The 144,179-nt window shown below is 41.5% G+C and overlaps 2 protein-coding genes, 1 long non-coding RNA gene and 1 pseudogene across 4 annotated transcripts; all 4 read left to right on the plus strand.

Annotated features, from left to right (window-relative positions):
- The first annotated feature begins 214 nt into the window (after positions 1-214).
- On the plus strand, positions 215-1,565 carry LOC115840053 (leucine--tRNA ligase, cytoplasmic-like; annotated as a pseudogene).
- An 8,922-nt stretch (positions 1,566-10,487) lies between these two features.
- SPIN1 (spindlin 1) lies at positions 10,488-76,145 on the plus strand. 2 transcript variants are annotated; one of them, XM_030832487.2, is made up of 6 exons: positions 10,488-10,599; positions 33,134-33,348; positions 49,423-49,471; positions 62,844-63,097; positions 68,009-68,242; positions 72,209-76,145. In XM_030832487.2, the coding sequence occupies exons 2-6, from the start codon at positions 33,297-33,299 to the stop codon at positions 72,406-72,408; spliced, it is 789 nt and encodes a 262-aa protein (XP_030688347.1). In that variant the 5' UTR covers positions 10,488-10,599; positions 33,134-33,296; the 3' UTR covers positions 72,409-76,145. The 2 variants fall into 2 exon arrangements, with proteins under 2 accessions (XP_030688347.1, XP_030688349.1); XM_030832489.2 differs by lacking the exon at positions 33,134-33,348 and having other exon boundaries at positions 10,502-10,599.
- A 15,357-nt stretch (positions 76,146-91,502) lies between these two features.
- Positions 91,503-119,915, plus strand: LOC132597507 (uncharacterized). Its single transcript, XR_009564390.1, has 3 exons — positions 91,503-91,637; positions 92,200-92,246; positions 119,572-119,915. It is a non-coding gene; the product is annotated as an uncharacterized lncRNA (long non-coding RNA).
- An 11,957-nt stretch (positions 119,916-131,872) lies between these two features.
- On the plus strand, positions 131,873-138,307 carry NXNL2 (nucleoredoxin like 2). Its single transcript, XM_030832491.2, is given in 3 exon segments — positions 131,873-132,174; positions 138,141-138,197; positions 138,199-138,307. Coding segments are annotated over 3 exon segments (468 nt in total).
- Positions 138,308-144,179: the final 5,872 nt, after the last annotated feature.

The raw sequence follows: 144,179 nt of genomic DNA on the forward strand, positions 1-144,179 counted from the left end.
TGAATGGCTCACTCACCCGCCGCTCACCTCCTGCTGTGAGGCCTTGTTCCTAACAGGACACAGACCGGTACCAGTCTGTGGCCCGGGTTGGGGACCCCTGCTCTAGTGGGCTTTTTGTTTATAATAGCCCCTCCCAACTTTCCCTTCTCCTCAACAAAAAGTTTCCTCTCCTTACTTTGCTGCACTTCTTTGCTGGATTTTGATGTCAAAACTCCACAGGCAACTTCCTCACTTTGACCCAAGCTCTTGATAAATATTCAGCCGATGGAATGTGCTTGGCTCTAGCTGATGCTGGTGACACTGTTGAAGATGCTAACTTTTTGGAAACCATGGCAGATGCAGGTATTCTCCATCTGTACACCTGGGTGGAATGGGTGAAAGAAATGGTTGCCAACTGGGATAGCCTAAGAAGTGGTCCTGCCAACACCTTCAATGATAGAGTTTTTGCCAGTGAAATTATAAAAACAGATCAAAACCATGAAAAGATGATGCTTAAACAAGCTTTGAAAACAGGGTTTTTGAGTTTCAGGCTGCGAAAGATAAGTACCATGAATTGGCCATAGAAGGGATGCACCAAGACCTTGTGTTCCGGTTTATTGAAGTTCAGACACTTCTCTTGGCTCCATTCTGTCCTCATTTGTGTGAGCACATCTGGACACTCCTGGGAAAGCTCAACTTAGTTATGAATGCTTCATGGCCTCTGGCAGGTCCTGTGGATGAAAGCTTGATACATTCCTCACAGTATCTCATAGAAATAGCACATGACCTTAGACTGCGACTCAAGAACTATATGATACTAGCTAAAGGAAGACTGACAAGCAGCCCCCTCGGTAGCCTTCACATTACACCATCTATGTGGTGAAGAGCTATCCATCTTGGCAACACATCACCCTGTCAGTTCTACGTAATCACTTTGAGACCAACAGTGGAAAATTGCCTGATAACAAAGTCATGCTAATGAACTAGGCAATTTGCCAGAATTGAAGAAATACATGAAGAAAGTGATGCCATTTGTCACAATGATTAAGGAAAATCTGGAGAAGATGGGACCTCATGTTCTGGATTTGCAATTAGAATTTGAAGAACAGGCAGTGCTCATGGAGAGTAGAGTCTATCTGACCAACTCCCTTGAGCTGGAACACACAGAAGTCAAGTGTGCCTCTGAAGCAGATAAAGTCAGGGAAGATTGCTGTTCTGGGAAACCACTTAACGTTTTTAGAACAGAACCTGGTGTATCAGCTTCCGTAGTGAATTCTCAGCCATTCAATGGCCACTTCTCAACCAAAATTGAAATCAGGCAAGGAGATAACCGTGATTCTATAATCTGGCGTTTAATGAAAGTGGACTGAGGAATCAAAGACCTTTCCAAAGTGAAACTGATGAGATTTGACGATCCACTGTTGGGGCCTTGGCAAGTTCCTGTCCTGGGAAAAGAGCATGCTGAGGAGACGCCCATTTCTGAGCATGCTGTTTTCCACATGGACCCCACGAGCAAGAAAATTCATCTTACTGAAAATGGGCTACGGGCAGATATTGGTGATACAGTGATATATCTTGTTCATTAAATTCAGGCACATTGGAGATTTATCCTGATTTCTGGGGATATTACTACTATGACCGTGCCTACAGATGGGCTATGAGAACCTTAGGCTGGACCTAAATGTGGTTTGCTATAGTTGCGTGTCTCGAATTGCAGTTGTTTTCTGCTCCCAGATAAACTTGCTTTGCTGGTATAATAACTGGCTGTTTTATTGTCTGGTGTTAACAAAATCTTTGCAGGAAAAAAATACTACAAACAAAAGAAAAACCCAAATAAAAAATCTGGTAAATTTTTTGCTACACATATGACAGAAAACTAGTATTCTTCAAGGTGCAAAGAGTTCCTACAAATTAAGGAGAAAAATAAAACAAAAATCCAAATAGAAGAATTGACCATGGACATAGACAATTCACAAGAAATAAATATCAAATGACTGTTTTATGTTTCATTTTTGAACAGCTTCTTTTGAGATTTAATTCATTTACGGGTAATTCACACCTTTAAAGTGTCAAATTCAATGGTGTTTAGTACATTCCCATAGTTATGGATCCATCATCATAATCAATTTTAGAACATTTTCATTACGCCCAGAAGAAAGTCTGCACACCTTAGTCATCACTCTTCCGTCTTCCTAACCCCTCATCCCAGGCAACAACTAATCTAATTTCTGTCTCTACAGATTTGCCTATTTCGGACATTTCAGATATATGCAATCATACAATATGTGGTCCTTCATTGGTTGATGATACTGAACACTTTTCCTATGCTTATTGGCCATTTGCTTATCTTATTGGGAGAACTATTCAGATCCTTGGTCCATTTTTAATTGGGCTATTTGTTGTTTTATTATTGTGTTACTAAGTTCTTTGTATGTTTTTATACAAGTGCCTTTTCAGATATGTGATTTGCAGATATTTTCTCCCATTCTATGAGTTGTCTTTTCACTTTCTTGATGGTGTTCTTTGAAGCTCAAAAGATTTAATTTTGGGGATCACTAGTTTACCTATTTTGTTGTTGTTGTTGCTTGTGCTTTTGGTGTTAGAATTAGAAACCATTGCCTAATTTAAGGTCACAAAGACTTATACCTATGTTTTCTTCTAAGCATTTTATAATTTTTACATCTAGGTCTTTGGTACTTCTGAGTTAATATTTACATGTAGTGTGAGATGGAAGTCCAACTTCTTTTTCTAAAATGTGGATATACATTTATTTGTCTGAGCACCATTTGTTGAAAATACTGGCACCCCTTTGAATTGTCTTGGTACCCTGTTGAAAATCAATTGATTGTAAATGTGATGGCTTATTTCTGGACTCTAAATTCTACTCCATCTACCTATATATCTATTCTTTTTTTTTTTTTTTTTTTTGCCACACAGTGGCCTGTGGGATCTTAGTTCCCCAGCCAGGGATTGAACCCAGGCCCTTAGCAGTGAAAGCTTGGAGTCCCAACCACTCAACCACCAGGGAATTCCCTATATATCTATGCTTATGTAAATACCATATTGTCTTAATTACTGTAGCTTTGTAGTAAGTTTTAAAATTGAGAAGTGTGATTCCTCAAACTTTATTCTTCTTTTTCAATATTGTTTTGGCCATTCTGTATTCCTTAAATTTGTACACAAATTTTAGGATCAGCTTATCAAATTCTGCAAAAATGTCGAGATTTTGATAAGGATTGTACTGAATCTGTAGATCAATTTGGAGGGTATTACCATCTATAAATATTGTTTTCCAGTTTGTGAACATGAGATACTTTCAAACTTATCTAGTTCTTTAATTTCTTTCAACACTGGTAATTTTCAGAGTATAATTTTTGCATTTCTTTTGTTAAAATTATTCCTATTTTATTCTTTTGAAATCTATTATAAAAGGAATTGTTTTCTTAATTTCACTTTTGGTTTACCCATTGCTACTGTATAAGAAAAAATTGACTTTTGTATATTGATTTTATATCCTACAACCTTGCTGAATTTGTTTATCACTTCTAATAGTTTTTAGTGGGTTTCTGAGGCTCAAATGACTTTTAAATATATGAAAAGAGACCAACCTGTCATAAAATGAGACAAATGTAAATAAAAACTATCATGGGATATGGTTTTGTTCACCTACTGAACTTGCAAAGATCTAAAATGACATTCATATCATTGTATGGGTGTGGTATGTATTAATATTTCTATTAATATTCATACTCTTTATTCAGCAATCCCACTTCTAGGAATATATCCAAGAGCAGCTATCTTCCAGTTCACATACAGTATCCCTAGGGATGCATAAACAGTATTGAAGTGTTACGTTGTATGTAGGCAGGTCACTGTTTGATTCCATTTACATAACCAGGCAAAACCACTCTGTTGAGAGAACTCAGCATAACAGTATCATCATATCATTTAATCAAAATTTTTCAGGAGACTTCCCTGGTGGTCCAGTGGCTAAGACTCAGCGGTCCTACTGTAGGAGGCCTGGGTTCGATCCCTGATCAGGGAACTAGATCCCACATGTCACAACTAAAAGTTCACATGCCACAGCTAAAGATTCTGCATGCCACAACTAAGACCTGGCACAGCCAAATAAATAAATAAATACTCAAAAAAATTTTTTTTCAGGATGTTTCTTTAAATCATGAGGACTTCCTCCATCTCAACCTAACCATAATCCTCCTCCTCAATAAAATAATAACTCTCCTCTATCATCGAGTAGTTTGCTTGCTGTTTGTTTTATTTTTTTAATATATATTTTTTAATTGGGTTCCTTTTAATTTTTTTTTAAATTTAGAGTTGCTTTACAATGTTGTGCTCGCTCCTGCTGCACAGCAAAGTGAACCAGTCATATGTATTGCTTGCTGTTTAAAAGTTATTGTTATATTACCCTTTTCATAAGCATTGTATCCAGTTCAAATCCAGCCCCCCCAAGTTATTTCAGTAGCCTTCTACATGGTCGCCTATATTTCATAATTCCTACTCTAAATTTTCTTCTAGATAGCAACAGATTGATTTAAAAAAGTCACCCCACGAACCTGACTGAACATCTTCAATTGTCTCCCACTGGATGGTGAAACTCCCTTACATGTGCATAGAATTTAAATTCCCCAATATCCTGGCACTTGAGGCCCTTCACAAACCCTATGTTCTAACAAATGCGCATGATACAGTATTCAGACAAGTCATGTATTCATTTATAATAAATAGTTGTTGAACCCTTACTGTCCTCTAGGAGGTATATTGATAAGGAAAACAGATCTTGCCTCTGGCCTCTGGACTTTATAATGGGGTGGGTGGTGACTAAACAAGTCAGTGCTGGATGTAATTACAAAAGAGAATCAGTACTACAAAGAAAAATAAACAAGGATGTCAGTAAAAGAGAATAGAGGGCAATCTACTTGTGCAGGTGGTCAGAAAAGGCTTCTCTGAGGAGGTGACATTTAAAAGCATATATTTGCCTGCTGGGTAGAGAATGACCTGGAGAAAGGTGGGAGTGAGCCAGGGGAGGAAGCTTTTTAGTTGACCACATGGCTGAACTCTGCTCCTGCTGTTTCTTTCTTGGAGTCATTCATTCAGTAAATATTTCCTTAGCACCATGTGATGTTCCCTTCATGAAGTGTAAACATTCTTGTGCATGTAGACATAGTGTCCCCTCCAGAGGCTAATGCAGTACCTTGTGCTCAGTAGGGTCCATTTGATATCTGTTGAGCCAAGGAGTGGAATGGCTCTTCTGGCTCTCTTTTTCATTCAGCAGTGCTGTGACAGTGATAGTTTCAATTATTTGAGAGAAGCCTGGAAGAGGAATGGTGCTCTAATTTATGATTTTCCTGAGGTTCCAAGGTAAGCCAAAAATGAGTGTGGAGAAAGAGTACTTTCTGAGAGAATTCCTGAGAGGAAAGTGGTCCTCTTTGGTTCTTCTGGTCCCACTGCTGCCAGACTTCCAAGGAAAGAGGCTTGCAAAATCTGGCTTCTTCCCCCTCTAATAGGAAGCTGCTGGGGTCTACCTGGTCTGAGGCTTCCTGGGAAGCAAGGTGGCCAGACCTCTCCATTCAGAATGGGAAAGGAAGGGACTCATACCCTCCTGGTTGAGGTTTTTGGAGCCAGGGCGGACTGCCTCCAAATATGCCACAATGGCACATTGATTATTTTGAATTAAAGTTACTTAAGAAATGGCCAATGCAAGAGGGACACTCTGACCTTCCCCTCTGTCTCCCTGAAAACAGGAAATAAATCTCCCATGTGAAAGGTACCCTTTTTGTACCAGGAGGCAAAGAGAGATCCTTATCACCAGAGATAAGGAAATCAGGCTGAGAAGCCTGTATAAACAAACGCTGTTACTTTTTAAATTTACTACTCCAAGCCCAAATTCTGTTTAGATTTTTCACTAATTGAGCACCCAAAACCTAAGTTTGTATTGTCAATTCCTCACAAATTTATTTTTTCTTTGTCTAAAAAGTATAAAATCTGCCTGCTTTGGTCACCTCGTAGATCCCATTTCTATGAGGCCTACATGTGCATGAATTAAAATTTGTTTCTTTCTCTCCTGTTCTTCTGTCTTGTGTTAATTTTGTTATTAGTCCACCCACAGGAACTCAAGAGGAGTAAAGGGGGAAATTTTCCCCTCTCCAACAAGGTGAGGACACTAGAGAGGGCACGGGGGTGGGGGTGGGGGTGGGGGGTGGGGAGGGTGGGGAGGCGGAGGGGGAGGGGGAAGGGGTCAGAAGCCAGGGTGTTGGATCTAGGTCTGTGTGTGGCTCCTGCAGAGCCAGCAGTAGCACCTCTGGCAAACCTGTTTTTTTCCCCTAACTGGTTACTTCCCCTCGAAGAAAAACTTCTGCATTGAGGCCGTGAAACAAACTTGGGGAAGCTGGCTACAAACCACAACTGGTCTTCTGTAGTCTTTAATGAACCACATCTCTCCCCAGGCTCTAGTCCAGGCAGTACAGATACCGCAGAAAATAGAAACAAAGGTGTGTCCTCTGGAAGTTCAGAAGACACGATGTGACAGAGGGTGCTAAGAGGCTTGGAGAAACCATCCTCACTCATTCCAGCCTCCTGTAGCCCCGAGTGGGGTAAATACCTGGAGAGGTGCCAGGCAGAGCTGACCCTGCCTTTTCCTGAGCATTCCTTACCTCTTCCTTCTTTTTTGGCCCCACTGCTGGCCATCCAGGTAGGTTGTGGTCACCTCTGCCCTGGATGACAGCCCTAGACCTCATGCTTCTCCCTGTAGAATATGTGCATCAATGTGGCTCTAGTCAGAGATCTGACCCCAGAGCCAGCGGAGAGGAGTGGCTTCTGTCCTAGTGAGGCCACCATCTTCTCAGGATTCACATAGGGCTGCCTAACCAGCATAGCCATAACCTATAGCCACAAGTGCGAGTAGGAGAACCAGCATAAGTCACAATCATAATGAGGGTCATCATGTTAAACTTGTAAGCCCTGAGTGCTCCCAGTTCAATGACCTTTGTCTCCACTTCCCCGGGGACAGCAGGCTATAGCATCCAATTGGAGTTGACCCAGGCAAACACTGGGGAGAGATCATCCTTACTTACAAGGTGACTGGTGGCCTATAAGGCTCACTCACCTAGAGGTTAAGTTAATACAAAGAATCATCCCTATTGCGTGGGGTACATACTGAAGACTGAATACTTTTTGCTGTGTTGAATAACTGAATAATCCTGTAATAAATATAACTAATTTAAAAAGGCTCCTGAGGATCAGTTTCCTATGATCCATCAATGTCAGTGGGGTGAATATACCAAGGTTCACTGTGGGTTCATCTCTGGGGCAGAAATTCCCTTCTCCCCAAGTAGAATCCCTGGGATCCAGCATTAAAATAGACATAGGCCTTGTATAAGTTGAAACTTTTAACACGCCTGTTTATATTTGTTTATATTTGCCAGCAATATAGTTCCTGCAGGATGAAAAATACATGCAGGCCCTTCTGACGTAATCTCCAGAAGTACAGTGTGGTTGAAAAACTGTAAAGAAATTAAGTTTCTGGAAATGCTTAGTTAGCAAGTTGGAAGAGAACAGAGGCTGCCTGGGAAGTTGAAGCAATTTGGCTTATTTAGCATTCCAGAAATTCACAAAATACTTCGTATTCCACTTTTCTAACTTGTTATTTTGAAAAATTTCAGTTTTCCAGAAAAGTTGAAAAAATTGCAGAATTAAAACATATATACCCATCACTTAGATTTACCAATTGTTAACCTTCTGCTACGTTTGCTTTATCTGTATATAAAATACATGTGTTTCTGAGCTATTTGAAAGAACATTGTAGCCACCACAACTTTTAAAATAATTCATCACACAACTCCGAAGAACAAAGACGTTCTCAAACATAGCCATTATCACAGTGAAACATTTAACAGACTAAATAATACTCTCTTTAATATATTTTCCATCAAGTTCTCCAATTATCTCCCAAATCTCTTTCATAGCTTCTTTCCTTCAACTTGGTGTAGGATCAATGGTCATGCAATGGATTTGGTTGTGGTCTCTTATGTTTGAACTTATTCCTAGCTGTTCTGTGTTTTTCTTGATGTTGATTTTTTGAAGAGTCTGGTGGAGCTGTTTTGCAAAATGTCTCTCACACTGGATTTGTCTGATTTCTTCCCCTGTGACTAGCTTCATTTTAAACCTTTTTGGCAGATATACATGGGTGACGTAAAACCTCATTTTTGACATTCAGCACGCTAGCAAGTAAGGCTTCTGAGGGCCATGGAGATATTTTTAGCAGAAAGACTAGTAGTTGCCTTCTCTGGAGTGTGGCCCTTCCTGACATAGGGCTGGCTGACATCCCTGGCCTGTGCACTCTTTTTTGTTTTAGAAAATATCTTTTTTTTAATTAAAAACAATTTTATTTTTATTTTTGGCTGCATTGGGTCTTCGTTGCTGCGCAGCTTTCTCTAGTTGCAGTGAGCATGGTCTGCTCTTCGTTGTGGTGCATGGGCTTCCCATTACGGTGACTTCTCTTGTTGTGGAGCACCAGCTCTAGGTGCGTGGGCTTCAGTAGTTGTGGCTCGCGGGCTCTAGAGCGCAGGCTCATTCGTTGTGGCGCACGGGCTTTGTTGTTCCGCAGCATGTGGGATCCTCCCAGACCAGGGCTCGAACCCATGTCCCCTGCATTGACAGGCGGATTCTTAACCACTGCACCACCAGGGAAGCCCTGGCCTGTGCATTCTTGATAGCTCCCAGTGATCATCACTAGAGGCCAACTTTAAAACAGGGGTTCTCCGGTGTTGGAGGGGGTAGGACAACATATTTGGCTTTGTTTGGAGACATTTTTGGTTTTCATGTTGGAGGAGGGAGTGTGCTACTGGCACCTAGAGGGTAAAGGCCAGGTATGCTGCCAAACATCTCCCTTAAAAACGAGTTATCTGACCCCAAATGTCAACAGTAGCGAGGTGGAGAAATCCAGGGGATGCCACTGAAATATTCCAACTAGCTGACTCCTTGTTTCTGAAATGCTCCACTACTGTCTGCATCATAAACATTAAACAGAAAGGAAAGTAACAATTTCTCAACACTTCCTAACTGGTAAGTACGGCGACACACTTTTGTATATCTGTAACTAAATTGGCCCTCTACTTGGCCTGTGAACTTGTAGCTCTTGCCAAGTGTGTCATCTGAGATGAGCACTTTAATTGTTCCGACAGGCACGTATCAATCTTACTTGGAAGAAAAAGGTGCCAGTAAAATCCCAAAGAGCATTGCTAACTGACAATTGTCCTGCAGGTTAGAGTATACACAGTGCTTTCCAATAATACATCTGTCATTTGACCTGACAACATTCGGGGAGGCGGTTTATTACGAAGTGACTGCGCTTTTGCACTCGAGGAACCACGTCCGCCCAGCGACTCGCTGGAGGACACCGGGCTGGTGGGCGGAGAGGGCTGGGCGGGAGTCGGGAGATGAGGATGTGGGGAGAGGCGAGACCCAGGCCAGGGCTTGGGGGCAGAACTCCAGGCTGGGGTAGGGGTTCAGACCCGGGGTTCAGCCTCCAGGTACGGCACTCCGCAGGAGTCAAAACTGTTCTGGACGCTTCCTTCCTCTCCCCGTCCTCCTGCAAACAATTAACCTGACACTCAAAGGGCATCTTGGCTTAAACATAACTCAAACAAGTTCACAAGTAACCGTGGGAATGCCTGGCTCCTGACTTCCGCGGAGAGCCGAGCGAGTTCTCCAGTTTGTGGTGGGGGCGGCGCACGGGGAGGGAGTGCAGGGTCAAGAGCTGCAGAGCTCACCCTCCCCTGCCAGGTAGGGCAGGTGAGTGGGCGAGGCCCGGGTCCGTGCCGCGGTGGCGCAGTGCGGCGGAGGGGTCCGCGCGGGAAGCCAGATGGCACTGGACGCTGTCTCTGCGGCCACGGCTCAGCCAGTGGAGGGCCTTGTCACTGTATCCGGTTTTATCCAAAGGGGCGGCGTGCGCGACGCAGGTCGACTTGCTGCTTAAATTCAAGGACAAGGAGGGACAGTCATTCGGTGAAAGCCCTCCCACCGCGCGAAAACGAAACTTCCAAGGATGCCAGACTTCCGTTGCGACCGCGCCGCCCCTCTCCCGGGCCTCCGGGCCCTGAACGCCGCCTCTTCCAGCGCGCAGCTGGGGCGCAGCCAAGCCCCGCCCCCAGGTGAGAGCCGCGCCCGGCTCCTCCCCGCCGCCAGGCCCCACCCGGCGCCAGGCCCCGCTCCGCTCTGTTCGGCGGCCAGGTGAGTTGTGCCAGACCAAGGCCTGCTCTGCCACCAGGCCCCGCCCCACCTCCAGGCCCTCCCCCACTCAGTCCCGCCCCACCACCAGGTGAGCAGTCTCAAGCCAAGTCCGCCGGGCCCCGCCCTCCGCCCTCTAGGCCCCGCCCACCGACTGCAGCGCCTGCGTAGTACGGCCCGTCGGGCCGGGGCCGGGCCGCTCGGCCGGTGCAGTCGGCGGGCGCAGTGCGCGTGCGCCGTGCGGCCGGGGGCGGGCGGCGGCGGCCGCGGAGCGGGGGCGGGGCGGCGCCGTCTGGCTCGGTTGGGCCGGGGCGGGAGCGCGGCGCGGGACGGCAGGGCCCGCGGGCTGCCGACGGCGGCCTAGGTGGCCGGCAGGTGAGGTCCGTGCGCCGTGGGGAAGCGGGCGCCGCAACGGGGTCGCGGGCGGGGCGCGCTGAGGGACGGTGGCGCCCGGGGAGCAGTGGGCCGAGGCGCATTGTCCGGGCGGCGGGTGGCGCCTGCACAGCGCCCCCTGCCGGCCGGGCCGCGGGCGGGGGCCTCGGGCTCTGACCGCGCGCCTTTGTTCGCCGCCCCCGCCAACATGGCCGCCGCCCCCGGCCAGGCCGGTCGGCCCGCGCGCTTTGTTCCGGAGGCCTCGGCACACAGTGGGCGGGGGGCGCGGGGCGGCGGGGGCGCTGCGGCGGGCCCTGGCGGGGGGCGGGGCGGGGTGAGTGTTGCATAACCCGGGCTGGGCGGGGAGGAAGGAATGGGACCCTCGGGTCTTGAGGGGGAGGGGTTCGAGTCCCCTGGGGCGGGGGTGGGGACTGTATCCCTGGTTGGGTGGGAGGGGATGTAAAGGGGGGAGGGGAACGGGCCCTCGGGGCGTGGGGAGGGGCTGGGGTGGAGGGTGGGAAGGCGGTGGGGGAGGGAATGGCGACTGCCCCCCGGAGCGTGAGAGAGAGAGGGGCTCTGCACCGAGACCTCAGAAAGGGGAGGGGGTTCTCCGGGTTCTGGACCCCCCTGAGGCCTGGCGCTGGTCTCCCACCCAGGGCTGTGTACCTACGACGGCGTAGCCTCCCCGGCGGCTGCCCTGGGTCCTGCAGCAGTAGGCTTCGTGGAGAAGGTGGTTTTTCGGGGCTCCCCGTAACACCCCCCTCCTAATTTCCACCGCCCCCTTGGCTGCCTGTCCGCGCGCCCTGGTCAGCTCTGCGCGGGACTGGCGGACGGCGGGGTTTCTGCACACCCACACTCACACAGTTTTCTTTTTCATCACGAGTGACCTTGAACGCATTCCGCAAGCATTTGCTCAGATTAATTGCACGGCTCGGAAACTGCGCAGTGCCTTCGGTTTGGCTCTGTTCATCTTTCCAACTGCGGATGCGTCCTCGACTCTACCGGGTTAGATTTTAGTGATGGCTTCAGCAATAAATGCCACGAAATAGGCACCCCAAATCTGTTTACGCATTTGCTTTACGGTTATTTGCTATTTATGATTTGTGGATTGAGATTCCTGGTTTTGGAGTGGGTTTTCCATGCATGTTGAAGTAGCAAATGTGGATTTTGCTGTACGTTAAAAAGCAACACCAAATACATTTAAGTGTTAACGGATTACACTGTATAACGTGACTTGTGCCAGAGACGACATACCTACCAAAATGCGAATTCCTATATAACTTCTGTTGGAATTTTCTGGAAGGAGCTCCGCGGTCTGAAAGCATTGATGGAGAGTACAGTAATTGCTTTCTACACAGCTTTTGTTAGGAAGTGAAAACTAAACCTACACTTGAGGATGTATACCAGGACAGATTGAGTTTGTGAACATTCTTAAAGGTTGTGAACTTTCAGAGGCTGTGAAATTTCGGATGGGGGTAGAGTGAGTGAAATGAGGAGGCTTCTCCCCCATCCCCCCAACCTTGGTTAATGGGCAAATACCAAAAAGTTGTAGTAGCTACTGGATTACAGAACCTTTATTATCAGACTTGATAATTAAATGTAAGAGTTGCTAAATATGTTTGTCAAAATTATGGGTAGTAGATGTGTGTTTCTTGTGAGAAATAAAATAGAATTTCTTTATTTTGACTCTTGAGTAGCAAAATGGTTACTTTATTTTTTTTAGTATTTATTTATTTGTTTATTTTGACTGTGCCGGGTCTTAGTTGCCACACACAGGATCTTTACTTGTGGCATGCGAACTCTTAGTTGCGGCATGCGTGTAGGATCTAGTTCCCCACCCAGGGATCGAACCCGAGCCCCCTGCATTGGGAATGCAGAGTCTTACCCACTGGACCACCAGAAGTCCCACAAAATGCAAAATGGTTATTTTCAAATGCCGTGAAATGGGTAAGGAAAAGAGGCCCTCAGTCATCTCTATGATTAACTTAGCATTCTTTTTGTTTTTTGTGATACGCGGGCCTCTCACTGCTGTGGCCTCTCTCGTTGTGGAGCACAGGCTCCAGCTGCGCAGGCTCAGCGGCCATGGCTCATGGGACCAGCCGCTCCGTGGCACGTGGGATCCTTCTGGCCCGGGACACGAACCCGTGTCCCCTGCATCGGCAGGCGGACTCTCAACCACTGTGCCACCAGGGAAACCCCTAGCATTCTTTTTTTTAAGGTTTTCTGTTGGCCCCAGAATTTTGATAGTACTGTTTCTGACAGTACCTTTATTTACCAATTCAGACCACAGTAACAGTATTTACTTAGTTTTGGAATATATATCTGAAGCAGTGTTTAAGGTGGTATTCTTGGTAATACTAGTGCTAAGAAATGCTACAGGAAAAACAAAACGGTTCTTAGTTACCTTAGTTTGGGAAACGTTGCTTTGTCCTTTTCCTTCTCCCCAAGGGTCACAATTCACATTATCAGGTTAAGGGCTCTGAGAAATAGTACCAGCACTGTTTTCCGTATTTGGCCCCAGATCCCTTCTTGTTTTGTTTTTCGTGTAATATCTAGTAACACTCTTGAAATCCAGGTAATGGTGAAACGTTGGTCATTGGTGTCCTTACCGGTAATGGTACCACTCCTGTAAATTGTGGACCGGGAGGTTGATGTGATTTGTGTGTGCCTGTGCATTCTATGGGAAAGAGTACCTCAGATTTGGCTCTTATCACACTGATAGTGTATAATTATGAGTTATTAATTTGAGGTCTTAACTAGAAGAAATTTAATTATGTAGTGTTCTCACTTCCCAATGACTTACCTGATTGCATACAGTTAAACTCCACTGGCTGCACTCCTTAATTGTTAGCATTTTTTCTGCCGGTATGTTGGAAACACATAAAAAGGGTACTGTTGTTCCTGAAGAATTATTGTGGATTATTTTAGAGATTAAAAATAATGCTGTTGGGTATTTCTTTTGAATTAGCTATTAGCAGGATTCTAATTTGCTGAGAAAGAACAGTTAACATATATCATGTAAATACTTTCTTATATTTATTAGATGCTTAATTGTGTTTTCTTTCTCTTTTCCTTGAATGAAAAGAAATTGGAAGCAGGGAATCAATTGTGCAAAGGATAAGAGCTCTGGAGTTGGACATGGAGATGGCCTTCAGCTCAGAAGAGTCTGGGTTGAAATCCAGCCACACTCCTTACTGGTTCAAAGCTACATACATGATTCATCACATAGCCTTTTTAAGCTTTCTTAAAAAGCTTAAACCTGTGATGAAAGCTAGATTTCATCCTATAGGATGAAACCTATCATATAAAGCTATTATGAGAATTAAATGCAATGGATTTGTAGAGTTCCCAATACAGTTCCTGAAGTTCAGCAGCTGGTGCCAGTCATTGTTGATTTCCTTCTCCATCCTGCTTTTGAACTTTGCTATAGTTATTAGCATTTTTTTTCAGCATCAGGTTGCTTAGTTGTGCTTGTCTTCAATTAAATTTTTTTATACATTTATTTATTTATTGGCTGCGTTGGGTCTTCGTTGCTGCACGCGGGCTTTCTCTGGTTGCGGCGAGGAGGGGCTACTCTTCGTTGCGGTGCACGGGCTTCTCATTGCAGTGGCTTCTTTTGTTGCAGAGCACGGGCTCTAGGTGCGCAGGCTTCAGTAGTTGTGGCTCACAGGCTCTAGAGCGCAGGTTCAGTAGATGTGGCACATGGGCGTACTTGCTCCGCGGCACATGGGATCTTCCCAGACCAGGGCTCAAACCCGTGTCCCCTGCATTGGCAGGCGGATTCTTAACCAGTGCGCCACCAGGGAAGTCCCAATTAAATTTTTAATTAAATCTCTACTGGGTGCTTATTATATGGCCTTAAAATTGCCATAAGTCGTGTATGGACATAATACATAAAGATGTGCCCTCAGAGACCTTACGGCTTGGTAGGGAAGATACCCATACATAAGATGAGGAAATTCTATGCTTTTGATATCTGGGAAGAGAAGGTGATGTTCCAGCAGGATTAAGAATATAGATTAGGAGAGGAAAAAAGTCTAGATGAAGGGACAGCAGGAGCAGAGTCCTGAAGAGAGTGTTCGAGACCATTCTGGATTTGAATTACAACCAAAAGTTTGCCCTGTATTATCGGTTACTCCTGTGTGACTGATTCCTAGGGTCCCTGGACATCATAAGTTCTCTGTGGGTATTGATCATACCACTGCTGACACCACTTATAATTTGGCATGGCCAGTCTGTCTAGGGATGAATTTGGGGCCAGATTTTAAATAATTGTACATATCTCATCAAGGTGGTTGGTGTTTATCCTAAAGGTGAGGGGAGCCATTGAAAGGCATTAAACCGTATGAAAGGAGCATTGGAGGAAATCTGCCAGTGTAGGAGCTCTAGTTTAAAGAGTGTAGCCTGTTCAAGAAGGCAGATGAAGTCATTTGAAGCAGGGGCAATTTGTCTGGAGTCCCTAGAATGTTAAGTGTGTTGACTTTTTGGGGGGTGGGTAGAGGGAGGAAGGATCCATTCATCATGGATATTGTTTTATCCAAATGTTGAGAGAGTAAATGAAGAGGTTAATAAAGCATTTTCATACCATTTTAGATGTTTCTAGATTGTAGTAATAAAGCATGACAACTTTTTAAACTTAGATTATATTTGTTTGTTTATATTTGTTGTTCAGCTTGCTTATAGTTATATCCTTATAACCTAGGTTTAATTTTTGGACCTGTCTGCAAATGATCCACGTATTTATCTATAGATGATCTATATACTTACACGTATGTATGACCTGTATATCTACCTGTATATTAACTAATCATATATCTAAGTTAATATTCCTAGTGTGAGTTTTAGGTCCTGACACAGGATAAGAATGTTCTTTTTCCTATGTACAGGGTTGATTTGTTGTTGTTTCTTTTTGCTTTCTCTCTTTCAGGATCACTGTGGACCCAAGGAATTTTATGTATTTGATGTGTTTTAAACAAGTAGTCATCATTCTTTTCCCTCAGCTTGTTCTAATTTGGGCATGGCTTGGTCCTTTCAAACTAGTTCTCTTCCCTTGGATGCGACCCCATTAATCTTTGAACTGTTTCTTGCTCATGTTACAAGATGTCTTAGATTCACTTTGTGCTTTTCCTGCCCAATATCTATCAGCCAGTTGTTTTAGCTCTTTTTATCAGGCAGTGGAATTTAGATAACAAAATCTGGTGCTGTGTGTCCTTACTGCTACTGAGATGCCCTTGCTTTCATTGGATAGGCTTGGGAAATAATAAATTTTAATTTTGTGTTGATATTTCCAATTCACATTTAACTTTATAGGGTTTTTACTTTGACTTTATCCTTTCTTCTCTAATGTTAAAAATTTGCATTCTTAGCACCAGTAGTTACTTTCCTTTATCCTACAGTATAAATATAGTAGTTTGAAAACGTTAATAACAGTAGAGTGATTGTAGGTTTGTATTTTATTCTCCTTGTTTTAAGAATGTATCCATGCAAGGATGTACAGTTGACAATCTGAATTATAAAATCATTTGAAAACATTTTCCCTCTGATTTTGTAACCAATTTGATCATTAGTTTGGTTTATTTGAATGAAATCTTTAACTTTTAAGGATTTCTTTAATGTTTTAATGTATTTTTTCAGTGTGTAAAACATTTATATAGTTCCAGAATCAAAGCTGCATTACTAAGGTATGTTCACATTCTCCCTTTTCTTCCTATCCCTGCACTGTACCCCTCCTGCCCCACTTTTATTAGTTTCTGGTTTATTTTTCCACTGTTTTTGCAAATTTAATCACAAGTATGTTTTTTACCTGCCTTTCTTAAAAAGAAGTTTGTGTACACTTTTGTTTCTTCCTTTTTACTTAATACATTCTAGAGATCACTTCGTATACACTCTTTTTTATTCTTTTGTGCTTGTAGTTCATTTCCTAATTATAAACACTTGGGTTGTTTATATTCCATTGCTGTGAATAACCTTGTGGATGTATTGTTTTGTATTTGTGCAGGTATAGTTTCAAGATAGTGAGATTGTTGGGTAAAAGGTAAATGTGTTTGTAATTTGTTAGTGTCAGAAATCACCTTTTAAAAAGGCAGATCTGATTATGTCACCTTTTACGTAAAACCCTCAGTGGCTTCCCATTGCTTTAAGGACAGAACTTCAAAACGTGGCCTTAAGGGTGTGCATATTTCTTAAACTTTGGGGCCTTGACCTCACCAGTACCACATCTCCCTTTGCTTTCCTTGCTCCAGCCATGCAGGTCCTTCTCACATCTCCCGTGCCCATCATCATCTCCGCCACCAGGGAGTGTGGCATTTGTTCTTTCCCTCTTCCTGGAATGCTTTTCCGTCTGGGTTTCAGTTATTCCTAGTTTCATTTAGAGCTTGTCTCAGGCATCACTTTTTTATGAAATTCGTTTTGTGTGAGTTTGCACATTTTATAATAAAGGTAGAATAGGGAACTTCGATATATCCACCACTTGCTACAGTAACTAGCAGTTTTCTTGACTTTACTGAAGTCAAGTTCTTCTATTAGGGACATTGTTGTCCTTCCTGGTGCTTATCAAAATTACAGGGTTACATTTGTTCACATGATTTAATGGATTTTTGTTTTCTCAAAAAGGCTGAGCTTCATTAAAGTAGAGATTCTTCTTGTTTTGTCCGTAATTACTTTTCTAGTCCTTAGTTCAGTACTTGGGTTGTGAGTGCTCAAATTCCCTGGGCAGTAACTAGAATTGTCCAAGGGCAGGTTGAGGCTGTGTGGTTAAATGTGTGGTCTGTTGCACAGGGGTCTGTCAGACAGTCTTATTCAGGGATCTCAGTTAACACAGTGTAGGAGCTGATGATGCAACTCGTTGATAAGACTGTTGTCTGTGTGCCTGATGCTGGAGTTTGCAGTCCATAGGACAGGCATTTGAGAAGGGAAGGTGGATGTAATGTGGGGGAGAACCCAGACTGGAAGCCACAGCAAGACAGATGGAAAGCTGTGTCAGTTCTGTTGCCTCTGACCTTGGTTGTGTGGATATCCTGAAAGAACTGGCCCTTTGTCATGGAGGTAACCACACACACTTGGCCCAGGAGGCAGAGACTCTCAGGGAGCCTGGGGGAAGGTAGAGTAGTTGTTGCAGCCTCGCATCATTGAAGCAAATGGGGAGTTCAGTGGGTGCAGACTGCAGATGTCCTACCAGATGTTTGCCCCTTCACTTGCTTCCTCCGAGTGCTGCACAGTAGTCTCTCTTCTGGCCCGCCCAATCTGGAAACAAATGGGAGTGGAAATCTTGGGGAATGCGATTTAGCCTAGCCAAGTGAAAACGTTGCAAAGCAAAACGATGAGTTCAGGGTTTTAAATTACCAGGTCAGGTTCCACATAAGGGACCTGAAAGTTTCTACAACTGCCCTAAAACTGCAAATTGAATTCCCCGTTAGTAAGTGAAAACATTGGTTGGTAAGGAATGGGATCCTGAAAATTGGATTAGCGGCATATGGTCAGATTCTGATTTAACTGGAGACCTTGAACACCTAAATTCTGCTGGGCTACCTTTCCCAGTAGAAGCAACCTTTCCATCCCTTCCCTTAACTTAATCTCCCTTTGCCTGAAAAACCTGCATTTGGCTTCCCCTAGGATCATCCCAGGAGGTCCCAAAGGGTGAGGTGCAAATTGTGACCCATGAAGAGGTAGGCCTACCCAAAAGATTGTCTAGTTTGCCATGAGCGAAATAGGAACCTGGGGAATATTTATGGGAATGGATGTTAAGGGTGTGAGTTGAAGGTGAAGGGAATGTAAAGTTGGGTTAGGCCAAATTTATTGATGTGGACCCATAAGGAGAGATTCTGGATTCAGTGTTACAGCTTGAGGGCTTAGAAAGGGCTCTGCTTGGTTGATTGCCTGAAACAAACCGAAGGGTGACCTGTACTAAGTGGAGTTGAGATGCCAGAACTACCTTGGTATACTGTAGAGGAAGGTATCCAAAGGCTTAGGGAGATTGGAGTATTGGAGTGGATTTGTCATGAAAGACTTACCCTTCCTGGGAAGGTTCACAACTCAGGCCTTATCCCACAGCCATAAGACACCTGCAAGACATCTGAACATTTGGTACGATAAGCCCCAGTATCCTTGAGAACTCTGGTCACTCTTCTCTGTAGATCAGAAATCACAGTGGGATCTGCTGGCACTGAACTGGGATCTGTAAATGCTGTGGTGACAGTTGGATCCTGGGTTGTCAGGTCTATTAAATGGTCTTTTTTATTTAGAATCAATCTCTGGGTTGTAACTACTGGTAATTTTTTGGTTACTCTGGTATTTTTGTGTAACCCTCTGAAATTTTTCCTTAAATTGACTCAGTGAAAGATAAAAGCAATTTTATGTACTTTCCGTTCATAATTACTCTTCACCACAAGCTTTAGTCCATAAAGTAGGGTTCATCTAAAATACATTAGCCTTTAAATATATAGTTTATATGACTTGTGGGACTATAATTTGGTGGACTCTTTTTGGAAGGTGGCGTCATTGAAACAATATAAAATGCCTGTACTCTGTTCGGCCTAGCAATTCCACTGCTAGGAATTTATGGTATAGATGTATTTGCACAAAGGTACAAACCTGTATGTGTAAGATTTTTCATTATAGTGGTGTTTGTGGTAGTGAAAAATGAGAAACATCTGTCTAATATTGAAGTTAACAGTAAAGTAAGTGATCTTTATGTCCATACTCTGGAATGTTCTGTCACTATTAAAAATAAGAGGGAAATAAAAATAAGAGGAAAAAATTTCCTATACTGCATGGAAAATGTAATGTTTAGTAAGAGAAGCAAGTTGTAGAACTTTGTGTGTGCATGTATGTGTTTTAAGATGTTTGTATATCTATACTTACTATGCTTTAAGAATTTGCATATGTCATTAGATTCACAGCAGTCTTTTAACAGTGGTTGCCTCTGAGGGATGTGAGAATGATGAAGGAAGGGGGAGGAGGGCTCCATGTAAACAGTCTGGCTGCATACAGCTTCTTTTTTTTTTTTAGTTTATTTTTTTTGAATTTTATTTTTATATAGCAGGTTCTTATTAGTTATCTATTTTATACATATTAGTGCATATGGGTCGCTTCTTAATCTGAGTTAATAGTAAGTAGCAAATTCCCCTTTGGTTTAAGGATAGTTGACTTTTCAGAGTCTTGCCTTTTTGATTTTTCTTTTTCTCTTTTTTTTTTTTGGTGAAATGTACTGAAAGTACAGAAGTAGTTACAGATCCATGGTTTGTGACATACCAACCGTGGAACTCTACACATTTTGTCATTAATTTCATTCACTCGGTCATGTATAGTTGTAGTTTGTTTATTAATGTAATGATTTATTCATGTATTATCCATGGTAGTAGTTCATTCTTCTGTTGATAAATATTGGGTTGTTCCCAATTTGAGCCTGTTAAGGTCCCCCAAGGACAAGAAGACAACAAGTTGGGGTTAGATTTTGCTGTAGGAGAAATACTTGTGACAAAGCCAACAGCCCCTTGCAGGACTGATGTATGTAGAGGAGGAAGAGGTTGGAGGGAACGTTTGGTACGATAAGTCTTCGGACTTCAGTGCAGTTCTAAGAAAGTTTAAGTAAGGCCAGTGACATGTCCTCCAGCCAAAGTTGGGGTCAGAGGAGTTCCTTCTCCTGCAGGAATGGACCTGCTTTAGCATCCTGCCTATGGCCAGTCATTGGCTAGAACAGCCTGTGGGAAGTTGGGCTGGGGGAATGGTGATGATGGATTCAGAACAGAGCAGCTCCCCATGTTAGGTGATCCAGCAGTCTCATTTCCATGACTGTCACGGGGCTCATGTGAGCAGATGTGCTGTGAACATTCAGGTGCATGTTTCTTGTATGCTTTTTTGTTGGGTAGACTTAGGAGTAGAATTGTTGGGTCGTATATTATGCCTATGTCTGGTATTAGTAGATAATGCCAAACTTCCAGTGTGGATATACCTATCAGTTTCTATTCCAGCTACAGCAGGGGTCCCCAACCCCCAGGCTGCGGACAGGTACCTGTCTGCGGCCTGTTAGGAACTTGGCTGCACAGCAGGAGGTGAGTGAGCGAAGCTTCATCTGCTGCTCCCCATCACTTGCATTACCGCCCGAGCCATCCCCCCGCCCCCCCGCCCTGTCCATGGAAAAATTGTCTTCCACGAAACTGGTCCCTGGTGCCAAAAAGGTTGGGGACCGCTGGTGTAGAGCAAACAGAGAGCAGAGGGTGGGGGAGAGGGCAAGGGTGGAGAAAAGAGGGGGAGGGAATGGGTGGGAGTGGGAATTTTCTTCATCTTAAGCAGCTAAGATTTCTAGGGTGGTTTGTAACCATAGCATACTCATTAACCTATCTTGTCAGATAAACTTTTTTTTTTGTTTTAAATACACTTTATTTTTAAGAGCAGCTTTAGGTTCACAGCAAAACAGTAGAAAGTACAGAGTTCCCCTGTACCCCCTGATCTCACACAAGCACAGCCTCCCCCATTAGCAGCATCCTGCACCAGATTGTACATTTGTTAGAATGGGTGAACCTACATTGACAAATCATTATCATCCAAAGTCCATAGTTCACATAGGGTTCACTCTTGGTGTTCTATATTCTGTGGGTTTTGACATTTATAATATGTATCTGACATTATAGTGTCATACAGAATAGTTTCACTGCTCTAAGAATCTTCTGTGCTGTATTTGTTTTTTTCTGATTTCTGTCTTCATTCCATTGTGGTCATAATACTATGTAATTAAAAGCTTATGAAATTTTTTGAAGCTTGGTTTATGGTCCAACATATGATCACTTTTTGTAAATGTCCTGTGTGTGCTTGGAAAGAATGTGCTTCTGTCTTTGTTAGATGCAGTGTTCTATGTTTGTTAGTTTAACTTGGTTAATTGTGTTAAATTCTTCTACATCCTTTTTTCCTTTTCGTTTGCTGGTTGTATTGGTTACCAAGAGAAATGTATTAATACTCATATTTTGCATTTGTCTGTTTCTCCTTGCGATAATTTTTGCTTTATCTATTTTGTGGCTATGTTACTAGGTGCGTACAATGTTTAGCATTGTGTATTTTCTTTACCGGTTGAGTCTTTTAAAATAATTGTCTTTCCTTAAGGCAAAAGTGTTATTAGAGGTAAAGGTTGATTAGCTTAATATTAATGTAGTTGCATTATCTTTTCTCTGATTAGCAGGTGCAGTGTATATCTTTTTTTTTAACCTTGTACTTTCATTCTTTGTACTATGTTTTGGACGTTTCTGTTGTCAGCAGTATATAGGTGGGATTTTAAAAATCTAGTCAGACAATACTTCTCATAATTGGAGTGTTTAGTCTATTGATATTTAAATTTAACCCAACTGTTGACATAGTTGGGTTTGAGTATGTTGTCTTAATAAGTGCTTTCTGTTTATTGTACCTGTTTTATGTGTCTTTTACTCCTTTCTTGGCTTTCTTTGAATGCCTTTTTTTTTTTTCCTCTGCTAACCTCAAGGTTACTTAAAACATGCATCTTTGACTTGTCAAAATCTAATATTTGGTTGTTTCCCCCTCTTCCTGGACACTTAAACTCCATTTATATTAGTTTCACTTACGTAGCACAGTTTGTGCTATTCTAATTCTGTGTATATTTTGTCTTAGGACACTATTAATTTGTACAGTAGTAGCCATTTAGATTTACCCTTTTCATTGCTCTTCGTTCCTTGTTATAATTCCAGTCCAATCCAATTCCAATTCCATTTTCCTTCTGCCTGAAGAACATTCTTTATTTCTCCCCTGTTGTGTGACTCCTAATAGTGAATTCTTTGAGTATGTGTTAGTCTAAAAATATCTCAAATTGATTTTCCCTTTTGAGGGATATTTTTGATTTGTATAGAGTTCTAACTTGTCAGTTTTCTTCTAAGGTGTTGAAAGAAGTTATTAGATTTTCAGCTTTCATTTTTTTTCTTAAGTAAACTGTCAGTTTAATATTTGCTGTCATGGATGGGATCTTTTTTACTTCAGGCTTTTATGGGTTTTTTTTTTTTTTTTTGGTCTTTGGTTTTCAACAGTTTTTATGATGTGTCTAGGTATATATTTCTTTTTATTTATATTTTGTGTTTATAGGTCTTACTGAATCTGTGGTAATGTTTTCTATTCTTTTGAGAAGTTTGCAGCCATTATCTTTTAAAGTATTTCTTCTGCCCTGTCCCCCCTACCCTCTACTCCATTTAAATGCATGTGAGGCGTTCCCAGTCTCTTACCCTTTGCATGCTTCGTCCTTGGTATTTCTTCTGATCTATCTTTGTTCACTAATTTTTTTTTTTTTTTTTTTTTTGCGGTACACGGGCCTCTCACCGCTGTGGCCTCTCCCGCCGCGGAGCACAGGCTCCGGACGCGCAGGCTCAGCTGCCATGGCTCACGGGCCCAGCCGCCCAGCGACACGCGGGATCCTCCGGGACCGGGGCACAAACCCGCGTCCCCTGCACCGGCAGGCGGACCCCCAACCACTGCGCCACCAGGGAAGCCCTTGTTCACTAATTTTTAACGAGGCCAGCCTATTGATAATCTATTCATTGAGTTTATTGTATTTTTTCACTTTTGGAAAATCTGGTTCTGTGATAGTTTTCTACCAAAGTTTTATATCTTATTTTTCTGTCTCTGAACATAATAGTCACAGCTATTTTATTTTTCATTTAATAATTTTATTTATTCCTGTAACCTTCCTGTAGCTTACTATAAAGTATGATTTTGTAACTGCAACACCTGGTAGCCCAGTGGGTCTGCTTTTTTTTGTTGTTTATCTGTCGTTTCTGCTAGTTTTTATTTTGTCTCTTTCTGGGCTAACTTGCATGGTTGCACATGTAGTAGATTACATTTTTTAAAGTGTTTGAGATAATTTGGGGTCAGGATGATATTCCTAGAGAGGATTTATGCTTGCTCTGCCAGACGTCTGAGGGAGCTGGCAGCTTGGGATCACCTCCGCTAAGTTTTAGGGTAAAGAGGAGTTGCGGCTGGACTTCTTACCATCCCCCCAGCTCCCAAGAGCAATTCAGGATTCCATGTCATAGAGACGTGGGTTCACCAGCCCCCTCCTTCCTTTGGTAGTCCCTGGGTTCTGGTCTTTGGCCCCTCACCTTGCAAAGTTATTAGCCTCTAGCTGCCCCTTAACACTTGGCAGTTACTCTCAGGGAGAAAAGTGGTTGCATATGTGGGGTTTACCTACCACTCTAGGTCCTGCCTCTGGAAGCACTGCTATCTTCAAGTTCTTTGATGCCTTCAAGCATATGGTTAGTGTATGTGTCACTGTGTGTGTTCATGTTTTTGTCACAGAAGTTTTCAGTCATATACAATCGTTCCTCGATATCTGCTGGCGATTGGTTCTAGTATCCCCAGAGGATACCAAAATCCATGGATACCAAAATCAAGTTCCTTACATAGAACGACGTAGTTTCTTGCATATAACCTGTGCACATCTTCCCATATACTTTGTCATTTCTAAATTATTTATAATATCTAATACAACATAAATATTGCATAAATGGTTGTAAATGCAATGTAAAAGCTGTGTAAATAGTTGCCAGTGCTTTCAGGAACTTTCTGGAATTTTTTTTCCCCTGAATATTTTTGATCTGAGGTAGGTTGAATCTGTTGACGTGGAACCCACAGATGTGGAGGGTGAACTGTACAATAGTCAAGAAAATAGTGTAAAAGATCCCCCTTTGTCTCTGTGACACCATTCCAGTGATCTTCCTGACCTTGATAGCTTCCTGGCTTCTGGTATGGCAAGATGTTCCAGGCTCTTCATATATTTCCTCCCGCTCACCTGGAATTAACCTTTTCTATAAGAAACCCTGCTTCCCAATAGTTTTTGTTAAGGGTGTTCTTTTAGATTTTATTTTGATATTCTAGCTTTCAGGAGAGTGGTCTAAATTACCAGTCCATCACTACCAGGATTGTCCATTCTTTACATTGATTCCTGCAGGTGGCCTTTAAAGACACATCAAAGATTCAGGGTTGCTTTTTGCCAGTGGTTTTAGGCAGGGGTTGTTGTGCCACGGACATTTTCTCAGTCTGGTGAAACCTGTGGATACCTTCTCAGAATGTTTCTGAATACAGTGAATAAAATACAAGGGAGCAAAGAAGAAATGTTATATTTAAATAGTTACTAAATATGAAAACAATGTTAATTTAGTAATATGCCTTTTTTGTTAGTATGTTAAGTGACAGATAAGACATACAGAAACAATTTCATATTTTAAGGTACTAAAGTGACAGCTCTTGATGTTTATCAAAAAGTAAATTGAGGTGGTCTTTTCTCTCCTTTCACATATTGATCAACAAATAATTGATGGTAGGGAATACAAGAGAGCATAGTAGATCTGTGTGTCACAGCACTGTAATCCTGACACACTAGCTACCCAGAGTGAGGTCAGACTTTATAGGCCGAACCACTGTCCTCCATAAAACTGCCCTCACTACAGACACCAACAATAAACTTGGTGGTCCACAGGCCACCCACGTTTCTGACCACCTGGCTACGAATTCGGGGGTCCTCGTGACCTCATGTTTGATAATTTACTAGAACAACTCACAGAACTCAGGAAAATGCTATACTTATGATACAGTTTCATTATAGCAGAAAAGGATCCAAATCCATGACCATCCAAAAGAAGCACACAGGACAAGGTCTGGAAGGGTTTGAATGGGAATCTTCTAGTTTTCTTCTGTGGAGTCAGGAGTATCACTGACCTGCACATGGATATGTAATGGTGCATGGAGTTAGAGTATTATTGACCAGGGAAGCTCTCTCCGGCTTCTATGTCCAGAGTGTTTATTGGGGTTTTGTTATGTGAGCATGGCTGATTGAATCATTGGCCATGAGGTTGAGCTCGGTCTTTAGCTTCCCTCCCTGAAAGTTGGGCTATCAGGGGATTCAAAGCTCCAATCCTCTAATCCCGTGGTTGGTCTTTTTGGTGTGGCCAGCCCCATCCTGAGTCATCTTGTTAGCACAAACTATCTAGGGACCCACCATAAATCACAAACACTCCTGTCATTTAGGACATTCCAACGATTTAGAAGGTACTTCCCAGGAACGGGGGGTGGGGAGGGGGCAAGTTCTAGGCAAACTCTTTGTTTTACAACAGTCACCAATTCTGTTGTCACAGTTTGATGACTAATGCCCTGATGGCTGACCTACTCCGGTCATGTCTTGTTCTGTGGCAGGCCTCATAACTTAATTTAGAAGTAGTTGATGAGAGCTTCCCTGGTGGCGCAGTGGTTAAGAATCCACCTCAGGGGACACGGGTTCAATCCCTGGTCTGGGAAGATCCCAAATACCGTGGAGCAGCTAAGCCTGTGCGCCATAACTACTGAGCCTGCGCTCTAGAGCCCACGAGCCACAACTACTGAAGCCCCCGCGCCTAGAGCCCGTGCTCCACGATAAGAGAAGCCACCGCAATGAGAAACCTGCGCACCTCAAGGAAGAGTAGCCCTTGCTTGCCGCAACCAGAGAAAAGCCCGCACGCAGCCACAAAGACCCAATGCAGCCAAAAAAACAAAAAAAACCCCGAAGTAATTGATGAGCTTAAAAGCTGTTTTGAGATCTGTAATAAATGCAGTGGGGTGGAAAGATCTGTGATTTCTGTTGTTGAGAAAGTCAGGGATACTGGTAAAATAATGTGGTTTCATACGCTCATGATGGAAGGAAGTGCTTGCTGTATAATTCAGGTGAAAGTTAGGAAAATGAAGATAGAATTTTTCCCTCATCCAAATTCATGATACTTGTGAATTTTGTCCATCCTTAAGAGCTCCTTTGTTAGAACTTGGTGGTTGGATGTCTCGTGATTTAGGCTGTTTAATAATTTTGTTTATATTGATATGAGAATTTGTGGCCCTGAAGGCCTTCAGATATACACTTGGTATGTACTATAGCCAAACACTGGGTAATTAACAATGCTGTGTTCAAACAGCCCTTCATTTTAATCTTGAGGTTTTAGCCAAAGGGACAGCCCATGCTGGAGACCTCTAGAGCACTGTTTTTACATGCCATCCATTGAAACGTTTGTGACTGGGCTTTCTGGTAAATTCTTTTGGGTACTTAGGAAGGTTCTGAGTTGTAATACAATGTTTTTTCTTTCCAGATTTATAGAATCTAAAACTATTGACCCTTTTTCTCTCTTAACATTTTATTGTGAACATTTTCAAGCATACAGAAAAGTTGAAATGCAGTCGAACACCTGTATACTCACCATCCAGATTCAGGAATTGCAAATACTTTGCCACCTTTTTTTTATATATAATTTTTTTTTAAATTATTTTATTTATTTATTTTTGGTTGCATTAGGTCTTCGTTGCTGCGTGCGGGCTTTCTCTAGTTGTGGCGAGTGGGGGCTACTGTTGGTTGCGGTACGGGGGCTTCTCGTTGCACTGACTTCTCTTGTTGTGGAGCACAGGGTCTAGGTGTGCAGGCTTCAGTAGTTGTGGCACGTGGGCTCAGTAGTTGTGGCTCACGGGTTCCAGAGCACAGGCTCAGTAGTTGTGGCACATGGGCTTAGTTGCTCCGCAGCATGTGGGATCTTCCCAGACGAGGGCTTGACCCGTGTCCCCTGCATTGGCAGGCAGATTCTTAACCATTGCACCACCAGGGAAGCCCTACCACCTTTTCTTAATCTATTTTTAAAAATCACACCTTAGGAAATAAGCTACAGACTTTGGAGTACCTACAGTAAATCTGTGTTGTTGCCACCAATTCCAGATTTTGCTGTTCTTCTCTCTCTGCTGTTGTTTTCCCCAAACTTTTTATTTTATTTATTTATTTTTTTTGCGGTACACGGGCCTCTCACTGTTGTGGCCTCTCCCGTTGCAGAGCACAGGCTCCGGACGTGCAGGCTCAGCGGCCATGGCTCACGGGCCCAGCCGCTCCGCGGCATGTGGGATCTTCCCGGACCGGGGCACGAACCCGTGTCCCCTGCATCGGCAGGTGGACTCTCAACCACTGCGCCACCAGGGAAGCCCTCCCCAAACTTTTTTAATGAAACTTCCTATACACTGAAAAGTTAAACCTATAGCTGAGTTATACCTGTATGTTTTCCATTGAGATTCATTTGCTGACATTTTGTTATACTCAACATTTTTTGTTGTTAAGCCATTTGAAAGTTGCAGTAAATTGCAGACATCATGATACTTTTAAAAATAAGGATTTTTTTTTGTAACTACAATATCATAATTAAGAAATTAAGAAAATTATTTCTTGTTTAATATTCAGGTCCTATTCAGATTTTAGCCATATGTCATTTTTCACATAAATATTTGTGATAGCATACATTCCTCCCCACACTTTGAACCCTTTGTGACGACAACTGTAAGACACTTGTTGGCAGCCCAGACTTCAGCTTAACACTTGGTGTGTTTAGTGGTTTGTACTTTTCCACTAGTGTTGAGATTTCTTTGGAACATGGCACTTTTGCTTAAGCAGTTTTAGAAATTTATTTTCTTTTTATAAATAGCACTGTTTGGTGATAGCAGCTGGCAGCAAATATTTTGATATGTAACTTTTTTTAAAAAAAATATTTATTTATTTATTTATTTTGGCTGCTCCAGGTCTTAGTTGCAGCATGCATGTGGGATCTTAGTTCCCCTACCAGGGATCGAACCTGTGCCCCCTGCAGTGGAAGCACAGAGTTTTAACCACTGGACCACCAGGGAAGTCCCTGTGTTTATTTTTAAAATAAGAAATTTATCTCAGCTATGCTACTTGTAGTCTGTATGCCCACGTGCATTTTAATTTCGGTGCCGTAGGTTTTTATTATTTATTTTTTTAACATCTTTATTGGAATATAATTGCGTCACAATGTTGTGTTAGTTTCTGCTGTATAACAAAGGTGCTGTAGGGGTTTTTTTATATATGAATTTATTTATATTTGGCTGCGTTGGGTCTTCATTGCTGCACATGGGCTTTCTCTAGTTGCAGTGAGCCGGGGCTACTGTTCATTGAGGTGCACGGGCTTCTTGTGGTAGCTTCTCTTGTTATGGAGCACGGGCTCTAGGTGCGCAGGCTTCAGAAGTTGTGGTGTGCGGGCTCAGTAGTTGTGGCTCGCGGGCTCTAGAGTGCAGGCTCATTAGTTGTGGCTCACGGGCTTAGTTGCTCCACGGCATGTGGGATCTTCCCGGACCAGGGTTCAAACCCGTGTCCCCTTCATTGGCAGGCGGATTCTTAACCACTGCCCCACCAGGGAAGTCCCGGTGCCGTAGGGTTTTAATTTCCAAAATGGAACAAGTATAATGTGTGCCTTATGGTGGTTGTGTAGAGTCTGAGTTGATGCATATATAGCAGTGTGTGAGACACAGCATGTGCTTGGGGACACTTGTTTGTGAAATTGTGAGAATCTTGTGTTCCCCTTTCAGCTGGTTACAGAAATATTTTGAGTTTCGAAACTAAATTCATGACATGTTTCAAAGATTGTTTAGCAAAATTGCATGCTTGGATAGTTAATTATATTTAATACAGATGGACTTATAGCAAAGGGAAATAAATCCAGGATCTTCTTTTCTCCAGCTTTCTTTACGAAAAATTTTAAATTGAAATAAAAGTTCAGAGAATAACATTAGTATGTTCTTTGTATAGATTCAAAAATTAATATTTTGTCATTTTCACTTTATTGTTTGTGTATGTATCACTTTCTTTCCATGAACTATTTGAAATTCACTTGCAGACATTAATTCAGCCTACCTGTAGAAATTTCAGCATGTATTTCCTAAGAATAAATATATTCTCATGTATAACTACAGTGTCATTATTGTGCTTTTAAAGGTTAATGATATTTCCATAATGTGTCATCTACTATATAGACCCTATTTAAATTTCCCCAGACTTCAATACTTCAATGTCTGCTATAGCTTTTTCCCCTCCAAACCATTCATTCAGGGTTTGCTTGCTGTCTGCTTTTAGTCTCTTTTAATCTAGAGCAGTATGTCTACCTTTTTTTCTTATGACATTGACCTTTTAAGGAGTGTATTCCATTTGTCTTGTAGAAACTTCTCACATTCTCTTGTATCACCTGTATTTCTTAAAAACTGGGAATTAGGTCTAGAGTCTCAAGTAGATTTAGATAAAGCATTTTTGTCAAGAATGTTTTATAATGATGTGATGTACCTTGCATCACATCACATCTGGAAGCCTCTAAAGTGTGGTTGGCTCACAATTAGTGGTGTTGAATTGTTTGATCCCTCCATTGTCAAGAAGCATTTATAATCAACAGGTAATTTGGGGTGATTCTTTGGTACTGTGCAACATTATTTTTTAACAGCCTTTCACTGAATGGTGTTAGCAGTCTGTTGGGTTTAGTCCTGAATACAGAGCTATCTTTTTTATTGGCTTCAATTTAAGCTCCATTTGACAACATTTTGTGTAATATTTGAAAAAAATTATGACTCCTGCTATCTTAGAAATGAGACTGTGCTGTCTCAGGATTTAAGATAAGATCAAGCAGTTGGAATAGAATTGCAACTCAAAAATGGGGAAGAACTTTTATCTGGAATTTTGTTTTCTTATATTATTCAAAAAGCTCCTATATCATTCCCTTCTGCAACTCTTTTTTTCAATCTGTGTCTTATACTTTTTAAAAAGTATTATAACAATTTCAACCTGAAAATTTTAATGAAGTGGTAAGCAGTAGAAAAATCATACCAAGATAAGCTTAAATCTGCTAGTGAGAAGGGTACATACTCTTTAGACCATCAGTAAGCTAAAATTTTCATGTTATAGAACCAAGTTGATTTATTAAGTTAAGAAACATTGATACTTGTGTAGATTAAAATATTCTTCAGTCTTTGAAGCAGCTTTGTAAAGAGTGTCAGAGAAAAGGAGCAGAGTCATGGGATGTTTTTAAAATTGGGAAATACTGCATTATTTATTATATACCGATGAGAACAGAAATTGATAGAGGAGATAGAGATGGGATTGTTAAAACATATGAAAGGGTTGAATTTAAACACAGTTTATCTGTTATTATAGTAGCAGAGGCTACCAACCAGCTGGCGAATTTGTGGTGGGAAGATGAGTAGTTCTCTTCTGTTTGCTTCTGTCTAACTAGCAGATAGGAGGATGGGCTTGGTATTGTCAAATGCCCACTTGAGATAATGAGATTATAAATTGGGAAGTTTTTCAGCCCCATTTAATGGCTGAAATTGTGGGTGCAGTAGGAAAGGAGTTGGGTTAGGGTTTTGCCAGAAAGTGACAGGAAGAGAAAAGCAAGGGAGTCACTCTAGTGGTTGACCATCTGTGGAATCTAAGCTGAGTAATGAGGGAAGTTAGTCCCCAAGGAAGAAAAAGGTCAGGCTGTAGTTTGGAGGTAGTGGTTGCATCAAAGAATTGTTGGAGTGGAACTTCTGGTGTAGGAAAAGTGGAATGATCAGAGGTGGTTTTGAGTGTGAGATGCTTGAAACAAAGATTCCAGAGGTATTGTAGTCATTGGTGATGAGAAGGTTGAGGTTGTGGCTGTGGAGATAGTTGGTTGGAGTTGGGTAGGTAGTTTGAAATGAGGATGTCAGAGAACCAAGGGAGCACGTTGTTTAAGGATCATATTTTGCCAAGAATGTGATGGAAAACAAGTAAGATCTTCAAGAGTGTGTGCAGATGACTAGAGGATTAATAGGTGGATGACTGCAACGAAAAGGGGGGCCTGTTATTACTAGTGCTATGGCACGTGCCTCCACGTTGGGGTGTTGGGGTAGGAGAGATTGTGTAAGTAAGGTTGTTTGGGGAACACAACCAGTTTGGAGAGAGCTGCTGGATGGAGGGGACCCTAGATAGACTTTTGCTACAGACAGACTGCCTTTCAGAAGGCAGCAGAAAGGTTTGGGCAGATGGGGGAAGAGGGCTGTAGGGTTCCAGTAGGGAAAGATACATCAGAGTGGGAAGAATTGAATGGGGAAGTGAGATTTCTGGTGCTGAAAGAGGTAGATTGATGCGAGGCTTACATGTCTGTTGGGTGGCCTTGGGAAAGACAAGTGTATGTCTTTGTTGTCATGACAGCCTAGACTTTGTTGTCATGACAGCCTAGACTTCATTCCCTTACCTCAGTGCGTGGGGAGGCAGGCTGGTTGTAGCTCCTAGGAAGAGCACATGAACCTTGCATGGGAAAAGTCACCTTCAGAAAAGCTGCTGCTTCCATGTTTTTTCTATACAGGCATACCTTGTTTTATTGAAGGTTTGTGGCAACCTGGCATTCATTGGCAGATGATGGTTAGCATCTTTAGCAATAAAGTATTTCTAAATCAAGGTATGTACATAGTTTTCTTCAGGTATAATGCTACTGCAAACTTAATAGAGTACAGTATAATATGAACATAACTTTTATATGCATTGGAAACCAAAAAATTAGTGTGACTCACTTTATTGCAATATTTGCTTTATTGTGGTGGTCTGGAACTGAACCCTCAATATCTCTGAGGGATGCCTGTATAACTTATTGCCACTTGAAATACTGTCTCTTTTTCTTACTTATTTGTGTACTGTCTCTCCCCTTCTACCTAAGCTTCAAACAGTAGGCATTCTGAATATTCATTAAATGAATTATAAAAGCCATTTGTTTTTAAATTTCCCTTGAAGTTCTATATAGTTAAGCATTTTTACCAGTTGAAATGATTCCTCTCTCCCTTGTTATTTAGGCTTTTTAATTATTTTAACTATTTTGTTGAATTTTAGTCTCTAGAAAATTCATTCCCTTCAATTCTTAAACCTGTGAATGCATGGCTGTATGATGTAGACATGATGACTAACAACGAGAACTGAACGTAGTAATGTGGTTCAGTGAAATTTGTGGTGGATATTTTTGTGTTTTATGAGAATACATTTCCATATATGTTTTACTACGTGGACTGTAAACTGGACCCAAATTTCAATTAAATGATAAACTGACTTTTTTGCATGGGTATGGAAATTTCTTTGAGGCTCCTCCAGAGTTATTGGATCTTCCGCTCTGGTTTCCTGAAGCTTGGGAGCAGAAAGGGAACTGCGAAGTCTTATTGGCTGTAATCCCTTCTTTTGCCCAAGGCTGCTGGTTTACTGACCATACCTCTAGCTGTGGCTCAGACTTGAAGTAGCTTCCAGTGCTGCCTCACCCTCCAGCTGTTGTTCCACCATGCACGTGCCACACCTCTGTTGCCCACTCCAGTGCCTTGCTGGGTCTTTTTGTGTCCCATCAAGAATATGGGACCTGCCAGTCTAAATCTTTTCTGACATGCCAGTGTCTACCCTTTTCTGACTTTTGCCAGCAAAATGGATTGGCTGCCAGCAAAATGGGTTGGGATACAATGGGGGAAGCCGGAAGCCAGATGCTGTATTATGTTTAGTTGACCCGTGAGGAACTGCACTTTTCCTTGTTGAGGGGTCTAGTACCTCCTTTTCTCCTGCTTCTCTGTGTTGTCCTTGGCACTGAGGTCTGAGGAAATAAAGTTAATTACTTCCTGGCAAAGTGTATTTTAGCTGATGTTACGTTTAAAATTTGTCATGTTTGATGGCTTACTTGGAGTAGTTTGCTTTTGTGATGCTCTAGTAATGAACTATTATTTCACTGTCTTACAGAGTACTTAGGATTTCACGTATTTTTGCTGAACTTATTAAAAAAAAAGGCGCTTGGGATGATGGATTAACAAGAACATTGAAATTCTGTGAAAACTTTCAAATTGGAGCATACTGAATTTTCACCCTAGTCCAGCAGCTCTGCTGCTCACTTAAATACAGATGAATGAAGACCCCATTCGGGAAGACACCTGGCCAGCGGTCCAGAGCTGATGCAGGTAGGCAGTGCAGTTCTACACTTTAGTACAATAAATTTAAAACAGTTGTAAAAATGAGAAATGCTCTCATGTAATTCGTAGTGGTTTGCTATTCCTAAAGCTTTGTGATTTCCAGTATTTTAAACACATACACATGTGAAAGAAACAGGTTTAGGTTTTTGAAAGGTAGGGATCATATTAATTTTTTTTTCCTGTGGTCTCTTGCAGTAAGTTATAGATGTCCAGTAAATACAGCAAGTGAATTGTAAATACTTGTAGGATTATAGTAAACAAAGGATTTATCATTTGTTTTTGAAAGAAGATGTGAAAGTGAGATGACTAGCTGAGTATTAGATTTAGTGAGATTTAGGATATTTATAGGGAAAAAGGTAAGCTCAGTTTTTTGTGTATTTATTTGAAAGAACTTTACTGGAATGAAATGTATGGAAATGAATATTTAATAGAAATTAATTCTTATTTTTGTGGCACACAGCCGATACTAGAAGTTTAGACTTTGCATGATTTTTGTCCACCCTAAAAACAAAGGTTAAAAATCTTATAGGCTACAAAATAAAATAGGTAAGTAGTATTTTCTTTAAGATTTATGTTTTTCTCCATTCCAGAAATACATTTGAATATTGGAAAAAACCTGTCATAACATATTAAGGTTCTTTGATAAATGAATCAGAGAATTCTGCTAGGAAAATTACTATTAATCTTACAAGTGGTTGCTATGTGATTTAGAATTTATTATATTTATTAACTGTAGTGTTTGGAATTCCTTTGTAGAAGAGCCACAGGGATTAAGATTTTTAAGTTTCTCTTTTCTCTTTGATTTTAATTCCTCTCGTAAAGATAATATTGATTTAACTGTTAAATATTTGTCAGTAAGATTAACTTGCAGTAGTGGTGACTGACTGAAGTATAAGTCACCTGAGAGGTTACTATTTAAATTCCAACAGGCTCATCAGCTCTGTCCTGCTCTTTTATTAGCTGTATAAACATTGGTGCATTTTGTATCTTCTTAAGCCTTGGTTTTTCTCATCTAAACAATGGGACTGTTATGGTATGTATCTATTGGGGTTATTATGAAGAATAAATGTGTTTATGTTGTCAGGTGCTTAGGTAGGTGCCTGGCACATTATAGCCGCTCTGCAAAAAGCATTTTTTTTTTTGTTGATCATACTGTTTGTAACGAAATGTTTATTCCATCTCATTAGTTGCAAAAATTGCTGTCAAGTTTTTGTTGATCAGTGAACGCCCCATGTTTCTGTCATTTGAAATAGTAATTCGTACCCTCAAGTTCTTTTTATGCACACCATTCTAAATTCAGCACTCCTATTTTCTTCACTGATTTAGTCATATTCTTAGGAGAGAGAATTGATTAAAGTGATGTGTAGTATGGTGTAAGTAATTGAAGGAGCTAAACCAAGAGATGTTACTGTTAAGGGAGAGATTGTCTAATCCTAGCCAGTTCTTTGATCTTATATTTTCTTACTCTTTGATATTTTTTAGAGCATATGGCCTAGTGCTAAAGACAAAGTAGGTACTCTGTAAATTCTAATCAGCCTATTGATGAATATTTTAACATATGAAACCCTGGGGTCATTTATTGTTTTTCACTGTTGTGTATTATACTCTATTTTAGAGAGATACTGATCCCTTGATCAGTATTACTTATAAACTAGTCTTAATCATTTTCCCTGTTAACATAGACAAAGGCTTTGTTACTTTTAAATCCCTGTATCAGTAACAAATGTGCCCATTTACAAATAAAGAAAATTCACACACAAAGGGGGTTTCTTTTTCTCATGCAGCAAGAAGCCCAAATAGGCATTCCAGAGTTGATATGGTGGCTCAGCTATGCCCTTAGTCTGGTGCCATCTGAAAGGCTAAAGTGGGGGCCTTCAGTGGATAAGGCTCCTAGGATGTTTCTCTTCCTCTGTGGGCCATTGTGTAGCTGGAGTTACTACATGAAGGCTCCCAGAGCAAGTATCCCAAGAGAAACAGGCACAGTGGCATGGTCTCTTCTCTTGGAGCCTTGGAAGTCATACAGGTTCACTTCTGTTGCATTTTGTTCATTGAAGCAGTCTCAGAGGTCTGCCCAGGTTCAAGGGAGTGGGCATGTACTCTGCTCCATGGGAGAAGTGTCAGAGAATTGTGGTCATGTTTTAAAACCACCACAGTGGGCAACTCCTAATACCTGACAGTGCTTGACATTAGGGTGTGAGTGATCAATAAAAATTTGAAAATTGAGTTTTCTGCATTCTCTTTATGTACCTAGTTCAACATATTAGGGATTTCTTTTTTTTAAAATTAATTAATTATTTAATTTTTGCTGCGTTGGGTCTTTGTTGCTGCGCGCGGGCTTTCTCTAGTTGCGGCGAGCGGGGGCTACTCTTCTTTGTGGTGTGCGGGCTTCTTATTGTGGTGGCTTCTCTTGTTGAGGAGCATGGGCTCTAGGTGCACAGGTTTCAGTAGTTGTGGCACGTGGGCTCAGTAGCTGTGGCTCATGGGCTCCTGTAGAGTGCAGGCTCAGTAGTTGTGGCACATGGGCTTAGTTGCTCTGCGGCGTGTGGGATCTTCCTGGACCAGGGCTCGAACCCATGTCCCCTGCATTGGCAGGCATATTCTTAACCACTGTGCCACCAGGGAAGTTCCAGGGATTTCTATTTTTAAAATAACTTAGGTTTATTTATATAAATATGTTGGAATTTAATTGGTTACTAAAGTGGTAGTTTATATATACCTAATGACGTTGGGCAGCAAGTCCTTTTTTACAGTAAAGCTTTTTTCATATTTTTTTTTTCCTGTAAAGTTAGCCTCCATTTTTACTAGTTTACCAAAGGTTGCAAATTTTCTCCTTTTATGACATTATACTGATAGGTACAGGGAATGGTAGTAATAGATATTCATGTGCCTAATACTCAGATTAACAACTATTTTTGCTATATTCAAATATTTTTAAAACCTTGATTTTACTTTTATCAAATCAATAAAAATTCATGGGTGAAATGTCAAGTAGTGCCGAAGACTTATATCAAAAAGTAGGCACTCCATTCATTTTGCTGTTTACCTTCAAAATTTGTAAATGAGTACACAAATTTCTCTTGATCTGAAAAATTTAGATATGTATTGAAACCTGTGGAGGATGACGGCTTTTTCACGTAACATCTTTTTTCTCCCGTTAACCTTTTTTTTTAAATAATGAAGTCAATATTTAATTTTTTTATTGAAGTAAAGTTAATTTACAATGTTGGGTTAGTTTCAGGTATACAACAAACAGATTCAGTTGTGTATGTATACATGTACATACGTATGTATTATTTTTCAGATTCTTTTCCATTATAGGTTATTAACAAGATATTGATTATATTGGGACTTCCCTGGTGGTCCAGTGGCTAAGTAAGACTCCACGCACCCAGTGCAGGAGGCCTGGGTTCGATCCCCGGTCAGGAAACTAGATCCCACATGCTGCAACTAAGAGTTTGCATGCCACAACTAAAAGATCCCGCCTGACACAACTAAGGATCCCGTGTGCTGCAACGAAGATCCCGACTGCCCCAACTAAGACCTGGCATAGACGGACAGACAGACAGACAGATAAATGAGATTTTTTTTTAAAAAAGATACTGAGTATCATTCTAACTGCTATACAATAGGTTCTTGTTGTTTACTTATTTTATATATAGTAGTGTGTATATGTTAAGCCCAAACTCCTGATTTATCCCCCTCCCCCATTATGTCTCCTTTGGTAACCATAAGTTTGTCTTCTATGTCTGTGAGTCTATTTCTGTTTTGTAAATAAGTTCATTTGTGTCATTTTGTTAGATTCCACATATAAGTGATAGCATATGATACTTTTCTTTGCTTCAGTTAGTATGATAATCTCTAGGTCCATCCATGTAGCTGCAGATGGCATTATTTCATTTATTTTTTTATGGCTGAGTAATATTCCTTTGTATATACGTACCACATCTTCTTTATCCATTCATCTGTTGACAAATATTTAGGTTACTTCCAGGTCTTGGCTATTATAATTAGTGCTGCTACAAATATTGGGGTGCATGGGTTGCAGTATCATATGGTAGCTCTGTTTTTAGTTTTTTAAGGAACCTCTATACTGTTCTCCATAGTGGCTGTACCAGTTTACATTCCCACCAACAGTGTAGGGAGGGTTCCTTTTTCTCCTTTCTCCACACCGTCTCCAGCATTTATTATTTGTAGACTTTCTGATGATAGCCATTCTGACTGGTGTGAGGTGATACCTCATTGTACTTTTGATTTGCAGTTCTCTAATTAATGCATGTTGAGCCTCTTTTAATGTGCCTGTTGCCCATCTGTATGTCATCTTTGGAGAAATGTCTGTTGAGGTCTTCTGTCCTTTTTTTTTTTTAGATGTTGGGGGTAGGAGTTTATTAACTAATTTATTTATTTTTGCTGTGTTGGGTCTTCATTTCTGTGCGAGTGCTTTCTCTAGTTGTAGCAAGCAAGGACCACTCTTCATTGCAGTGCGCGGGCCTCTCTAGTACTATCGCGGCCTCTTGTTGCGGAGCACAGGCTCCAGACGCGCAGGCTCAATAGTTGTGGCTAACGGGCCTAGTTGCTCCGCGGCATGTGGGATCCTCCCAGACCAGGGCTCGAACCTGTGTCCCCTGCATTAGCAGGCAGATTCTCAACCACTGTGCCACCAGGGAAGCCCTGCCCATTTTTTGATTGGGTTGTTATTTTGATATTAAGCTGTATGAACTATTTGTATATTTTGAAAATTAATCCCTTGTCAGTAGCATCATTTGCAGCAATTTTCTCCCAGTCCGTAGATTGTCTTTTTTCATTTTGTTTATGGTTTCCTTTGCTATGCAAAAGCTTTTAAGTTTAATTAGGTCCCATTTGTTTATTTTTGCTTTTATTTCCATTACCGTAAGAGACAGATCCAAAAAAATATTGCTGTGATTTATGTCAAAGAGTGTTCTGCCTATGTTTTCCTCTAGGAGTTTTATAGTATCCAGTCTTACATTTAGGTCTTTAATCCAGTTGAGTTTATTTTTGTATATGGTGTTAGAGAATGTTCTAATTCCATTGTTTTACATTTAGCTGTCCAGTTTTCTCAGCACTACTTATTGAAGAGACTGTCTTTTTTCCACTGTATATTCTTGCCTCCTTTGTCGTAGATTAATTGACCATCAGTGCATGGGTTTATTTCTGGGCTTTTTATCATGTTCCATTGATCTCTATGTCGGTTTTTGTTTCAGTACCATACTGTTTTGATTACTGTAGCTTTGTAGTATAATCTGAAGTCAGGGAGCATGATTCCTCCAGCTCTGTTCTCCTTTCTCAAGACTGTTTTGGCTATTGGCAGTCTTCTGTGTTTCCATACAAATAAAATTTTTTGTTGCAGTTATGTGAAAAAGGCCATTGGTAATTTGATAGGCATTGCATTGAATCTGTAGATTGCCTTGGGTAGTATGGTCATTTTAACAATATTGATTCTTCCATTCCAAGAACACAGTATATCGTTTGTCTTCAGTTTCTTTCATCAGTGTCTTACAGTCTTTGGAGTACAGGTCTTTTGCCTCCTTAGGTGGGTTAATTTCTAGATACATTCTTTTTGATGCAGTGGTTAATGGGATTGTTTCCTTACTTTCTTTCTGATATTTTGTTTTTAGTGTATACAAATGCAAATGATTTCTGTATATTAATTTTGTATCCAGCAACTGTCAAATTCATTGATGAGTTCTACTAGTTTCCTGGTAGCATCTTTTAGGACTTTCTATATATAGCATCATGTCATCTGCAAACAGGGACAATTTTACTACTTCTTTAGCCTTCTAAGTTTTGGCTAAAATGGTACTTACTGTTTCTATCATGATTACTGCATAAGTACTGAACTTTTGAGCCAAGTAATGCAGTATGATTATTTTTTTTGCACATTTTTCCTGGAGTTTAGTGATTGCTTTAGTTTTTTTCTATTTGTTTAAGTTTCTTTGCAAGTTGAAGTCTCTTAAACCCTCCAACAGCTCTATAAAGCTCCTCTCAGTATAATTTCCTCCATGCCAAATCCATCTGTCCGTGTTTTTCTTAGAGGATTTTTTCCTAGTGCCTTCTGTCCTTTTCTCATCTGTTGATTATTCTCTCGACCTGCTGCAACATTGTCATCCTTGGAATTTCTTTTTCCTCTTTTGCATGTTAGATTCTCCTTTCCTCCTGGTTCCCATGCATTTTGTCTCTTAGTGTGTACTCTTGCCTGGGTAAAGCATGTACATCTTCAAAAGTTTCAAGAGTAGGCAGTGAATGAGTTGATTGTTAAAGCTGCAAGTGGAATGTATAGTGATTCATTCATATTCTTTACTTTCCACTTCTCAGATTTCCTGAAATTGTCTCTAATAAGAATTTTAAAAAATGCACATAGAAGATGGAAGTTTTTTTGGACCTTGTATCAACATTGTTGTTATTCTACTCTCATGCTTTATATTTGGCAGGGAAAAGATTCTAGGTTGGAAATAACTTTTTCTTTCAGGATTTTCCAGGCATTGCTCCATTCATTGTCTTTGAGATCCAGTGTTGCTATTTGGGGAAGCTGTATGCCATTTTCATTTCTGAACCTTTGTATGTGTCCAGTGGTTTTTTTCCCTCTTCTCTAGAAACTTATTTTTTTTTTATTTTTTATTTTTTGTAATTTATTTATTTTTGGCTGCATTGGGTCTTTGTTGCTGCATGCGGGCTTTCTCTGGTTGCGGCGAGCAGCGGCTACTCTTCGTTGCGGTGTGTAGGCTTGTCATTGCAGTGGCTTCTCTTGTTGTGGAGCACAGGCTCTAGGTGCGTGGCCTTCACTAGTTGTGGCATGCGGGCACAGTAATTGTGGATCATAGGCTCTAGACCGCAGGCTCAGTAGTTGTGGCACATGGGCTTAGTTGCTCCACGACATGTGGGATCTTCCCAGACCAGGGCTCGAACCTGTGTCCCCTGCATTGGCAGGTGGATTCTTAACCACTGTGCCACCAGGGAAGCCCCTGTAAGTTGCATTTTTAAAAAGCCTTTCTTGAATTAGCTCTACCTCTTATGATTGTCTTAGTGTCTCTTTGCTTTTCGTCTCTATTTGTGAATGTTTTCTCTTGTGAATGTTTTCTTTAGAGATGGATTTTCAGATTTCCTGCTTGTATGATGAGAGTATTTAATACCTCTCAGATTTCCTGATTTCTCCCTTAAAGTTATAAAGTCATACTGTTTTTCTGTTTGTTGAAGTGGCACCCCCAGAGACGACTGCTGGTCATGTAAAGCCAGACTAATTAAAATTGCTGATCAACAGGGAGCCTGTCACCTTGACAGCCTCCCAGGGAAATTTCACAAGAGGGAAAGGTGCTCACAGGGGAAGAATGAGTGAGTTAATAGGATTGGAGGCAATGAGTGTGGTGTGTAGGGGGATTGGTATTTTTAATCCAAATGAGTTGCTGGAACAGACATTGGTCTTTATCCTTGGAATCTGAGTCCATGCAAAGTTAAGTCAAAAGTTGATTATTTTGGAACATGTGTCTGAATGAGCTTGTTAAAACAGTTTGAGTATATATAGTTTTACTTGCCTGTCATGGTTTAGTACAGTTTAAGTAGTGGTTTGGTGAGTCATTAAACAGTTTATTTTGTAAATTAGGCTTTTTTTCTCATTTCAATCAACAAATAGATGTAGCTCCCTAATAAAGGGTCTTGTTCTGTTTTCCACTGGAAAATCTGTGATCCTCAGATGGGTGATATAACCCACCATTGACAACTAACTGACATTGGTGCCCAGTGAATATATACACACCTACCTACTCTTCTGTTATTTGCTTTTTCCACTTAACAGTATGTATAGGTGACCTCTTCTTAGCAGTATGTAGAGAAATTGCTCATGACTCTTTACAACTGAACAGTATTCCGTTGTGCAGATGTACCAAATTAGTTTGTTCACTAGTCAGTTATTTGGACATTTAGGTTGTTTCTACTCTTCTGCTATTAGAAATAATAACTGCAATGAATAGCCTTGTCCATTTGTCTTGCCAGTGCCATTAGGATAGATTTCTAGAGGTAGAACTGAATCAGATCTTAAATGTATATGTAATTCTGTGAGATGTCACCAGATTCCCCTCAATGGGCTCTGTACCGTTTTGCATTCCTACCAGCAAGTAATATGTGTTTCTCACAGAGTCTCACCAGCGTTGTATGTTGTCAGCAGTGTAGATTTTTGTCCATCTGATGGGTGGGAATGGTATCTCTGTAGTTGTATGCGTGAGGCTGCATATCTTGTGTTACTTGTAAATGCCTCTTTGGCCTTTTTCTGTTCTTATCTCACCCATTTTTTCTTCTCTACTTTCAGAGGCTCTTTTAATGTCAGAGATATTAACTTTTGTCTGTGGTATGAGTAATTTATCTTATACTCTCTGTTGTGTGGAGTCAGCTTCTTGGAGAAAATCTTCCTTGAGTCCCTTGTCTCTTGCTCCCATCTGTATGGGTCTCTTAGCCTACTTCTCAGAAGCTGCGCTGAACTTCTAAGATGGTTTCTCAGATCCTCTGTGTTTACAGTGCTTTTCTCTCAATTTCTGGAGTATCTTCCAATAATGCTGAGAGAAGATTTGTTTAAGGTTTAAATTTTGAGCCCGTACATGACTGTAAATGCCAGTTGGTAATTTATCTGGTTACGAGTTCTGTATTCAAAATAATTTTACCTCAGTTTTGAAGGCATCACTTACCTCTTGTTGTCTAGCCCAGTGTTGATGGTCAAAGAATAAGTCTAGTACCTCTTTATTTTTTTTAAAGAATTAAAAAAAATAGACTTTTTGTAGAGCAGTTTTAAGTTATAGCAAAATTGAGCAGAGGGTACAGTGATTTCTCATATACCCCCCATCTCTCCCCAGAGTTCCCCAGTAGCAGCATCCCACACTCAATTATATATGTGTTAACAGTGAAGGTACTACATTGACACATCAGCATCATCCTAAGTCTGTAGTTTACCTTAGTGTTCACTCTTGGTGTTGTATGTTCTGTGGGTCTTGACAAATGCATAATGACACAAATCCACCATTATAGTATCATACAGAATGGGTTCACTGCCCTGAAAATCCTGTGTTCCAACTATTCATCCCTACCTCCCCCTTAACCCTTGGCAACCACTGACCTTTTATTGTCTCCATAGTTCTGCCTTTCCCAGAATATCATATAGTTGGAGTCATAAAATTCCTTCATGTCTTTTCATGGCTTGATAGCTTTTTTTTTCAGTACTGAATAATATTCTGTTGTCTGAATATAGTACCAATTATTTATCCATTCACCTACTGAAGGGCATCTTGTTGCTTGCTTCCAAGTTTTGGCAATTATGTATAAAGCTTCTATGAACATCCATGTGCAGGCTTTTATGTGGATGTAAGTTTTCACCTCCTTTGGATAAGTGCCAGGGAGGATAATTGCTGGATTATATGGTAAGAGTTTTGTGAGAAACTCCAAATTTGGATTCCCACTGACAGTGAATGAGAATTCCAGTTGCTCCACATCCTCTCCAGCATTTGGTGTTATCAATACATATTTTGGATTTTCACCATTCTGATAGGTGTATTTAGTGGTATCTCATTGTTTTGAGTTTGTATTTCCCTGATGACTTATAATATAGACCATCTTTTTATACTTTTATTTGCCATCTCTGTATCTTTGGTGAGGTGTAAAGGTTTTTTGGTTCAATTTTTTTTTTTTTTTTTTTTTTTTGCGGTACGCGGGCCTCTCACTGTTGTGGCCTCTCCCGTTGCGGAGCAACAGGCTCCGGACGCGCAGGCTCAGCAGCCATGGCTCACGGGCGTAGCCGCTCCGCGGCATGTGGGATCTTCCCGGACCGGGGCACGAACCCGTGTCCCCTGCATCGGCAGCTGGACTCTCAACCACTGCGCCACCAGGGAAGCCCTTTTGGTTCAATTTTTAAAAGTTGTTTAATCAGTTTGTTTTCATTGCTGAATTTTAAAAGTTCTCTTTATGTTATGGATAACAGTACTTTATCAGATATGTCTTTCCCAAATATGTTCTTATCGTCTTGACAGTGTCTTTAACAGAGCAAAAGATTTAAATTTTAATTAAGTCCAACTTATCAATTATTTCTTTCATGGATTTTGCCTTTGGCATTGTATCTAAAAGGTTCTCAACATAACTGAGGTTATCTAGATTTTCTCCTATGTTACCTTTTAGGAGTTTTATAGTTGATAGTTTTTTGTTTTACATTTAGGCCTGTGATCTGTTTTGAGTTCATTTTTGTGGTGGATATAAGATCTGTGTCTAAATTCATTTTTCTACATGTGGATGTCCAGTTGTTGCAGCACCATTTGTTGAAAACACTGTCTTTTCTCCATTTTATTGCCTTTGCTCATTTGTCAAAGAACAGTTAACTGTATTTATGGGTGACTATTTGTGGGCTCTTTATTCTGTTCCATTGATCTCTTTGTTCTTTCACCAATACCACACTGTCATGATTAGTGTAGTTATATAGCAAGTCTTGAAGTCAGGTAATGTCAGTCCTCCAGTTTTGTTTTTCTGCTTCAATATCCTGTTGGCTATTTGTGTCTTTTGCCTCTCCATATAAACTTTAGAGTCAGTTTGTTGATAACCACAAAATAACTTGCTAGGATTTTGATTGGGATTGCGTTTAATCTACATATCAAGTTGGGAAGAGCTGACATCTTGACAGTGTTGGTTTTTCCTATCCATGAACATGGAATATCTGTCCATTTATATGGTTCTTTAATTTTTTTAGTCTTTGAGACTAAAAAGTGAAGCGGTCATAAAGTGCAATTATGAAGTTTATTGTGGGGTGACTTATACACAGGCAGGATCAGCTGGACGACCATCCATAGGTGTTTGCAGCTGCACTCCATACCACCAAAAGGAGTATAGGGGGATTTAAAGGAGCCAAAGCTAAAAATGGAATCTGATTACTAAGGGAGAAGCACACCCACACAGATGGGACTGGGGTTTTTCCTCCCCCCCTCAGGGGTCTCATGTCCACTAACCATCTGCATAAGCAAAAGATACTCTCCCAGTTTTCATATCAGGTGAAGGCAAGGGTAAAAGTTGATAGGAAACTTACCTGCTTTGGGTGCATTTCTTGTGAGTAAGCTAAAGCTCAGTCATGCAGAAAGGGGAGACGGGGTGGGATGGAGATGACAAAGAAGAGTCAGTGTGGTTCAGCCACTCAGAGCCCTTGGCATGTTATTCATAGTTATTTTAAGTTCTCAGTTGGATAATTCCAGCATCACTGCCATATCTGAGTCTGATTCTGGTATTTGCTCTGTCTCTTCAAACTGTGCCTCAACAGTTTTTGACGAAAGCCAGACATGATATTCTGGGTAAAAGGAGCTCTGGTAAATGAGCCTTAAGTGATATGGTGGTGTGGTGTGGGAGGGAGAGATACACTATGTAGTTCTGTGATGAGGTTTTAGTCTTCAGTGAGTCTGCCTCACCGGGCTGTGACCTTCACTTGTGCTCCTCAGTTTCCTCCCCTCTTGTGTCCTACAGGGTGGCTAGGGGGCTGAGCCTTGAAATACCTGTCACACCAGGGGACAGCTAGAGAGTTGGAGTTGGGTATTTCCCTTCCCTCTGGTCACTTAGGCCCTGATACAGTAAGGCTCCAATAAAATAGTTTCTCTCAAGGTCAGGCCTTGTTAAGAACATAATACTTTGGTGTATTTCAAAAAGGGTACTTCTCCCTTCCCTCTGCTGAAAGCATAAGGGGGTTTTTCTCTGCTCTTCACTGTGAGAACCTGATGGTGCTTCTGGAGGTAAAACTTAAAAAAATGTGGAGCCCCTTCCTTCCCATGACTAGGTCCCCTGGAGTTTTTATTTTTCAGACTTGTCCACATCAAGCCTCTAGCAGTTAGTCAATTGCCTTTCAGGTTTTCCTACCCAGGTACTGGTTCCTGCAGAGGATTCTGCTACCATGAATTGTGATTCTCTGTATCGGCTTGTCTGTGTCTCCAATTTTGGGGACAGTGATTCCTTGTAACCTCACTTCTCTCACCAATCTAAGAAGAGTTGTTGATTTTTCAGCTTGTTCAGCCCTTGTTAGGACAGAGTGATAACTTCCAAGCTCCTAACATGCCGGACTGGAAATGGAAAGTTCTCTCTCTCCATTTATTTTAATTTTCAAGAGCTCTTGTTGTCCCTTTTTATAGCCACTTGTTCCCATTTTATGACTATAGTATCTTCAGTTTTCCTGAGGATACCAGTTCTTTTATTTAATTTTCGTAGGTCTTGGAACTACAAACAGTGATGCTTATTTTTATCTTTCTCATACCACTGGGTTTTTTGTTTGTTTTTTTTGTTTTGTTTGACTATTGATCATTGTCCATTCATACTTAAGAATTAAGGATTAATTACAAACGGCTTACCTTTTCTTGAGTGATCAGAAGATTGTTTTTGTCACGGTACTCATCTAAATGGGAAAGTGAGCTTTGTGGGGAGTGTGGCGATGTCTGGGGCCTGTTAAGTGTCTAGGATGCAGGGAGCCGCGTGGGTGTTAGACCGGGGGTGTACCAAATGCTAACGTCAGCTGCCCTTTCCTTGTATAGTTAGTGGTGAAGGGAAGGAGGGGATCCTGACACCAGGTACAATTCCAGTAGATCTTGATCGAATCCTGTATTTTCACGTCTACTTTTGCATTTTTTATATCGTTATACGCATCTATTGTAAGCCTAGGGATGTTCCAGGGATGCTCTGGATAGATTTGCTCTCTGTTCAGTCTGTATCTTATTTTCATGTATGAGCTGCCCACTTCATGCACTGTATATATATAAGCATGCTAGGTGAAAGTAGGGGAGAATGGCTCTCTAAGCAATCGGGGTAATGTCTCACTGTTTTTATCTATGAAGTAGAATGGACAATCTTACACAGACCAATTGACCATATATCTCCTTTTTCATTTAACTTCTTAGAATTGTAAATGTTATGTAAGTACAGAAATTTATGTCTAAAAATTGCATGTCTTAATGTAAGCCCAAGGAGAGAGAACTTTGCAGAAAACCCAGAAGCCTTCTTGCTCCACCCAGGTGGATCTTGTTACTTAGCATGAATTTTGATCAATATAGTAAGCATGCTTTTGCATCATTCCACAGATATTGATAGATTGTTTTCATTTTCATATTTTTATTCAAAATATTTGAATTTTCTTTGTGATTTTGTGTTTGAACCGTGAAGTTTTAGAAGATTGTTGTTTAATTTGCAAATACTGGGGTGTTTCCAAATACCTTGTTATTTATTTCTGACTTGATTCTGATATAGTTAGAGGACATACTTTGTATGATTTCACGTTATTTTAAGTGTATTGAGGGTTTGTATTCTGAGTAGCATATGGTGTATCTGGGTTAATGTCCCATGTGAACTTGGAAGAGATCTTTATTTTGACAGTATTGGATTGGCATTCTGTAAATGTCAACTAAGCCTAGTTGGCTGTTTGTGATGTTCAGGTCTTTTATATCCTTTCTGATATTCCTAGCCACTTGTTATATCAATTACTGAGAAGCGTTCATATTTTTAAATATAATTATGAGTATGTCACTTTTCCATGTGAATTCTGTCAGTTTTTGCTTTATATATTTCAGTGTTCTTTATTTTATTTATTTATTTTTGGCTGCGTTAGGTCTTCGTTGCTGTGCGCAGGCTTTCTCTAGTTGCAGAGAGTGAGGGATACTCTTCGTTGTGGTACACGGGCTTCTCATGGTGGCTTCTCTTGTGGAGCACGGGCTCTAGGTGTACAGGCTTCAGTAGTTGCAGCACGTGGGCTCAAGAGTACAGGCTCAGTAGTTGTGGCACATGAGCTTAGTTGCTCTGCGGCATGTGGGATCTTCCCGGACCAGGGATCAAACCCGTGACCTCTGCATTGGCAGGCGGATTCTTAACCATTGCACCACCAGGGAAGTCCATATATTTCAGTATTCTATAATTAGGTTCATATACATTTAAGATTGTTATGGCTTCCCTTTTTTTGTTTTGTTTTGGTTTTTTGGCCGCGCCCTCACAGCTTGTGGCGTCTTCGTTCTCCCACCAGCGGTTGAACGCAGACCCTCGGCAGTGAGATCTTGGAGTCCTAACCACTGGACCACCAGGGAACTCCCTGGTATGGCTTCTTGATTGATCCTTTCATCATTTTGGAATGTCCTTTTTGATCCCTGATAACTTTGTCCTGAAGTTACTTTGTCTGATGTTAATAATCGTCTCTTCCTTCTTTATATGGTCTCTTAATTGATTCATTTAGACTATGTTTAATGAAATTATCAATATTGTTGGGTTGGAAAGATTTTTGCTATCTATAGTATTCTGAATCCACAGGTAGGTTATTTTGTTTATCTTAGCAGCACCTTAAAGATTTATTCCACTGTTTTCTGGCTTACATTGTTTCTGACAACATATCTGGAGCTAGTATTTTCTGTTTCCCTAAATTTAAGGTGTCTTTATTCTTTGTCTGCTTAAAATATTTTATTTATCATTGGTTTTCAGAAATTTGATTAGGTTGTGCCTTGGTGTCGTTTTTTCCTTTGTCTTTATCTTACTTTGGCTTCATTGAGTTTGTTGGCTCCACGGTTATATACTTACCACATCTGGAAAACTTTTTGTCATTATTTTTGTCAGACTTTTTCTTCCTTCACCCCTTGGTCCTCTCTTTCATGGAGTGCATTTCATTTATGTTGGGCTAGTTGATATTGTCCTACAAGTCACTGAGGCTGTTTGTTTCCCCCAGTTTTTTCCTTTGTGTTCCGTTTTAGATATGTTCTACTGCAATGTCTCACATTCACTGGTCTTTTTATCTGTGGGGTCTAATCTGCTATTAATCATATCCAGTGATTTTTTTTCTTTCATTTTGGATCATGTATTTATCACCAGTTTCATTTATTTATTCTCTTCTCCCCACCCCACCCCCATTTTTCTATTTTAAGTGTTTTTGTCTTCCTTTAGCTATTTGTGCATAGTTGTTAATAGTTCTTTTAACATCCTTGCCTGCTAATTACATCGTTTTGGTAATAACCCGCTTGGTTATGGGGTTACAGTCTGCCGCTTTTCCACAGGTCTAATAATTTTAGTTGGGGTGTTGGACATTTGAAGTGTGTTGTGGAGCACTGGGTTTTATTGATGTCCTTTAATGAATATTGGAGTTTGTTTTGGCAAGCAGGTGCTAGGATGGGTCTATAGCAGCTTTTATTCTTAGGGCTACTTCATCCTTCTGGTTAACGGATTATCTTTTTATGGTTTTTACTGACTGCCCTGTGTGTTCAAAGAGGTGGCTAGATGGACTTTGAAAAACCCTCATGCCTTTGCAGGTTAATATCTAGCCAGACTTAAGATCACCCCTCTCCTTCCAGATGTTTGGAGCTCCCTCTGAGATCTCTCTCCTTGCCAGCACTCAGATCCACAACTCCCAGCCACCTCTCCCTCCGCAACTCCCATCTGACTCTCAGTGTAGCAGAACCACAGTGTTCTTGGTTTTCCCTTCATGAACCGTCATCCACAAGTTGTTATGGGGATGCACTTGGTTGGTGTGGGGACCTCTGCATGGGTTTTCTGCTCCCTGGTTCCATAGTCCTCTGCTGCCTGTTGTCCTGATGTTTGGATCCAGATATGTCATATCTCTTGTCCCATTTTCTAGTTGTTTGTGGCAGGAAGACAAGTTCTGTACCTTTTAGTTCTTTATGACTAGGATTGTCATTTTTTGTTGTAGTTTTTGTCCGTGTGATTTTGGTTTTGTGTTTTATGGCTGATTTAGGGAGATAAACTGCTGTCTCTGTCATTTTATCTTCCCAGAATCCCTTATATCTCCTATTTAAAAGATAAGTAAACAAATGGTTTTGTTACATGTTGACTGTTTGTGGGTTTTTTTGGCCACGCGTTGTGGTTTGTGGGATCCTAGTTCCCCAAACAGGTATCAAACCTGGACCCTCGGCAGTGGAAACGCAGAGTCCTAACCATAAACCACCAGGGAATTCCCTTGTGGTTTATTTTAACTTCATACTTTATATAGCAGTTTTTCATAAGTTAACTTTTTCCTGAGTTTGAACTATTTTTTATTCAGTTTTCGTTGACTCATACTCACTTCTCTTTTAGGCCATGCTGGTGTATCTGCAAGCATGATGAAGAAACGGACATCCCACAAGTAAGCAATTCTGAAACTTGCCTTTTTAGATAGCAAATTGTGGCCTTTGGTTACATGAGATATGAGGTCATCTATGTGAGGCCCTCTCCCTGTATGAGCAGGTCTTGCCTCACAGCAGCCAGCATCACATATAGCCTTGCTGCATGCTGAGTAGTGGTGTGCTATCTAATCCCTGTGCATTGAGGACCTGGCTAGCACTCTGCCAGGCACACTCATTTCTTTATAAGATTTTCAAATGAATGAGGAGCTTGTAATTTAGAGAAAGCATAAGTATATTGAAAGATAATTTTAAGTGACAAATGTGTTATAAATCCTAAATTCTATAGGTACTAGAGAGTAGAAGCAACTTTTTTCCTCCCTGAAATCTTCTTTTGTGTGTAATGTAGTTATGTCCAAAAAGAAAATTGAGATACTATCTTAAATAACAATATCCACTGGTACTGTATTTTATTTAATAGATTTTACAAGTATCCACTACTGTGCAGTAGTGACGGCTACTGTACCATGGAACCCTCTCTAACAAATCAGCTATGATTGTATGAGTCTTAATCATGGATTGTTAAATATGGAAGACTCTCCTTGACCCTAGCACCTCCTAAGACTCCCCATAGCAATTATTTTCAAATTACTCATATTGAAATGCTTGCACCTCTTGGTCACCGCACTGTAGTGGTCAAAGAGTGTGAGTCCTCTGAGCTTTTGTGGAAGGTTTGGATGAATAAAGGTGCCTTAGAGTAATTGTTGGTGATTAAACTAAATATGTCTCTATTTAAATGAATACTTGTATATGTAATGTAAATATTTGTGATATTCAGTTTAAGAAATGACTTGGAAAGTAAAAATATGAAGATAAGGCAAGTCCTGAGGCTTGATAAAGTGTTTCTCAAATTTTATTTATTTGCCCATCACCTTCACATCTTCTGCCGTATCTAGTAATCTGATAATTTATGTAATATATCTCCACTAATTATCATATCATTACCATAAATGGTACACCACCTCTTGGCACAAATAGAAGGTAATGGAAAAAAACTTAAATACAGTGGGAAATGAAAGTAAATTACACATTAACTTTGCAAAACCGGAACTCTTCATCTTTTTTCCCCTAAAACACAAGGCTTAAATACCTACCTGTTCAATTTTTGAAGTTCATATGTGTACAGCTAAAAGGGTTTCTCATCCTGTATGTTGCATGATGCAGGGAACTTGATCTAGTGCTTTAATATGAGGTGTGCTTGTCTCACTTAAAGGGTAGACGTTTTGAACATATTAAAAGGGAGAAGTTGAAATGAAAGGAAAAGTTATCAGTCATTTTCCTATTTTTTCTAATCTCAGTGCAAATTTGAAGATGGGTGGGATGGGAAAAAACTGAAACAAAAGTTTCCACATTTCACAAGTGAAAGGTGTTAATAGGTGTCCTTGGAAGGGTGAGTGGGAATAATGGCTGTTGGAGAGGCTGGCCTTGGAGTGAGAAGCCCCATTGGCTTAGCTGTGGGCCTTACCAAGTTCCCTCATGTGCCTGGTGCTCTGCTTAACTCATGTAAAGTCATGGTGTTGGACTAGAACAACAAGGTTTTCAGCTTTTTATCATAGAATCCTTTCTACAGATGAAGTGTTTATAGCAAACAAATATAGGAAAGCAGAACTGGAGCCTCACTCTCCTTGCCTGCCCCCATTGTGGCTCTCCAGAAAGTAAGGCACTCGGGACTCCTCATGTGCAGCCACTGACCCGTGGTCATGCCTCCTCTCGCTTCCCGTGTTGGAACAGGGAGACTGAGCAATAATAACTCCATGTGCAGATGCCTCTGCTTGCTTGAGAGAGTCACAGGAACTCCCAGGAAACAAATGCTGGCAGAGCCACCGTCCTGAGAACGGCACCTACCGTCCCCATGGGTGCTAGGGGATTCGGGTAATCAGGTCTCCAGTGCTTGGAGCAGTACCTCTGCACCCAGAAACGTTGTGTAGCTGAGTCTTGTTCTCATTTTTTAAAGTAAATAGAAACAAACTTTTGTACTTCTTGCGGGCTAGAGTCCTTGGTGTGTTTGGGGGACAAGCTGGTGGACAAGCCTTTCCTGGCTTCCCAGGAGGTTATTTGGGAAATGTGCACTGAAGTTACATCTTGAAGGGAAGTGTAGTTGGGGACATGTAAGGTGAATTTAGCTACAGTGATTCTTTGTTTTAGTTTTCAAATGTAAATCCGGCTCTTTTCTTCCTAGTTGGAATAGTGGATAGATTTACATTTCAGGGTACTGTTGGAAGGTATGACTGGGCTTTGGTGTATTTCCTACTAATGTACATTTAGAAAATGGATCAGGAGCTGTTATATGCTAAGTTGAGGATTTCCAGGGAATGTTTTCCTTTCATTTTATAAGATACCAATACTAGTCACCAACCAAAACTGTGACTGTGATCCTCCTCCTTGTGTCCCTGGTGTAGTCTCATTTAGTGTTCATGGCATCCCTGTCAGGTAGGGACCATGAATTCTTCGTGCAGAGAGATTAAGTAACTTGTCTGAGGTCATACATACAAGAAGTGACTGAGCTAGGATTCAGAAATAGGACAGTCTGATTCTAAAGCCCATATTAACTACCACATTCTATTTCCTGAACTGTATGTTTTGTTGTCTCATATCTGAAAAATATATTATTTCTGTCCTAAACACACAGACTAGATAACAGTTGGAGCAAGCATCTAAATGATCCATGGTATTGACAATCTTAAATTGGTCAAATATGTAATACTTTTTAATCAATTTGCCAGTAACTGTTATTAACACCAGTGAAAGTGACTAGTGCTTTGGAAGACCCTTGAGGCATTTGGATGTTTGCCATGGACATCTCTGATATCCTCAGGGTGTACACTGTGTAGACAAAATAATGGAAAAACCATAGTGATTTGGATGGAAAACTTGACTTTCTCCATCTTGTTTTTATATTGCCAGTTTAAGCTGGGAATGACCGTATCAGCTGTAGAACTTTTATCAAGCAACAAGTACTAGAGAAGCAGTTTTTTCTCTCTCGACTTGCTGGTATGCATTTTGCAGAAAGATAATTATTTGCCTTAATAGTTTCTTTTGAAATCTGCTGGAACACGAAGTAAGGAAACTGCTTTTATCTCACAATACTAAATAGAATAAGGAAAGAGGTCAGTAATTAATTCATACACCAAAGTACATGGTGTGTGGCAGTCATTTACTGGTTCATAGTAGAATTGTAATGGTTGAAAATTTAACTTGAAGAAGTATGGTGCCTTTAAATATTGACTATAAAAGTAAGATATTTACTGATGAGAAACAGTAGTCAACTTAAGTCAATAAGGGAGTCTAGATAAAAGATGAAAGGTCTTAAAACAGATTTTTTTTAAATTGGGGTATAGTTGATTTATATTATGTGAGCTTTAGGTATACAACATAGTGATTCACAATTTTTAATGATTATACTCCATTTATAGTTATTATAAAATATTGGCTATATTCCCTGTGCTGTACAATATATCTTTGTAGTTTATTTATTTTATACATAGTAGTTTGTACCTCCTAATCTCCTATCCCTATTTTTCCGCTCCCACTTCCCTTTCCCTATTGGTAACCACTAGTTTGTTCTTTTCTTAATGACCAAATAATTGGAATGGTACATTGAGAACTTATTTAAAGTATTGAGCAAAGTACAGAAATATTTTCTGCACTCTCAGTTTATCGTTTTTGGGCACATGGATGGATAGAAATTAGTGTTTTTTCTGGATCAGCTCTACTAACAAAGGTCTGGTGCCAGGAGCAGTAGCACTTGGAAGCTTGTTAGAAAGTCTTTGGTCCCTCTCCAGACCTGCGGAATGGAGCCCAGAGTCTCTGGGGCAGGGCTTGGGTATCTTTTTTCAAAAGCTCTCTAGGTGATTCAATGGATGCCAAAGTTTGAGAAGCACTGGCCTAGACCATTATCAGAGCTGATATCTTAAAGCACATTAGATAACTAAGTCAAGTTGTTTGGAAATGAGTACACAAAATTACAGCAATGAAGGATGATTGGATGCTGTGTACTTGGTCACCATTTTCTCCCATTGAAACTACAAGAAAAGCCATTTATAGCTTCTGGAGATAAGAAACAAGGAAAGTGATTATAGATGTTTAATTCTTGTTTCTCTGCTTTTATCCTTGAATTGTTTGGATCTTGACGGGATGCAGCTTTTTATTTGCCCTTGGCTATGTAATTCCATATGTCCTCAGTTGAATGAAGTGTCTTGGTATTTGTTTACAGTATTGCTGTTTATTTATTGACTACCTAGTAAATGATAGTTAAGAACATTTTAGACTTTTTTTCCAAAGAAAATACCAGAGACTAAGGCTGTTAAAAATAATGTATCCAGGGAGAACATAAAACAACATCACCATATTAAAGGAACTGTTATTTTAAATTTTAAAAGTTCATTGCTTTAAATCATTAATCTCACATCCTTATTTGTACTGCTCTTATTTATTTATTAAAAAAATTTTTTTTGTTGTTCATGCTGTGTGGCTTGTGGGATCTTAATTCTCCAACCAGGGATTGAACCCGGGCCCTCAGCAGTGGAAACGAGGAGTCCTAACCACTGGACCACCAGGGAATTCCCTGTACTGTTCTTAGATTGAACTGTCTAGAGATGACACACGTGTGTTTGTGTTCTTTTTATATCTTCTTCCAGTAATCTGACATATTCTTATTGTTTGCTTTTATATATACTATTTCAACTCATGTAAGTAAGCTTTAATTTTTATTAAAGTTTTTTTTTTTATATATATAATTATTTATTTATTTTTGGCCGCGTTGGGTCTTCGTTGCTGCGTGTGGGCTTTCTCTGAGTTGCAGCGAGTGGGGACTACTCTGTTGTGGTGTGCGGGCTTCTCATTGCGGTGGCTTCTCTTGTTGCAGAGCATGGGCTCTGGGTGCGCGGGCTTCAGTAGTCGTGGCTCACGGGCTCTAGAGCACAGGCTCAGTAGTTGTGGTGCACGGGCTTAGTTGCTCCGCGGCATGTGGGATCTTTGCGGACCAGGGCTCGAACCCATGTCACCTGCATTGGCAGGTGGATTCTTAACCACTGTGTCACCAGGGAAGTCCCCCCTTAAAGTTTTTCTTACTGATTTTTGAATCTGAATTAGCAATTAGAAATTAAAGTAAAATGTTAGAGTTTGTTTAATATATAATTTTTAACTTTTCTAGTATGGAAAATTTCAAATACACACAAAAATAAAGTAGTATATAATAAATCCCGAATTCCTATCATCCAGCTTCAGCAATTATCAACATTTTGCCCAATATTAGATACTCTTAGTATATTTCTTGTAATTTAGGGAAGTTCTAAACCTTGTCTTCTAGTGGATGCTATAGTTGGAAGAGCTTAAATCAGTTTATCCAAAACTTATATATTTCTACACTCTTAATATTAAATAATATTTAATATTTTAACATATGTTTAAAAATATTTTTAAACATTCTTCTTTGTAAACTTCGGCTGCAAGGGTATTTGAACAGTTTAGGTATTCAAGGTGCAGTAATTGGAAAGCTTGACTGATGATTTTAAAAAGTAGTATACTATTATAATTACTGTTTTTGTCTTTGGTATTCATTGAGGCATCCATTCTTTTTTTTTTTTTTTTGCCGCGCCACGCGGCATGTGAGATCCTAGTTCCCCCACCAGCGATCAAACCCGTTCCCCCTGCAGTGGAAGCACAGAGTCCCAACCACTGGACCACCAGGGAAGTCCCATCCATTCATTCTTTTTTACCTCCTCCTTTCGATCAAATTAAGTTGTTTATTAAATAAATTGGGCAGAAATGGTATCTATATTAGATCTCCTTGAATTCTTCTTTTAGAACTAGTGAAATGATGTAAAAAAAAAAAGGCAACAGAAATAAAATTTGGAATTGATAACACTAATATGTATAAATCTGTTTTTATATATAGTTTATTGCAGAATTAGGACATCCATTGCATTAAGAGTAATTAAAAATTGTCTTTTATCTGCCTATGAAAATAAAATACTTAAGTCATAGAAAAATTTGAAAACACAGGTAAATTCAGAGGAAGACAACTTAATTATTTTTAATGCCATCATCCAGAGATTACACCTGTTAATAATTTAATGTATGTTTTAAAAAGTTTTTTTCTGCATATCTGTATGGATAATTGTGTGTCCTACTGTGTGCCCTGCCATGCACAGCACTAAGTGCTTTGGAAACATTATTTCATTTATTCCTTGCAACGACTCTGAAGGGATGTATGTACTGAGTTGAATAATGTCCTCCAAAATTCGTGTCCACCTGGAAACTGACTGTAATCTTATTTGGATATAGGGTCTTTGCAGATGTGATCAAGTTAGGATGAGGTCATACTGGATTACGGAGGTCCCCCAATTCAATGACTGGTGTCTTTATAAGAAGAAAATTTGGACACAGACTTATCGGGGAAAAGGCTATGTGAAGACAGAGATTGGAGTGATGTGTCTACAAGCCAAGGAATAAAATGTCATGTTTTTTCTGTGATTTTAATAGCTATGTAGTTATTTCATCATATAGATACACTGTTACTTATTAATTCAGTGAGCCCTATTGAACATTTTTTATTTCCAGTTTTCCCTGGTATGAACACTGCTCAGAACTTCACTGTAGTTGTAGCTTTGTGCTTGTCCACTGTTTTCTTTTGATAAATTCCTAGACCTGGAATTACTGGGACAGTGGATTGCCAGATTGTTCACTAGGAGGGTTGTATTTATTCTGTAAGCAGTTAGAAAATAGTACTTCATTGTAATTTGCATTAAATTTGCAGTTTTTGTTATTGGTGTAGAAAGATCATCCTACCAGCAGACCAGAACACTGAGAAATCTCTGCAAGATATACAGCAGATGCGAATAGATTTATATAAAAACTCAGCTAAGCCAAGGAACTCCCAACCACTTTCAGCTGCAAAGGAAGACCTCCAAAAAGTTGAAAAAGTTAAATGTTCAAACTAGACCCCTAGAATCTGTTCAGGTCAGGGAGAGCAAAGGCTGGCTGCAGTCGTCTGAATCATTATGGGTGAGAAACCATTAAGCAGTAGATGCTCACCTTACCTCCCCTGACTTGAAGTTGCTACTCAGTCTCAGCTGCTTCACAATTCCCTGGGTCCTGGCTGCTTTATCAGAACCTGTACTTAATACTCAGACACCAGGGACCCTGACTTGGCCTGAAGAAATACATCTCAGCTACAGATACCACTTAATCTTTCCTTGCATCTGAAGTATGAACACCAAGAATCATCAGGCACCTGAGGAACACTGATAGTACCAAAGAAAGTCATACATGGAACAGGGCAGCTAACCAGGAATCTGCAAGTGTTAAGAAAGATGCCACTCAGACAGCAGCAGACTCAACAAAGACAAGGCTAAACCCAGAAGTTCATAAGGAATCAGGAAAAGTGAAAATTATCCTCAGATATCAGAAGGTGTGTTCATTAAAAAGAAAAATGATTCAAGATAAAGAAATAATCAGTTCATAGAAATTAAAAATATTATGTAAGGTATTCAATAGATAGACTGAAATTCAAGCCTGTTTTACCTAATTCAAGAGATTGACCAAGTGCTAGTGAGGGATAATTAGAAACATATGTCACAAGTCCTGGTAACATTTCAGAATCCAGTAACAAAATTCTAAAAGCAACTTGAAGAGGAAGATGGGTTACCCTCAAAGGAGCAAGGATCAGATTGGCATCTGGTATCTCTCAACTCTGGAAGGTAGAAGACAATGAAAATACCTTTTGCAATAAAGGTACTGAGGGGAAAAGGAATCTGAGCCTGCCTTGTATACCTAGGCAAGTAAAGGATGAGAACAAAATAATATTTTGAGGCTTGCAAGAATTTGGAGTTTGCATTTGTTAACCCTATCTGACTTACCAGAGGACATGTCTAGAAAGACCAAATATATTGGGTTGGCCAAAAAGTTCAGGTTTACGGGAAAACCAGAACGAACTCTCTGGCCAACCCAGTACGTGAGAAAAATATAAATGTTGCAGAAAGCAACAAAAATCCTCTTGTTTACTTCTAAATAAGGAAATGTTTTTTTTTAATTATTTTTAAGATAGTAGCAAGATAAATAACAGTTTGGAACAAAAGACTGAATTTCAGCAGTGTGGTGAAAGTGGCCAGGAAGGGGTTACTAGGTGCTAAGGTGTTTGTTTTTAAAATTCTTTCCTTCTTTTACTAAGAATTTTTTTGTTACTTTTAGTCTTGTTTGGACTGGTGAAGGGAAAGTATAGGTTTTGATTAATTGTAGATTTTAATAGAAAATTGTAAGTTTAAATAGGATTTTTTTTTTTTTTTTTTTTGGCCGAGCCATGTGGCCTGTGGGAAGCTCCCCGACCAGGCATCGAACCCGCACCCTCAGCAGTGAAAGCATGGAGTCCTAACCACTGGACTGTCAGGGAATTTAAATAGGATATTTAGGAAGTTAGAAGTAATCGCTGTAAGTTCAGAAATAAGATCTATAGATTCCTACAGCTTCCATTAGAAGCTTTATTTGGTGCAAAGAAATCTTGCTCATCCTAGCTGTATAAAGGAAGAAAGGGGTGAGGAAATGAGACAAAGCATTGCAAACAGAAACACAAAGCAAAATGTTAGAATAGACCAAGCATATTATTTACCACAACAAAAGTTAGTGATTAAGGGCTTCCCTGGTGGCGCAGTGGTTAAGAACCCACCTGCCAATGCAGGGGACGTGGGTTTGAGCCCTGGTCTGGGAAGATCCCACATGCCGCGGAGCAACTAAGCCCGTGCGCCACAACTACTGAGCCTGCGTGCCACAACTACTGCAGCCCGTGAGCCTAGAGCCCATGCTCCGCAGCAAGAGAAGCCACCACAATGAGAGGCCCGCGCACCGCAACGAAGAGCAGCTCCCGCTCACCGCAAGTAGAGGAAGCCCGCTCACAACAACGAAGACCCAGTACAGCCAAAAGTAAATAAATAATTTTAAAAGTTAATGATTAAAGTTCCCTTAAAGAAAGTGAGGAAATAAAATCCATGCAAAAAGGAGGAATTGTGTTTCTTCAGAATTAAAGGATATAGGAGCCACTTTGAATAGGGATGCTTGCTGGCTAGATTTGAGTCCCTTGTGTTGTTCAGAAGATGGAGGAGAGCCTTGTGTACTATACCACTGGAGGTGACCAGGATAAAAACTGCTTGTTCTGAAATGTGATTAGAAAGCATCAAGCATCTCCCTCTTCAGAAGCAATTGCGGTTCCAGAAGAATGCCACTAATGAGTATAGAAAGGATGAGTGACTGAACTAGAAAATCACTGCTCTGAGTCTTCCAGTTGCCCTTTCCTGCTATCAATGGCTAAGTTTATATTGGTTTTGTTGAGAATCATAGTAGTAGAAAATTTCATGCCTCTGAATCTAGGATGGAATCTTTTCTGTTTGTAGTCAGTGTTTTCCAGAGAAACAGCACCAATGGTGCGTGCATAGAGAGACTGGAGATCCAGGGAAGAGCTGATGTTGCCGCTTGAGTCTGAAGGTAGAATTGCCTCTTTGTGGGGGGCGAACACTCCTTCTTAATACCTTTAACTGATTGGATGGGGCCCAACTATGTTATGGAAGGCAGTCTGTCTGTTGATTTACATTTTAGTTTCATGTAGAAAAATACCTTCACAGAAAACATCTAATGCTTGATTTAGATACCTGAATACTGTGGCCCAGCCAACCTGACACATTAAAATTAACCATCACACTGGTGAAGATGCTGAATTTGCTTATAATTTTGGTAGTAATAATGGAATGTCTGTGTGAATTACAAAATGGTGCATATGACTGAATTCTTTCTTCAGTGAGTTTTGGGAACCAACCTCTGCCTTTGCTGTGAAGAAAGCCTGATCCTGTACACAGGATGAAACACAAGGACTTTTGCCTAAAGATCAAAAGAAGATAGGTAATTGTCTATTTGAAGAAAAACATAATGCTAGCAAAGATTCTTGTATTCTAAAGGAGGAATGTAATCACCTTCACCAGCCATATCCCTACAGAGGGCCAGTTGGATGTAGTGGCACATTTTCAGGGATTATGAAAAGGTCTTGAGGTTCACTTTCTTTCGGGTTTGAGTATTAGTAGTAGTTACAAGTTACAGACTTGATAATATGTTATTAAGGTTTTTTCCTCTCCACTAAGTTTTATACTGAAGTCCTTTAAAATTAATCTTATTAATTCATTTAAGGTTATATAGATTGGTTCCTTACTATGAACAATATTGAATTTAGCTCTTGCTTTTCTCCTTTCTCTCTCCATTTAATACCAGGTACTTTGTTCCAAGTAATATTCTTTTGCTTGGTGAGCTTCTTATACTTTACGTATTCTTCTTTCATCCCCCTTTTCAGAGTAGTGTTAACTGTATTTTCAGAGCAGGTAATAGTTAAATACTACTCTATTTCTCTTGTTCCTGTGTTTGTTCTATAGTAAGAGATATTCATTGCTTACTATCAGCTCTGTGCTGAAACTTTTCTAAGTGTTCTTTCTTTTTTTCCCTCTTAATATTTATTTGGCTGCAGCAGGTCTTAGTTGCGGCACGTGGGATCTTTAGGTGTGGCATGTGGGATCTAGTTCCCTGAGCAGGAATCGAACCCTGGCCTGCTGCATTGGAAGCACGGAGTTTTAGCCACTGGACCACCAGGGAAGTCCCCAGGCGTTCCTGATTATCTGAAACTCTGTCCTGTACAGTCGTCCCTTGGTGTCCGAGGGGGATTGGTTCCAGGACCCTTCACACCATACCAAAATCCATGGATGCTCAAGTCCCCTGTATAAAATGGCATAGTATTTGCACATAACCCACATAAGTCCTCCCATATACTTCAGATCATCTCTAGATTACTCATAATACCTAATACAGTGTAAACACTATGTGGTTGTAAATACAATGTAAATGACAGGTAAATTGTTGCCTGTGTATGGCAATTTCAAGTTTTGCTTTTTGGAATTTTGGGATTTTTCTATCCATGTTTGGTTGAATCTGAGGATGTGGAACCCAGGGATATGGATGGCCAACTGTTAACTTCTTCAGGAAGCATTTGTGAGAACAGTATTCCCCGCGTTCTTATGTGTTCACACAGTTTTATCTGTATACTTTTACTTGGAGGTCAGTATAGAATTCTTGGCTGCCTGTAAAACCCTCACCTCACATTTTCTTTCCTGAGAACCTTAAGTTTGTCACTCAGTTATCTGGTGGCACACGGTGTCACTGTGTGATTTTCTTTTCCTTACACATGTGATTATCCTTACACATGATGCAGTTCTTTTGCTTGGATGCCCTCGAGATGTTATTTTCTTTAAAGTTTGTTTGTTTCACTAGACTGTCTTAGTGTCAGTAGTTCTGGGTCAGTTTTCCCAGGGGCATGTGTGTACATTTAAGTCTTTTATTTCTGGATATTTTTCTTGAATTATTTTAGTATTCTTTCTGTTCCTCTGATTTTAGCTTTTGGGTGATTCTGTTACATGGAAGTTGGAATTTCATATCTGTTCCCATCTGTCTCTTTTTTATTATCTGTTTTCCTTAAATGCCCCATGGTGTCAATTTCTTCCATGTTCCTCTAGTTTAGCCTTCATTTCTGAAAAGTTTTCAAATTGCTGCTTGTTTGTTGACTGTGTCTGATTTTTCTCACATCTTCTCTTGTGTAGCTGTCTCTCATCTGGGCTCTTATGTTTTTGATGTAAGTTCCTCTTTCATGGCCTCTGTTATGTGCATAATGTTAGGTGGTAATTTCCATCTGCCTTGTGGGCATATTTTTGGGTTTGCCTCTGTTGCCCATTGGTGCCACCATGGTTCTCTCCCGAGACTTTTGTACATGAGAAGGGGTGAGAGTATTCCAGGACAGCTATCCTTGCTGCAGAGCTCTTCAGTATTCCCATGGCATACTCAAGTTTCTCTGTATAGTCTCCTATGTGATACCTGTTGAGGTCGGCCTCCTTTGGGCCCACCCTGTAAGCATCTGAACCTCATCTTTCCTTTACCCACGGGCCTCACCCTACTCAGGATGTTATTCTCAGTATGTGTCCTCAGTTCAGGCTCTGCCTTTCCTGGAAGGCCATTTGGCTGGGTGTTTGCAGAGACTTAAGGGCTGGGTTAGACACAGCGTTTTCTGGTCTCATGTCCTGCATATAACCTTTTGAACCCTTTTACAGTCCAACTGGAGAAGTTTTCCTTCTGAGGTGTTCCCCAAATGGTGTTCCCTATCTTGCTTAGGTAAAGGACTGTGTCAACTGATTCTAGGCCTCCTTGAGACAGCTTTAATATCTTGTTGTAACCTGTTTCTCTGTTTCACAAAACACTAAGTTTACCAAGCTGGTCTACTTAAAATATATACAACTGTAGTTTTAAATATTACAGGCTACAATAAATTACTTGTTTTCAAAAGTTTATTTGTATTTATGCCATTTGTTCACCACTTTTATTTGTGGTTTACCAGATGAGAGCTTTATGCCCACATAAGCTTTGGGTTCTTACGAGTGGGTTCTTTTCTGCTCCCTAAATTTTTTCATTCTTGGCATATAGCAGCATCCATGTGCCAGCATGGCTTTGGCCTTCAGCTTGCGTTCAAGCCAAGTCTTGTCCCTTGTCTCTGGATTTCTACATGAAATGAAGATTTTTTCCCTGATACTGAGAGCCAGGTGTATTACTTGTAAACATTGTATGTAGATTTTTCGATTGTTTGTAATTGAGAAAGAATGTAGTTTGGTGTTGCTTCAATAATTTTTAATACTACATTAAGTATTTGTTACAAATTTAAGTGTTGAAGGTTATGTTTTCTAGAGAAGTAATGATAGTATAAATGCATGGATAGAAGCCAGCCTGGACTCCAGTTTAAGAAAAAGTTAAATGTCTAGTTTATTCTTATTGTTTAAGCCAGTGAGGACAAAATTATGTGGGCATTAGAATGGGTGAAATTGAGTTTCTTTTTAATGAGAAATGGATTTCTATTTTATAAAGCCATATGCATGTGTGGTTATTTCATGTAGTCAGCCCTTGTCTTTCTTTGATTAATTTGGGTAATTGTGAGTTGATTGAATTAAAGGAAACTCAGAAAGCTGAAAAACTGATACTTAATTTTAAGGCTAAGTTGCTATTGACTAGTTGTGTTTTTCTGTGTGTCCACAGTTAGGGTGCACAAGAAGCTTCTATTGCTAGAGACAGGCCCCACCTGTGAGCCACCACTGCACGGCTGTGGGACTGGGAGATGGCTGCCTGTAGCCACCTGAACCCTGAGTGTGGCAACATTAGCTAGCATAGGACCCGGATCATCTGTGATGGGAGCATGCTAGCTAGCAGTAGTTGTGTTGGTAGGAGTGCATACTTTTGAGATGATACCTTACGTGTGTATATGTGTGAATACAGAAAACATCGGAGCAGTGTGGGGCCGAGCAAACCTGTTTCCCAGCCCCGGCGGAACATCGTAGGCTGCAGGATTCAGCATGGGTGGAAAGAGGGGAATGGCCCCATCACCCAGTGGAAAGGAACCGTTCTGGACCAGGTGCCTGTAAATCCTTCTTTGTATCTTATAAAATACGATGGATTTGACTGTGTTTATGGACTAGAACTTAATAAAGATGAAAGAGTTTCTGCGCTTGAAGTCCTCCCTGATAGAGTTGGTAAGTTCTCTTTACTGTTTGTGCATTATATGCTTTAAAAATGATTATTGAAATGGATGCCTTTTGATTATTAGCATTACTGGTATTTTTTTTAATTGGAGCATAAGTACTTCTGATACACATTTAAATCAGTCACCTAAACCACAAAAACTGCTCAGCAAATGTTCTAAAACCAAAGTTCAAGGAACTGTGAAGGATATAAAGACGTATAAAATTGTTCCCCAAGAAGTCGACAGTCTAATAATTTCTAATATGATTATTTCCCACATTTTGCTCAGTTTATCTGGACTCTGGTGAGTAAGAGTATTTCTCATTAGCTCAAATATTCAATGTGCTCATTTCATCAGATTATAATAGCTCAGAAAAATTTCATGTATTTATTTTAGGATCTTTATGTGAAGTGAATTTTTATCATTGTGTATTATTATATAAGTGATAATTGTACCTTCAGCCAAAATTTAAGCAACCAAAACATGTGAACTCTGTTACAACATTTTTGGGGTTCGTTTGTACAAGGTTTGTGGGAAATGAATGGCTTTTTTAATGTCATACAAATCAGTTTTGCCTTGCATACCTTAGGTTCCTTAAGGCATAAGGTGTCAGTTAAATAATAATGACTGGTTTTATTTTTAAGAATAAAATAAAATATGATTTTATTCTTAAGATCAACGGAATACACCCAAGTTGTTACTTTCTTCAGAGTATTTACTTTGAAATGTTTTCTTATTATTATTACAGTGATGCTGCTATTGCTTGAATCTGGTTTATGCTTTTGGAATTGTCCTTAGAAGCCTATATATGTACAAATAGAGCCTCAGCAGATCTGCACTTGAAGGATAGAAATTTGGGATCAAATTGTCAAGGGAAGACGCTTACCTAGCCCCCCTTTCCCCCTTTGTTTTTGCCATTGTGTTCCTGGAACACATGCTTCCTCATCAAGTTAACTTTGCCAGAGCAGCAAGTTATTTTTTTAATCCTTGCTTTAGATAGCAAACACTGTCTTTATTCATCTTGTATAAATATAGTTCAGCTTTCACAGAAATCTTTCTTTAAATTTGTATTTTTAACCAAAGGTAACTAATTATGTAATAGTAAATCTTTGGCATTTTAGTCTAAATTCAGCTGAACACATTCTTCCTTGTGAAGCACATCCTCTTTTCTCCTGATCTTGACATCAGTCCATTTTCCACATTAGAAATTAACATTGAAGAATCTTCCCTTCAGGGCTTAAAAAGTATTATCCACACCTTTATATCAATTATTTGTGCTCAGTAATTATCATACATTCTTTTTCTGACCCAGAATTTTAGTTTCTGACCCCTTCAAGGGCAAGGCTGCTAGCTTACTTGAAATTTACTGCATTCTGCCACATGACCTGTGTTAGCTCTGTTGTCATCATAGGACAGAAGAAACCTTTTATCCTGATAAAAAAGTGATTTGACTAAACCAAAATATCTGAAGATATATGAGTATCTCTGGTGATGGGATTTAAGGGTTTCTTAATGTTTTTCTTTCTACTTCTGGGCCATCTCTGTTTCCAACAGTAGATATGGATTGCTTTTGTAAACAGAAAAGCAATTTAAAAAAGGAAATCCAAAGGCCTGTGTGCAAAGCAGCAATATGTTACATGCCTAATTTAATTAAGAGTTAACTATGGTATTCCCTATGATACTTTAGTCTGAAAATTTATTTGGACTTCATTTATGTTTCATGTAGGAAGAAAATGGTCTTTCCTAATTTGCTTAAGGCAGTACATTAGAGTTACAGTTTTGTTTTCCTTAAGCTAAAGGTGGAGAGAAAAGTCAGTCAGTCAACCCAAAAGCATGTGATGTCACAGAGTACCAGTTCCCAAAGTGTAGTCTGAGGACCCTTGAGGTTTCCAGAGGCCAATTCAGGAGGCTTATTAGGTCAAAATTAATTTTCATAAAAATCTTAAGATATAATTTGCCTTTTTCACTCTCATCCTTTCACAGTTATACACTGGAGTTTCCCACTATTTGGAAGATCTGCATAACTCAGTGAATACAATATTTTCTATATGAGCAATGCATGATGTTACCAAATCATATATTGGTGAAAGATCCATTCAAAGACCGACAGATTTTTTATGTTGTGGTAAAAACACAAAACATTAAATTTACTACCATAATTATTTTTAAGTATACAGTTCAGAGGCATTAAGTATATTCACATTGTTATGGAATAGGTTTCCAGAAATTTTTCATTTTGCAAGTCTGTAATTCTTTCCCCATTAAAACAACAGCTACTCTTTTCTGCCTCCCACTGGCCCCTGGCACCCACCATCCTGTTTCTATGAATTTGATTACTTTAGATACATCATAAGTAGAATCATGTAGTATTTGTCTTTTTGTGACTAGATTCTTTCCCTTAGCAGAATGTCCTCAAAATTCATCCATGTTGTAGCATGTGATAGGATTTCCTTTCTTTCTAAGGCTGAATAATATTCCATTGCATGTGTATACCACGTTTTTTTCCCCATTCATCCATGATTGGACACTTGGGTTCCTTCTGCCTTTTGGCTATTGTGAATACTGCTGCTGTGAACATGGGTATACAAATATCTCTTTGAGCCCTTCTTTCAGTTCTTTTGAGTATTTAACCAGGAATTCTGAATCATATGGTAATTTTGTGTTTAATTATCTGAGGAGCCTACATACGTAATATTTTCCATAGTGTTTGTTAACATTTTACAGTCCCACCAACAGTGCCCGAGGGTTCCAATTTCTCCGCATCCTCACCAATATTTGTTATTTTCTGTTGGTTTTGATTTGCATTTCTTTGATGATTAGTGATGTTAAGAATCTTTCATATGCTTTTTGCCCGTTCGTATGTCATTTTTGCAGAAATGTCTGTTCAAGTCCTTTGCCCACTTTTTTGATCAGGTCACTTGATTTTTTTGTTTTGTTTGTTGTAGAGTTGTAGGCGTTCTTTATGTATTCTGGAGACAAATGAATTTTAATTTAATAGTGTGACAGAAGTTTATTGATAATGATTTCAGATTCTACATTGCAATTAACCTTTAAGGAAAGCTACCACTTGTTGAGTTTTGATGTGGTATCATAGAAGAATACCTAGAATTATCTGAACACTAATAAAATATTTTTTCAACAGCATATCTTTGTGATTTTATACACCAACTAAAAGTACATACAACAGATTGAATGCTGAAACAGATATGAGATTCTAGCTGTCTTTTTTTTTTTTTTTTTTTTTTTTTTTGGTGGTACGCGGGCCTCTCACTGCTGTGGCCTCTCCCGTTGTGGAGCACAGGCTCCGGATGCGCAGGCCCAGCGGCCATGGCTCTTGGGCCCAGCCGCTCCACGGCATGTGGGATCTTCCCGGACCGGGGCACGCACCCGTGTCCCCTGCATCGGCAGGCGGACTCTCAACCACTGCGGCACCAGGGAAGCCCCTAGCTGTCCATTTTTAAAGCTAGACATTTCTTACTAATTTTTTGTTAGAAAATATTTTTCATTAAAAATCTGTTTCTGTAGGTATTTTAACATATTTTTAGATATGTCATTTATAATTTCTAAAATAGTTGGTACTGATATTTATCATCCATATAAACAAATGCTCAAAAACTTTTAAGAATGTAAAGGAGTCCTAAGATGAGAAAGTTTGATAACTTCTGGTATGAAGAAAACTAGTGGGATTTTGCTATAGTGTCATGCACAGTGGGGAATTCTCTGTTATTTGGGGTAATTATTGCATACTTAAGCAAAGAAAACTACCGTATGTGTTTACAGTGTCCTTCTGATAAAATTGGATAGCAGTATCTTTACCAAGAAATTCTAATCTTTGTTCCTTTGAACTTTGACAAAAATAGGACTCATGAGTAAGAAGTGCTAATTTTTTTTTAAAGATAATTGTCTAAAATGTGAGGAATGGATAAATCTTAAAATCAGTAGGTTCCTCCATAATTTTCCCAATATTAAAAAAGAAAATGAAACTTGTAATTTTTCACCTATGTCTTTAATGTAGAGCAGGGCTGCAGAGGGCTGTTGATACACCAGTAGGGAGGCCTGTGTTCCTAATCACACAGGCCATCTAGAACAACCTGCTTTCCTCTGAAATAATTTATACAACAAATGTTGTATTGGAAACAAGATGGGAAAGGCCTTTGCTTTCATCACTGTGCAGTCTAAAAGCAAGTAAACAAACATGTAAAACAAGATGACTGCAGAGAGTGGTAAATGTCTTTAAGAAATCAAGCTCGGTTAGGTGACTGATTGTTGGGGCTATTTTCACCGGGTGGTCCTGGAAAGCCTCTGGGAGGACATCTGCTCAGGAAGAGCCAGCCCCTGAGGATGTGGGGGTCGTAGTCAGCCCAAGGGTATCCCAGGAAAAGATGCCCATGCTGCTGAGGTGTAAGGCAGTCAAGCAGTATGTGACGAGCAGGAGGGCAGAGGGCTGCCAGGGGATGATGGCCAATGTGCTGTGGATCTGGAGAAGCAGTTCGTTATTCAAATTATGAAAGGAAAGTGCTGGAGTATTTTAAGCAAATGACCAACACAATCTGGTATAACGGCCACAAATATCACTCTGATTATTGTAAAAAATAGATTGTAGGGGCAAGAGTAAAAACCTATGCCTTGAATAGGTTAATACCTTGGTTTTCATAAATGGTCAATGGTTATATAAGATATTTAAAAGGCAAGGTGGGTAAAGGGTATATGGGAACAATATTATTTTTGGGACTCTTCTGTAAGTCTAATTCTATCTCATAATTTAAAATAATTATCGATTAAACAATAACAAAAAAACACTTTATACCTTGAATAAACTAAAAGTTTTAATTAGGTACAGTACCAAGAACAGATGAATTCAGAAAAAAAAGAAAAAAGCAGATTCTTTCACGTAAACCATTGTTTGCTTTTTTGTCCCCAGCAACATCTCGAATCAGTGATGCACACCTAGCCGACACAATGATTGGCAAAGCAGTGGAACACATGTTTGAGACCGAGGATGGCTCTAAAGACGAGTGGAGGGGAATGGTCTTAGCACGCGCCCCTATAATGAACACATGGTTTTACATCACCTATGAAAAAGATCCTGTCTTGTACATGTACCAGCTCTTAGATGATTATAAAGAAGGCGACCTTCGCATTATGCCCGATTCTAGTAAGTATAGATTGACAACTTTTATTTTTGATAATTCAAAAATAATTTGATAAATCAAATATCTTTAGAGCAAGATATTTGATTAACTCTTGTGCAGATACATTTAAAAATTTTAATTATTAGGGTTAAGTGATTATTCTTTTAGTCATGCACAAAGCATAGGTTGTGAAATTTTTACCCTTTTGCCAAGAATAATTTACTTTCCCTGTTCTGGACTTTCGACTTTCATATGAATGGTGTATATAATGTGGGGTCCTTTGTGACTAGCTTCTTTCACTCAGCTTATGTTTTCAAGGCTCATCCATGTTGTAGCGTGTGTCTGTATTTCATTTCTTTTAATAACCAAATACAACTCGATTGTATGGATATACTGTATTTTGTTTATTCATTCATCTGTTGATGGATATTTGGATTTTTTTGCTTCTTTTTGGTTATTATGAAGAATTGTGTACAAGTTTCTGAGTGGACATTTGTTTTCAGTTTTCTTGGGTATATGCCTTGGAATGGAATTGATGAGGCATAGTGATCACTCTGGGTTGAATCATTTAGGCAACTGCCAGACTGATTTTCAAAGTGGTTGCATCATTTTAGATTCTCACCAGCAGTGTGTGAGGGTTCTAATTTCTCCACATCCTTACCAACACTTGTTTCTTGACTTTTTGATTTTAGCCATCCTAGTGGTAGTGAAATGGTATCTCATTGTGGTTTTGGTTTTCATTTTTTTTTGATGACTAAAGATGTCAAGTATCTTTTCGTGTGTTATTGGCCATTTGTGTGTCTTGTTGGAGAAATATCTATTCACATCCTTTGCCTGTTTTTCAATTGCATTGTCTTTCTGTTATTGAGTCGTAACAGTCAATAGTATAGGTATAAGTCTCTTGTCAGATATGTGACTTGCAGATACTTTCTCTTATTCTCTGAGTTGTCTTTTCAGTTTCTTAAAAGTATTCTTTGAAGTACAAAAGTTTTTAATTTTGATGAAATCCTATTTTTCTAGTTTTCCTTTTATTGCTCATGCTTTTGGTGTCATATCTAATAAACCTTTGCCAAATCAAAGGTTATGAAGATTTGCCCCTATGTTTTCTTCTAAGAGTCTTACAGTTTTAGCTCTTACATGTAGGTCTTACTTGGATCTTTGATACATTTTGAGTCAATATTTGTTTATGATGTGTCATGTCCAACTTCTTTGTTTTGCATGTGGCAATCCAGTTGTCTGAAAACCACTTTTTGAAAAGACTGTTCTTTTTCCTACTGAATGGTTTTGGCACCCTTGGTAAAAATTACTTGACTATGGAGGTATGAAGATATTTCTGGACTTTGAGTTCTATTCCATTTGTCCATATGTCTATAGTTATGCCAGTGTCACACTTGATTACACTGCTTCATAATAAGTTTTAAAATCAAGAAGTGTGAATCCTCCTTTTTCAGAATTGTTTTGGCTGTTCTTTGCAATTTCGTATGAATTTTAGAATCAGCTTGTCAATTTCTGCAAAAAAGTCAGCAGGGATTCTGTTAGGTATTGTGTTGAATCTCTAGATCAGTTTGGCGGGAGCGTATTGCCATCTTAAGTTAAGCCATTGACCCATGCGCATGGGATGTTTTTTCATTTATTGAGTTTTTTCCATTTCTATCAACGTTTTGTAGTTTTCTGAGTATACGTTTTTGCACTTCTTATAGTCCTAAGTATTTTATTCTTTTTGATGCTATTGTGAATAAAATTATTTTCTTAATTTCACTTTTGCGTAAGCCTTTTTTTTTTTTTCTTTAAACTACTCAATAGCTTTTCCTCAAACACATGAATTCTTGGCCCTAGGCAGATATGGCTGACTGACAGACACTGGATATATTAGCAATGTAACACCATCTCTGTTCCTTTTTTTTTAAAGTTCTTCCTGTGAACAAGCCACTCATTGAATCTACTCATGTGCTCATCTAGCCCTGACTTCTGCCTTCTTAATCTTTTTTTTTTTAAGTGCGTGTATATTTGTTATAAATGTGTAATGGAAAGTGTTATATAGGCGGGAATTTAAATATGAGAGCATACCATAAAAACATTTCCTCCAACCTGTATGAAGTTTTAAACTTTTTTTGTAGAGAAATGTCCAAAGCAAGTACTGTTGACTTGATAATAGAAAGTATGAGGTCATTTGCAGATTAAATCATTGCCTGTACCAACCACGTCTTTATCCTCTCACTCCTCCTTTCTTTCGAGTGGTATGGAAGTTTATTTGCTGTTACTTGCTGTTGTGATGTTCTGATACAAAGAGCTCTGCAGTGGCCTCTGAGTCCTTGGCTTCTTCACTTATGGTTACTGTAAAACGTATGGCGATCATGTGTTCGTAATTTCTTTGTACACATGAGGTGCCACAAAAGTGTGGTGTGGTATGATGTTGCTGCTTGATGGAAGAGCACTGTTGAAGAAGAGTTCAGCTTAGATTTCCTCTTTACTTCCTTTTTTTAAAGAACTGATAACACTATGCTCAGGTGGTTTGTTTGTGTTGTGTGAGATCAGAATAGCAGGTTTCAGATTATGCCATTCAATGAGAGAATTTATTATAATCAAAGAGGCAAACTACTGTTAATACAGATACATGATATGATCCAAACCAGGATACATGTGAAAATAAAAAGGTGCACTGCTAACCATTGTGTCAGGACTACAGGCATAAGCACTGACTGTCTTGGGCAAACCAGGATACCTGGTTGTCCTACTTGAAGGCTCTCTGTTACTACATGGATAAGAGCTTGAGTTATTCAGGACTTGTTAGGGGTTTCTTAAAATAGAATTGTAACTGCCTAGCTCCATCCCCTGGCTACCCTTTTTTGTACTTTGTTTCTTTATTGTTGGCAGTGATGGTTTGTTCTCATTTTATGTGTATTCCTAGAATTTACAGAGTTCTTGCTAGGTCATAGGGCGGGCAGTGTTTTCCAACACTCAGATTTTCTTGGGGATTTCTCAAAAAGTACAGGTGCCTCAGCCATCCTCTGAGATTCAGTTGTAATTGGTCTGAGGATGGAGTTCACTTAGCACCTATTTTTATAGCACAGGAAATCTCTTTTATTTTGAAACTGGGTTAAGAGGACCATGTGTGATGAAATGAAGTTGAGGGGAAAAAAGCTTTAAGGATTCACAGGATAAGACAGGAATACTTAGGCATTTAGGCACATTCTCAGTAATCCCAGTAGGTATTATCTGCTTTGAAATTATTTCAAAGGAAAACAGCCTTATTTTTAAGAAGCTATAGAACACAACATTGTAAATCAACTATACTTCAATAAAATTTTTTTAAAAAAGAAAGAAGTTGTATAATTACAGTTGATTCTTGAACAGCTTGGGGGTTGGGGAGACTGATCCTCCGCGCAGTTGAAAATCTGCATATGACTTATGGGCAGCCCTTCGTATCTGCAGTTCCTCTGCATCTGTGGATTCAACTAACTGCAGATCGTGTATTTACTATTGGAAAAAATCCCTGTATAAGTGGACCCATGCAGTTCAAACCCCTGTTGTTCAAGGGTCAACTGTATTCAGTTTTTTTCTTGACCCTTTCCTTCTTTTAGTCCATCCCTCTTTAGGTAATTATAGCTATAACTAAATATAAGCCAAAGAAATTTCTGGTTATGATTTTCAAAATCATTTACATGTCTAGCTCTTGGGGATCAGCACACTGTTTTTGTAAATAAAGTTTTATTGGCACACAACCACACCATTCATTTATATATCATCTGTGGCTGCTCTCATGTGACAACAATACAGCTGAGTAGTTGGTACAGAGACCGTATGGCTTCAGGCCTAACATATGTATTGTCTGGCCTTTGAAGGAAAAGTTTGCTGACTCTTGGTCTAGAAAATCAAGGTGAATTCAGGATATTAAAAAAATTTTTTTTTAATTATTAAAATAGATATGTGAGTTGGTGTGTATCTAAAAATTGACTCTAAATTCTCTTTTTTTCCCCTTTTAAATACAGATGATTCACCTCCAGCAGAAAGGGAACCAGGAGAAGTTGTGGACAGCCTGGTAGGCAAACAAGTGGAATATGCCAAAGAAGATGGCTCTAAAAGGACTGGCATGGTCATTCATCAAGTAGAAGCCAAACCGTCTGTCTATTTCATCAAGTTTGATGATGATTTCCATATTTATGTCTACGATTTGGTGAAAACATCCTAGATGTCATCACGAACTTTGCCAAATTTGTGGAACTCTTAAATGTATAATTTGTAGACATAAAGACTTGATTGCTTTCCAGTTTAATGAAAGCTTAAATGTCCCTGCGAACCCACAATCTCTGCCAGCAGAACTGGTTTTGTTCTGAATAGTACAGATTTATGTGAACACAAAGCATTTTGTGTAAGGAACTCCTTCCTCTTAAAAGAAGTCTGTCTGTTTGGAAGGGAGTTACAGGCAAGTCTGGTAAAAGTTAAGCTAGTATCATAGTCATTTAAAACTGTAGTAGATCTTATCCACTTTCCCCTTCACGCTTAACACTGTTATTCTGCTGCCACAATGCAAGCATAGTTTGGTATTTTTGTTATTGCCTTTTTTTGAGATATATATGTATCTATATCTACCTATCTATCTATATCTGTGTGTATACATATATAATGTATATATACATACACATAGATCTGTGTGCACGCGCGCGCACACACACACACACACACACACACACACTTCGTGGGCAGTCCTTTCTTTGTGGGTTGGAGTGGGGGTTACATAATTTTCTCCAGTTTAACAGGAGTGCTGACCCAAGCCATTTGTATTTAGTGTATTCATTGTATTACTGCTGTTTATTTAAAATTAAATTTGGGCACAGGAAGCACATCGGGACATTCAGCTTATTTTGAAAGTCAAGTTCAGAGTACCATTTCAGTCTGGAGGCTTTAAACTGTAAATTCAAATATGAATCACCTGTGAACATTTAATGACCCACATTACAATTTTACAAAACAGAAATCTGGGTAAAAGGCTGCCTTTAATTCTAAGCTTTGTATATTATTTGTTTACATTTTTTATCATAAATACTTCTTTTTAAGCAAAGCCCAGGTACTTGGTCCACATAGTGTAATGCCAGGTGTATTTTGGATGGCACATTTGGTCCATTATTTGTACAAATTAGTAATCTGGAATTTTAGTACACGGCTTTAAAAGGCAACAGTATATCAGCGGTTTATGTGTATTTGGTAAGTTCCTGGAAGAACGTAGTGCTTTTATATTAGAAATGTAAGTTTAAGAATGACATTGTTGCCTTTTAACAAGTTCTCTGGGATACCTTTATTTTTATTACTGTTATTACTGATATATGATTATGGTCAGAAGGCTTTTCCCCCTTGGCTTTTCCCCTCGAAGAATGTCTAGACAAATAACAGCTTAAATTCCTGACACCTCTTGTGGTGCTGTATGTTCTTACTCATGGTATGCTGTTGATGTGGATTCATTCCATTTGGTGGATCCTGCCACATCAGGGTCAGTCACCTGCACTGGCTTGTGGGTGTGACTGATAGCAGCCCTTAGCCATTGAATCCTTTCCTGCAAGGTTGTTTTAACTAAAATAGAACTGCAAAAGTGGTTCATTTAGCAGCAGAACATCAGTCTATCACTTTGTTTTGGATGATCCCTGGCAGTTTGAAAGCTAGGAGAAAGATGATATGTGAAACCAGTCTTGTGGAGATTGAAAATCTTACCTCTGATTTGGGCAGAAAGCTTAAATGCATATGAATCTCAGTCAAACACCAGGTCTGTGTGACGTCTGTCATGGCTGTTCTTGATGTTAAGAGATTCTGTAGTTTCAAGGCCGCGCTCTGCATGGTTTGTGTGATGCCCATTTTTGCCTTCAGGAAGGCTGTGCCTTGTTGTGCTGGTGGGTGGTAACCTCGCACACCATGTAAATACAGCACCCCAGTTCTCTCCAGCGTGCCCAGTGCCTCACTGAGGGCAGCCAGGGGTGAGCTTCTCCATGCAGTGGGTACCCAGGTCTTAGATGTTCCTCCTGTGCTTGAAACAAGTGTCATGCTACAGATCTGTCATCTGTTCTCCTGGAGGCTCTTGTAAGAGTTCCTGCATGTGAATCTCAAGGTTGAGCCCAGCTCCCTGTGCCCAAGTGGACACATGTGGCCCAGAGAGTGTGTTGTCCAGCGTGCACTGCATGAACAGGACACAGTGACTTCAGACTGAAAAACAAAGTCCTTTGGAGGTATCCTGAGGGTTGGGTCAGTTGAGTTGAAACATTTCTGGCATTACTTAATGACTTGCATTGTGGTTTTTCTGCAAGTACCTTTAGCAACTTTTAATACCACGTGATCTCTCTAGATGAATGTGACGTGATTTATTATCATCATTATTTTAATCATTGTTCCATTTATTGCCTTTAGGGTTGAAGGAAGGGGAAGGGGTCTTTTTTTTGTTGTTTTTTCCTTTTTTTTTCCCATTCTTTTTTCTTTTGGTGGCTTAAACCACACTTCCTGATGCCATGACTAACTCTGCTCCCCAGCCGAGTATTTCAGGCTTCGTCTAGGCTCATGTTTCAGATCTGCATGCATTGCTTGCATTTTCCTGGTATCGGAATGTTGGTTCCTTGTTCTAGGAATACAACATTAATTTCCAAAATTATCATGGGACTTGTGACAACACAAGACATGAATCTCTGTATAAAATGTATTGGCCTTTCTCATTGACCTGCTATAGTATTATTGTGTCGTGTGTGTGTGCGTGCGTGATGTCTGGCTGCCATGTAAAGCTTCAAAGGAAAACCTTAAAAGCAGACCATCCTTTTTTGCATGCTCTATTCTAAGTAGAATGTTCAATGTAACTAACTAAAATTGCATGTTAAATATATTTAGGTTTTTTGTTTTCTATCTTTGTTTTTATTTGGTTTCAGTTTCTGTATATTTGCTTAACTGTGCTGTTTCAGTGGTTGTAGGATGAAGATGCACTGGTGAAGCAAATGTAGTGCCAACAGAAGGTGATTTTCCAGTTGTGTATGTCATGCAGCATTTGAAGGGACTGTGCATTCTTAAAACAATCACAGTTGCTTCTAAACCAGATTTCATTTCTATTATTGTTTTACGTGCCAAACCCTGAAGTGCATTGGGCTTGAATCTCTGAACGCTGTGGACCCATTAGAAGACTGTTTTGATTGTCACAAATTGTAGTGCCTGAAAACATTCTTGAAGCTGATTGTCTTAAAAAAAAAAAAAAAAGACAGTTCTCCAAAGACAAAACAGGAATTATTGTAACAGAAAATAATTATGGTCAAAATGTCTGTGGTTCCTTGGAAATGCTGCGCTTTTTGTATTTTCCATCATTAGTGCAGTTCGAACGAATGTGTATAGTTCAGAGGTCTTCGTGTTCGCATTTTAATATTAGGTAAATGACCTCATCTTTCAAGCTTGAATTCATTTTTAATTTTATTTTATACAATGTGTAGACAGTTCCCTGTTCTCTGCATTTAGAAGTATAAACAATATAAATCTGTTCATTCTGTAAGTAATTTTTATAATTATGATGTAACTCTATCCTATCCTTAAAACATTTAAAATAAACCCTTTATGTGCAACTTTTGACTGTAAATTTTGTGCTTATGAGCAAACTGTGATGTGTTAAACGTGCTTCTGAAAAAGTTGTTGAAGTTTTACTTGAAGATTTTAAGAGACCTTTTTTCCCTCTTTTCACCAAATGTAAATGTCAGATATATATAGGAACAGAAAGAAATAGAATTTTTATTTGAATGATAATTAATAGTACCTGTAAAGAAAGGGAGCAATAATCAGTAGCCCCAATATATTATATAGTCCAAAATATGAAAGTTTGTGATTAGCAATTAATGAGAAATTTCAATTTATCATAAAATTTTAAACTTAAAAGAATTGTTTTAAATAGAATTAAATAATGTGTGTTTTATACTTTCACATCTTTTCTTGCTATAATTATATATTGCTTTTATTAATACTTAAATACCAACTAGTGAAATTCTGCAGTGAAAAAATCTCCTTTTTTTTTTTCCCAGTAGTAAGGACAAAGACATGTAGGTAATACTGGAACTATATGTACTCTATATTTTATCTTCCTGGATAATTTTATCAGTGAGAGTGAAAAGTAGAGTTTATGGTATGCCTGCCCTTAATTAGATTCATTTTTTATGTTTCCCTGTTTGGCCCAAGGATCCGTGATTAAAGCTAGGACGGGACAGGTCACTTTTGTTGCGGCCAGAGTGGCTGGGGAGGCTTGGCATGGCAGCTGCAATGACTACTGCTGAGGCCCTGGCCAAGGGGATTCAGGACCACCTCTCAGACTCTGGTGGGAGGAGTCGCAGACAGGTGTTGGGAGAAGATGAACCTGGAAGCACACGTGTTCACCCTGGGCGAGATCTTACAGTCTTCTTCCTGAAGGTAAATCACTCGTTGCAGTATCGAAGGTACAGCTCAGGAAATATTTTCCCCCAAAATAACAAAGCAAGCTTAGTCGAAAGGTTGGCGGTTGCTGACTGCTGTTTGTAAACTGAAGAACTAGGTCTAGAGCAGTCGCCACTATTGGAGAATTGCAGGGATGGGCTTGCTTTCCATTGTTTCTTCACTTGGTACAGTCACAGCTCTGTGATAATAAAGCATTTGACACTAATAAAGCACTAGCAAAAGTGCTTAGTAAGTACCTTGCCAAACACCTTCTGTTTTTTTGTTTTTTGACCATGCCATGTGGCATGCGGGATCTTAGTTCCCCAACCAGGGATCGAACCCATGCCCCCTGCAGTGGAAGCGCAGAGTCTTAACTACTGAACTGCCAGGGAAGTCCCTTCATTTAATTCTTAATACTGTGAGGAAGGCATGACGTTTTTCCATGTTGTGCTGTTGTAAAAGGAGTGAGGGTTGAGTACCTTGTCCAGGATTACAGAGGCCATCAGGACTCAGACCTTCAATGCCTGTGCCCAGGCTCCAAGCTGCTGTGTTCACGCCTCAGAATTAAATTACTAAAGTGGGGTGATTTGATTTGAATAGTCTATGGTCCAGTAATTTCTATGGATAATTTTTTGTAACCTTATTTTGTACATTGATAGCAAAAAGTATTTTATTTCCAAGTTGCATAATAAAAGGTTTTATATTAAGTCACTAGAATGTAGAAATCTGTCTCTTTATAGTGAGAATTGTAACCCAAAGTTATAATAAATATAGCTAATAAAAGGTATAAAAATAAATATCTTTTATTTGGAGAGAAATTATACTGGAAATATTTAAATAATTTCCATCACAAGAATGTAGATACTATTTTATATTTCAGACACTTTAAACATGTCATTAAGTTAATATTCTTATAAAACCTAGACTTCTTATGCTCCTTCCTAGTTTTCACAGTAATTGTCTTATGTCATTAATATACGTGTGTGTGTGTGTGTGTGTGTGTGTGTGTTTAAGTTTTTAGGCTGCTGAATTTCGGAAAATTAGGTGAGTCTGTAAACTGTTTCTCCAGACATTCTAGGATAGTCTCTGCCCCTGTATGGGCCCTAAAACTCGTAGGTTTTGGTAACTCAGTGGCAGATGGTCTTCGGGTACTGCCTTGGCACATCATTTTGCCTAAAAATGACATTGCATTCTTTCTGCTTAATTTTTATGTGAGGGCACTGGACCAGGTAGCGCATTGACCCCTGTCAGCTCTCGCAATGGTGACACAGAGGCGTGGGCCCTTTCCATGCATTTCTTTTTTACGTTGGCTATTAACAGTAGGTGAGTAGGCTGCCATGTGTACTGTGGGCGTGTTCCTGCTTCCGCTTTATCTCCATCCTCTTTCATTACTTTCAACTTATGCTTTGAAAATTCATGCTCTGGGGGAACATTAGAGCTTGAAGTACCATGTGAACTACCTAAAAATCCTTTTCATAGGATTGGCACATTACACGTAACTTTAAATTCTGTGTCTTCATGTTGGAACCAAAGCAGATTATGATGTGAAAGGGACAGAAGGAAGACCAAGACCTTTTAAAAACCTTGACATTGATATGAACAGTTAACAACTGAAGATTGAAATTCAGCATTCTGAATTGTCTTCTGATACAGATTGTGAAAGTTGCTTTAAAGCTTTTGCCTTAGATTTGTCTCCTAAAGGATTTGTAAGAAATCTGAACACGACTTCTTGTGCACTGTGCATTCCCACTAGAAAAACGAGAGGAGAGTAGTCCCTGGTGACTGTGGCTTTTTTCCCAAGAGTTGTACTTTGTGTGGACTGTGTTTACTCTGTGTGTGTGTGTGTGTGTGTGTGTGTGCATGTCTGTTATTTACGGGGGACCTGATTTGAGCAAAGTGTTGCTTTGAGTTGCCCTGTAATACCGTGGCCAAGTAGTTTTAACCACTGCATTTGTCTTAATTTATCCCAAATCTGATTTGTCACAGGAGAAGGACAAGATTGTGGTCATTTTCAGAGCAGTCCAGCCAGCAGAAGAGAGCAGTATGTTAAGGACTGAAAAACATGTCTGAAGGGATGGAGTCCACAGTCTGCATTGTCCTACAACTAGAATTACTGCCTCTGAGCAGTTTGTGGGGGAGAGATCACACAGAGCACAGGAAACTAACACCTGTTACCAGCCGTCTCCTTAATTCACATGCATTTGTAAGACAAACAAGTAAACGAAAACAAATGTCTCAGCCGTTGTCACTGGCCCTTTTTTAAAATTTGGTAGTTATGTTTTTTAAAAAGGGTCATGCTCTGATCAAATTACATGTGGTAGACCACTGAAGGATTGTTTTCTGATACTGCTTTACATATTATATGTGTCCGTCAGCTCAGGCTGCCGTAACAAACACCACAGACTGTGGGGCTTAAACAATAGACATTTATTCTTGCTCAGGTCTAGAAGGTGAAACTCCATGGTTAAGGTGTCAGCAGGATGGTTTCTCCTGAGGCCTTTCTCCTTGGCTTGCAGACAGCTGTCCTACCTCCAACTTCACATGGTGTTCCCTCTGTGTGTGTCTGCCGTGATCTCTTCTTGTAAGAACATCAGTTACACTGGATTAGGGCCCGCTATAACCACCTCATTTAACCTTAACCGCTTCTTTAAAGGCCATATCTCCAAATACAGTCACATTCTGAGTTGCCAGGGGTTAGGATACCAACAGGTGAATTTTGGGGTAATGCAATTTAATCCACAGCACCGTGTTAAAATTTAGTTGGGCTTTCTTACTGTTAAGCTTACAATGGAAAAGAAATCTTATTGGCAGAGCATTATTTTTGATAGACTAATTATTTTAAAAACAATACTAATTTTCTATTTTTATTTAAAAGGGATGGATAAATTTAGTGTACTAAAGAGAGCATTGAAAGAAGAGCCAAATCTCTGAGTTCTGGTTGCCCACTTCCTATCAGTATGATCTCAGGCAAATTGTTTAGCCTTTCTAACTTCTTTTCCTCATCTGTATTTGGGGAGAATCCTGCCCTACTCACTCAAAAGATGAGTGGATCCAGTGATGCTGGATGTTCGCGTGATGCAGACCTGAGCCTGATGCAGAGGGAGCGAGTCACCTTCGTGCTGGGATTTCATTGGGTGTCAGGGCCTTACACAGACAGCAGCTCTGTCATTTCAGGCCTTGCCATGATTTGCTTTGATTTTATGATCTTTGAGATCTTTTAGTTTGATACAGTTTCACTTATATAATGTCAATCGGGAAGATTTCCATTTTTATATTTTTTCAGAACAGTAGCATCTCCCAGCATATGTAAAAATTGTTGTAAAAAGCACCGTTGAAAGGTCAGTGGGATGTTCCACATTTTCCATTTTATTGTGACTAAGAAGGAGACTATGAAGATAACCTTCATGAATAAAGGTCTGCATCTGTGTTTTGCTAATGTTCTCACATTGTCGTAGGGGTCATGAACACTGAACTGCCTCCTTAGTGCTTTCGTAAAACATGGTGCTAGAGTTGGCAGTGTCAGCCAGTGGCCTGATTTGGAGTAATTTAAATAGTCTACTTTCAGAATGTTTTGCTGCCTAAGAGGGAAGTCGTATCTTTAAAACAGTACAGTTATGCCCAATGAAACGTAGCCGTTGTGTGTAATAGGAGAGTAATGACCACTGTCCTCACTCCCACCCCAAGTGAGGCCTTGATGCACTGTGTCTTTAATCACCAATGTTGCTTTTTCTCTAATATAATCTGAAATCAGTCCCTCTTTGGAAAAGTTTTAAAAGTTGATTATGGTTTGAGGGGGCGGGGTTGTTTGCAGGTATTAATTTCACCTTAGTATTTGATGTCCCATCTTTAATTAATTTCTGGTATGACTATTTAACATTGGTCCCACACTCAGGTAAAGCCAGCTGCTTTATTTAAACTGCAACCGAATTTCATTTTATTTTCATGTGTGCTCAAAAGAAATAACCATCAAATTGTCCGAGAATGGTAGCTGGCAGCTGGCGCGTAACGGTGCCATTGCTTGTGTTCTTCAGTGGGGCGCCTGGGAAAGTGTCGAGGGTGTGGACACCAAGAGCAGGATTTTGTCCTGCTGAGAAAGTGAAGATAGCAGGCTGCCTTCCTCTAAAGGAGGTGAGGGTTTAATTAAACTTCTTAAGAATGGAATTACAAATGTTGCTATGTTGCAAGTCTTTATTATAACCTGTAAACAAGTCAATTCTAACCTAATTCAGCTTTAATACTCTTCAGATAGTAGCAAAAATGTACATTTGCCTCTAGGATATTTTGTAAATGTGAATACTATACAAATAATTTCATAAGCTACCTAAAATCTTTTATGGAACAAAATAGGTATACATAGTTATTTTGCCCTTGAAAATTCTCCATCCTTAATAGTGAAGTTTTAAGAGTCCTGTGGAAGATTGCTGTTTCTTTCCAGATAATGTAAATTGATATGGTATACTGCCATCTCAGAGAGGCACCTCACTGAAATGGCTCCTAAAACTTGTGGTCACTGTTGTGTGGTTAAATTTCACCAGTACGTGAGTTATATGGTGGTTACGACTTGGGATTTTGGGGGGCACTATCCGGTGCAGCAGCTGGACTTTGCAGGATAAATTCACAAGGCCTGGTAGAATTAGCCCTGGGCAGGTATTTGGAGTCTGGTCTCTGTTCTCTATTTTAAAACATCTCTGTGCTCAGTTTCTTTCTTTGCATGATTATTTTTTTTAACATCTCTGAACTTCTAACTTGTTTATCCAGAATAATATTATTATCTCCTGTTTTTTAAAAGCACTTAGGAAAGAGTAACTTGTTTTTGCAAAAATGCCTCAGAATAAGTGACAGTCTATACTACATTTAAACTAGCAACGTAATTCATATAGCAATAAGCTCGTGTCTGTTCTACGTATTACTACATCGAAGTCTTCCCACTGCTCATCTGGTTTAGTGAGGTGCCTTATACCAACAATTACTTTGGCTGATGAACATGAAGCTGATGAAGGTGTTTATTCCTAACCGGTGTTCTGCCTGCTACACTGTGCTCCATGGAGGAGCTTACAACTGCCATTTAAGCATTTTAGTTGTCTGTGACACCAAAGAGTGGTGTGGTGTAGCTTTTAGAAAGAGAAAACAAAGTAAAATGTAAATTGTAGCATATTCTCAGTTTACAGTCAAAATCCTCCCAGCCGACCATTGGCCAACAGACCGTTAATACGCTGGAATCCACCAGGGCTGTTTCTGCCCAGCCTCCTCCAGTGAGGGGCTTTCTGTGAGACAGCAGGACAAACTTGTGTTCCACGTTCCAGCAGGATCCATTTGGCTGTGGTCAGGACTTGCCTGGTTGTGTTGTCATACCTGCTGCTTCTCAGGGTTTACGTGCACCTTATAGTTTATCATGAAGTGCAAGGTTAAGTTTCAAATTGTGTACCATTAATATCAGAAAAATCCAAAACCTTTTCTGCAGTTTCTGTGTCTTCATAATTTAAAATATTCTAAAATTGTTGTAATTTGTTTCCTGTTTAAAAACAGTTCTACTTACAATTTCAAGCTGAAACGGGTGAAGGCATGATTTTTGGCTAGACACCCATCTTTTTTTTTTTTTAAGACACCCATCTTAACGGTTGCTCTGTATTCTTATCTCTACCTTCTTTGGAGAAAAGACCAACTTTACCAGCTTCACTTTTCTGATGTGATATTGTAGGATTTACTGGATTTCAAGACATTTTAAGTATTTTGAGGAAAGACACTATTAAGATGGGACTTTTGTATACCAAGGTATTTTAATGTTTTCCTTATACTGAGCATCCTAGGTTTAACTTAATAGTTTATATGCTCATTCAGCACTGAACTGAAGGTAAATTAGAAGTTTTTCAAAATTTATTTGAAGCCATTGTTCTAAGCTGACTGTTAATTTTTCCAAGAAAATTAAGTTCCTTTTATAGCTAACCATATTACCAAAATTCCTTTGTACTTAAGTAAATTGTCATACCTTTATTAAGCATCTTATTTCAGGATCATGTTAATATAATTTTCTGTTGATTTATTTACTTTTTATGATCTTTAAAGACAAGATTTTAAGACTCTTATGTCATGAATTTTTTCAGATGGTAAAGTCATACCTAGTTCCCTGGGTACTGTCCAGAGTATCGTTTTGAAAAAGTTCTGGTTTGAGTGACTTTGAGCAGAAAATCCCCCCAAAAGGGAAGTATATGAAAGTACATTATTGCAGAAAGGAGTAAGCTAATTCATACAGTGCCTAGGATACCTTTAAGCATTAGAAGAGACACTCTGAGCAGATTCATCTCAGGTTCACCTGAGTCTGTCTTTCAGTGGCTCTCCACTTCAGGCTGTCTGCCAGCTCCTGAGTGCCTGCAGAGTGCCTGTGAAGCTGAGGGCTTGGGCGGAGGCCCACGCTAGAGTCAGGAGGCATCTCCACTGTTCTGGCCTCCACCAGGGCCTCTTTGACTGCCTGCTGCACAGCATGTTCATAACATCGTGATTGGTGTCACAGACCAGTTGAGTTTTGGGGTTGTCACCCGTCACCCCTCATGGCATCCGTAAAGTCCAGGGAGCAGCCTGGGCCTGAGGGCCAGTGGCAAGTGTAGTCCCTGGTAAAGTGATTGTATCCAGTCTGCCGAACACTGAGGTGACACTCAAACCTCAGAGGTCAGGATGTCCACCTGCCCCCAAGGACCCTGCTGCCCAACCCCTACCCCCCCACCCCTACCCCCTGGCTGCTTCCTGGAAGGAAGAGCAGTGAGAGAACTGCTCTCTTTGCACAAAGATCTGTTGCGTAACTACTGTCTCAGTTACACTCCTATTGTGGATGGTCAGGAGGCCCCAGGAAAATGTTCACAGACAGAAGTGTCAAATCTGTATCCCAAGTGACCATGCTGGATTTACAGCCTCAGGAGTTGGTCCTACATGACTGTCAATGAAGAGTGTGTTTGATGGTGGGGTTTGCTGTGGCAGCTAAGAGCACTTCATTTTTCAACATGGGAATTCTTTCTCTGAGTGGTTCCTGGGAAGGCCACTGAGGGTCTAATTTCTCCCTTTCACTTTAGCACCACACATTGGTGACCAGGATTGCAGAGAAAAGGGCAGCTGCCTAGCTCCAGGTTGCCTGTTGGAGCTGGTGGCTAAGCAGGTACCGTGTACTGTAATGAAATGTTGGCTGACGTGACCATTTTCTCTTACACATTAGTCCCCATTCCTTTCATGCTTTTATTTTCCTTGCCTTATCAACAGTTAACACACTTTTAATGGTCTGTCATGAGCCTAAATAAGCCTTTATAGAAGATTCATTTACTTATATTAAGGTTATGTATTTAAAAGGTGAGGTTCTGTAGCTTTTTTCCTCACTGACATTGTGCTTGTAACTCACCATTAAGTTATTATTCTGGAGTAGAAAGGGGTTAAAGAGCTAAGAAATAGGAATCGATTACATGTTAATTTTGGTAATCATCAGAAATGGGTGGTCTTTAAGAGTGGTCAGTAAGACTGAGAAATTGTTTCTGCTAACCCATCTTAGGCTAGTGTCTTTGAGTGCAGCATGAGAGTCAGCTACATGATCATCTGTGTGAGGGTTATTAGAAATACAGATTCCTAGGCTTCACACAAACTAAAGTTGACACTCAGGAAACTGCAATCTTAGAAGAACTCCTTCCCTACCCCTAATTTTGTGCATACTCAAGTTTGAGACCTACCATCTTGGATCTTAGGGAGTATTTAAAAATCATGGAGTTTTTGTTATTTTAATATTTCCAAGGCTGTATCTCAGGGATGGTTAGAAAATGCTTTCATGTTTCTAATGATTTTGACTTAAATCTTCCTGTTTTAAGCCTTCAGATTAATTTTTATGTCAATATACAAGTCTTAAAAGACTTTGGAACTGGGGAAATGATTAAAGTTGTTGTGTTTGGAGTTCTGTGAATGTGCTTATGAGATTGTTCAGATATCAGCACATGGCATTCCTGTGTTTGCCCATTCATGAGCCAGGCTGTGTTAGTTCTACCTCGGACCTCAGCCAGGTGACCCCTGTCTGCTGTTGCCCATTTAGGTATGACTTTCTGATGGAAAACAACCCTCAGGCTTCAGTATTCAAATGATGTTGAGAGCTTCGTCAGAAACAGAACTCAAGTCATTTTAGACTACTTCTATTCCTGAAAGGATACTCAGTAATAGTTTTAAAACAAAACAGAAAACTTGCAGGACACGGAAGTACCTTGTGCCAAAATGATTTTCACCTGCAGGATGCTCTCTCATGCTCTCACACATTGATTTAACTTTGGAAAATGAATTGATGTCATTTTATAACTTTGAAAGGTGCTTATTAATTAAAAGAAACTATTGTAGGAACAAAAGAATAGTATTTTATCACAATTCATTTGCCATGTACACTTGGAATTTCTCTAAATAACCACTTAGCTGTGTGTTTCACAGAATTCTTATTTGTCTTTAAGAGGATGGAACTCAGTCTTCAAACCGTCTGAATGATGACATGGGTGTGTGTGTAGGCAGTGGCTTAATACCAAATGCATCCATGTTTATTTTCCACATAGCTCACATTGGCCTGATTACTGGACTGTATGCATAGATAGATCTTAATATGCTCAGTGTTACTTCTTAGAATCTGAAGTACAGAGCTTGAATTAGTTAACTAACAACCTTTTATATTAAATTCGTTGTTATCTTCCTGGAAGTTGGACTTTTGCAAAAACGATAGTAAGTGGATGATTAAAGAGGTGTTTGTAAAAAAAAAAAATTTGGATATCACTTCCTAATAAGTGTTAATCACAACATAATATCAAAATATATGGGATGCAGCTAAACAGTGCTCAGAGGGAAATTTATAGCTGTGAATACTTATATTAAAAAGATCTCAAATCAAAGTCTAAGCTTCCACCTTAAAAGAACTAGAAAAAGAAGAGCAAGAATAAATCCAAAGCAAACAGAAGGAAAGAAATAATAAAGATTAGTATGGAAATCAGTGAAATAGAAAACAAAAATAGTACAGAAAAATCAATGAAAGCAATTGTTGGGTCTTTGAAAAGATCAAGTTTGGCATACCTTTAGCTACACTGACCAAGGAAGAAAGAGAAGACACAAATTACCAACATCAAGAATCAAAGAGGTCACATAACTACCAATTTTATAGAAATTAAAAGAACGGTAAGGAAATGCTGTGAACAACTTTATGTCAACACATGGACAACTCAAGTGAAATGGACAAATCTTAAGACACAAATCAACACTTTGTCAAGAAGAAATAGAAAATTTCATTAGATCTATAACAAGTGGAGAGATTAGGCTGGAAACTAGACTTCTCTCATGAAAATAAACCCCAGGGCCAGATAGCTTCACTGGTGAATGCAATCAAACATATAAAGAAGAAATAATGCCAATCTTTCAGAGACTCAGAAAATGGAAGAGGAGGGAATACTTACTTGTTCTATGTTATGAGCCCCCTATTATCCTGATACAAAAGCCAGACAAAAGCATCACAAACACTACTACAGACCAGTATCCCTTATGAATATAGATACAAAAATCTTCAACAAATCCAATGACATTTAGAAAGGCTTAGGTTCATGGCCAGGTGAGATTTAATACCAGAAAGCCAATGAATGTATTCCACCATATTAACAGATGGAAGGACAAAAGACACGAGTCATTTCAAAAGGCAGAGGGAAAGCCTTTTGACAAAGTGTGACACCTTTCATGCTAAAAACTCTCTTTGTCAAAGATTTCTTGTATACAACACCAAAAGCACAAGCTAAAAGGTAAAATTGATGTTAGGCTCCATCAAAATTAAAAACTTGTGTGTTACAAGCCACTGTTAAGGAAATGAGAATGCAAGCCAGACTGGAAAGAAACATTTATAAATCATATTGATAAAAGATTGGTGTTCAGAGTATACAAAGAGCTCTTTAACAAGAAGACAATCCAAGTAATAGTGCAAAGGATTTGAATAGATATCTCTCCAAGGAAGATCCACAAGTGGCCAATAAATACAAAAAGATGTTCAACATCCTTAGTCATTAGGGAAGTGCAAATTAAAACTGAGATGCCACTTCCCATGCAGAATAACTGTACCAAATAACAGTACCAAAATAGCTGTAACCCAAAGGATAGGCAATGACAAATATTGGTAAAGATGTGGAGAAATTGGTGCAGCCCCTTTGGATAACAGTTTAGCAGTTTCTTAAAAAGTTAAATACAAATTTACCATAAGACCCTAGGTACCTAGGAAAATACACATGAAAATCGAGAAAATATGTCTACAGAAAACTTGTAAACTAATGTTTATAGAAACATTGTTCATAATAGCCCCCAAATGGAAATACACCAAATTATCATCAACCAGTGAGTGGATAAACACACTGGTAGATCCATACAATGGAACACTACTCAGATAGGAAAAGGAATGAACTGGTACAAGCTACAATATCAGAAACATAAAATGGAGGAAGACAGATGGAAAATACCACATATTCTGTGATTCCATTTATGTGAAATTTCCTAAAAAGTAAAAACTACAGAAAGTAGATTATTGGTTGGTTGCTGGAGGCTGCAGTTGGGAATGGAGACCACCTGCCAGTGGATACTAGGAGTCGTTTTGCGTTGAGGGAACTGTTACTGATGATTGTATAACCATTTACTAAATTTACTAAAAAATTATTCACTTAAAATAGTTGATTTTATGATACATATGTGAATTATATCTCAAATAAAGCATTTAGAAGACTCCTGAGATGATATCTGAATTCTAAAAAGAAGGAAAGGTGGGAGGGACAGTTTGTGATTCTGAGTTTGGGCTGCCTGCCTGGGAATTTGTTTTTCTGACAACCTCATGGGTGATGCTTTGGTATCCAGTCTGAGGACACGGGGCTAGACCAAAGGAGGGTGTTCTAGTTTGTGACTTGCATTTGGACGAGGTAGATTGCCGAGGGGGTTGGGGGTTGTGAGCTCCATGAGCGTCATGCGCCTTTGTCCTCTGGGTCAAGTGCTGGGAAACAGCATCAGAGCTGAAGTCACGAAAAACTAAAGTTTTCTCTATTTAGGAAAATAACTGGTGGGAACCATAACGTCATCATCACAAGTGAATCATCTTGCTAAAAGGCTGAGAGGAGGGCAAGAAAACTAGAGAAAAAGCTACAAGTATTAATACTTGTGGAGCTGGGCAGCTTACGGCCCAGGCTGAGAAGCCCTTTGGGCGAATGCCCACATGTGGTCCATGGGCCCCCACGGGGCAGCAGTGGTTGGTGGTGAGTCGGTGCTGTGAGGCCAGCAGGTTTACCAAAAGCTACAGGAAGCACCTTGACGCCAGGGGGCCCCTTCTGATGCTGACAGTCTGATTCTTCCGGAGACCGAGAGCAGGCTCAATCTGGAAGAGGGAGCAGGCCCATGAGAAAGGCAGAACCAGAAGAGGCGGCTAGAAGGGAGTGTGAAAAGCCAAAAACTAAAACCAAAAAGTTAAGAATACCGAAAGCAAAAGCAGCTGAGAATGAGACCTTATACACTTTATTTTCACTCCCAGTGACCCGTTACTGGAAATATTCTGCTTTAGGCTAGTTTGGGAATTAAACACATCTTACATGCTGTGGGGCTGAGCCTGCCCTCAGAAAGCGAAGGCAAGTGGAGAGGTGGACCTAGGTCACTCAGGCTGGGTCGAGAACGCCGCCTTGTCACCCTTCGAGTCTCACCACTACATCCGTCCATCAGAGCTCAGCCCGCTGCAGTGAGGAACCTTCCAGAGTCTACCTTGGGGTGGAATGCAGACTTGTGTTTATGCACGCCTGTGTGCTTTGGGATGCTGCATTTGTTGGTTGGAGCAGGTGTGAGAGCACACAGGTGGTAGTGCGAGGGACAGGAGAATGTTAGTCTCATGTACATTTGTGGTCCTAGGGGGTTTTGTGAAAGTAGTTTTTTATTTTTTATTTTTTTTTTGGCTGTGTTGGGTCTTCGTTGCTGCACGCAGCAAGTGGGGGCTACTCTTCGTTGCGGTCTGCGGGCTTCTCATTGTGGTGGCTTCTTGTTGTGGAGCACAGGCTCTAGACGCGCAGGCTTCAGGAGTTGTGGCACATGGGCTCCAGTAGTTGTGGCTCGCAGGCTCTAGAGCACAGGCTCAGTAGTTGTGGCGCAGGGGCTTAGTTGCTCCGTGGCATGTAAGATCTTCCCGGACCACAGCTCGAACCCGTGTCCCCTGCATTGGCAGGTGGATTCTCAACCACTGCACCACCTGGGAAGCCCTGAAAGCAGTTTTTGAGGAAAAATTAGCTATGGAGGCAATCCTACAAGTCAGCCCAGCACCAGGGCAAATTCATGTGGGAAAATGTTTCATCAAAGTCCGGCAGGAGGCTGGTGGGCAGACGGCATGCCTTCCCCCACCAGAACATGTGTGTGGCTCAGTGCATTTCTTCATTGCTGCCTCCTACCCTTGCACAGGTGGACACACTGACGAGAGAAGGGAGCAAACAGGATGTCTAACCCTTTCCTGCCTAAGGTACCTGGACTTTGAGGGAGAACAAATAAAACACTTCAGAGGGGGGAGATTATTCAAGGACCAGAGTATCAAGCTGGGAGTTCCTGCTGGAAGCTATTTGGGATAAGAATCTGTGAGGATTTCACAAGTCTCTCCTATTCGAGTTCTTGGCTAGAGAGATTGCCTTGCTTTTTTTGCATTTTTGTTGCCTAACCACTTCTGCATGTGCTACTTTATGAGTTTCTCCACGTCAGATTCCAGTTCCAGTTGCTGTCATTGCAAAGGGATTCCCACTTCGCAGTCATAACTGGGAACACTTCGCTATTCCCCTTGGGCATTTTGCATGTACTTTGCAAGCTGCCCCGGCTCTCCTGGTGTTTCCTTGGCCTGGATGTTGTACTCACAAGTTAGTGGTCAGCCAGTGCCAGCCCCAGCCTTGACCCTGAGAGCAGTGACTGCCAGTGCCCCATCTCCTCGCAGGCTTGGATGTGCTTGCTCCTTCAAGATCCAGGCAGGAAGGACAGTTGGGTCCAGATGCAAAAGGAAGAGAGGTACCTTCCAGTCTCCAAGAGGACTCGCTCTCCGTTCTTACATGGCCACATTTACACAGGAGAGCAACTCAAGGTTATGTCGACTACACTTGGCCATGAGAGCTGTTTCCCCCGGTGTGCGCCATGTATTCGAGAATCTGTAGTGTTAAACTGAAGCCCTAAAAAGAATGCCTGCACTATAATGAAGATGAATGTTCGTGCTTAGGACTGGTTACTTTCTTTGCACAGCATAAGAATATAAGATTTTGAGGCAAACAGGCGACATCCACCTCTGTGTTCGTGGTAGCCGTGGCTTTGACCTTGGCCTGTGCTTTTCTTTACGCCCCATGTCTCAGTAGCCTTGGGGTGGTAGCCATTTCAAAACTGCTTTGATTTATTTCACGTCCGTGTAGATGTATTGGTCTCTCTTAATATCGGCGATATTCTTGTCTAAATTATGTACAAAAGAATAAAGCCAAATATCTGTCCTAGGTAATAGTGTCATTATTTTGGAAAAATTGATCACAACAACAATGAATTAATGGTTAAATGAATAAATCACTGCCTCCATCCCTCTCGTCCTCTAGGGCCCACAGCCATGATGGATTGCAAAGCCTCCTCCAGAAGTGCATCCCCTGCTCCCAGTGACTTTGTGATAATTTGAGATGGTCTTTTAAAATTCACATTTGATAGTTGATCCTAAAGAAGTCTTTAGAAATACAGTTGCTTGGTGGTTGCTACTAAGAAATGAGTTTTACCAGTTTATCTTTGAATGAAAGTCTCTCAAGAATAAAAGTTTGTTTGGACTTGTGGATGGGGGACCTAGAAAGAGAAGTTTGCAACCTGTGGCTTGGAGAAGACTCTGGTGGAGAGATGTCATGGACCCTCAGTTATCACTTACCCCCTCGTCTGCTGATGGCTACCAACACAATGGTGAGCGATTAACCCTTTCCAAGTGAGTAACAAGCCAATGCAGACCTTACCAGGGTAAAGCAGCTCTGGCTTTGGATTTCGGGAGAATACCTTGGAAGAAGCCAAGGCAGAGAAATCCTGTGCAGGACAGGAATGTTGCAAGCATTTCAGAGTTAGATTTCCTCAGTCCTTTAACAGTAGAGATATCTTATTAACATCTGACAAAGTAAGGACTCCAGGGAGAACCACGTGTGCCTGCATTAAGGCACTTGGCAGAAGCTCGAGCCCATTGCTACAGGTTGTGTCTCTACAAAATTCCTATGTTAAATCCTGAGGCCCAGTGTGATGGTATTAGGAAGTGGGACCTTTGGGAGGTGACTAGATCATGAAGGTGGAGCCCCCTGTTGGGATTAGTGCCCTTACAAAAGAAACCCTAGAGACCTCCCTTGCCCCTTCCTCCATATGATAGCAGACAGCAGTAAGTCATCCATCTATGAACCAGGAAGCAGGTCCTCACCCACCTTCTGGTGCCTTGATCTTGGACTTAAAGCCTCCAGAACTGTGAGCAGATTTCTTGTTTGTAAGCCACCCAGCAGCCTGAGTGGACTAAGACATAGCAGTAACTCAGATTTGTCAGGCAACAGAACACTATGTGTGTACGTGCTGGGAACTTGGTTGTTCTGTGTGTGTGTTTCATATATAAGATATAAAATCCTTGCAATAACTTCTTCTGATGGTTAGGCATTATTTTCACTCCCATTTTACAGATGAGTCCACTTGAGTGTCTTGTAGTAACGATCAGACCTGTGCTATGGAAAGCTGAGCTTGCACTGAACATCCAAGACAAGGCTGTCCAGTAGAACCTTGGGGGATGTTCTGTCTGTGCTGCCCAATACGGTAGCCACACGTGGCTTCTGAGCACCCAAAATGTGGTTCGTGGGGCTGAGGAACTAAATTTTTAATTTTATTTCATTGTAATATAGATAGCTGCGTGTGGCCTGTATCTGTTGTCGTGGACAGTGCAGATGAGGCGCTAGCATAACCTAACACGGATGGTTGTCCATCTCAGTCCTGTAAACTGTACAGGTAAGTACTATGTGTTCGTTGGTACATAAAATAAATTCCATGCCTTAAAAAGGTGGGCATCTGCCTCCTTTGCGTTTCTCCCCATAAGTTCAGTGTGACTTTTGGGGGGGCTTCAGTTCAGATGTGAAGGGCCCTCGACCAGTGAACTGTGAGAGCCTCAGTTTCTGCCATTGGGCCAGCAGGAACCCTGTGCAGAGACTGAAATAGGTGGGTGGTCACATCTTACAGATGACGGGCAGACCTCGAGGTCAAGGGTCTCTCCAGTTGTGGACACCTGCCTATTGGAGGGCAATGCAGAGGGGGTGGTTCCTGTCCTTCCACGAACTCACACCTGCCAACGTGATCATGACCTGACCATGTCAGTCAGCATCCATGCAGCTGATCTTAATTCATTCAGACTACTGACTGTTTCTCAATATATACAGATTTACAAAATAGGCTCTCAAAAGTCAGGCTGAAAAATCCCGATCTTTCTCAGGAGAGAGGACTGTGTATTTTACCCACAGGTTTTACAGAGAGTCTTGATGTATGTTGCAATCAATCTTATTCTTCCCTCTCTCAGCTGGTCCCAGAGATTGAGAACAGGGTCCTGCGTGTGCTCACAAGTGTGTAAGTATGCACACAAGGGTGCATGTGTGTCTCTGCATGTTCAGGTGGGTATGCGAGCATGTGTTTAAATGTGCATGTGTGTGTGTACACATCCACGTGTAAAGTGTATGCATGTGCAGCACGTGAACACATGGGTGGTGTTAGCATATGCATGTGCGGGTGAGTGTGCATGTGTGCAGGCAGTGGAGTCCTGTCTCTGGGGACTGAGGGTGAGCACACAGATGGGAGGAAGAGTAGACCAGCTGTGAAGGCCAGTGAAGAGAGGTGACGGCCGCAGGCTTATACGCTGATGAAAACTAGGCACCCAGAAAACAGAATGTTCCTGACTAAAGGCCTCTGTTTAAGCAGAACAGCTGCCCAGGGCGTTGCTCTAAGATTTGTCAGTTGGTTGGAAACTATTAGGTTGAGAGCACGATTCTCCTGGAGTGTGAATGCAGATTCTGATTCAGCGGGTGTGGGGTGAAGACTGAGAATCTACATTTCTAACCGGCTCCAGGGACAGCTGCTGCCCTCGGAGTAGCCTGAGGTGTAGAGGACAGGGCTCCACAGAGAAATCTGGAGACCCTGGGCTGCCCGAGCAGTCCCAGACCGTGGGAGAGGTAGCCTAGGCAAGGTGAATAAGATTCATACAGGCCCCCCGTGATTTGTGAGACAGGATGGCAAGGTGTGTGGAGCCTCTGCTCCGCTCTGAGAGTCAAAGGCTAGTGAGATTGTGACATGGTGACACCCCTCATGCTGGTTGGATAAACTGTAGTAGTCACCAAGATGGGCGCTTTACCATCCATGAGAGGGTCTGAGCAGTTACAACTTTGGAGAAACAGGTCACCAGGCCTGGAGGGGGTAAGAAACCTCCACAAATGAGGGAATGAGTCTGCCTTGATGAGGGAAGAATCAGAGACTGAAAACGGAAAGGGCTTTGGAAAGCCTGGTTTGCCCTGAATGTGTTATCTGGACAGCCCCCCAGGCCAATCTTGGTGTTCCCAAGGGAGGCCCCAGGAAAGAGGGGATGCAAGCCACTGGGAATGCAGTGGCATGACTTTCTATCCTTTGGGCTTCATCCTAAGTGCTCAGTTCCCATCTTGCCCTGCTGGTTGGAGCCTGTAACACCACACTTTGAGGTCGATTACAGATATCTGAGCCTCAGCCCTTCCCTGGCCAGCTGTCTTTAGAGATTGTTTCTGGATTGTGGGTCACTTGGTTCGATCAAATGATGGTAAGTAGATCACTATGTCTAATTTGCTCTAACAAATTAAGTCACTCTATTGCTAATAGGAGCTCAGGAGTATCAATTTATATTAAAATGATAATGAGAAACACAGTAGCTTCTTATTTTCCAGGTACTTTTCTAGAGACTTTACATATATTATCTCATTAAAACCTCCCAATAGACATTACCATCTCCATTTTATAGATGTGGAAACTCAGGCTGATAGATGATAAATAACTTGCCCAAGGTCATACAGGTAGGAAGAGGTTGGATCTGCTTCACATATCCGCTACGTACATAGCTCTCAGGCCACAGCATGAAGGGCACTTGGACATGCTTGTGATTATGCATCAGGATTGTGTGTTCTTAAAGGGACGTTTGAATTTGGGTATGATTGTAAGAGGGGAAACCTATTTACTCAAGAATAATATAGTCACACTCATTCCACACCCACTAAGGTGGCTCTAGTCAAAAAGACAAGTGTTGGTGAGGATGTGGAAAAACTGGAACCATCATTTACTGCTGGTGGGAATGCAAATGGTGCAGCTGCTTTGGGAAACAGTCTGGCAGTTCCTCAAAATGGTAAACAGAGTTACCACATGAACCAGCATTTCCATTCCTAGGTTTAAACCCAAGAGAAATGAAAACATGTGTCCACACAATAGTTTGTATACAAATGTTCATAGCTGCAATATTCACAATAGCCAAAAAAAAAAAAAAAAACCTCAAGTGTCTTATAAACTGATGACGAGATAAGCAAAATATAGTCTACCCATACAGAGGAATATTATTCAGCCACAAAAGGAATGAAATACTGGTACGTGCTACAAGCTGGATGAACCTTGAAAACATTATACTGAATGAAAGAAGCCGGACACAAAGGCCACGTCGTAAGTTTTCATTTCTATGAAATGTCCAGAATAGGCAAATCTGTAGAGACAGGAAGCAGATCAGAGGTTGCCAGGGGCTGTGTGGGAATGGGGAGTGACTGTTCAGTGGGTCTTGGGGATCTGTTTTTGGACTATGAAAATGTTGTGGAACTAGATAGTGGTGATGATTGCACAACCTTGTAAATATATTTTTAAAACCCCACTGAAATAAAAGTTCACTTTTAAAGGGTGAATTTACAGTTTGTGACTTATATCTCAATTTTTTAAATGTCTATGATTGAACCTGGAGAAGACAGAGGCTGCAGCCCTGGTCACCACGTGGAGCCTACTGGCCCAAGTGCTGGGGACGTGGACAACACACAGGCTGTCAGGAGGCACCACGCTCTGCTTCAGATCAATGTGTCTTCTTGCCTGGGACCTCCGGGGACCAACCTGGCCTCTGGTTCATTGACCTGTTATAGTGAGCTGATTGCTTACCAAAGGAGTCTTTGGGCATCTTACCAATAAAGGGAAAGAGTTTTTTAGGATTTGTAAAGGATGGAGTTTAGGTGAAATTGGAATGAAGCTATGGGTTGATAGGCTTACCCTGCAGAGCTGTGTAGACCTCCTTGGGAACTGCAAGAACGTGTGTCCAGAGACCCCTTGTCTGAAGCTGTGCACCTGGGTTGTACATCTGGGCTTCATCCCTGAGTCAGAGACCCAAGTCCCTTGGGGATCATGGGCTGCTTCATTCTCACAGCTTTCATTCCAAATGGCAAGTGTCTGACAGTCTAGGATTTTAGAGACTCAAGCTTCTCAGTGGGAACAGCAGCAATCCTTCACAGAAGGCATTGTCGTGACAGGGCACAGCTGTCCTGTGAGAAGTGCTTTTCTTATGAATTCTGCAGCTGGTCTTCTGGGGCTGCACTTTCAGCCCAGTGAGTGTCAGGGTGGGTTTTTACTTTTACATGGAAGGTTCATGCCAGTTACCCAGGGCCCAAATCTGAACAGGAGAGCCACAGCCCCTTCCTCACAAAGCACGCAGCCCACAGGGTAGGATAGACTCAAACTACTAGTAACACTAACTATCTCCTGCCACACTATGTGGTTATATATACTATAAAAGATATACCACACATACAACTATGCTAATTGTTTACACAGTGTGAAATGTGCTCAGCGTGAGTTAACCTGGCCTGACGGGGTCCAGGGGTTGAAGGTGGACTTGCTGGGACAGGGCATTTAAGCAGAGCCCTGAAGGGGAAGGAGGATTAGTGAAACAGCATGTGCAAAGGCCCTGGGGTGAGAAAGCACACGGCTTATTATGTTAGAGAAACTGCAGGGTGGGCAGTGAGGCTGGCAAAGAATGCGAGATGGGATAGACGGGCAGGGTGAAGTTTGGTCTCAACAACCATCTCAGGCAGTATAATTGATGGTCACTATCAATGTACTCAGGCCACGCCAGAGAGGGGCCAGCGAGAGCTACACCTGCTTTTGTCCTGTATCCTCTCCCTAACACACACATGCACACACTTTGTACTTCTCTGTTTTAATTCTCTTACAGACTTCTTTGTGAGGTCAGCACTTACTGATAAAAGCTTCCCAACTTCCTCAAGCCACGTATTAATGATCTGTCAGAGAGCCCTCCATGCATTCTGTTACTTTATTCAAGGGTGTCACAAGGATTTCCATTTGTAGTTACATACGAGGTCTACGGGGCTCCCCATTGGCTTCTTCTGAAAACAGTGGTCCCGGCTCACAGAGCATTGCCTGTGGACCAAACCTCTGCAGGGAGGAAGGCAGGGGGAGGGGTGCACGAGACCTGTGTTTTAGTGGACGCTCTGTAGGCAAAATGACCACATAAGAATATTTGTTCTGTTCTGGCAAAACAAGTGGTGAACAGTGTGGGGGTGCAGGGAAGGTAGCTCGGGGCCCTGTGTGTGTGTGTGTGGTGTGTGTAGTATGTGTGTGTGGTATGTGTGTAGTGTGTGGTGTGTGTGGTGTGTGTGTGTGTGGTGAGTGTGGTGTGCGTTTGTGTGTGGTGTGTGTTGTGTGTGTGTGGTGTGTGTGTGGGTGTGTGCGGTGTGTGTGGTGTGTGTGTGGTATGTGTGTAGTGTGTGGTGTGTGTGGTGTGTGTGTGTGTGGTGAGTGTGTTGTGTGTGGTGTGGGTGTGGGTGTGTGCGGTGTGTGTGTGTGGTGTGTGTGTGGTGTGTGTGTGGTGTGTGTGTGGTGAGTGTGGTGTGTGTGGGGTGTGTGTGTGTTGTGTGGTGTGTGTGGTGTGTGGTATGTGTGTGTGTGTGGTGTGTGTGTGTGTGTGTGTGTGTGTGTGGTGTGTGTGCGGTGTGTGTGTGGTGTGTGTGTGGTGTGTGTGTGGTGAGTGTGGTGTGTGTGGGGTGTGTGGTATGTGTGTGTGTGTCTGTAACAGTGGCGGGGGTTACAGGGAAATGACAACCAGAGACTGCCAGCCATTCACCACGTGCTCTTAGAGGCTTGAAGGCCCCTTTAGCTGGGAAGTCTGTGGAGAGAGCAGACACAGGTGCCTTGAGCCAACAGTTACTGTAATGTACATGAGGAACTCTAGATCTCTCATTGGAAACTAATCTCTTAGCAAGTAATCGTTTGAACAGTCAGCTCTTCATGTCCTAACAGAGGACTCATCTCTGCCTTCATGCCCTGTTGCTCAGGGCGTGGTAGTCAGGCTTCAGATCTACACCTTTAAAATGGGCTGATTACCCCAGTAGGGGCCTCTTTAAAGGGCTGTCACAGGGAGTGGGTGTGACCCCCACCAGAGTGAACCAGGAAGGGGTGAAGGCTCTGCAGGTCTGACTAGACCACCTGTTGAATCATGATTCTGAACTGCCTCTTCTCCCTGTGATTTCATCACATACAGTAGGAAAAAAATCTGCCAAAATACTTTATACAAGATAGAAATTTTAGACAAAACACCACATAGGTTGTTTTCTGCAACAGTGATAGAAAACATTGACTCAAACGAGAATGGATTACCTCCCATAACTGAAGGTTCTTAGAAGGGGAGGGGTGATGAGGTGTAGTACTCCAGGGCCGCCTCTGCCTTCCTCCATGATTGACTCTAGCTATAGTCTGATAGCACAATGGGTGCTGCAATCCCAGGCATCATGTCCTCTCCTGGTCCTGTCCCAAGAACTCAAGCCTTTCTGAGAGACAGTAGGACCCTGAGTAAGAGGATGAGGACATAGGAGGGAAAGTCCACACAGACAGGCACTCTCCCTAGGGACCCGCCTTGCCTGCTGGGAGGTCTGATGGGACAGATAGAGGGGCTGGAGGGGTCTGAACTTTGCTCTCAAAGAGTGCACATGTGCCAGCTTGCTAGCAATCAGGGTGGAGAGAGACAGGCCGCCAACTTGCCGCACTTCCCAGCCTGAAATGCATGCCCGGTAGGACTGCTAGTACCAGCAGCAGCTAGGCACTGAATCTCAGGTGGATGGGCCCTGGGAGAAAACTTGGTTTAACTGTGCAGAGACAGCCTGGAGGGCTTGGGGTGTGGTAATGGTCCAAACCTCAGAGCCCATTGCCAGTGTATGAATGGTGGGTGTGGTCCTTCATTGGAGCCCATTGTCAGCATGTGCACAGTGGGGCACAGGTCCAGCAGTGGCATGCACACAGGGTGGTACCACAGAAACACACGTCTTGGGCGGACAGCCTCTGAGGAGGAATATGCAGCAGTTCCTTTCCTGGCAGGAGTGCTCCGGTCCTGCCCACCCCACACTATGGCTTGGAGCCAGAGCTGGGATGAACAGGTCCTGGGAGAGAGCAGCCACAGAGGCAGCCCAGGTCCCAGGCGGCAGCACAACCACCTCAATTCCTGCAGCTACAGAACTCTGGACCCCAGCACCAGCCTAGCACTAGGTCTAGGATAAACACAATGGAGAAAGGGATGTGACCTTGGGCTGCTTCTGGGCAGAACCATGGACTTCTGCACAGGTGGTGAATAGGTTCGCTGTGACCACAGGGACCTCACTTACTTCAGCACTCACCTCCTTTGGGACAAAGAATGCAGTCAAGGGCAACGTAGCCAAATTGAACCCAATCCTCAGGGCTTCTACTCCAGTAACTGGGGAGCGGAACCCGCCCCCAACAGGACTGTGATAGCCATGGAGCAAAGAGGAGACCCTGCCAAACATCCAGTGCTGGCTCTGGACACCACAACACCAATTACACCCACTATCAAGGGGATAATGGCCAGCACACACTGAGAAAAGATGTGGCTGGCATCCATACCAAAAATATTGGACTCACACAGTCTACACAGGGCTGCTCCCACACAAAAACACCCCTTCAAGACCACAGTCGATAACTGTTTCTCCTAAAGTCATAGAGGCAGAGAAAGTTAAGTAAAATGAAAAAGCAGAAGCACCACTCCCAATTAAAGGAACAAGAGAAATCCCATGAAAGGACAAATAATGAAACAGACCTCACCAGTCTACTAGACACTGAGTTCAAAAAGGAGGTAGCACAAATGCTAAAGGAAACAAGAAAGATTATCGATAGAAATGCAGATCACTGTAACAAGGAACTAGAAACTATAAAGCGGAACCAATCAAAATTATACAGCTCAATTGCTGAGATAAAAACCGATCTAGAAGCAGTGAATAGCAAACTAAATAACACAGATGAACAGATAAGTGATCTGGAAGATAGAATAATGGAAATCGCCTAATCAGAACAGCACACAGAAAGACAAATGAAAGCAACAGGTGAGATCTATGGGATAATGTAAAGCATGCAAACCTACACATAATAGGAGTTCCAGAAGGAGAAGAGAGAGAGAAGGGGATCAAAAATGTATTTGAAGAAATTATGGCTGAAAACTTCCCAAACTTGAAAAAGGAAACAAATATCCAGGTACGGGAAGCACAGAGGGTCCCAAACAAGATGAACCCAAACAGACCCACACCAAGACATAAATATTATAAGTAAAATGGCAAAAGTTAAAAATAAAGAGAGGATTCTAAAGGCAGCAAGAGAAAAACAAAGAGTCAGTTACAAGGGAACCCCAATAAGGCTGTCAGCTGATTTCTCTGCAGAAATTTTGCAGGCTAGAAGTGAGTGACATGATTTATTCAAAGCCCTGAAACAGAAAAACCTGGAACCAAGGATACTCTACCCAGGAAGATTATCATTTAGAATAGAAAGAGAGATAAAGAATTTCTCAGACAAGCAAAAACTAAAATAATACAACAATACTAAACCTACCCTAAAAGAAATATTGAAATATCTTCTCTAAATAGAAAAGAAGCAAGAATCTATAGGAAAGGGAAAATCACAATAGGAAAGACAAATACATAAAAGGATGGAAGATCACTTAAATAGGCCAGTAAATAGATTCAAAAACAAATAAAAAAATTTTGTAAAGGCAATTCTAACTACAATTAACAGCAAAAGGATGAACATGAAGATGTAAAATAGGGCATCAAAATCACAAAAATGTGAGGGCGGGGAATAAAAAATGTAGCTCTTTTAGAATGTGTTTGAACTTGTATTATCAGTCTAAAGCAAGTAGATATAGTTAAGGGTCAACATACTTGAAAACCATGGTAACCACAAATCAAAACATGCAATAGATTCACAAAAACCAAAAAGAAACTCAAGCATAATAAAAAAGAAAACCATATCAAACCACAAAAGGAAAAACAAAAAATAAGTTTTGTAGAAGAACTACAAAATCAACTGGAAAGCAAGGTTTAACATGACAATAAGTATATAACTATCAATAATTATGTTACATCTATTGAGATGATCATATGATTTTTCTCCTTCAATTTGTTAATATGGTGTATCACATTGATAGATTTGCGTATATTGAAGAATCCTTGCATTCCTGGAATAAACCCCACTTGATCATGGTGTATGATCCTTTTAATGTGCTGTTGGATTCTGTTTGCTAGTATTTTGTTGAGGATTTTTGCATCTATGTTCATCAGTGATATTGGCCTAGAGTTTTCTTTCTTTGTGACATCGTTGTCTGGTTTTGGTATCAAGGTGATGGTGGCCTCGTAGAATGAATTTGGGAGTGTTCCTCCCTTGCTATATTTTGGAAGAGTTTGAGAAGGATATGTGTTAGCTCTTCTCTAAATGTTTGACAGAATTCGCCTGTGAAGCCATCTGGTCCTGGGCTTTTGTTTGTTGGAAGATTTTTTTTTTTTAACAACTTTATTGGGGTATAATTGCTTTACAATGGTGTGTTAGTTTCTGCTTTATAACAAAGTGAATCAGTTATACATATACATATGTTCCCATATCTCTTCCCTCTTGTGTCTCCCTCCCTCCCACCCTCCCCATCCCACCCCTCCAGGCGGTCACAAAGCACCGAGCTGATCTCCCTGTGCTATGCGAGTGCTTCCCACTAGCTATCTACCTTACGTTTGTTAGTGTATATATGTCCATGCCTCTCTCTCACTTTGTCACAGCTCACCCTTTCCCCTCCCCATATCCTCAAATCTGTTCTCCAGTAGGTCTGTGTCTTTATTCCTGTCTTACCCATAGGTTCTTCATGACATTTTTTTTCTTAAATTCCATATATATGTGTTAGCATATGGTATTTGTCTTTCTGACTTACTTCACTCTGTATGACGGACTCTAGATCTATCCACCTTATTACAAATAGCTCAATTTCGTTTCTTTTTAAGGCTGAGTAATATTCCATTGTATATATGTGCCACATCTTCTTTATCCATTCATCTGATGATGGGCACTTAGGTTGTTTCCATCTCTGGGCTATTGTACATAGAGCTGCAATGAACATTTTGGTACATGACTCTTTTTGAATTTTGGTTTTCTCAGGGTATATGCCCAGTAGTGGGATTGCTGGGTCACATGGTAGTTCTATTTGTAGTTTTTTAAGGAACCTCCATACTGTTCTCCATAGTGGCTGAACCAATTCACATTCCCACCAGCAGTGCAAGAGTGTTCCCTTTTCTCCACACCCTCTCCAGCATTTATTGTTTGTAGATTTTTTGATGATGGCCATTCTGACTGGTGTGAGATGATATCTCATTGTAGTTTTGATTTGCATTTCTCTAATGATTAATGATGTTGAGCATTCTTTCATGTGTTTGTTGGCAGTCTGTATATCTTCTTTGGAGAAATGTCTCTTTAGGTCTTCTGCCCATATTTGGATTGGGTTGTTTGTTTTTTTGTTATTGAGCTGCATGAGCTGCTTGTAAATTTTGGAGATTAATCCTTTGTCAGTTGCTTCATTTGCAAATATTTTCTCCCATTCTGAGGGTTGTCTTTTGGTCTTCTTTATGGTTTCCTTTGCTGTGCAAAAGCTTTGAAGTTTCATTAGGTCCCATTTATTTTTGTTTTTATTTCCATTACTCTAGGAGGTGGGTCAAAAAGGATCTTGCTGTGATTTATGTCATAGAGTGTTCTGCCTATGTTTTTCTCTAAGAGTTCGATAGTTTCTGGTCTTACATTTAGGCCTTTAATCCATTTTGAGCTCATTTTTGTGTATGGTGTTAGGGAGTGATCCAATCTCATACTTTTACATATACCTGTCCAGTTTTCCCAGCATCACTTATTGAAGAGGTTGTCCTTTCTCCACTGTACATTCCTGCCACCTTTATCAAAGATAAGGTGACCATATGTGCGTGGGTTTATCTCTGGGCTTTCTATCCTGTTCCATTGATCTATCTTTCTGTTTTTGTGCCAGTACCATAGTGTCTTGATTACTGTAGCTTTGTAGTATAGTCTGAAGTCAGGGAGCCTTATTCCTCCAGCTTCGTTTTTCATTCTCAAGATTGCTTTGGGTATTCGGGGTCCTTTGTATTTCCATACAAATTGTGAAATTTTTTGTTCTAGTTCTGTGAAAAATGCCATTGGTAATTTGATAGGGATTGCATTGAATCTGTAGATTGCTTTGGGTAGTAGAGTCGTTTTCACAATGTTGAATCTTCCAATCCAAGAACATGGTATATCTCTCCACCTATTTGTATCATCTTTAATTTCTTTCATCAGGGTCTTATAATTTTCTGCATACAGGTCTTTTGTCTCCTTAGGTAGGTTTATTCCTAGATATTTTATTCTTTTTGTTGCAATGGTAAATGGGAGTGTTTTCTTGATTTCACTTTCAGATTTTTCATCATTAGTGTATAGGAATGCAAGAGATTTCTGTGCATTAATTTTGTATCCTGCACCTTTAACAAATTCATTGATTATCTCTAGTAGTTTTCAGGTAGCATCTTTAGGATTCTCTATGTATAGTATCATGTCATCTGCAAACAGTGACAGCTTTACTTCTTCTTTTCCAATTTGGATTCCTTTTATTTCCTTTTCTTCTCTGATTGCTGTGGCTAAAGCTTCGAAAACTACGTTGAATAAGAGTGGTGAGAGTGGGCAACCTTGTCTTGTTCCTGATCTTAGTGGAAAAGCTTTCAGTTTTTCACCATTGAGGATGATGTTGGCTGTGGGCTTGTCATATATGGCCTTTATTATGTTGAGGAAAGTTCCCTCTATGCCTACTTTCTGCAGGGTTTTTTTTATCATAAATGGGTGTTGAATTTTGTCAAAAGCTTTCTCTGCATCTATTGAGATGATCATATGGTTTTTCTCCTTCAGTTTGTTAATATGGTTTGTCACATTGATAGATTTGCATGTATTGAAGAATCCTTGCATTCCTCGAATGAACCCCACTTGATCATGGTGTATGATCCTTTTAATGTGCTGTTGGATTCTGTTTGCTAGTATTTTGTTGAGGATTTTTGCATCTATGTTCATCAGTGATATTGGCCTGGAGTTTTCTTTCTTTGTGACATCCTTGTCTGGCTTTGGTATCAAGGTGATGGTGGCCTCGTAGAAGGAATTTGGGAGTGTTCCTCCCTCTGCTATATTTTGGAAGAGTTTGCAAAGGATAGGTGTTAGCTCTTCTCTACATGTTTGATAGAATTCACCTGTGAAGCCACCTGGTTCTGAGCTTTTGTTTGTTGGAAGATTTTTAATCACAGTTTCAATTTCAGTGCTTGTGATTGATCTGTTCATATTTTCTCTTTCTTCCTGGTTCAGTCTTCCCAGGTTGTGCCTTTTTAAGAATTTGTCCATTTTATTGGCACAGAGTTACTTGTAGTAATCTCTCATGATCTTTTGTATTTCTGCAGTGTCAGTTGTTACTTCTCCTTTTTCATTTCTAATTCTATTGATTTGAGTCTTCTCCCTTTTTTTCTTGATGAGTGTGGCTAATGGTTTATCAATTTTGTTTATCTTCTCAAAGAACCAGCTTGTAGTTTTATTGATCTTTGCTATTGTTTCCTTCATTTCTTTTTCATTTATTTCTGATCTGATCTTTATGATTTCTTTCCTTCTGCTAACTTTGGGGTTTTTTTGTTCTTTCTCTAATTGCTTTAGGTGCAAATTTAGGTTGTTTATTCGAGATGTTTCCTGCTTCTTAAGGTGGGCTTGTATTGCTATAAACTTCCCTCTTAGAACTGCTTTTGCTGCATCCCATAGGTTTTGGGTCGTTGTGTCTCCATTGTCATTTGTTTCTAGGTATTTTTTAATTTCCTCTCTGATTTCTTCAGTGATCACTTCGTTATTAAGTAGTGTATTGTTTAGCCTCCATGTGTTTGTATTTTTTACAGATCTTTTCCTGTAATTGATATCTAGTCTCATAGCGTTGTGGTCAGAAAAGACACTTGATATAATTTCAATTTTCTCTAAATTTACCAAGGCTTGATTTGTGACCCAAGATATGATCTATCCTGGAGAATGTTCCATGAGCACTTGAGAAAAATGTGTATTCTGTTGTTTTTGGATGGAGTGTCCTATAAATATCAATTAAGTCCATCCTGTTTAATGTATCATTTAAAGCTTCTGTTTCCTTATTTATTTTCAATTTGGATGATCTGTCCATTGGTGAAAGTGGGGTGTTAAAGCCCCCTACTATGAATGTGTTACTGTCGATTTCCCCTTTTATGGCTGTTAGTATTTGCCTTATGTATTGAGGTGCTCCTATGTTGGGTGCATAAATATTTACAATTGTTATATCTTCTTCTTGGATCGATCCCTTGATCATTATGGAGTGTCCTTCTTTGTCTCTTGTAATAGTCTTTATTTTAAAGTCTATTTTGTCTGATATGAGAATTGCTACTCCAGCTTTCTTTTGGTTTCCATTTGCATGGGATATCTTTTTCCATCTGCTTACTTTCAGTCTGTATGTGTCTCTAGGTCTGAAGTGGGTCTCTTGTAGACAGCATATATATGGGTCTTGTTTTTGTATCCATTCAGCCAATCTGTGTCTTTTGGCCGGAGGATTTAGTCCATTTACATTTAAGGTAATTATCGATATGTATGTTCCTATTCCCATTTTCTAAATTGTTTTGGGTTCGTTATTATAGGTCTTTTCCTTCTCTTGTGTTTCTTGCCTAGAGAAGTTCCTTTAGCATTTGTTGTAAAGCTGGTTTGGTGGTGCTGAACTCTCTCAGCTTTTGCTTGTCTGTAAATGTTTTAATCTCTCCATCAAATCTGAATGAGATCCTTGCTGGGTAGAGTAATCTTTGTTGCAGGTTTTTCTCCTTCATCACTTTCAGTATGTCCTGCCACTCCCTTCTGGCTTGCAGAGTTTCTGCTGAAAGATAAGCTGTTAACCTTATGGGGATTCCCTTGTGTGTTATTTGTTGTTTTTCCTTTGCTGCTTTTAATATGCTTTCTTTGTATTTAATTTTTGACAGTTTGATTAATATGTGTCTTGGCGTATTTCTCCTTGGATTTATCCTGTATGGGACTCTCTGTGCTTCCTGGACTTGATTAACTATTTCCTTTCCCATATTAGGGAAGTTTTCAACTATAATCTCTTCAAATATTTTCTCAGTCCCTTTCTTTTTCTCTTCTTCTTCTGGAACCCGTATAATTCGAATGTTGGTGCATTTAATGTTGTCCCAGAGGTCTCTGAGACTGTCCTCAGTTCTTTTCATTCTTTTTTCTTTATTCTTCTCTGCAGTAGTTATTTCCACTATTTTATCTTCCAGGTCACTTATCCGTTCTTCTGCTTCAGTTATTCTGCTATTGATCCCATCTGGAGTCTTTTTCATTTCATTTATTGTATTGTTCATCATTGTTTGTTTCATCTTTAGTTCTTCTAGGTCCTTGTTAAATGTTCCTTGCATTTTGTCCATTCTATTTCTAAGATTTTGGATCAACTTTACTATCATTATTCTGAATTCTTTTTCAGGTAGACTGCCTATTTCCTCTTCATTTGTTAGGTCTGGTGCGTTTTTATCTTGCGCCTTCATCTGCTGCGTGTTTTTCTGTCTTCTCATTTTGCTTATCTTACTGTGTTTGGGGTCTCCTTTTTGCAGGCTGCAGGTTTGTAGTTCCCGTTGTTTTTGATGTCTGTTCCCAGTAGCTAAGGTTGGTTCAGTGGGTTGTGTAGGCTTCCTGGTGGAGGGGACTAGTGCCTGTGTTCTGCTGGATGAGGCTGGATCTCTAGTGGGCAGGTCCACGTCTGGTGGTGTGTTTTGGGGTGTCTGTGGACTTATTATGATTTTAGGCAGCCTCTCTGCTAATGGGTGGGGTTGTGTTCCTGTCTTGCTAGTTGTTTGGCATAGGTTGTCCAGCACTGTAGCTTGCTGGTCGTTGAGTGAAGCTGAGTGCTGGTGTTGAGATGGAGATCTCTGGGAGATTTTTGCCGTTTGATATTATGTGGAGCTGGCAGGTCTCTTGTTGACCATTGTCCTGAAGTTGGCTGTCCCACGTCAGTGGCACAGCACTGACTCCTGGCTGCAGCACCAAGAGCCTTTCATCCACACGGCTCAGAATACAAGGGAGAAAAAGTAGAGAGAAAGAATTAGTAGAAGGAGGAAGAAAGAAAGAATGAAAGAACGAAAGAACGAAAGAAAGAAAGAAAGAAAGAAAGAAGGAAAGTAGGAAAGAAGGAAAGAAAGGAGGGAGGGAGGGAGGCAGGGAGGGAGGGAGGAAGGAAGGAAGGAGGGAAGGAAGGAAGAAAGAAAGAAAGAAGATACAGTAAAATAAAATAAAGTAAAATATAATAATGTTATTAAATTAAAAAATAATTAGAAAAAAAAGGGACGGATAGAACCTTAGGACAAATGGTGGAAGCAAAGCTATACAGACAAAATCTTACACAGAAGCATACACATACACCCTCACAAAAAGAGGTAAAGTGGAAAAAATCATAAATCTTGCTCTCAAAGTCCACCTCTTCCGTTTGGGATGATTCGTTGTCTAAAGGAGGGAAGGGAGGAAAGAAAGAAAGAAAGAAAGAAAGAAAGAAAGAAAGAAAGAAAGAAAGAAAGAAAGAAAGAAAGAAAGAAAGAAAGAAAGAAAGAAAGAAAGAAAGAAAGAAAGAAAGAAAGGAAGGAAGGAAGGAAGAAAGGGAGGAAGGAAGGAAGGAAGGAAGAAAGAAAGAAAGGAAGAAAGAAAAGTATAATAAAGTTATTAAAATTAATTATTAAGAAAAATATTTTAAAAAAAAACAAAAAAACAAAACAAAAAAACTGGACGGATAGAACCGTAGGACAAATGGTGGAAGCAAAGCTATACAGACAAAATCTCACACAGAAGCATACACATACACACTCACAAAAAGAGGAAAAGGGGAAAAAATCATAAATCTTGCTCTCGAAGTCCACCTCCTCAATTTGGGATGACTCGTTGTCTATTCATGTATTCCACAGATGCAGGGTACATCAAGTTGATTGTGGAGCTTTAATCCGCTGCTTCTGAGGCTGTTGGGAGAGATTTCCCTTTCTCTTCTTTGTTCTCACAGCTCCCAGGGGCTCAGCTTTGATTTGGCCCCACCTCTGAGTGTAAGTCGCTGGAGGGGGTCTGTTTTTTGCTCAGACAGGACAGGGTTAAAGGAGCCGCTGATTCGGAGCCTCTGGCTCACTCAGGCCGGGGGGAGGGAGGTGCGCGGAGTGCCGGGCGAGCCTGCGGCGGCAGAGGCCAACGTGACGTTGCACCAGCCTGAGGCCCGCCGTGCATTCTCCCGGGGAAGTTGTCCCTGGATCCCGGGAAGCCGGCAGTGGCGGGCTGCACAGGCTCTCCGGAAGGGGGGTGTGGATAGTGACCTGTGCTCGCACACAGGCCCCTTGTTGGTGGCAGCAGCAGCCTTAGTGTCCCCCGCCCGTCTCTGGAGTCCGCGCTTTTCACCACGGCTCGCACCCGTCTCTGGGGTTCACTTTTTTAGCCGCGGCTCAAGCCCGTCTCTGGAGCTCGTTTAAGCAGCGCTCTTAATCCCCTCTCCTCCCGCACCAGGAAACAAAGAGGGAAGAAAAAGTCTCTTGCCTCTTCGGCAGCTCCAGACCTTTTCCCGGACTCCTTCCCGGCTATCCGTGGTGCACTAACCCCTTCAGGCTGTGTTCACTCAGCCAACCCCAGTCCTCTCCCTGCGCTCCGACCAAAGCCCGAGCCTCAGCTCGCAGCCCCCCCACCGCCCTGGCGGGCGAGCAGACAAACCTCTTGGGTTGGTGAGTGCCAGTCGGCACCAATCCTCTGTGCGGGAATCTCCCCGCTTTGCCCTCCGCACCCCTGTTGCTGTGCTCTCCTCTGCGGCTCCGGCTCCGAAGCTCCCCTCTCCGCCTCCCGCAGTCTCCGCCTGCGAAGGGGCTTCCTAGTGTGTGGAAACCTTTTTTCCCTCACAGCTCCCTCCCACTGGTGCAGGTCCCGTCCCTATTCTTTTGTCTCTGTTTTTTCTTTTTTTCTTTTGCCCTACCCAGGTACGTGGGGAGTTTCTTGCCTTTTAGGAGGTCTGAGGTCTTCTTCCAGCATTCAGTAGGTGTTCTGTAGGAGTTGCTCCACGTGTAGATGTATTTCTGGTGTATCTGTGGGGAGGAAGGTGATCTCCGTGTCTTACTCTTCCGTCATCTTCCCCTCTGCCAATCTGTTGGAAGATTTTTAATCACAGTTTCAATTTCAGTGCTTGTGATTGATCTGTTCATATTTTCTATTTCTTCCTGATTCAGTCTTGCCAGTTTGTGCATTTCTAAGAATTTGTCCATTTCTTCCAGATTGTCCATTTTATTGGCATAGAGTTGCTTGTAGTAATCTCTCACGATCTTTTGTATTTCTGCAGTGTCAGTTGTTACTTCTTTTTCATTTCTAATTCTATTGATTTGAGTCTTCTCCTTTTTTTTCTTGATGAGTCTGGCTAATGGTTTATCAATTTTGTTTATCTTCTTGAAGAACCAGCTTTTAGTTTTATTGATCTTTGCTATTGTTTCCTTCATTTCTTTTTCATTTATTTCTGATCTGATTTTTATGATTTCTTTCCTTCTGCTAACTTTGGGGTTTTTTTGTTCTTCTTTCTCTAATTGCTTTAGGTGCAAGTTTAGGTTGTTTATTCGAGATGTTTCCTGTTTCTTAAAGTAGGATTGTATTGCTATAAACTTCCCTCTTAGAACTGCTTTTGCTGCATCCCATAGGTTTTGGGTCGTCGTGTCTCCATTATCATTTGTTTCTAGGTATTTTTTGATTTCCTATTTGATTTCTTCAGTGATCACTTCGTTATTAAGTAGTGTATCGTTTAGCCTCCATGTGTTTGTATTTTTTACAGATCTTCTCCTGTAATTGATATCTAGTCTCATAGTGATGTGGTTGGAAAAGACACTTGATATAATTTCAATTTTCTTAAATTTACCAAGGCTTGATTTGTGACCCAAGATATGATCTATCCTGGAGAATGTTCCATGAGCACTTGAGAAAAATGTGTATTCTGTTGTTTTTGGAAGGAGTTTCCTTATTTATTTTCATTTTGGATGATCTGTCCATTGGTGAAAGTGGGGTGTTAAAGCCCCCTACTGTGAATGTGTTACTGTCGATTTCCCCTTTTATGGCTGTTAGTATTTGCCTTATGTATTGAGGTGCTCCTATGTTGGGTGCATAAATATTTACAATTGTTATATCTTCTTCTTGGATCGATCCCTTAATCATTATGGAGTGTCCTTCTTTGTCTCTTGTAATAGTCTTTATTTTAAAGTCTATTTTGTCTGATATGAGAACTGCTACTCCAGCTTTCTTTTGGCTTCCATTTGCATGGAATATCTTTTTCCATCTGCTTACTTTCAGTCTGTATGTGTCTCTAGGTCTGAGGTGGGTCTCTTGTAGACAGCATATATATGGGTCTTGTTTTTGTATCTGTTCAGGTAAATCTGTGTCTTTTGGTGGGAGCACCATTGTAAAGCAATTATACTCCAATAAAGATGTAAAAAAAACAAAAACAAAAACGCAGTTTATTCTACCAGCTTTTTATTTCTAATGACGCTGAAGCTCAGTTGCCCTTCCTTGATGATTCATTGTGTATACTGAAATAAACCTTGTTTTTACTTAAAAAAAAAATTACTTTAAATGTCAATGGACTAAATGCCCTAATAAAAAAACAGAATGGCAGACTGGATTAAAGAAAACAAAAACCTACAATATGTTGCCTACAAGAGACTCACTTCAGGGTGAAAGACATGCACAGATTGAAAGGCGATGGAAAAAGATATTCCATGCAAATAGAAATGACAAGAAACCTGGGGTAGCAATACTCATATCAGACAAAATAGACTTTAAAACAAAGTCCATAAAGACAAAGAAGGACATTATATAACGATAAAGGGATCAATATAAGAAGAGGATATTATACTCATTAACATATATGCACCCAATACTGGAGCACCTAAATAAATGAAATGAATACTAACAGATATAAAGGGAGAAACTGACAGGAATACCATAATAGTAGGAGACTTTAACACCCCACTGACATCAATGAACAGATTTTCCAAACAGAAGATAAGGCAACAGAGATCCTAAATGACAAAATAGACCAATTGGACTTCAGCCTCAACAATTTAATAGGATAGAAATTATTTCAAGCATCTTTTTTTCCCTGTACCTGCATCGTGCATCGTCCTGTTTTTCATGCCCTCCTCTCTCAGCTGCTAATTAGGGGTGATGTCATCTCCGAGCTGCTCTCCAGCAACCTTGTTGACTGTGTTTGGATATGACTTTGAAATAGGCAGGGTTGTAAAGGTGGCTCAGCTAGAGAAATGTCCCCACAGAGGCCATGGCCCCCAGCAGGGGCAGCTGCCTTTGCAGCATTCACTGTCTAACCATGACACTGTCTTAAGCCAGCACTTGTAGCAAGTACAAGGCTCATCATGCCAGTAAACCAAAAGGCAGATGCATGTGATTTCTCTTTTTTGAAAAAAAGGAGCGTAGTTTACAAGAGCTGTAATTTGGGATAAAAATGTGTCAGATAGTATTCCTGCATCAACAACATATGGGCAGCTTAAGCCCCTTATCAATTAAGAACAGCTGGTCAAGTGTCTTCCAGAAAAACTTACCTTGAGGCTTAGAAGATGAAGAAAATGAGGCGTCTCCTAACTTTGGGTCCTGGACCCAGCTGGTGGGAGCCCTGGCAGAGACCCAGGTCGGGCCTGGAGACAGCCTACAGGCAACTATTGTCAGAGTATGGTTACTGCACTAGGTTAGTAACTCTCATTCCTGCACGAGTTAAAGGCAGCAAGTTGGGAAACTCATATTTTTAGTTGTGTAGCCATTGCCCTACCAGTGTCCATTATTCTAAAGCTGGTCTGAGGCCATCCCGCTGCCTCCAAGAGCCATTGGACTCCTTTTTCTCACCAGACCCCGAGATCCACCCTCTGCAAATGTGTCAGGATGGCGCTGGCTGCATGGCTGCACTGAGCCCCCAAATCATGTTTGTTCTAACAGTGGATGGCATCCTCCCTTCTCAGTGTGGCCAGTGGGAAGAAGGACAAGCACGCTGGAGGGCCCAGGGGGCATAGAAGGAGCACCCCCTCCCCTTGCAAGCAGTCCCTGAGCCAGCGGGACACCAGGACACTTCTGTCTCCTTCCTGGAAAGGGAGAGAGGCCTGGTGGGCATCCCTGGGCTGCCACGAAGCTGTGTTGTGGCCTCTGTGGGGGTGTTTATCTTAAGCTGCACATTTGTCTTGTGTGGTTTTCCAAATCCCTTTTCTTCTTTACAGTAAAAGCTTAAAGAAACACATGGATGAGATAAGAAAAAATCCATGGAGGGGCCAGAAAGAATACCAGAAGCTATCGGTAGCTGCCAGACGCTGTTGTCCTTACATGTCAGAGGTTGGGCTGAGAAGATTTTACAAAAAACATTTGCCTTTGTCTTTGACTTTGTTAGTTAAGACTTGAAGACAATTTTCCTTAATGGTGGATGTCACTGGCTTCTGGGTATGACTGCTTAGTGTTGGATGTTGATAAAAAGATGAGCAGGGGGCTTCCCTGGTGGCACAGTGGTTGAGAGTCCGCCTGCCGATGCAGGGGACATGGGTTTGTGCCCCGGTCCGGGAAGATCCCACATGCCTCGGAGCGGCTGGGCCCGTGTGCCATGGCCGCTGAGCCTGCGCGTCTGGAGCCTGTGCTCCGCAATGGGAGAGGCCACAACAGTGAGAGGCCCGCGTACCGCAAAAAAAAAAAAAAAAAAAGATAAGCAGGACTAAGAGTTTTATGGTTTTCTCATTCAAATGCTAGCTCCTTGAGGCCTCCGAGTTTGGACGGACACAGAGCCTCGTCAACAGGTGGATGTGAGGACTGAGTGAGAGCAAACATTGTAGTTGTTGTATTCAAGCTTCCTGTTCTCACGCACCCTAGTCAGGCCAACTGCTCTCCCAATGTCTGTCTGAAAGAGCCCTCAGCAGAGACCTGAGAGGTTGGTGAAGTGGGGATTCTTAGTGAACGCTAAAAGTGAGAGCTGGATATACATCTCTCCACCCCTGCCCAAACTGAGTATAGTTGATTTACAATGTTTCAAGTGTACAGCAAAAATGATTCAGTTATATATATATATATATATTCGTTTTCAGATTCTTCTCCTTTGTAGGTTATTACAAGATATTGAATATAGTTCCCTGTGCCATACAGTAGGTCCTTGTTTTTACCTATTTTATATACAGTAGTGTGTATCTGCCGGCTCTTTATTAAGTCACCAGCAAGCTCACAGACCAGTCATCTCCCTCCCTCCTTGCTCCAGAAGGGATTTAAACCAACTAATAGAAATAGACAAGTTAAAAAAAGATAACATGAAATCGGAAAGCGAAAATGTGAGTGGAGAAACCCAACTGGGTGCATTGGCTTATCCAAGCCTGAGTCCCCAGGGGAAGAGGCCCTCACTGTTGGGGGTTCCCTGAGGCTGTGGGGAGACTTCTGGTTCATTGGGTTCCCCTCTGTGCTGTGAATCAGTGTGAGGACCCTCAGTTCTGCTTGGCCACTGAGCATGAGGCACCCATGCTCCTGGGGCGTCACAGCTTTTCTTCCTGTTTTTTCTCTTTATTGAGCCATCTCCAAATCCTATTTAGATTACAGTTATCTTGAAATAGAAAGACCAAGAATCACCGAGCACATTGGAAGTGAGGAAAGTGCTCTCAATGGGCAGCATGGCCTGGAGTGGACATGAAGGCCCATGTGGGAGCAGCGGGGAGGCACAAGTGCTGCTAGCAGGTGGGTGCTAAGGTCAGGCCCATGGGGCCTGGGAAATGGTGTCAGGAGCCCAGAAAGTCCAGCCTCAGTGTAATGATATCTGAAGCAATTAAGAAGTGGTTTTAAAGCAATCAATATCGTCTATACCAGTTGTATTTTGTAACTTAACATAATTCTATAAAATACAGTTCACAATTCCTAGACAACCACACAGACATTAAAGGTTTGTGTACAGGTGGAAATAGCAGAAACACGTGGATCTCTTTACAGATGAAGGGGAAAGTCATCACAGCAGAAAAATGTGTCCTTGGAACAAGAGAGTATAGTTAAACTAAGTCTTCTTTCTATTTCTTCAATTTGATTAGAATTGCTTACTTCATCAAGATTTGCCCTGGATCATCAAAAATCTGTATTCTTTAGCTTCTCTGATTAGCAGAAGAGAAGGTATTTCCAACACTTACAAACATGAATGCTTCTGTGGTACATAACAGATACCTCCTGCCAGCAGTGACCTTGAACAAGAGCAATGTTCTCAGACTTCTGTTCTTAGGATCCTTTATACTCTTATAAACTATTGAGGATGACAAAGATCTTTCATTCATGTGGGTTGGAAGTCTTACTATTTATTAGAAATTTAAAACAATAACTTAAATTTTTTTACGTATTAATTCAATTAAAATAACACTAATAAACCCATTACATGTTAACTCACATCTTTTTACAAAAATGATGTTTTACCAGTAATTATTTTGTTTGGAGAAGAGCATCACTGTGTGTCTTTCTGTAAATCTCTTTAATGTCTGGCTTAATAAAAAATAGCTGGATTCTGATATCTACTTTGACATTCAATCTGCTGTGATAGGTTGTTTTGGTTGAAGTATATGAAGAAAATACAACCTCATGTAGATCTGTAGTTTGAAAAGGGAAGAGAATTTTTAGAGCCTTCAGATAGTTGCGGATATTCTTCTTTGATACTACACCAACACTTGATAAGTGGTAGCTTCTTAAAGGTTAGCTGCAATGTGCAATATGAAGTCTTATCAATGGAGTTTTTATCCTCTGTTACACTACAGTCAATTAGAGCATCTTGTACTTTGAACAGATCTGTGCATGGAAAATCTGTGCATGGATTTATATGACTATGCATTGACCACTGGAAAATATTGGTTCACTGAGTTAAGCAGAACTTCCAAATTTTGACCTAGTTATTATACAACATGAAACAAATCACATTTGTTAATATCACCACCAAGCTCTCAAGTGTTTTAATGACTGAAAACCTGTTGAGCTCATGGCTCTGAGTATAAGCTTTTCAAAATTTTAATTTTTGCTTGAAAGATTGAATGTTATCACAGGCAACAAGTAATGTTTTTCTTGAATCGATAGGCTCCATTTATTCATTTCTGAGAAAATGTCTGCCAAATGCTCAAGTCTAAATATTCAGTTCATCTGCCAATTGTTCTTTCCGGAAGAAATGATGTTCCATGAAAAAATGGCTAGTTTGGCTTGCTAGCCAAACAATCGCACAGTGTTTTTCCTGAAGAAAACCATAGTATTTTGGTATGCAGCAGAAGTGCTTTATGCAAACTTCCCATTTTGTCGTACAGAATGCAAAAGACTTGTACTCAGAGTTTGAGATTTAATAAATTAATAACTCTTACAGCATCATCATGAATATTCTTAAGTGAAACACTTTTTTTTAAACTGTGTGAATGCATGTAAGTGAGGAATATGGTTACTACTAAGTACAATTTGGTGCCACTGGCTTGATTTAGGTTGTACCAGCGATTTTACCCACTGTTGCTTTTGTACCATTTGGGCAAATGTCAATATAGTGAAGGCAAATACCATTTTAGTGTTATTGTGAAAACGGTTTCCACCCTGCAAGCCATCTGAAAGGGTCTTGGGTCACACAGGGTTCTGGAGAACGTATGTTGAAAACTGCTGAGATAGGGGTTTATTTTTCTTATAAGCTGTCTGCAAGCCTTCTGGAGGTAGGTAAGCACCAGACAGGGGGTTCTTCTTATTCCTTTTGTATCACAGAGAGGAAGATTCCAGGAAGAGCCTTAAGTGCCACTGGCCAGGACTGCAGGAGGCTCAGAAAGGAAGCGTTCGGGTTGTCATGCTTCTGTGGGGGGTGGCAGCAGAAAGAATGGGGTTAGCGATGGGAAGCCTCAGTGCCTGAACAAGTAAAGTACTTTTGGGCTTCACTGTTTCTCGTTTTAATAAAATAAAAGTCCACATTTCTGATTTCACACTTTCTTGTTTCAAAGAGAGGAACTACATATATTATTTTGTTTCTACAATACTTTATGGGACTTTTTGGAGGATTTAATAAGTTAACATAAAATAGGTAATGCCTGTCAACATTAAATAGGTAACACAGTGCCTGGCATACAGCACTGAATAAAACACCATCATCATTAAGCATCCCGGGCATCCAGTGCCCTGCGTGAGCTGGCACAATCCACCTTCCATCATCCTCTCCATCCACCCTCCTGACAAATGTCCACTGAAGCCAAATTGAGATGCTTGCTATTCCCTCTCCCCAACCTGCTTGGGCCCACCATCTACCACCTCTTTCTTGGGCCCATCCTCCTACAGAGTCTTCCAATCCTCCTCCTTGAAGTAACTGTTCTTCCTCTAGACTTGTGATATGGGCTGAATTATGTCCCCCCAACAAAGATATGTTGATGTCCTAATTCTCAGAACCTCAGAATGTGACCTTATTTGGAAGTAGGGTCATTGCAGATATGATTAGTTAAGTTAAATGAAGACGTACTGCAGTAGGATGGGCTCATGATCCAATGTGACTGGTGTCACAAAACGGCCATGTGAAGATGGAGGGCTGGAGAGATGCGTCTACAAGCCAAGGGGCACCAAAGATTGCTGTAAACTACTGAAAGCTAGGAAGAGGCATGCAAGTATTCCACTACGGTTTCAGAGGGTAAGGGTTTCTCTTGGATCCCAGCTCCATGCTCTTTACGTTTTGAACTCTCTGACTTTACTGTGCATACCTGTATTTTGTTTGTTGAAGCTTCTTGGTAAGTCACCCTTTTGTCTGTAAGGGTAGAAACCTGTGATTCCCTGGGTTTTAGGGAGCAGTAGGATTACAGGGCTCCCTGTAGATTATTTGTTTTAGGGAATCCAAAGGCAAAGATGGGTTCTACCTGGTCTAAAACTCTTGCTCCACTGTCCTCAAAAATTCCTATTTCCTATATGTATACCCACTATGGACCAGGAACTTGTGCCTTTTTGGAAAATGAGTGAACTTTTGGATAATTTGGAATTGTAATGGCCACTTTAGGGAAACTTCAACTTAGACAAGTCTACCTGAAAAGAGGATCTCAAACTTCTCAGAGACAATAGAATGCATTCTTTGATTGGTATGCAGAAGTTTCTAAAACACAAAATGATTCCAAAACTAACTTTTCTAAAAGAATCCTTACAGCATGCAAACAACAATCTTTAGCAAAAAACTTTGGTCATCTGAGCAGGTAACCTTAGCTTAGTCCAGCAGCCAGGAACACAATTTGGATCCAGCTCTTCTTTTGGGTTTTGTATTATTGTACCTGTGACATGGCTAAAATTTTTACTTTTTATTAATATTTATTTTGGCTATGCTGGGTCTTAGCTGCGGCACGCAGGATCTTCGTTGCGGCATGCTTGCAGGATCTAGTTCCCTGACCAGGGATCGACCTGGGCCCCCTGCATTGGGAGCAGGGAGTATTACCCACTAGACAACCAGGGAAGTCCCTAAAATTTTTAAATGAAAGCTAAAAGGTCTCGGTTTGTGTCTGTCAATATGTTTACCTATGTAAGTATCTATATTATGTATATGTGATAATTTTAAAAGCGTTCTATTTAATTGGCTAAAAGAAGACTAAGTGCTTGTATAAAGTATTCGTAAAAAACAGAAATATAGAATCTAACTCAAATATTTTTTAAGTTCACATGATCTGGGATAATCTTGGATAAATAAAAACTAGTTTAAGTTTGTTAGTTTAATAAAACAGTCATGTTTTCAGAATTGTCAGCATTAAGTATAGCATAAACATACAACTTTTTCTTCCTGGGTTTACTAGTCAAATTACCTCATGCTATCTCTATATTACAAAATTGTCAGCCAGAAAAATAACTTAAGATGATGGTTAGCTGTTTGATGTCTAATCTAAGCATAACTGTTAAGAAAAAGTTTATACTAAGTTTAACTAAATAATGGATATACTTTGAATATCTAGGTCATATCCAAATAAGATAGTATACTGAGATATTGATCACTAAACATAAAGATAAGTTTATCTACTTTTGGCTTTTTAATTTTTATAGAGAGACAATGGATATCTGGGTCTGTTAATAAATATGTCATTTGCCGCATTAAAAAAAGTATGCTATGAAAAACATGTTTCTAAAAACTATAAATTATTTATGTACAGTTGGCACCATGTATCCTTGGGTTCTGCATCCATGGATTCAACTAACTGTGGATTGAAAATATTCAGAAAAAAATTCCAGAAAGTTCCAAAAAGCAAAACTTGATTTTACCACATGTTGGCAACAATTTACATGGCATTTACATTGTATTAGGTATCATAGGTAGTCTAGAGATGATTTAAGGTATACAGGAGAATGTGTGTAGGTTACATGCAAATATACATCATTTTATATAAGGGACTTGAGCATCTGCTGATTTTGGTATCCACGGGGGTCCTGGAACCAATCCCCCGAAGACATGGAGGAATGATTGTATTTATATATTTGCTAATTTACTACAGAATGTTAATATGTGATAAACAGTTCACAACTGCCTGCTTCCTAGTTTTCACTGGGAAGTAAAGATTAGTAATAGTTAAACTTAGCAAAGGGAAACAACTCTGCATACAACATATGGGAAGAAAATGGGATATATTTTTATATGAAGAGTATACAAGGAATATAAGATTTTAAGGGAAAAGAGAGCAATGTTGTCTAAAAAAAAATGACTGGTTGTTCCAGAATAAGAAAAGAAAAAAAAAAATAAGACAAAACCTAAATGGATATAGAACATTTCAGGAGGTTTATGGAAAATAAATTTTATGTGTGAGGACAAATCTGGCTAAAATTGAATAGATATATTATAAGGTTTTTAAAAAATAACCTTTAATAAATAGTGTACTTATGTAAAACTAAAACAATGTTCTTTCATCTGCTAAAAGGACAAAGTTTTATTAGACTCTTAGTCTGCTCTTGGTAAGACTCTGAAAGGTTTTTCTTTACTTTTCAAGTAGTCTGCCTAGAAAACAAAGATTCTGTTGTTTATGAAAATAATTTCCTGTGCTTCATGTTGTCTTTATCAAGTCTGATTACTTAAGAAAACTGAGTCTTCTCTGTTAAAAAAGCTAGGGTATTTTACAACTACAGTTGACCTTTGAACGACATGGATTTGAACTGCATGGGTCCACTTATACTCACATTTTTTTCAGTAGATAGGTACTACACGATTCCAGGGTTGGATCCAAGGATACAGAACCTCAGATTTGGAGGGCCAACTGTAAAGTTACATGTGGATTTTTCACTGCATGGAGGGTTGTGTTTCTATGTTGTTCAAGGGTCAGTTGTATATAACTTTCTGTATTTGCCTTTGAAATCTTTTGTCACCTTGGTTGAATGAATAAGTGTTTTTTCACAGTGACCTGTGATCCTATTTGATCAAGTGTCTTAAACATTTTGACCTTTTTTTTTAAAGTTATTTTATTTTATTTTTAAAATTTATTTACTTATTTATTTTTATTTTTGGCTGCATTGGGTCTTCGTTGCTGTGCACAGGCTTTCTCTAGTTGTGGCGAGAGGGAGCTGCTCTTCGTTGCGGTGCTTGGGCTTCTCATTGTGGCGGCTTCTCTTGTTGCAGAGCACAGGCTCTAGGCACTCGGGCTTCAGTAGTTGTGGCACGTGGGCTCAGTAGTTGTGGCATGCAGGCTCAGTAGTTGTGGCTCACGGGCTCTAGAATGCAGGCTCAGTAGTTGTGGCGCACAGGCTTAGTTGCTCCGCGGCATGTGGGATCCTCGCAGACCAGGGCTTGAACCCGTGTCCCCTGCATTGGCAGGTGGATTCTTAACCACTGTGCCACCAGGGAAGTCCCATTTTGACATTTTTGACACACTTCCCAAAATCAAATTCTGACTGAAGTCTTTTTGACCTCAAACTAACTTAGGAATTTTCCAGAGGGTGCCTGGAAGACTTCAAAAGAGTTGCTCTCTCTCCTTATAACAGAGAAATGTTAATTTATTAGGCTTATTTGATATGTTAAGTTACATGGGAAACATAAATAAAAACTAATGTTTAACTTTCTTATATTTATTTACATGGTTGTATATTATTAATATAAGTAATTCAGAAATTATATGAAATTCCTAAAAATCTATGTCCTGCTGTAATGTTATCAGTCATAATTTCCGTTATTATTTTATAGTATTATACATCACAAAAATAACAATTTGTGGGCTTCCCTGGTGGCGCAGTGGTTGAGGGTCCGCCTGCTGATGCAGGGGACACGGGTTCGTGCCCTGGTCCGGGAGGATCCCACAGGCCGCGGAGCGGCTGGGCCCGTGAGCCATGGCCGCTGGCCCTGCGCGTCCAGAGCCTGTGCTCCACGACGGGAGAGGCCACGGCAGTGAGAGGCCCGTGTACCGCAAAAAAAAACCAAAAAACAATTTGCCTCTCAATTGCATCAATTTTTTGGTGAATTTTAACCATGGCTGTTTTTAAGTCTTTCGTCACTCACAGTTGTTTTTTATTCTCTATTCTTCTCTGAATGCACTTACAGTCAACTATAGGCAAAAATGCTTCATCTTCAAAGAGATTCATGGAAAGGACCCTGACAAGTACTCTAACGACTGGACCACCAGGGAATCCACCCCCGTCTTGTTTTTGGCAACGCTGGGTGGCTTTCAGAATCTTAATTCCTCGACCAGGGATTGAACCCCGGGCCCAGGCAGTGAAAGCGCCGAGTCCTAAACAAGTACTCTAAAGTATACGTTTCTGATAACTTTAAGATCGTAACACTGAACTGGGTAAGACTTTATAAAACTCTAATGAAAACTGGTTGATTGATGAAGCTGCTAACCCAAGATGAAGCAAAACAAGAATTAACAGGAGACTGAATGAACTCATGAAGATGATTATCACTTTTATGATTTAATTTAAACGTTGCTGGTTCTTTCATGTTTTTTTTTCCAGATTTAAAGGACCTCTTCTCCTGTCTCTTAAGCTACCTATAACTTACAGCGATTTAATAAAGTATACTTTTGTAAACAAAGTTGAAACATTTATCTTTTTCTCCCTATCTGATCCCTCCAGAATTCAGAAGCTCTTGTTAAATATTCTCATTTTTCATGGCAACACAAGTATTTATATAAACAATAAAAATCTGTTCTCCTTGTAATAGGACACAATTAGACAAGTCCTTGACTTAGCTTCTTAACCTAAAGAGACTTTAAAGGTCTAATATGAGATTCCTTTGTGGACTTAAAAAATTATTCACAACCAAAAAATTATTCACAACCTAAAAGTTGAGTTATGTTTTATTTGGCAGAAATGTTTAGGACTTAAGCCCAGGGGGCAGTCTCTCAAGTAACCCTGAGAGCACTGCTCCGAGGAGTAAGGGTGGGAGCCAGGTTATTTAGAAGTTTTGCAACAAAGGGCAGGTCGTGGGGAACATCAAAAGATTATTGTAAATTAAAGAAAACCACATATCCTAAGTTAAGGAATTTAGCGCTTTTCTATGTATGGGAAGATGCAAGAATCTGGGCTCACTGAAATCATTCCTTTGATATTCACCTCAGCTATCTGGGGCCAGTATCCTGTGTTTTCATATCCTGAGTTTCCTCAGGGTTCCCGTTGGAGGGCTGCAATTGCTGATGACCGTGACATCCTTTGTTTACTGATATGGCAGGAAATATTCCATTTCTTCCCTTATTACCAGACAGTTTTAAAGAACTTTTTAAGGTTGACTCTATGGAGCCAATAAAGCCCTTTGGATATTATGAAAGCTGTAGCCCCGAAATGTCATATTTAAAACTATGCATGTAATTACTATTCTTACTACATTTATGTTAATAATCCAACTTTAATAAGACTAGACTTATTTATTTTATAAATTAGTTTCACTGTAATTATCTTTGATTAAAATGGGATGCCTATAAAAAATTTTCAGTAGAAAACTATAGTGTACCCATTATTCTAGTCCAGTTAATTGTCTTTGAGGTTTTGTTTTCTACTGTCAATGAAAAAATTAGTCAATCTAAGAAAAAAAATGGAAAATATTATTTGAGCCAAATTGAGGATTATAACCCAGGAACAGCCTCTCAGAAAGCTTAACTTAACTTAGCACAACTCCAAAGTTTCAGGTTACCAAAATCTGCAGATACTATTTTAGATGGACATTCCCAAAACATAATTATTCCTAAAGAGTTTGCCAAAAAGCTCTTCTCATTTACCTCTATTTTATTTACTTAAAAGTTTCATCATATCAAGTTATTTTCCTTGCTGACAAACCTTATAACAGGAATAATAAGATCTTATTTGATTTCTAATAAACCTAAGTATAATAAAAGTATTATGCTTAATGTTGATGGCTCTAAAGACATGTCTGCATTAACTAAAACAACAATCTTAAACTAACTTTAATACCAGATATTAATTCAATGCTGAATATTTCCCAGATTATATGAACCTGAAATTCATTCTGGACAGTTTCCTTTATATTTCTGAGTACTTACATAAATGAAACAGGAGGGAAGGAGGCAGGGCACAACATTTGAAAGAATGACATAGCTAGAGGATATGACATAAACTGATTAGAACCAAATGGGTCCAAGATGGCAGACAAGTTGACTTCCACTAGACCTTGAGCCTCAGGATACCCTCACAAGCTAAATGACACACCCACAGGCACCATGACATTTCCAAGACCTACCATAAGGATCAAAAAGTGGGCGGTGGCCCAATTCCTGGAAATCCCTGCTCCTTCCTAAAGTAGCTGGCATACTCCTGCCACTCATTAGCCTATGAAATTACCCACTCGTATAAAAACTGACAACCCCATACCCTGGCGCCTTTCTCACCTTCTGAGATGACCCACACTCTGTCTGTGGAGTGTGTTTCTCTCTAGATAAATCCACTTCTTACCTATCACTTTGTCTCTCACTGAATTCTTTCTGTGATGAGACATCAAGAACCTGAGCTTCATTAAGTCCTGAAACCAGGTGTGTGAACTCAGTTGGAAGACTGGGTTTTGGCCGGGTTCCAGTCCTGGCACGTGGGTTCAAGTCCCAATCTGAGGTGCACGGTTTCATAAGTGCACCTTAAGCCAATTAACTAGAGCTCTTTTACAAATTAATTTTGGCAATACCACACATTTACAACACACATATATAGATACATACAAACACACAAATGCAGAGACCCCATAGTTCCCATTCCAAAATTTCAGCTATGAATCAGTTAAAATAATTTTAACATAATACCCATCAGTTACAAAAGAGGTTGGATTCAAATTGTGTTTCTGGCAAATGGAACAAATCAAGGTTATCTGATTAGGTGGCTAAATCCTTTTTTTTTTAAATTTATTTTTGGCTGTGTTGGGTCCCCGCTGCTGCATGCGGGCTCCCTCCAGTTTCAGCGAGCGGGGGCTACACCTCGTTGCGGTGCACGGGCTTCTCACTGTGGTGGCCTCTCCCATTGCGGAGCACTGGCTCTAGGCGTGTGGGCTTCAGTAGTTGTGGGTTGCGGGCTCTAGAGAGCAGGCTCAGTAGTTGTGGCGCACAGGCTTAGTTGCTCTGCAGCATGTGGGATCCTCCTGGACCAAGGCTAGAATCCGTGTCCCCTGCATTGGCGGGCAGACTCCTAACCACTGCACCACCAGGGAAGTCCACCCTTTTTACTAATATTTATAAAGACACTTAAGATTTCTATTTGTCCTTGACAAGTCAAGTTCTAAATTATCTACCCTCCCTTTGGTTTTACCTTCCTGAAATTGCACTTTTAAAAAGATGGTAGAGGGAAGGGGAAGGGTAAGCTGGGATGAAGTGAGAGAGTGGCATGGACTTATATATAATACCAAATGTAAAATAGATAGCTAGTGGGAAGCAGCTGCATAGCACAGGGAGATCAGCTCGGGGCTTTGTGACCACCTAGAGAGGTGGGATAGGGAGGGTGGGAGGGAGATGCAAGAGGGAGGAGATATGGGGATATATGTATATGTATAGCTGATTCACTTTGTTATAAAGTAGAAACTAACACACCATTGTAGAGCAATTATACTCCAATAAAGATGTTAAAAAATAATAAAATAAAATAAAAAGATGTTAGAGATAAGAATACCTGGAGAAGACCAGGTACAACATTTGCATCTCAAAGGCATAGGAGAAGAAAGGCAAGTTCCTCCTAGGAGGAATTTGTTCCCTTAAGGCCACAAAATTTTTCTCAAGACTTACAAGCCTTTTAAGATAAATAGGTGAGGTTTGGAGATTGGCAAAAGGGTTGGTGGGCTTTGGATTGTTTCTGGAGTCACATCGCTGGTCCTTTAAAAACTAAATTGTAAAACAAGGATGGTTGTTTTTAATTCCTCAAAGAATTGGGTGGCCATCTCAATGATATCAAAGGACTGGCACACCCATTCACCTATGTTGCAATGTTTTACTTTCTTTCATTTAGCTTAGGGGAGCAGCCTCCCCCCCACACCCAAAGAAAAAGAAAAAAATTCCTATTAACGCTCTGAATATCAGCTTTGGTCGGTTTAGTCAGACTGGTGGCCTCCTCCCATCTTGGTAACCCATTTAGAAGCACTTTTGAGGATCCTTCCTGGGTTCAAGAGATTCTTTTAACTATGGCCCTCAGTTGGGCCTTTGAGCTGAAGAGGCTTGCCTACAGCCTCAGGTGGTCCCATTTCTAAAGGTAACCACTTAATAGTGTCTTTAGAGTGGAAAGGCAATTCAAACAGGATTACTAGAATAAGTACTCAAATAAATGAGGGTAAAGGGGAGCAGTAGTTGAAGTTTTAGGTACCTTTTAAATCATTAACCTTTAGTTAGCCTCCTACAACAAATCTTTCAATGAGGCTATTTTGGAATTTTGAAGGCTTTTGGGACTTCTGCATACTAATTATTGAATAAAATAGGTACAATAGTTTGAAATAAGATCTCTATAAAATTTTAAGAGTTTATAAGACTTTCCAATTCAAAGGATCCAAGGAACTAGCTCTACAACTATTTTTCCCTGCTAACCTAATTTTAGAAAAGAGAAAAACTTACCGCTATTGTTTCCAGTAGACCCTACAGACAGAGATCCAGAAGACTGCCAGGTTTAACTGTGCAAAAAATGTTTTGGAGTGCCAAAAGAACCCAATTTTAGCCATTTCAGGGCCTGATTTCCTTTAATTCCTAATCAAGTACTTGCAAGCATACATAAACCCAGCTGGTATTCCCATAGGTGGCTGTCTGCCTGGGAGCTGTTTGGCCTTCGAGGTAAAATTTCCCATTATTAACTTGGTAGGCTAATTCAGATATGAGATATGATCTGAACAACTTTCTGAGGACAGTGTGGTGAATCAAATGTGTGCTGCTTCTGAGTCTAGCTCCCCTTGAGTCAATTCAACTCTCTTATAGGTCTCGGTTTCCCCCTGCGACAGTCTAAAACTGCCGAAGTGCTAATGTTAGGGGAAACAATGACTGAAACAGCCCATCCTGGCCAGGCAAAGACAGTAACAATTTGCATGAGTTATTTTACGACAGATGATCCTGGTAAGGAACACAGAACTAACAAGCCACCACCAACTGGAAGAATATGGGAAAGGTCGAAAGGAGAGAGGAGACACCAGTCCACATGTCCTACCAACCTCCCAGAATCCTCCTCGCTGTAATCCACCTTGGCTAAGCGGTTGCACGCGCCACAAGAAAGGACCCTGAGTCAGAATGATTGGCCAGAGACAACCCGGAAACTAACCCAATTACCATAAACCCTGAGACTGCGAGCCACGTGGCAGAGCAGTCCTCCTGGGTTCCCTTACGCTTATGCTCTCCACCCAAGTGCCTCTTCCCAATGAAGTCTCTTGCTTTGTCAGCATGTGTGTCTCCTTGGACAATTCATTTCCAAGTGTCAGACAAGAGCCCAGTCTCGGGCCCTGGAAAGTTTCCCCCTTCCTGCAACACTAAGTTATCGGCCTCTGTCTCAGCCCTCATGCCCTCCTTCTGCTCCCCCCAGCCCCCCACAATGGTTGTAGTAGTCAGTCTCCTTGTTCTTTGGAGTTGAATAATTCAGTCTCTCATTTAACTAGCAAAAGTTTTATTCAGACCATATATCAACTTGTTTAAAACAAATTTAACAGAACCCCAGCCATTTATGTTTCCCTGGATGTCCTGCTCAGATGCCTTTAGATCCCTGCCTAGGAAATGCACTGGTGCCCATTATGACTTCAGGTCTTAAGTAAAACAGCTGTAATAAAATTTCCAGGACCGTCAATCAAACAATGAGATCCAATAACAGGAGAACTCATCAGAACACCTGAGAAGTACTGAGAAGCCAGTGCTGTTAGGGGAAACACTGACTGAAACTGCCCACTCTGGCTAGGCAAGCTAGTAACCACCAACATGAGTTACCTTACAACAGGAGGTCCTGGTAAGGAACTCGGAACTAACAAGCTACCACCAACCAGAAGAAGGGAAAGGTCAAAAGCAGAGAGGAGACGCCAGTCCACATGTCCTACCACAAAATTTTATTTGAGCCAAATTGAGCATTATAACCTGGGAACAACCTCCCAGAAAGCTTTGAGAACTGTTCGACCTACCTGTTAGAGGTCAAAGCATAGTTATTTAAGTTTTTGAGACAGAGGGCTGTATGTTAAATGACATATTATTGACAGTTTATGCAATCCAGATCTATGTGTAATGGGTCATCAGGGCCCCTTACAGGATTAAGAAGGAAGATTATTTCCTAAGGAGTTCTCATTAATGCAGACACACAGTACACAATAAACGGGAGGGAGGAGCCCAAATGGGCAAAGAAAAATTTTATGTTTAAATTTTTGCTCATCTTGCTATAGAATATGAATTTTATTTCATCACTACTTATAGAACTCAGAGAACTCACCACAACAGATTATATGTGGACAACGTTCATGCCTGTTGCTGTATAGAACCTCTGAGGACATGATCAAAGAAAGATTGTCAAACTGCAAACCAGGAAAATCCATCAGATTGAAACTGCCAGCCTCATTCCATCATCTAAAGATGCTTCAGACTCAAATCTAGAAAATTTCTCAGCTGGCTTCTCTCCAAAATTGGAAACAAATTATAATTTGCTTGAACTATTAACTTTTATTTTTCCTTTGTTTCCATAGAAATGCCTCATTAAATTACCTGTTTGCCCACATCATATAGAGGCCTAATTTAGATGGAAGCTCACCTAACTCTGCCTCCTGAAATAACACATCCTCATGTTCATCCTGTCCTAAGTAATCATGAGGATATGTGTTTGCTAATACATCATGTTGTGTCTATGTAAATTACTAAAAAAAATAATGTAGATTGACTTAGAATAGTAAAACCTGAATTTGATTATAACCTATCTAAGTTATTCAGTTGGTTAAGTCTTGGCTTCCGGGAATCTCTGCTCAGGGGAATTTTTCAATCCTTGGTTATCATTCTCCTTATAGGCATCATATTAACCTCTCTAGTGTGTTGTATTCCCTTAAGCGTTTTAAATACCTTTCGGCAGCCGCTCACACATCGAATGATATCTGTCAGGATTAGACAACTTGAAGAACTCAATGATCTGTCATCCCATGTCTATGATGACAGTGCAACTGCTGGTAACAGTGACTACATGACACTCTGTCCTGACAACTCAACTAGCAGAAACATTGAATATGTGATTCTTCAGCCTGGCTACATCAACAGTGGGAACCCAGAGTAATACTATACTAGTTGGTCACACTCTCAGTCTGCTGAGAGAATGATTAAACCTTTGGCAGTTGGTTGGTGATTGATCCAACTTCCAGTCCTTCTCTCTTCCCTGGAGATCAGGGGGTGGGATTGAAAGTTCTAACCCTCTAAGCACCTGGTTAGTTCCTCTGGTAACCAGCCCCCACCGTTAGGTGTATTCCAAAGGTCACCTCATTAACATAAAAAAGATAACTTTATTGCTCTCATCACTTAGGAAATCCCAAGAGTTTTAGGATCTCTGTGCCAGGAATGGCAGACAAACACCAAATAAATATTTTTTATTATAAATCACAACACCACACAAGGTCATAAGGGTGGGGCCTTAAGCCAATAGGACCATGGCCTTATAAGACAAGGAAGATCTCTCTCTCTGTCTCTCTGCCATGGTGGACACAGTGAAAAGGTGGTCTAAAAGCCAGGAAGGGAGCTAGCACCAGAACCTTGAACTTGGACTTCCAGCCTCCAGAACTGTAGGAAAGTAACTTTCTGTTGCTTGAGCCACCCAGCTTGTGATTCTTTGTTACGGCAGCCCAAGCTGAGTGAGACATGCTGCCATCTTCTCTCACGCCTGCACTTTTCTGTTCCAAGCCATCTGGTGGAGCAATCCAACTGCTTCTAGAATTATCTAAAAGCATCACTGGTAAGAAGCTGGTGGGACCAAGGAGCACTTCCTCAGTCCAACACTAGGCCTGTTTTGACTGCTAAATGTTAAGTCCTCTCTGAGAAGCCAGCGCCCACTGAGGATGACTTGCCCATGGCCCAACGGCTCATCACTGACAAACCCAGGCTTCTGTTTGTCACTTCAATGTCCCTTCCCTGCAATGGGCCAACCTCTCTTTTGAAAACGAGTCATGAAAACCTCATGATACCAATCCCTAATAACACATATTTAAATACAGGAAATAAATAACATAAGCATGAATATTTAAAGCCAGGGAATTTAAAATGTAATATTTGCACACTGAGATATCTAATTTGTTTGCTATGCTGATCAGAGCAGAAACTATTTCCATAGTTCTATTTGTATATTCATAACTGTTAGTAGACAGAAATGAATCATTGTTTATACATTTTGTCAGTGAAAAGAAAAAGTCAACTGTATGTCAAGTAGCCTAAGGTCCCATGTTTTGCACATGCTCCTCTTTTGGCGTGGAGAAGCAATCCAGTGTGTCAACAAAAGGCAGGACTGAGCAGAGGTGCACTGATGGGAACTTCTCAAATATTCCTGCTTAGAAAAGGAATTTCCGTAATGAGAAATAGTCTCATTCAGAAGTGGGGGGAGCATGCATGCTGAACACAGAAATGTAGAGTCATGATTTTACTGTAGAGTTTCTCCCCAGAGAGAATTTGAAGACCCCATGTACCCAGCCAACCAGTAGTTAGCTCTGGAAACGTTCTGCCTTTCAGTCGATATCATGGTTATAAGCAAACCGAGATGTCACAGCCGTTGATAACTTCCAAAAGAAATAGAGCCAGACACTAGTTAAAGGCAACTAAGATTTTATTCAATACTACTGCAATAGGGGAAAGAGTTAAACTCAATTCCAAAGGCAAGGACAAGTGGGGATTTATGGCCAAGAAAGGGGGGTTGAGGCATCATCGAATGGAAAATTACTGAGAGGAGACATCAAGGGTGAGGTATTCTTGCTAAACCTACTTAGGAGTCTTGCTGAAGGCAGGCTAGAGTGGTCAGTTCACGGGTGAGGGATGACTTAGCAGGATTCTTTGCTAAGACTGCTGAGGCAGGCTGAGGATGGGCCCCAAGTGAAACCACAGAACACGTCTCAGGGCTTGGTGGAGCTCAGTTTATGTGTTAGCATGGAAAGAATTCACTGAGAAGCAAAGTAATAGATAAGTGATTTATTTGTATAGGACGCTTGTGAAGGATACAAGCGGGCAGGCAAGAGGGCTCTGCCCGGAGAACTTAGCGGGCTATATTTTTATAATCAAAGGAAAAGTAGGGAGGGGGAGAAGACCACGTTATTCCTCTTTCTTGAGTATACCTCAAACTTCCATAATCAGCTCCTCCTCTACATTGGGCAGGGTAGTTTTTTGGTCTCTACATAGTCAAACCAGGACTGTCACGGTGCTATTCGAATCAGCAGAAGGGTGGTAACATATGCTAAAATATGGTAAATCATCTCAGGTTTCAGTATAATGAGGGTCTTCTACTTTGGTATGTCACCTTTCCCCTACATTTTAGTGCACACAGAGGAGCATGTCCTAGGGGTCTTAATTTACTAACCTCAACCAGCAGGATGCAGGCCTCATTGACTTGATGTATAGTTTTGTTGTTAGTTTCATTATTAAGCAAGCCTGCTTTGTTTCACGATTTTCTGATTGCTTTCTTGAGTGATCATTAATTTACAATGTTCTCCCAAAGCCCCCTAAATTTCCCTTTCTATCTATAATCCCTCAGTGGGATTTTTAAACTAGCTATTTGATTATCCTACTCTATCCTTATCAGAAGGATGAGGCCTGGTAGAGAAGAGGGTTCAGAGGAGCCTGTCTAAAGATCGGTCAAGGAGTGTCTTTAACAGAACCGAAGCTATCAGACAGGAGAAAATGCAGAAAAGATTGCCCTTAAATTCAGGTGGGAAATGGATGATAGGGTAGAGTATGTAAGTAGCAAACTATTTTTATAGTGGCAGGGGTCAGGGAGATGGGGCTGGGGAGGGAGGGCAGGTGTGAGGAAGCCCTCATGGGGCTGCTCTCAAGCATCAGCAGTAAGAATGCTGCCTGGCTCCGTGGAGACTATCCAGGACACATAAGACTGATTAGCAGATGCTAGCAATCCAGGCACTCTTTGATGCCCTGGAAGGAAGTTGGCTATGAACTGATGTAGCACAGCCCAGCTGGGGTTAGGAGTCACCTAATCTAGTTTCCAGGACTCCATTTGTGGTTGCTCCTGTGCTCAGTGGAGGAACACGTGTAGGAGACTTGGTTCCAGAAGAGGCAAGGAGAGGGTCCTGGGCTTCCTTTCATGGCACCTGCAGCCCCCTTCCACCTTAAAGACCAGCCAGTGGGATGGGGTCAGTAGCGAATGACACAAGATCGTGCTTCAGGAAGGGTCCTGGGAAGTCCCTTCCTAGACTGGTTGAGAACACCCATTAGACGCAGAACTGGAGGATGAGCTGAGCTGTGCCTGTGTCCCTCATGAGGAAGGCTCTTGAGAGCAGGGTCCCCTGCTTACACACGCGCGCGCGCGCGCGCACACACACACACACACACACACACACTCAGAGCAGCCACAGGAGGAGGGTCCCTAGGTGAGGAGGGGTGCTGGTGCACTGTTCTCCCCAGGATCCTCTTTCCTGGAGGGCTGTCCCCACTTCACCATGGTACCTGAGTGGGCTGTTCTCTCAGACAGGGACATCCACCCCTCCCCCAGCACTCTGAGGGCACACAGTATTTATACGAATAATTGGGAATTTCTTGGTGGGCGGTGGCACCGTTACTAAAATGAATGTTCTCTACTTACCTCACTGTGGTGATAAAAGAAGAAACGCCAAACATCACAAAATAGTTTTCATGATATTTAGAGTTTAGCTACATTCATCTTAGTTCTGAGTTTTAAGAAAAGTCAGGCACCTCTATATGCAAGATTTATAGTTCTCCTAGTTCCTCTCAAAAAAAATTTGTTTTTCCTCCGATGCGCCTGTAAATTCCCCTGAGTCTTCCAAGAGGACAGTGAATCAAGGCTTTGGCAGCGCGCTTCATGGAACAGCATCAGTCCTCCGACAGAATTTCCCTTAACCCTGGCTAGTAGCGAACAGTGTCTGCGCATTTTCGTCCCATTTCACTGGGAAGCGGGGTTGGGGGAGGGTGGCGCAGAGAACCGGGAACAGCGAGCGGCTGGGAGGGAGCTCGCGTCTCTTCTGCCCGCGACCCCTCCTTCACCGTCGCTCATTCATTTCGCGCCGCTTCCCTTCCCTTCTCTCTCCATCGCACGCACTCTATTTTCCTCATTCACCTTTGCTTTTCTCTTGTCCCCACGGGAATATAAACTCCGCGAGGCAGGGCGCGGGCCGGGACTCAGGGCGAGAGGAGCGCGGTCGGCGTCCAAGGGCAGGGTGGGATCCTGTCCTTACTCGCATATCTGATGTTTTGTTCACCACTAACTTTTTTTTTTTTGCATTAATTTTGAAAACTTAAAATATTGCATCAGAATACTATTTATCTTGGTCACTGAGTTTTTTGGCGCTAACTCCCTTGAATTCTCCCTTGAATTCACTCGCCCCGCGCGAGTGCCTCACCCATTCCGCGCAGGGAGTTGAAACTTTTTTGCTCGCTGTTGAATCCCAGTGCCGGGCACAGTAATACTCTGGTTCTCGGAATAAAACATTCTTTAAGAACCGCCTCCAGTTTCTTGCAGGGACCCTCGCGGTCCGAGCGCAGTACTTCGGGGCAAACCCCAGGAAAGAACAGGGTGTCCCCAACGCCGGGTCCCTACCCACTAAATGTGGAACCGCTCTTACCCTCCCGCGCGGGTCGCCGGGACCCCTGGGGCAGGCGGGGAGCGACCGATCGCGGGGTGGGGCGAGCGCCAGCGGGACCTGGGGCGAGGGTGCGACAGGCGGGGCTCAGGGGAGGAGCAGAGGGGGAGGGCATGGGAGATGGGGGAGAAGAGTGCGTCGCCGGGAGCGCGGAGAAGGCTTGCCGCGCACGACCGAGAGCTGCGCAGGTGGGTGGGAGGTGAAGGGGGCTGCAGAGGAGGGCTTTGGGGCGGGACGCGGGGGCAGGAGGGTCGGGGGCAGGGCCCCTCGGCTCCCTGGAGGCGGGTGCTGTGTGTGCCGCTGCTGCAGCCGCTGCGTCTGGGGTCGCGGCTGTCTGTGAGTGTACACCCCTCTCCCCAGTACGGACGCTGTTACTCCTGCCGGAGGTCGAGGCTCAGGCCCGTGCCGAGGTCCGGGTGCCCGGCTGTGCGAAGGGACCTAGCCGGTCCCTTCGGCTGGCTGCAGGTGGACGGTGACCGCAGGTGACCGTCCGCCTGCAGGTGATCAGCCACCTGCGCTCACTGCAGCCCCTCCTCCGCCTCGTTTTCCCGCAGGTGTCCGTGCGCTCCGACTCACCTCCCCGTGTCTCCCGGCTGGTGTCCTCCCGCCGCAGCTGTCCAGGCTCCCGGCCATGGTGAACGTGCTAGGCGGGCGGAGCCTGGTGACCTAAGACGGCACGTGGGTGGAGGCCGAGGCGGCGCTGCAGAACAAGGTGGTGGCTCTGTACTTCTCCACGGGCCGGTGCGCGCCCAGCCGCGATTTCACGCCGCTGATCTGCGACTTCGACGCGGAGCTAGTGGACCAGGCGCGGCCCTCCGGGCCCTTCGAGGTGGTCTTCGTGTCCGCCGACGGCAGCGCTCAGGAGATGCTGGACTTCATGCGGGAGCTGCACGGCGCCTGGCTGGCGCTGCCCTTCCACGACCCCTACCGGCAGTGAGTGGGGACGGATTGGGGGTTCTGGGAGCTGTTAGGCGCACCCCCCAACCCCCATCCCAATCCCTCATCCCTGTGCTTCTCCCAGCTACCGGGAGCTCTTTGATAACCCCATCCCCACGCCAACCCGTTCGAGCCTCTCTCAGCTACATCGTAGTCTCTGCTTCGGCTTCCCAGGGAGGCTCTAGCGGTTGGCTGACAGGGAGCATCTGCATCACCATGGGCGCTTGGTGAGCCTGGGCAGTGGCCTCTAGCCTCTGACTCAGTGGGTCTGAGGCTCTGGGAATCTGAATTTATAAGGAGTTCTGGTGATGCTGATGCTGCTGTCCAGGAAGCCTGCTCTGGTAAATCACAGCCCGGGGGTGCCCCATCCTACAGCACAGGAAGATACCGCCCCTTATCTGGAGAGCGGAAGAGGGAGACCCAGAAAGGCCACTCAGGTCAGAACTGGAGACCATGGGTTGACTGCTGTGGGCCAGTAGTACGGGACTGGAGGCCGTACTACTTGAGGCTGAGGACTCAAGGGCTGGAGGAACTTAGTGCCAGGCCACGTTGCAGTTTCATTTTTACTGGCAGTGACTGAAATTTCATTAAGACGTCTCCTGCTCCTATAACTGTAGAAAGAAGCAGTTTCCTGGACTCTTGAGGAGACGTGTCAGAGGTGACAAAAATCCTTGCTCTCTGAAGGGATCTTGCCCCACCCTTGCTTTAGACAAGATGTAACATGGCAGGAAACCTCAGCTCCGCTGGATTTCAGAGTTTGTGAGCAAACTGGAAATTGACCCTAGTGCTCTATTGGGTGTGGTCAATGAGCTCCATGGAGGGGAGGAGGGAGAAGCGGGGGAGGTGGTAGGACCTGGGAGGGGGAGGAGGAAAAGGAAGGATGTGGGGGCTTCCCTGGTGGCGCAGTGGTTAAGAATCCACCTGCCAATGCAGGGGACATGGGTTCGAGTCCTGGTCCGGGAAGATCCCACATGCCACGGAGTATCTAAGCCCGTGTGCCACAACTACTGAGCCCATGTACCACAACTACTGAAGCCCACACGCCTAGAGCCCGTGCTCTGCAACAGGACAAGCCACCACAATGAGAAGCCTGCAACACAACAAAGAGTAGTTTCCACTCGCCACAACTAGAGAAAGCCCACATGCAGCAATGAAGACCCAGCAGCCAAAAATAAATAAATTAAAAAAAAAAAAGAGGGGCTTCCCTGGTGGCGCAGTGGGTGACAGTCTGCCTGCTGATGCAGGGGACACGGGTTCGTGCCCCGGTCCGGGAAGATCCCACATGCCGCAGAGCGGCTGGGCCCGTGAGCCATGGCCGCTGAGCCTGCGCGTCTGGAGCCTGTGCTCTGCAGCAGGAGAGGCCACAACAGTGAGCGGCCTGCATACCACACACACACACAAAAAAAGGAAGGATGAGGGAGGGACGGAGGGAGGGGGAGGGGGAGGAGGGGGAGAGGGGAGGGGAGGGGGGAGGGGGGAGAGGGGGAAAGGGGGAGGGGAGAGGGGGAGGGGAGAGGGGGAGGGGAGAGGGGGAGGGGGAGGGGGAGGACTTTGTGGAGGATTTGCAGAGAGGAATGGAGCACAGGCACCAATTGTCTGGCATGTTGGGGGTCTCCTCTGGTGTAAGAGTCCACATGTAGGTTTATTGCTCTTCACAAAGTACATTACACCACCGTCCCTTAACAAATATGGAGGTGAATTTCTGGGTTTTGTTTCATAGCAGCATGTGTTGCATTTCTCTGGGGATTAATATTCAGTTGTGGCATTTCCTCCCCCCCCCCACCAAATTAATTATTCTGAGATGGTTTTCCTTCTGGACAATTAAAAATGGAAGCTAACTTTGGAAAGTTCCCTGGAGGAGTCATTTCCCCCCAGCACATGCTTTTGGTGATGCCGAGGAAGAAGTGAGGCCCAGGCCCTCGACGGTGGGGGCGGGGGTGCCTGCTTCCTGAGGCCTCACTCACAGCAGGATTAGGAAAGTCTTCGATGATAAATCCAAATGCCCGTGATTTACTGGCGGAAGGATTCATATACCTTCACATCTAGTGGTGCTAAGTTTTTGATTTGTTTAGCGTTCAAGTTATACACAGCTTTTGAAAGAACATACTTAGTTTTGAAGCTGACAGAGTGACAGTGTTAGTAATAAGCTCAGGCCCTGGGCAGAGCCCAGCTGTGGGACCTATTCGTGGGGTGACAGTAGGTAAGGTATTCAATCTCTGAGTATAATGATACCTCACAGGACGGATGAGGACTGCGCTGATGCATGAATTCAGAGCGTTGTCAGCTGGTTGTGTACCAGGACTTTGTGTCTGTTGCCCATTTCACAGTTTTGAGGAACAGGGACTGGTACTCCTGGCTCTGGAACCTGTCCTTTTGGCTACGGCTTCCTCTCCCAGGGGACACTGAGCCTCAGCACAACCTTGCTAGGAGTGGGGTGCGGGGGGTTGCCGTGCTCCCTCCGCTTCCCAGAGGGAAGCCTTATCTGGTCAAGGCCCATTCAGTCCACTACAGGTGCTGAGCTGTTCAGGGCACAGGCAGCTGCACTCCGCCAGCTCAGGCTGGCCAGCCTGAACTTGGAGGAATCTGGAGCGGGGGGGTTCTTTGGGGGGAAGTTAGCTCCTTTGCCTCCCCCTTTCCAGACTGAACTTTGTTAATCCTGTCATTGCAATTTATAAGTTAGGAAATGCGGTATTCTGTGGGAAATTCTTGGAGCTAGGCCCTAAATTCTGTTCATCCTAGCCTGCATTTTGGAATCAGATCATGAGCAAAAATGGAAATAACTGCCACCAAGGAGAACTAAAGAATGCAGGAAGCCTCCAGGAGGCCTTTTCGGAAGTTCTTAATTTGTGCAGAGCACGGCATCTGCTTGGTACTGTGAGAAGATGGGTCCAGAACTGTCATCACCAACCAGTCATGGTGAGGGACCCCAGGCTGTCTTCCCTCAGAGGCCAAAGCACGTCATCTGCTGTCCACTGGATTTCTGCTGACCAGCCTGAGGCTCAGGAGGAGATAGATCACCACAGAACCCACACACCCCCCCTCCCGCCTGGGTTACCCCAGGCGTGGCTGGAGGTGTCGCTGCAGATGCACCTGCAGGAAGAGAATGCCTAGAGCCACTCACCTGTCCTCAAGGTCGCGTGGATCTTGGCTGTCCAGTGCAGCCGGCATACAAGACCCGGCCTAGAGAGGCAGATGTTTACTGACGTCTCTACAGCTAGGGGCAGCGCGGGCCAAGGGCGGGCTCTCAGGGCCCGCCCAGATGCCTGTGTGCAGGTAGGCAAGAGGCCTGAGAGGGGAGACAGCATCGAAGACCAGGTTCTGTCCTGCCTTCCTTCCCTTTGTTATGGGCCCAAGAGCCAAGTAACAGCTTCTGACTTTGCCAGCAGGAATTTCTATCACTTGCAGCCTGGCATGTGAGACCCACTCAGTCCGTGTCTCGCACATTCCCCTCCAGCATTTGACCCACGATCACCTTTCCACCTGTGTTCTGCCAGACTGGAAAACTGATGTTCCAGAGCACTCCACACACTTTTCCACCTCCACAGGTCACACACATGCTGTATCCTCCAACCCTGGAGCCTCTGCTTCTCTGCCTAGTAGCTCCTCCTTTGTGCCCCTGGGGACACGGGGAACATGTCTGGCCCCAGAGTCCTATGCCCTCCATAGCTCGAGCCAGTGCCACCCCTGTGCTAAGGGTATGTGTCCGGGGGGGTGGGGGTGGGGGCGTGTCTCTGCAGTCTCTAATGTTAGACCAGACATTGTTCAGTGCTTGGCGCCTGCAGGGCACTTGTTTGATGGATGCTCGGAGCAAGTAGAGAGATATGTTCTGTAATGGTCTGCCGGTGGCTGAGATGGAAAGAGACTGGAGACAGAAGTTGCCATGGCAACCCAGAAGCAGTTGTGCCAGGGATAAGGATGTTCTGCTTTAGGTGGAGGGAGGGAGCCAATGCTGCAACTGCACACAGAGCGAGGAGGAAATGAGCTCTCAGATTTCCCCGAAATGGTTAAAATTCTCAGAGTTATCACTTCATTCTGCCCAGCAACAAGGCTCTTTCCTTTCTGAGGCTTGGTCTATTCTCTCTGGACACAGTGCCCAGAGGAGATGGAGATGACTTCGGGGGCGGAGGGTTGTTATGTGTCTTTCCCACATGGTTCCAAGGTTACAGCTCTCCCCAAGCAGAGGCTGCCAGGGTGGGGATTTGAGGACCCACACTGGGTGACTCTTTTAAAAGAAGCTGGAGCAATGAACTGTCTTCAAACCTCCTTCTCGCTTCTCAAAGCCCCACCTGGTTCCTGATATCCCCGTGTCGTCCCTTTTTCCTTCCAATCTTGGTAGAGCTTTGCTCTGTTTTTTAGTCTAAGAATCAGGTTTGGTTTGTTGCTCACCCCATGTTGATTCATTTCCTTGTCCAGTGATTTCTGTCCTCAATCTTCTTTTGCCTTCTTTCTACTTTCCTTGTAATTGCTTCATCATTGTTTTTCTAGCTTCTTGAATGAAATGCAGAACTCATCTATATAGAGGCCTTTTAGTTTTGGATAAGAGTGTGTAAGACATAACTCTCTGTGTCTAATTGTATCTATAGCTTGGGACCCATAGTATATGGGTATTATGATTTCATATATAATATATGATATATATGATATGATAAATAACTATATATATAACCATATAATATATGGTTATTTAGTTTTTTACTGATTCCAAAAATTATTGCTTATTGGTTTCCAATTCCATTATGTCATTAAGTGGTCTGTGTATCACCGATTATTTGAAATATATTAAGATCCCTTTATGACCGAGAACAGGACTGGTTTTGTCACCATTTCATAGATGTTTGAAAACAAGGCATATTTTCTCTCCATTGGGTGTAGGTACTGTGTTTTTTTTCCTGCTTGAATTAAGATTTGTCTTGGCCTTGGATACTGGAAAGCAGCAGGAAGGGCCTGATGGAGGCGTCACAGGGGAGATTTAGTAACAGGAGGGTCTCAAGTGCATTTTTCCTTCCACTCAGTTTTACAGCCCTGAGGGCGACAGATGAGGGAAATCAGACTACAGTTAATGTGAGGCCCTGGCAAGCTGGCTGTGGTAACAGGACAGGGATTTTCACCAAGCTGTCCTGTCTTGAGGGTACTAATCCCTGTGAAGGTTATGGGGAGACTTGCAAAACTAAGAAGGCAGAAGCTCCTTTCTTTAAATGAATACAAATAATTTTGTGAAATGGTCACTCAAGGGGTTACATGCGACAGTAAAATGTTTCACCCATAATGTTAATCAGTGTGTCCTTGAATCTGTAAGGCAAAAAGTCTAGTAAGCCTTTGTAGAACTCATGGAATTTTAACTTTTGCTATTATACGTACCTGATGTATTTAAACCTCCTGAGATGTAGGAGGGATACAAATTTATTGGGTTATTTGTGGGTTTAAAATTGCACTGTGCAATTTGGCAGCCACTAGCCACATGTGGCTACTTAAATTTAAAACTGACTAAAACGGAATTCCCTGGAAGTCCAGTGGTTATGACTCAGTGCTTTCACTTCCGTGGCCCGGGGTTCAATCCCTGGTCAGGAAACTAAGATCCCACAAGCTGCTTAGGGCAGCCAATAAATAAATAAATAAATAAATAAAATTAACTAAAACCCAAAATTCAGTTCCTCAGGCTCACCAACCAGATTCCAAGTGCTCCGTAGTCACATGTGGCTGTGGCTGTGACATTGGGCAGCACAGATGCAGAACAGTCCCATCACTGCTGACATTCTTCTGCAACAGCACTGTCTTGGACCCAGCTAGCAGCAAGAAGAAAAGAGCCCAAAGGAATCCTCAGACCAGTGGGAGGGCTCACCGGGCAGGCTGGATTCTAAGGCTTTGCAGGCTCAGCTGGCACTGGGGAGGCGCTGGTCCCTGCAGACGTGCAGCGGCCTGTCCTGTCCCACGCTGACCCTCGGTCGCCCTCTTCTCTCCCACAGTGAGCTGAGGACCAGGTACCACATCATGGCCATCCCCAGGCTTGTGGTCGTGAAACCGCGGGGACGTCATCACTGACAAAGGGCGGAAGCAGATCCGGAAGTGGGGGCTGGCCTGCTTCCAGAACTGGGTGGAGGCAGCTGACATCTTCCAGAATTTCTCCGGTTGAGCTGGGGGGATCTCCGGGGACCTGGGCAGGTGTGTGTCACTCCTGGTGCTGCAGCGTGAACATGACAGAGAAGAGGAGCATCCTGTTTCCTTTCTCGACGCTGGTGGTTTCTTTCAGGCAGAAGCACTCAGCTGTGATGGAAAGAAAATATTGCTCAGGGAATGCTCTCCCTGTAGCCTTGTTTGTAGTTATTTTTATTATTCTTATCATAGCTTTCTTCACATGAGCTTAAGTGTGTTCACATTGAGCTATTGGAAATCTATGCAAAACATGTATTTATACAGGCTCTTCAGGTGAAATAGCATATTTATTGATACATTTTCTGGAGATGCCTTTATTTTAATGATATGCTTTCACAAGTATATTTATTACTACAGTTTGCAGAATCTATTTGCTTTAATAAACAAACCTATCTCCACCTGGAGCCCTCTAATTTCCTTCTTTTCCTGGCAAACCAAGTGCCCTTAGGAGGAAAGTGAAGCACTCGAGAAATACCATTCTCAAACACTTTGTTCAGTTTTTCAAAGGGGATAGTTTTAATTTTTTTATTATTTTATTTTATTTTTTAACATCTTTATTAGAGTATAATTGCTTTACAATGGTGCGTTAGTTTCTGCTTTATAACAGTGAATCAGTTATACATATGTTCCCATATCTCTTCCCTCTTGCTTCTCCCTCCCTCATACCCTCCATATCCCACCCCTCTAGATGGTCACAAAGCACTGAGCTGATCTCCCTGTGCTATGCGGCTGCTCCCCACTAGCTATCTATTTTACGTTTGGTAGTGTATATATGTCCATGCCACTCTCTCACTTTGCCCCAGCTTACCCTTCCCCCTCCTCGTATCCTCAAGTCCATTCTCTGGTAGGTCTGCATCTTTATTCCCGTCTTGCCCCTAGGTTCTTCTGACCATTTGTTTTTTTTTAGATTCCATATATGTGTGTTAGCATATGGTATTTGTTTTTCTCTTTCTGACTTACTTCACTCTGTATAACAATCTCTAGGTCCATCCACCTCACTACAAATAACTCAGTTTCATTCCTTTTTATGGCTGAGTAATATTCCATTGTACATATATAAAGAAGATATATGAATATCTTCTTTATCCATTCATCTCTTGATGGACACTTAGGTTACTTCCATGTCCTGGCTATTGTAAATAGAGCTGCAATGAACATTTTGGTACATGACTCTTGATAGTTTTTAATTATGAGTCTTCTTGGGACTTTTTTCTTCTTTTTGTTTTCTTTTCTTACACTTGCTTTTAATAGCATCACAGTATCTTAGAAAGAAAAGAAAATTTCAAGGCTGCATAGTCACATCTTCAAGATCAAACCTCCACATCTTCTAAAAGATGCTGATTGATCCAGGTAAATGAAAGTTCACACATAAACTTTTTTCTTTTTAATTTTTATTGAAATGTAGTTGATTTACAATGTTGTGTTAGTTTCAGGTGTACAACAAAGCGATTCAGTTATACATATATATTCAATATATAACTATACATATTCCTTTTTTTAACATTCTCTTCCATTATAGGTTATTACAAGATATTGAGTAGAGTTCCCTGTGCTGTACAGTAGGTCCTTGTTGGTTATCTATTTTATATATAGTAGTGTATATCTTTGCTGATAGCAAGAGGGCTGTGTGCGGTGCCAGTTACGAGCTCCTGAGCCTCTCCTCTTGCTGGCCGGCCTGCTGGAGACGGCCAGCTGCATTCTGATCCACACAATTGGAATCGTGAAATACCAGGCAGCCACCTTTAGCCTGGTACCCATTTACTGACCCACTTGGCCTGCTGGGTCCCTCAGCTGGGAAATTGGAGCAAAGCTGTCCCTTGTAGGACGCAGGAATCCCCGTGTTTCCCTAACGAGGCCCTCTGTGGGACAGTGCTGGGCAAAAAGTGAAGAAGGCCTCTGGTTGCTCTGCTAAACCCAGAACATGAGAGCTGAGTCCTTGAGGGTGAGACCACATTGTTGGCTTAATTAGAGCAGGGCTGGGGACTCCATGGCGCAGTCACTTTGATCTCCCTCCAACCCCCCATCAGTCAAGTTCTCTCCACTGAGACTGAGACCCAGCGTCATTGGGGTCCGTGGGTTGACTAAGGACATATTTGATGGAGCTAACCTGGTCATTATTTGCCCCAGAAATAAAGTGTAAAAATGCAGTTTTCTTCCCAAAACAAGAGATGGTATATTCACTTAATTATGGTATTTTCCCCAGCATCATAGTGTTAGCTACCCTCTTCATCACATCACATCATTACCATTGCTTTTCTGTGATGAAAACATTTAAGATCTGATTATGGTATTTTTAATCACACATTCTTAGGGGTGGGTGGGCATCTCTTGCAGGTGTAAAGTCCACAAACCATGTGTGCACGTGTGTGTGTTAACCACAACCAGACTTCTTAAAAAGTAGAGATATGTCCCTCCTGGTAAACATGCCCATTAGCTGCCATGAGGGAGCCCAAGCAGCATGCTGACCCCGGGGGCTGGAGCAGCGTGCTGCTGTGGGCTTGGGAGCTGCACAGGGTTGCATGTGTGGTCATTTGGCACCTGAAGGGAGAGAGGGGTCCCAGACAGAGGCTACCCCACAGCTGCACCAACCCTGTGGGGCACATGCCTCCTCCCCGAGGGTGTGGTTCAGGCTGGGAGTGTAATGTGTCCTTTACGGTATTATTGTTACCAGAAGAATATTATTATTATTTTTTTTACTATTATAATATCCCTAACAGTTAATTTTTCTCCAGGCAGAGTATATCCAGCTTTCTATCAGAGAACTATGGAGCTGTTTGCTATTTCTACAAGTGCCTTTGGCCACTGTATTACAATAGCAAAACATGCTCACTGTGGAAAAAACAGGGGAATATCCTGTCATCCAGAGGTAAAGCCACTGTTGATGCTGTGCTACGTGTATGTGTCCCACTAAAGTCACCCACCAGTACTTTCCCTGTGAGTACTCATTGATTCCTATCTTTATCCTACAACCTGGAGACCCTTGTATTGTCCTGGACCACCAGCAGCACTATGGTTGTTGACAACAATAAGTGTGGGTTGGGGAGAATGAGAAATGCAGCATCCTGGCTGTTGTGGTCAGCTCTGGCTGCCACAACAAAATACACTGACAGTTATTTCTCATAGTTCTGGAGGCTGATGTCCGAGCCCAAGGTGCTGTGTGGTTGGTTGCTGGTGGGGGCTGTCTTCCTGCTTCCAGACAGCTGGCTTCTCACTATGTCCTCCCGTGGAGAGAGAGCTCTGATGTCTCTTTTTATAAAGGCACTAATCCCATTGGGGGGGCCCACCTGGGGGGCCCACCCTCATGACCTTGTCTAACCCTAATCACCTCCCAAAGGCCCACCTCAAAGTATCATCACATTGGAGGTTAGGGGTTTAACATGTGAATTTTAGGGGCACACTCAGGCCACAGCTGTGGCACCACCCTAGCCCTGCATTCCATCAGGATTCCCGGGTGTCCATGTGTGCACTGATTTTAGAGAAGCATTGCTATAAAAGGTGTCTGTGTACTAAATTTGTTGAAATCATTACACTGAGCCCATAATTGTAGCATCTTTTCTCATGCCCAGGCTGCCTGATAAGTAGGCAGTATTCGCTGCAGGCTGAGGATGTCCAGCCACTCACTTCTGTGCAAGAACCACGTGCAAACCCCGGGAGGTCTCTCCTTAGCAATTTCACTTGAGAAAACATGTTGCTGATTGTGTGCTTGTGCAGGGCAGCCACTGAGAGAACACGCACACACACACACCACACACAAACACCACACCACATGTACACCACACACACATTACACACCATGCACAACACCACACGTGTTTTGAGTCTTTCCCTCCTTTCCTTTCTCTCCTTTAATAGTATTTTGTTCTACTTCCATGAAAGCAGTATATTCTTGTCTTTTAAGTGGGACACTGATGGGGTTGGGGGAACTAAGTGGAACGCCAGTGGGCTTGGTAACTTTGAGTTCCCCTTTAGAGTGATCTTGCTGGGCCATTTTGTTGGTGAGACTTTCCTCCTGGGCTGGTCACATAGGTCAGGAAACATCCTCCCATCCCCTGTTGGCAGGCAGAGGACTGGCTGCCAGGACTCTGGGGGCTGGCGGGGAGCACATATTTTCACCTGATTTCCCTGAGTTCACTTTGGCACCACTCCTTCAGCTGTGTCTCTCCCACCAAGAGGACCCACTGGTCACCTCTGGGAGAGGAGGTGGGTCACCCAGGGCAACGGGGTGGGGAGGGAATCTAGGGTCTGATGACTTCATGAACAGACTGCACGGCCCTCATAGGTGCCATGTGTCTACCTCACGGGGCGTCTGGAGCTGCTGGGTCCCAGGCCTTTAGGACTTCTGGCTGTAAACCGGTTGATTCCCACTTCCCCAGTGCTGGCCAGGATCCTCCGGGTGTGTGGGCCTGTAAGGGCAGCCACCACTGCCTCCTCTCACTTTTAGAGCTTCCAAACATTTCTTATTGTTCCCTCTTTTGTTTTCCCATAATTAAAAAAAACCTTTTGCTATCATTTTAATGGCTCTGTCAGGGAGTGAAATTGCATGCAGATGTTCAAACTGCTTGTTTGCCTGAGAGTTCATTTTAAGTTTGCAATGCCACAAGGACGGTTCCTTTGAAAAATTTTATTTGATTTAGTGAACTGACAAAATGATGTGTACATCTAGCTTTCTGCTTTAAATGTGAATTTCTAATCTTGACAATGTCTCTGCAGTTGTCATTGCACGTTCAGTGTTATTTCTACAATATTTCTCTGCCTTTGTCGTTGGAGTATGAGAATGAGAACACTTGCGCCTGGTTGGACTCTGCCACTTTACACCATGGATAGGGAGCAGTGGTAAATGTGCCCTTGATTAGGATCTAAAAGGATGATTTTAATCTGGGTGGAGCTAGTTGTGAATCTTAGGCCTGAAATCCTGGACAGTAGCTTTCTACTCCACGTGAAAGCCACCTGTAATCCGGTATTCCATGGGCACAGTCTCTCCTTCAAAGAACAATTACTCGTAGGCAATAGTAATTGAAAAGGAATTCCATTTGTTACTTGCATCATTGAAAAATAATTAAGGAGATCCATTCTCCAGCCCCAAACTACACATCGAAAACTCACCTTGCCTCTGCTTCCCAAAGCTCCCTCCAGAATCTCCTGTCGACTCCCACACACCGGGCTCCCCACACCCCTTCTCCTTCTCTCTCAGTTCCTCCTCTCATAGAGTGTTTTAGTGACTCTGGTTCAATTTGCATCACTTTCCTTGTTCTCCTGTTGCTGCCTTCTCCTCACTGGGGACCTGGGCTGACCCGGAGGGCTCTTAGTGGCTGCGGGAAGCGGCGAGTCTACAGGATAAAGAAACCATTCTCTCTCTGGCTGTGGAGTAACAGTGAGAAGGCTGGCTAGGGACATGGCAGACCATGTCTCCCTCATACGTTATAGAAAATGCGTCTCTTATTACTCCAGGTAAATATAAATCCCTGGATTAAGGCCTTATGATTTGGGGGTTAGCATTCTCAGTGATAGGGCATAAGGTAAATCATTTTTCTTATGTCCTTTTACTTTCTTGCTTTCCTTTTCTGAAACAGAAAAAGTCATTATCTTTAGTCTCTTTCCCTTATGTATGTATCATGATGATTTTATTTGTTACAAATAATCATCTTCAGTTTGGGGGAAAATACATTGTTTTAATACAAGGTTTTGGATATTAACTAATACATTCATGCATCCATTCATTAGACAAGTATCTGGTGCTCGTCAAGCATCTAGGCTGGCAGACATTAAACATTTCATAAAATGGTTTGCGACAGAGTGTGGACCTCAGGCAGGGTTTAGGTTCACAGATGAGAGAGGAGGGTGGAGTTGGCGGA

This window comes from Globicephala melas, chromosome 6 (assembly GCF_963455315.2).
Source record: "Globicephala melas chromosome 6, mGloMel1.2, whole genome shotgun sequence".
NCBI lineage: Eukaryota > Metazoa > Chordata > Mammalia > Artiodactyla > Delphinidae > Globicephala > Globicephala melas.

Excerpts from the sequence above, each read along its gene's own strand:
- SPIN1 (XM_030832487.2), top strand. The coding sequence starts at position 33,297 with ATGAAGACCCCATTCGGGAAGACACCTGGCCAGCGGTCCAGAGCTGAT. Across the intron at positions 33,349-49,422 it reads GCGGTCCAGAGCTGATGCAG|GCCATGCTGGTGTATCTGCA; the intron begins GTAGGCAGTGCA and ends CTTCTCTTTTAG. Across the intron at positions 68,243-72,208 it reads TCGCATTATGCCCGATTCTA|ATGATTCACCTCCAGCAGAA; the intron begins GTAAGTATAGAT and ends TTTTAAATACAG.